At 31.6% G+C, this 144,179-nt stretch overlaps 1 protein-coding gene across 1 annotated transcript; it reads right to left on the bottom strand.

The window, feature by feature from the left end:
* Nucleotides 1-45,235: 45,235 nt before the first annotated feature.
* On the bottom strand, nt 45,236-143,384 carry LOC143253107 (alpha-2C adrenergic receptor-like). Its single transcript, XM_076506389.1, has 4 exons — nt 143,081-143,384; nt 139,827-140,013; nt 111,635-111,783; nt 45,236-48,947 (listed from the first exon to the last, which is right to left on the bottom strand). The coding sequence occupies exon 4, from the start codon at nt 48,774-48,776 to the stop codon at nt 47,118-47,120; it is 1,659 nt and encodes a 552-aa protein (XP_076362504.1). The 5' UTR covers nt 48,777-48,947; nt 111,635-111,783; nt 139,827-140,013; nt 143,081-143,384; the 3' UTR covers nt 45,236-47,117.
* Between the last annotated feature and the right edge of the window lie 795 nt (nt 143,385-144,179).

Raw genomic sequence — 144,179 nt, 5'->3', positions numbered from 1 at the left:
AATTCGTCAGTGTTTCAAACATTTTCCATCAATCAGGAAATTAAATACGATAGTTTGCTTTACATTTAAACATTTCCATTGTTTATTAAGTTCACATAAAGTACTAACATTTTCGTATGTTGTATTAACACACTTAATATGATAATATAATCGAAATATAGTACAGGAAATATCTGTATTTTTAGCCCTGTAAAGGTTACTAGTTACGATAATCGAAGAACAAATTTCACAAACGTCACAGCTTGTAACCATCTCGATACATAGTTTTCCTTTTGAAAGTGGATCTTTATAGCTCAACGCTGTATAGCAAACAATTAAACTTGTAAGGTTTGTATATCCTTGTGTTTTCTATTCAAGCATTGAAATAATGAAATTAGTTTGGAAACAAAATGTGGAACAGTTCTAAATCAAGAATTTGAAGTCACGATGTATGTTATAAAACACTTAAAAGGTGTTCGGCCCATAATAAGCTAATGTTCGTTTAGTATAATTAAAAATGCTTTATATCTATCTTCAAATATAACATTATTTGATATTAACTTATGATCAAAGTAAAAAGTAAGCTCTCTAAACAGATCTGAGCTAGAAATTATATACCTAGTACTGACCATAGATAATTCAATGTATTGTTCTAATGTTCTTACTTATGGTTATTAAAATGCTTTGGTTCATCTTTTAGGTACGGGTATTTTTGCTATTAGTGATAATTTCTGTCTGAAATTCGTTAATATCTAACGAAAAGATTTAACTTTTAAATTTATCCTAAACGCCCATATTAAATTAACAATATAAAACTTATTTTTATAATGAAACTATAACAAGGTTTATTTGTTTGGAATAAATCATAAAACTACACAGTCGATTCCCTGTGCTCTGCTCACAAAGAAGATCGAAACCCGGATTCTGGCAGTGTGAGTCCGCAAATATACAGTCATGTGAAAAAGTTAGGACATCCTATGAAAGCTTGTGTATTTTTATAACATTTTTGTATATATAGATATTTAATCTCAATTTTAACAATACTGAGAGATTATAGAAATATAACTAAACAATTAAAACTGAAGAAAAACTTTTCAAGATCTTCTGTAATTGTAATTCTACAAAAATGCATATTCTAACTGAGGAAAAAGTTAGGACACCCCCACATTTATTCCCACTTAAAATGGCTCAACTCACACACAGGTGTATCACACCAGGTACACATGATTAGAAGATCGTTACTCAGCATTTTGAATAAGGCTTGCCCTATTTAAACCTCAGACATTTAGTTTGGTGTGCTCCTGACTGTTGAAGTGAGAGTGAGCAACATGGTGAGAGCAAAAGAGCTGTCTGAGGCCTTTAGAAAGAAAATTGTAGCAGCTTATGAGTTTGGTAAGGGATTTAAAAATATCCTAAAAGATTTTGAAATCAGCCATTCCACTGTCCGGAAAATAGTCAACAAGTGGAGGGCTTTCAAAACAACTGCCAACACGCCCAGGTATGGTCGTCCAAGCAAGTTCATCCTGAGAGCAGACCGCAAGATGCTAAAACAGTTCTCCAAACGCCCTAACATGTCATCACGGGACCTACAGCAGGCTCTGGCTACTGTTGATGTGAAAGTGCATGCCTCTACAATCAGAAAGAGACTGCAGAAGTTTAACTTGCATGGGAAGTGTGCAAGGAGGACACCTTTGCTCTCTAAGAGAAACATCAAGGCCAGACTAATGTTTGCCAGAGAGAATCTCAACAAAGACTAGAACTTTTGAAATAATGTTCTTTGGACAAATAAGTCCAAAATTGAATTATTTGGACACCAGAACAGAAAACATGTTTGGCGTAAACCAAATACAGCATTCCAGGAAAAGAACCTCATACCAACTGTAAAGCATGGAGATGGAAGTGTCATGGTTTGGGGCTGCTTTGCTGCAGCAGGACCTGGACAGCTTACAATCATAGAATTCACCACGAATTCTACTGTGTATCAGAGGGTGCTTGAGGATCATGTGAGACCATCTGTACGAAAATTAAAGCTGAAGCGGAACTGGACCCTGCAACACAACAATGACCCAAAACATACCAGTAAATCCACCAAGGGCTGGCTGAAAACTAAGAAATGGAGAGTCCTGGAATGGCCGAGTCAAAGCCCAGATCTTAATCCCATTGAGATGCTGTGGGGTGACTTGAAACGGGCTGTACATGCAAGAAACCCCTCAAACATCTCACAGCTGAAAGAATTCTGCATTGAGGGGGGAGCAAACTTTCTTCAGACCGATGTCAGAGACTGGTAGATGGCTACAAAAAGCGTCTCACTACAGTTATTTCAGCCAAAGGGGGTAACATTAGCTATTAAGGGGTAGGATGTCCTAACTTTTTCCTCAGTTAGAATATGCATTTTTTAGAATTACATTTACAGAAGATCTTGAAAAGTCTTTTTTTCGGTTTTAAGTGTTTAGTTATATTCCTATAATCTCTCAGTATTGTTAAAATTGAGATTAAATATCTATATATCCAAAAATGTTATACAAATACACAGGCTTTCATAGAGTGTCCTAACTTTTTCACATGAGTGTATGATGCTGTGCCACTGGAGAACAAAATAACAACGAAAGTTTAAAAATAATAAAATGAGATAAATTAAATATTCTAACCAATAACATTAACAAAAGATAAACAGAACAATTTATTTACGGAAAATAATACATTAATGGTTAGCTTCATGTACTTTCGTATTTTTCACTCTTCGTAGGACGTGACAGCAGTATACACCAAACCTCAAGCAGTCCTCCATAACAAATAAAGACGATAAACAGTGGCTTTACATTTGAAATACTATATACAGTACATGTTACTGTTTAGCTATAGAATGAGGAGTAAGATAAAGTGTATAGCAACACGTATGTAGATAAAAATTAAAACAAATTAATGAATAACGGAATAGTACATTAAGTAACAAGAATATTGATACTTATTCAATATATATTTAAGTTGAATGTAATAAAGGAAAAGGAACATTCATATAGTTAGATTAAACATTAGTTCATAAAAATCTGCAACAGTGATAACTTCTCTATTACAGCTAGATACATTTACATTTAAGCGACTTCCTTAACATAAGTCAAATCTCGGTTAGTAGTGTTGATATAGTTTAAAACTACAGTTCTCAGTTTTCATGGTGCATTGTTATCTTAGATGTGATAAAATGCTTCGAAATACAACCTAAAAAAATGAAATATGAGAAGACCCACGAGTGGTAGGAAAGTAATAATATTATTTTAGTTCACGGTTCATTACATGAAAATTTATTTCTTGAATAATATCGTGTAGATTCATGAGGGGGAAAACGAAGTTTGCTAATGAGGAGAAACACGACGGGGAGTGTGATAAAAAAATTACATAATTCATCGAACGTTTTGGTTCAGAGTACGTTGTTCCGTCATCAGCAAGTATGAAAACAAAACACATCGATTTAATATAATTAAGTTTACCCTTAATAATACTGGAGACCACGAACCTTAGAAAACGTTGAAAAGAAATCAGCAGTGGAATTCTCGCATAAAAACAATGAATTAAAGTTAAAAACTACAAAACAAAAGCATATTTAAACTTGTAAACAATGATGGAATCACATTTATGCAAATAAATTCCAAACAGAAAATAAATAATAAAATTTTAGTATCAGTTTAGATTACAATAGTTAATGGTTGTTGTCATTATAATGTTTAAAACAGTTATGGTTGGAAGCATATTTATTGTTTATTTAGACCAGTGTGGCATTTATCATTGAAATACAAGATGAGAGGGTTTTATTAGGTAAAGATAAGTTTTACTTGATACAAATAAAAGTGCTCATGCACACTGGATTTTAAATACGGTTTATTTTTCCCAATGCATGTGATCTGACAACACCTACACATGTATTTATATTTAAGCCACAGGCGAAAGCGTGCTGATACTTAGTTTCTATACTGAGAGAAATTTTCGATTTATAAATTAGATCTATAAGTAGCTATCCTTGCACTTCAGATTCTAAAAACTGATTGCCTGTCTCGAGGGTCTTACATAACATTATATTTTGTTATTCAACAAGGAGCATGTTGAGTAACAGTAAAAAAAATAGCACCAGAATCGTGTTGTTATGATTAGCAGGTACATAGTTCTTGAACAAACCACCAGAGGTTGATGAAGATAAATGTGTATCAGCATATCTTTAATGTTTATATTTAATTACAAATAAAACTCTTACTGTATTTATATGAAAATTATATCTTTTGCGATAACGTCTCTAAATATTGTGCAGTAACTTAATATGCAGTCTAACTGTCTCACTAATTTGGACTTATGGATTATATATATTCTAATGATATTCTTCTGTTCATATAACTATAAGGTTTATTTTGTATAACAGTAAATTAGTTCTTGACAAATATTTCATTCAATGCACGTTTAAATTTATTTTATATTTTTTTATTTACTTATGTCGATAAAAAAAAACTGTTAGTGTTTCTATAGCTCGATGGTATTTTTGTAACAAGGTCTTACCACTATCCTATGTTAGGATTACCTTACTTTCTATACTAAATGGGTTTTATAAAGGTAGACATTACTTCTATATGAAGACAGTGTTATTATAGTTCTGTAAGGCTGCATACAAATTTCATCTTGTTTCAGCTTATTTTTTAGTTTCCATATATATATTTTGGTACGAGGTTGAAAATTATTGTTTGAGGTTTACATGTGATATTTATTAGAATGTTTGTTGGGTGGTCATTTTGCTTTAAAAGTTTATGCATTACACTGCAGATCAGAGACCAAACATTCTGTTTGAAAGGGTCATAACACCACCCTAATTATGTATTTTCTAAGTATCACAACATAAACTTTTCTACGTGATACAGAGCAGAAATTAATGAAACACCTTCAGATATTACGTTGATATAATTTTATACAATTATAAATACTAACGATATTTTTAGATTACGCTTAAATCAATTTCAAATATAAGGAAACTTGTTCTTTATTTCACTTTCTTGTCAGCTAATCCAAGATCATTTGATAGCTGAAAATTTTCCATCCATTTATCTTACTGAAAAGCAAGATATTGCAAAGGAAATTATATTTAAAGACTGTTTAATAACACTGTTCTTTATAGAACATGAAAGGAAACTTTAACTTCAATGACCTATAATAAGTTATTAGGTTGTTTGTTTAATTTAGCAGAATTCAATTCAAGAGAAAAGTGTTTGTAACCGAAATAATAAGTTAAGTTACGGTGAACTGTGTTTCAATGAGGTTTATGTTTAGGTTTTGAATTTCGCGCAAAACTTCACGAGGGCTATCTGCGCTAGCCATCCCTAATTTAGCGGTATAAGACTGGAGGGAAGGCAACTATTTATCACCACCCACTGCCAACTCTTGGGCTAATCTTTTACCAACGAATAGTGGGAGTGACCGCAATATTATGACGCACCCCACGACTGAAAGGGCGAGCATGCTTGGTGTGACGGGGATTCGAACTCGTGACCCTCAGATTACGATATTTTAGCAAGACTAGGTTTGTAAATATAAAAACACGTGAACACAAAGCGACTGTGTACATATTTCTACATAAAATACTGTTATAGCTTTTCTGAATATATAAACTTTAGCTATCACTTCGGCCTCATTTCATATATTTCTATTTGATGTAGATTATTATTTCATGGTGCAATGAAAGATAAGAAGAAACAGAATCTGACATTTTGAACTATATATAAAACCAAATCAATATGTTCGGTTTGGATGTGTGAACTCCACTCCCTGAGAAGCATCTTTAATTAATTAATCACAGTAAAACTTAACGATTTTCCTAATTTTCATTATGTTCATTTTCTTCAAATGTGAGTTTATTAGTGTTACACACACACACAAACATTTTTTTACTAGACCATTTTTTTATCATTCGTCATTTGCTTTAAAAATGAACGTGATAAATAAATCATTCTGATACAAGATAAAATAAAAAAATGTAATTTTTCAATTTGTAATTTTGTAGATTATTTAATAACAGTAACCCTTGTGTTTTGCTATTATTAGTGATTTTTCTATTGCGATTTTTATTTAGTTTGCTACTTTTCTCTAAAATTGATTTTTCTGCACCTTAAGAAAAACGCATCAGAAGTTTTGGTTTTTGCAACTATAAATTAAAAAAATAATAAAATAAATAAACCAGCTATCTGCTTGAGCAAACACTAATTCCTTTAACAAACAGCTCACATTGCGTCAACAAAATCGCCATAGAGAAATAAAATTAAAATACGGTGTTGCTTGATACGTTTGTTCAGTAATTTTCAACTAATGGAAACTAATTTTTGTAATCTGTTTTCAAACGAACCGTCTATTTTATAAATGAAAGAAGTGCTTGTATTTCAGAATTGAAATCTATATGTGATCTTAAATTAATTTATGCGTGCCTTATACGGATTGCTCTCCTCTTTTTGAGAAAAAAAAGTTTGTTTTCAAATTAGTTCAATTCAAGATGTAAAACAAAAACGATGCATACTCTGCATTATTCATTTTTATTTATTACCAACTAATTAACACAGTTCAAGTTCTTTTTCGCCTATTTCCTGTAGGACTTTTTCATTTCGACTGGTGAGTAGTTAACCAAACAAAGGTAGCAGACGAGTGATATAAGAAATGTTTGATACAATCAAGTGAGATTGGGTAACATTCTGTGGTTACAGAGTAGATTTATCTCACAGAACCGTTTCTAATAGTAACCTAAGCACGAGACTACCACGAGAGGAGACTCTCTGCGTGACAAGCATTTTTCAACCTAACAACAGGAAATGTTTCGGTAATCTTTCGTAGCTTCTCGTTCTTCTGGTAAGAGGTTTGTATTTATTAGCTGCACGAAGACACACGAACATCCACACACTAATTATGAAACACAGAAAATTTTAGTATATATTTAAATAATCACCGAAGAATGTTTTTAATAGTTTTATTAACTTTTGTGAAAATGTTCTGATGTTTAATGATGAAAAACAAGTTAGTTTATTTATTCTGGTGTTTAAGAATGTAAAACAAGTTAGTTTATTTGTTCTGATATTTAATAACGTAAAACAAATAGTTTAGTTTAGTGTTTTTTGTTGTTGAGCACAAAACTACACAAAAGGGCTATCTGTGTTTTACCTCCACGGATGTCAAAACCCGGTAGGCAGCAGACACGGCTCGGCATGGCCAAGTGTGTTAAGGCGTTCGACTCGTATTCCGAGGGTCGCGGGTTCGAATCCCGGTCGCACCAAACATACTTGCCCTTTCAGTCGTGAGGGCGTTATAATATGACGGTCAATCCCATTATTCGTTGGTAAAAGAGTAGACCAAGAGTTGGCGGTGGGTGGTGATGACTGGCTGCCTTCCCTCCAGTCTTACACTGCTAAATTAGGGACGGCTAGCGCAGATAGCTCTCGAGTAGCTCTGCGCGAAATTCAAAACAAACAAACAAACAAGCAGCAGACATACCACTGTGCCACTAGAGGGTATAAAGCAACTTAGAAATAACTAATAAAAATATATGAAACTACTACGTGTAACATAAATAAATTTGTCTTTTCTTAGCGCTACAAGGTGGGCTACCTATGCTATGTCCCCTGGAGATATCAAACACCTGATGTTTAGCAGCTTAAGAGAGTAACAAACCATTGAGCCACTGAGGAAAATACCTGTGTGTTTTAGTTATAGCAAACACACATCGGGAGGCTTGCTGTCTCCACCAAATGGATCGAATTCCTGATTTTAACGTTGTAAATCCCTAGATTTTGCCCCTGTCTCACGTTTATACCTTATTGAACTTTGCGCTTTCGGTTTTTAATTGCTAAATTAGTGATTACTTACTCTACACGCAAAAAATAATTCTAAAACTAGTCTTTGATTTTAAATAACTTTACAATGCTCAAACTGAATTTCGATATTTTTGGTGAGCACCACACAGATAGCCTATTGTACAGCTTTGCGCTAGACAACAAACCAAACAATAATTTATTTCTACCATAAAAAATTGATTCATTAGATACACACACCTTTAAAAAAACAACTCATTTCTAAGAAAGAATGGCTGAATTTTCACTTTAGTTTTTTCAAAAAAAGTCAGCCTGTGTGACAGAGGTAAGAATACATGCTTAAAACACTAAATTTATAGATCTATTCCCCCAGTGTACATTGGAGGTAGCTTAATTTTAGTGTGTATTTTACTAAAATCAAAGCCACATCAGGATATCTGCGCTGTTTACCGAGGAAAATCGAACTCCTGATTTTAGTGTTATAAATCCGAAGACTTACCGATGTACCAGCAGGGTAGGCTTACTACATATTTATTAAACATCAATCAATAAACAAGCTTTAACAACAATGATATTTTTAATAGTTTAAAGAAAATAGAAGATGAGTACAGTTGTAGTTAATTTTTGAGAAAATAACATTTGTGTAAATATTAAGAGATGAAAATTAGTTTCGATTATTTATTTGTTTCAGTACATTTTTCTATCCTTATGCTAATCTATTTTAGACTATTGACTTTACCACAGAAATCACGTATTTACATCTATACCGAGTTTCAATATGCCTTATAAATGAGTATGTTTTTCTCGTATTCAGTTGTTATAGATGACGCTCCAGGTCATAACTTATTATAACAATGGTCAAGTGAAGGAGTTTCGTACGAACCTTTCAAAGTAACATCAGATATTTTAGCGTCATCTTGTGCTTAACATTATAACTTCTTCAGAAGCATTAATAAATATTGTAAATTTTGATAAACGCTTTTTAAGTAATTTAAGAAAATTAAAATCTGTTAAGAAAACAGTCGTTTTATAATACTTAGTTATCTGCTAAAACCTGTGACGCTCTGTAAAATTTGAGTAAAGAATAGAACTAGGTAATAAATTTTTATCAGTATAGTATTGTGGAGCATGTTTGTCTCAGGATTCGATTCTCCGCAGTAGACAGAAAACGGATAGTGCTAAGAAGCAAAGCAAATAAACAGTTATTTTTTTATTTAGAAACGAAGTGCCTTTTTTATAGTAATTAATCACAAAATATATTATGATAAAAATGATGTAATCTTACATCATCCCTACAGTTTTGTTTTGTTTTTCTCGGACGAAAAAGAAATGTATGTAAACCACGTTGTCCAATATCAAATCAAATGATAAGAAAACTTTTAACTAAATTAACTAAACTCGTTAATTTTCTTCAACACTTATGTTAAATCAGTTCACAGTTTAAAGTATAAAACAGATTCCGGTATTAATACGGTGATAAAGTTTCTATCTTAGTTAAAATAAATTATACTTCTTTACAGCTGTAAAAAAATGTCACTGTGTCTGTAATTATTGTCAGTGAAAATAGTTGCCCTGAATATATTATTTAAATTAAAACAATAACATGAAAGGAGAATACTAATGTTGACCTAGGACGATAATATAAAATGAAGTATTATTGCTGAAAGGTAAGATCATAGTATAAAGTGTATAATACGACAGAAAGGTAATAATGTAAAAATAGAAAAACTGTTATTAAGATGGAGAATGATAGAAGAGAAAGAGTGATGCTGAAATTGAAGACAACAGTATATAACGAGAGGAAGTCATTATTAGGTGGCTAGAGAATTATTTGATAAAGTTTGGTTTATGTTGAATTTCGCGCAAAGCAACTCGAGGGCTATCTGCACTAGCTATCCCTAATTTAGCAGTGTAAGACGAGAGGGAAGGCAGCTTCTCATCACCACCCCCTGCCAACTCTTGGGATACTTTATTACCAACGAATAATGGGATTGACCGTTACATTATAACGCCCCCACGGCTAAAAGGGCGAGCATGTTTGGTGGAGATTCGAACATGCGACCCTCAGATTACGAGTCAAGTGCCTTAACCACCTTGTCAGGCCAGGCCTATTCATATGGTAGAAATCTAAGATATTTGGAATTAATGACATTTATAGGATATATTTTATCCCAATAAAAATCTGATGTACTGGGCGGTAAGTTGTAATATTTTTGATACATTGTATGATCAGCAGGTAGGATTTTAAAATTCAATTTTTTAAAACAGAGTAAATAATATATATACATTGTTAGAAGAATGAAGATCTAAGACATTTAGAAATGGTGAGTTTAGATGTAATTTTGTTTCTTTCGATAAAAATGTTCCACACCTTAATCGCAGAACCTATGCTAAATGGGATTCTATGAATACTTGATAATAAATTTTCAGCTATACCGAAACAACACACACTTCTAACAAACATAGTAATTACTCTCTTCTTCGTCATAAGATGGCAGCACTAAAAGTTGTTAAATTACTGATTATTTTGAATCGCATTTAATGTTTTCCAAGCTGACTAGCTGGCACTACAAACACCATTTCATTTGATTGTTTTAGTTGAGACATTTCTACTACATGTATAAAAGAATTCAGCAATATTATATATTCTGTAACTTTAATAATACGGTTGAAGTATTAATGAAGTACTATTATGTTGCAAAAATTAGTAACAAAATATAACATTCCAGTTAATACCAAATTTATTCAAAAACCAGGCACAAAACTAAGGTCTAAATACTATGTAAAAACTACGCTGACAAACACCACATCAACATTATTTATAAAATACAATGTGATAACTGCCACGACTTCTATATTAGAGAAACAAGTAAAAAATGGAAACCAGATTTAAAGAACAAAAAAAAATCTCCTTTACACGAACACTGCAAATAAAATAAACACAACATAACTATAGAAAACACTCAAATACTAAATAAATACTGAATAAACATAAACAAACGAAAAATTAAAGAAGCCTTACTTATAAAACAACACAAACCCAAAATAGACCAATACAAAGGAACATCTTTATACCTATATTAATAAATATAAACTCACATCTAAGCACGCCCTCTACATTCCTACAATCAGTTACACAACCACCTTCAAATATTTAGTCAGCTTTCGGTCAGTTGCCTCTTTCTTTTTTTGTGAATCTGACGATGACCGAAGAAGGTCGAAGCGTTGTTCGCTCCTCTACATAGTGCTTTCTCTATCCATACCAGCCGTGTTTTACATATATCATTTTCTCTGCAAGTGGGTTTTTTCGTCATCACGGAGTGGTTCATATTGCACAGATACCCCATTGTACAGCTTTGTGTTAAAAACAAACAAATCAACAATTAAATTAACTATAGAACGATTATACTATTTTAAATGGAAAATATAATGACTAAATAAAAAATATAATATAATGACTAAATAAATAATATAATATAATGATTAAATAAATAATATAATATAATGACTAAATAAATAATATAATATAATGACTAAATAACTGAAACATATATGGTAAAATTCTCACAGGTACATAAGTAGATAAATATAATAAGGGTACTTGATGGTACTTTAAATGTTCTAGGTAACTACAGAAAGTTGTTACGAGTAATCATTATCAGTTAATTTGATGAGTCAAATTTATGAAAGTGTTGAAAAGAAAACATAACGAATCGTTTGACGTCTATTCGCTCTTTAGAACTTTCGAAAATATTATTTCTGAAAATCTTTAAATTCTAAATTTTTATAACATTATGTGCATCAACGGAGTTTCATAAATCAGATAACGAAACATAATTCGGAATAAAAAATCTGTGTCCATATTACACATTTCAGAAGGCAAATCCACGATGACAAGCGAAAGGACTTCAGTGTACTTGAGTTAAGTGAGTATCTGACATCCTCAGTAATCTTAAAGTTGATACAAGAACTACCACAACGAATTAGTAACTAATGGGTAAAACGTTCATTACTGTAATATCGTTCTGAAATGGAGCACAAATTAAAATGTTAAATGCTGAAGAAAAGGAAAATATAAGTTGAGATACTTTTACCCAGAGTCATAAGCGAAGGTAAATTATCATTTCGTGAGGTATGTCATTCACTTAGTTTAATGAGGTAGTTAAAACCTCTAATGTTGCTTTAAGAGCTGGCTGGTTTCTAGGTGGTGCCTTTTTTCTTGTTTGGCTATATGTGACAGCTGCTAGTACTACATCTAACAGTATTTGGACAAACAGATTAAGAGCATATGTTTATAATTTCAACGCTTTTTAAATATTATTTTCTTGGAACTTTTCGTGTTTTCGAATATATTGCAGTGAGCATTTGTGAATAGAAATTTTCAACTTTCAATATTATGAAAATTCTAATTTTTTATGTTGTACACAAAATAACCCAAAGTTTTAAGCTAAAATTAATTTAAGTAAACAAAATTTAAGGAAATGAATGCACCAGAACTATACGTAATTTCGAGTTTATAGTATATAGTATTTTTTTTTCTCATTTATTTCGTCTTAACTTTCAAATGTAAACATAAACTAACAAGGAAACAAGCGTAACATCTTTCTACTAGTAAACAGCGATTGTTGTTGTAGCTTAGAAGAAAAGCCACATTAAGCTTTCTTGTGTGATAACCTCGGAAAATCGAACTCAGAATTTAAGTGATGTTAAATCCATGAGCTAATACTCATCCCACTGATGGATCCAATTCGTACGACTGTCAAACTCGTTTAAATTAAATCTTGTTTGTTTTTCTTATAGCAAAGCCATATCGGGTTGCCTCCCAGTGGCTCAGCGGCATGTCTGCGGACTTACAACACTAAAAACCAGGTTTCGATACCCGTGGTGGGCAGAGCACAGATAGCCTATTGTTTAGCTTTGCGCTTAATTCAAAACAACAAAATATCGGGCTATCTGCTGAGTCCACAGAAGGAAATCGAGCCCCTGATTTTAGCGTTGTAAATCCGTAGACTTACCGCTGTACTAGCGAGAGACTAAATTAAATCTACGTTTAACCACATTGTATACAATGTCATACTCACAAGTTTAATTTTTATACACAATTTACGCCTGACATAGTCCGGTGGTGAAGAGACTCGACTTGTAACCTGAGAATCGACGGTTCGAATCCACGTCACACCAAACAAGCTTTCCCTTTCAGCCGTGGGAGCATTGTAATTGGACGGTGATGATTTATATATACTTATACTTTTTAATATTTTAAAGTTCATTAAATAATATACATTATGTAAAATTAATTTTGGAGGTGTATAAATATCGTTATATCTATTTTTTGGGAATCTTAAAATACTGTGATAATTATAGATGTTTTATGCTACAAATATTATAATTATTAGTATTGAAAGCAAACGAAATAATGCATATATTTCCTTTAACCTTTATTTTGTGTTTGCATACCTAGGTGACGCCACATATAATGTAGAAGACTATTGAGTATCAGAATCTGAACGATTTTTGTGTATTAAAAAAAAAAAATCCATTCTCTTATTTTCAGATAACGAGGTTACTTATTCAGCAAAAGATATATGTATACATAAACGGTTTCTTCCAAAGTAACTATCCAGTTACGTTGCTTGTAATATTTTAATATACAAACATTTTTCTGAAACTTAATAACATCGTGTACAAAGAAAACGAACACTAACCGCAATTTAATACTTTATTTAAATTAATTGTTAATCATCAAATCAATACAATTATAGAACACAAAGAATTAACTTATAGAAAATTATAGAAATACTATAAAATTGGTGACTGTAAAAGTGAAGTGTTTACCACGTCTCTCATTGTAGTTGGTAAAAGAAAAACACAAAACAAATATTAATATAATTTCTTGAAACTACTTTTTTGCATATTTTCATGCCATTAATAGTTTACGTGCTTTGTTTTTAGGAAATTTGATTGTCTATTTCGTATAGCAACTTTACCCCACCATTAAGTTAACGGTAGTTTTGAAGGCTTATAAATTTTAAAATTAGGCTTGGATAATCGTGGTACGCACAGCTCAGGATAAACCATTAAGTAGCTTTGTGTTTAACAACAAACAAACAAATAAGTATTAACATCATTAACACTTCGAGAATTCATCAATAACTATTACTTTAAAATAATTAACAATGTACTTTAAATTTTATTTATTTATCACAAAGATAACACAATCTCCCAATTTTCAATAAAACTTTCTGTGGTACATACACTTATAATAAATAAATAAATATTTCTCTTTTCATTAAATTTTGTTTAAAACAGGGTGTTGAAGCTTTACATATAAAATAACGCAAAATTACGTTAAATTAATGCAATGAGCAAATGTTTTAAGGTTTCTAACGTTCATGTATAATAATTTAGCTCTCAGGTATTGTTTTGATGTTTTTGTAATATACCAAATTATACATATTAGAGGTGTCACTGGCATGGTTGTTAAGGCACTTGACACGTAACATGAGATTCACGGGTTCGAATCCCCATCACACGAAACATTTCTTCCCTTTCAGCGATGGGGGCGTTATAATGTGCGGCCAATCCAACTATTCGTTGGTAAAAGAGTTGCCCAAAAGTTGGCGATGGGTGATGATGACTAGCTGCTTTTCCTCTAGTCTTACACTGCTAAGTTAGGGACGGCTAGTGCAGATAACTCTTGTGAAGTTTTGTGCGAAATTCAAAACAAACCAATCCAAATGAGTGAAAACAAAGATCAAAACTTTAGAAAATTTCGTAGTAGATTCATTTATAGCAGAAACGTAATTCTTGCATATTGTTTTCTTTTTCAGATGGGTCTGCTATTTGAGAGTATCAACAGTGACAAGCGAATCGCGAATAGGAATATGTCTGCCTCTGCATGAAACTGTGCTTCCTAATTGCTTAAGACAGAAAGAATGGAAGGATAATATGCTTGTAAGGGGCAACAAACGTCGAACCGTGTCTTGGTTAGGATTAAATTATCTCAGCTATAACAAACAAAGGACAGTACAAAATCTGTTATATAGAAGCTGACAACCAGTCCAAAATCGCTTACAACAGAAGAAGAGGCGAAAAAATAGTGTCAGTAATACTTAGGGAACTACCTATTCACAAAGAATGACTGAAAACGTCTGTTGAGTCTTCTTTCACCCATTTCTTTACTGCTTGTAGAGTAAAAACATATAGAAAACCTCATGAAACATCCAACCCTGTTTGTATTGTTCTATGGGGAAACAATCTCTTGGGAAAGTCTACTTATTGATCATTTTAGTAGAGTGAATAATACCCAACATGTACGTGAATATTGTTTCCGATTATATCTACTTCACACACTGCATTTCCACTCCAGTAGACAAATGTTCACCTAAGATTATAGCATAACAAACCACCACCTTCGCATTGTTTAAATTGATTGAAAGAGCTGGTTAGTCACTTTGATCACATTTCTGAACTAATGCAATCATTGTATCTTAGTGCGAGTCACTGTGAAATGAGCTTTATGTGAATTAACTAAAGACCATACTTTATGTTATCCGACATCTGTCGACTAACTAAAGACCATAATTTATGTCATTCGACATATTTTAATTAACTACAGATCATACTCCACTATCATCGTAATGCTTGCAAACTTGAAACTATTAACGGGGCGAAAGGAGGTCTAACAAATATATTTGGTAGCAGTCTAATAGAATCGCTAACTAGTTTACATGCTAATAAAACAATGTCAACTTATATAATGTATAAAACCAAAGATATTGAAACTTAATTTTATAATTAACTTTTCCATTGAAACCTTATGATAAGAATGATAATATTCTAAGAACTTTTATTGTACTATTCGGTATTAACTTGCAACAAATAAAATCTGAGTGAAGCTTTCTTACAAAAATTGACTTAGTATGGTCTGATCATAAGTCAATTGACTCGCAATAAGTAAATCATGGGTTCGAATCCCCGTCTTCAAACCTGCTCGCCCTTTCAGCCGTAGGGGCGCTATATATTGTAACGGTCCAACTTTTCATTGCTAGAGAGTAGCAATATAGTTGGTGATATTCAATAGATGCTTTCCCAGTAATCTATAATATCTTGTTTAAAGACAACAGCTAGAATATGCAGCCCTTGAGTAGTTCTCAGCGAATTTTAAAACCAAAGGAACAAGCTTAGCATATTCTATGCAAGCACTACAAAACCTTTAATATTACGTCATCATCTCTGGCGTTACGCACTATACAGTTAAACGGTTTATACCAAAAACATTTTAATCACAACCCTGTGTTTTGTTTAACCTCTCGTGACTGGCTAGTCTTGTTTGTTTAGGAAGAAGCCATTTAACAGTGAATTAGAATATAAAAATGTATAAGTAATACAGTTCTAAATATTTTTCTCATTAAAAAAAATCAGTTTCTGATAAATTAAATCATTTCTAATTTTGAACTCATAGATAAAAGAAAAGTCAGCTATTCAACATCACTAACCACCACATTGGACTGTTTTCTATTAACAAATAGTGAAATTGGCCATTACATTCATTCAGCACAAACAAAGACTTAGAGTTTTGGTATAGTTTGCACACTTTTTAAGTAAGTAAAAAGAAAAATCGTTGACATAAAATAGGCTTACATATAAAAATATTCAAACTTATATAAAATACTATTCTTAAGCAGTGGGAATTACCAATTGCAAGCTTCTCAGTTGTTAAGGTTAATATATTGCGGTCCTATGTTATCTTAAAACAGATTTAACTTATAAGTATTTATTGTGGAACTCAAGTAAAACTTTTGCAAACGGCAGTTCATTTGTTAAATGCACGTGCTATGTTGAGCAACCAATGAACTGTAGTAGAAAATTAAATGAAAATGGAGAAAACAAATATGTGAAAAGGCAGTGAAAAGGAACTGTGAAGAATTTTCAGTGTTTGTTTTGAATTTCGAGTAAAGCTACACGAGGGCTATCGGCGCTAGCCGTCCCTAATTTAGTAGTGTAAGATTAGAGAGAAGGCAGCTAGTCATTACCACCAACCGCCAACTCTTGCGCTACTATTTGATCAAGGAATAGCGGGATTGACCGCACATTATAACGTCCCCACGGCTGACAGGGTGAACGTATTTGGTTGGATGGTTATTCGACTCTACGTCTCATGTCAGGTTGAATTTGATTGAACATTGTAGAAAATTGTTGGAATTATAATTACAAGATGTAATTTCATTGAGGTTCTGTCCCTTAGTTATTCTATATTGTACTCCATAGCTTAATCACAAATTTAATTTCAAAACTAATTAATATAATTTCAAAGTGCACAGTATTAACTAACTTTAATAATATTTGAAATTAGTAAATAATAAATCATCATACATTTATAGTAAGATGTATTGTTATGTGATGTAATTTATACCAGTTTTCTATTTAAAGTTTTAGTTGCAGTTAAGATGCTACTGTTTTTAGTTTGTTCAGGAGAAAGTTACTGATGTTTGTAAATAAACGAGCGTATACCTTGTAGAAACTACAGGGCAAGTTGTTGTTGTTGTTGTTGTTTTTGAATGAAGCACAAAGCTACACAATGAGCTGTCTGTACTCTGTCCACTACGGGTATCGAAACCCGGTTTTTAGCGTTGTAAGTCCGCAGACATACCGCTGAGCCACTGGGGAGCACGAGACAAGTACTACCACCTCCTCCCATAGTATAGTGTAACATCACATTTAATAGCTAACTAAACCAACAAAGAGGCAGAAAAGTGCAGTCAATGCAGACAAATGCCAGTAAATTTCTTTATGAGCTAATCAACTTAAGACAATTCATGAAATGAATTCGAGACGAATTTATTGAATAATTATTGGTAAAAATTCACTTAGCTCGACAACTTCTAACACATAAAAAACCTATTCCTTTTTAGTAACACCACGTTTCAGCAACGGCGTTTATGAAAAATAGTGTTGCTATCAGTCTGTGTACAGAAAGTATAAAATAAAATGTACACACAACAAAATTGGGGAAAAAATTGTTGATTTCCCTATTTCGAGTTTCTGTTGCTTAAAAAGGTTTGTTCTTTATATTGAAAACGTAGATGGTATAACAGAGAATAGCTTAATTCAGAAACGATTTAAGTTTAAAAATAAATTGGCAATTTTACTTACGTACTAAATTTTATGCACTTGGCTCAAGATTAGGTGAGCTTTACTTTAGGCTTATTATACCAACACTTACTAAACTTACAAGGTTTCACGGCATCACTCCCTCACAGCCCACTTATATCCCAGTCAATAAATCATAACGAGCAGACAGTAATCGAACTATTCTACCTGGATAATAACCCGCTGGTACAGCGGTAAGTCTACGGATTTACAACGCTAAAATCAGGGGCTCGATTTATTTAGGTGGACTCAGCAGATAGATCGATGTGGCTTTGCTATAAAAAATACACACACAAACACACTATCTGGATAAATACATTTTGACTTTTATGACTCCTGCTTAGTAAAATCGGGTGTGACGTGACACACATTGGCTTTTTTTATTATAACTTATATAGAATTATGAATAATTAGATTAACTGCTTATTTCGAATATTTTCTCTGTTATTTGGTTAGTGATATTATTCCTTGTTCTGTGTACCAAAAGAAGACAAACTACTACAAACGCATCACTTTCAGATGTAGAAAAAGAAGACGATGTTCAAATCTTTAAAACTAAAAATTATATCATGCTTGTTTTGTTCATTAAAACTGTTGAGAGATACCAATGTAGAGGGGCTAGAATAAACTCAGTATATAAAGAAAAGTGTTCGAAATCTGCTGCTAGTGATAAAAACAGATCTGTACAAGGTTCAAAATCTGCTGCTAGTGATCAAAACAGATCTGTACAAGGTCGCCACATTTTATTTATCAAGGAGTTTGTGATTTTATGTTGTTGAAACGATTTTTATTGGTAACGTATGGTTCGAATACTTAACGAAGATTAAATTATGTCGTAATTTATGGCTATTATGTGTTTGACTACATGGAAATTTGTTTTAATGTGCATTCAAACTTTAATCGTTCCTAAAATGTAGAAAATATATTGTTTTGATTCGATTCTAATTCCCTAACTTCTGTTGTTTATCACGGACTTTTTAGGCCATCTGAAATAAGATGTTATTGCTGTGTTAAAATACACACTTATATTAGCATTTAAAAAAAATTTGCGTGTGAAATACCCAAAGTTTTCGCACTCCATTTTATTGATAAACAATTGTAGCTTAGATGTTAATGTTCTTCTGTGGAAAACTTGTATCAAGTGTGCTTTAAAATAATCGTTGACTAATATTAATAACATTATATAAGCCATGAATGCGACTTGATGACATGCCAGTATCAATAATTAGTCACAAACCACAAAATCCATTTACAAGTCTCGTGAACAACAAAATGATCAGATTAATTCAAAGCTAAACAAACTCGAAGCTAACAGTAAGTATTTGTGTGGTCCGTAAATAAAGTATACTTTAATACGTTACTTTCGTTAATTAACAGCGTTGGTTAGAACGTTTAATATATCTAATGCTATTTCATTAGTATACATTTGTTATGGTGATTGTTCTTCGTTAGTGTAATATATGCAAAATTTCCTAAGCTGGCCGAACCTTAGGAAATTAGGGCCTCACCTAACACTAACATTGATCTAACAGATCAAACAATACATTCTTGTTTTTATACAATAGTAATAAAAGTCGTAATAATTAGATATAATTGTCGGGTTGAATTTTAGTTTCGTTCTAAGTACGTAGCTTGCTCTGATCGGAAGTTAATTAACTGATTACTAAAAATTCTTTGTCTTTTCTCTCCTACTCTTTCGGGTTTCTTGTTGGTTTTTGAGGTGGCTACATTAAGAAAAAAATTAAAAACCCTTTATACGTCGTACGTTCAACACAGCTTCGTGACTCAAGATTTACACGTGTTTAATGATATATATACAAGTCTTTATTTCATCTTTTTCTACAGCTCATAAACACCGACACAAATAAACTTAACAATTGTAAAGCATGCTCTTATGATTCGAAAACTGTTTTATGGAAGCATAAAGTCAATAATTAAAATATAACATTAAAATCCCTAGAGTTAACTACACAATATTTACATAGGCAGTTTAGAATTTCTTGTAATAGGTTTTACAACATCAGTTTATTCAAACTACTCAGGAGTCCCAGTGGCATAGCGGTATGTCTATGGACTCACACCGCTAAAAACCGGGTTGCGATACCCCTGATGGGCAGAGCACAGATAGTCTGTTGTGTGGCTATGTGCTTAATTCCAAATAAACAAAGTATTCAGAACAATGTTGTCGTCTTAAATCTGAATAGTTGGAGAAGCAAAGTAACTAACAGAGCTAATATTTGTGATAAACATCATGTTAGGCTATACGTATTTTCCTACTATATTTCTCTCAGCTAGGCCATTTGAGACTTCAAAACTGATACGTGTTAAGTTAAGCTATACATTAAGTATTTCAAACATATCCATGTTCTTGACTCTCTCATATCTGGCTGAAAGCTAGTTAGCGATTCGCATCAGCGACTTCACTTAGTTCGGGATGGTTGTCTTATTGACGAAGTCTAAGAAATGTCTTTCAAAAGAGAGTTAGTGCACTTACTGCTCTAGTTATATATGCTATGTTAAGTACCTAAAACGTTTTCAGTTTTCCAGAGAGACAGCAAGGTCAACGTTCATGAAGTAAAGGTCTGATCATGAACAACAACATTGCTGAGACGTCAGTCTCTTCTTAATTGATCCCAAGTTACGATTCTTTGCGTAAATGAGATTTTGTTCACACAATAATTGCTGAATTATGCTATGATGAAGACGTCATTTAGGTTTCAAAAGTAAAAATTAAGTTTTGAACTGATATTCAAAACTTCATGAAAATATAAAACATATACAAAAATAGGAAAAAAATGAAAACAGATAAGCCTACTGAAAGTGTTTTCTCAATGTCGATGCCATTTTTTAACAATATGTTTTGAGTGAAGTTGCGGTATGTTTAACCTCTTTAGTTAGAAACATATTTAAATACGAAACTACCTGTGCTTAGAGTAGAACAATACCTGTCAGATTTCACCGATTATCGTAGTCGCCTAACAAACTGTTATTATTTGTTTTTACTACATGGTGATTGTTTTATATTTTACGTTTAATTACTATTACTAATATGCTACCGTCTTTAAAATAATCTTGAAGAGAAGTATAGGTGGTATTCGATATTGGGTCTTCTGGTACTAGAAGTAGTTGTTCTATTCATTATTTCGCTGTATTTTCTGTAAGCATCTGAAACAGTTAATTAGTTGAATGGTTTCAGTGCTGTCAGCTTACTTCTATGATAAATTGTATACGTGTGCTATCAAATAGGTGCAGGTAGAGAACTTATTTTAACATTTTTGTTTCTCGTGCATGACTTATATTTTATTCTTTTAGCACTATTAAATGTTAATATATGGTTGAATTTTTTTTATGTGTCTCCCGGTGGAACAGCAGTAGGTCTATTGACTTAAAATGCTAAAATAGATTACCCATAGTGGACACAACAGATAGTTTGGTTTGTTTTGGATTTCGTGCAAAGCTACACGAGGGCTATCTGCGCTAGCCGTCCCTAATTTAGTTGCATAAGACTAGAGAGAAGGCAGCTATTCATCACTATCCACCGCCAACTCTTGAGCTACTCTTTTACCAATAAATAGTGGGATTGACCGTAACTTTATAACGTCTACACGGCTGAAAGGGCGAGCATGTTTGGTGCGACGGGGATCAGCAGATAGTCCAGTGTGTCTTTGTTTGAAAACAAACAATGAAATAAATTAGCCGACAAAACAGGTTATTACAGACAGCTTGGTGTTACCAAACCTTTCACGTCTTTTATGTTTTTTAATCCGACTTATGTTCGTATTTTTCTTTCTCTAATATATTCGAGTCTACCTTTACTATGGTCGAGCTAGGGAAGTTATGTAAATTCATGATTGATGAAGTGTTACAATAGAACACGAAAAGTTGTTTCCTTTGTATATAATCTAAACAAACAACAACCCCAAAACACCTGTATAAACACCAAAGCACAAATGTGAGACCGTAAATTTGAATGTATCTCTTCATGGACTCAATAAACCTTCATGCCAATTTTGGAGAAGATCCATCAAGAGTAGAAAAGTAGTGGTAAAAAAACCAACTCAAACACATTAAAAAAAACCGCAAAATATAAAATTGAAATTTTGTATATATTTCCCCAAAGACCTAATGAACCTTCATATCAATTTTTGTGAAGATCCACCCATACACTGTGAAGTATTTACATGGACATACAACAGACAGTACTATTATATTTCTATAGATGGCGCTAGTGCATAAATTCTGCATGTGATGTATTCTTGACGTCACATATCTACACCCTAAGAATGGAGAAAAATGAAGTCCTCCGTGACAATAGATGGATGCAAAACGGTAAAATCGTAACTTCTATTGCAAATCTACATGCACATAGAGTAAAAGTTTCGCAAAGATGAAGGTTGCACATCGTGTAATAAAAACGTTTTCCCAGTATCATTCAAGCAGGGTTCCATTATAGTATAATGTTGTAAATGGCGTTTATGCTCTCCACTTGACATTGATATTGTTTGTTATGTATTAATTGTAATCACATTGTGTTGTGTGTCTTGAATAATGTTTTGTATTTGGTGTTAACATATTATTTGAATGTTTCAAATAGAACTGTGTGCAGGAGAACATTGAAATATGCTGGAATCCTCTCCTTTATATTTTGTTTACTGTCTTTATTAACATTTATACCAGTTGTTCAGGGTATCTATTGTAAAGTGACATTGTGGTAGTGAGTTTTTCTTCATTTAGTTTCTAGTATTTATATGACACAAACCTTATTCATTCTGGAAACTAAGCAGTAGATGTATCTATGTTTACAATAGTAGAGAAGTCAGTGAGTTATGACTCATTTCAAATTAAGTATGTGACTCATGAGTAACTCAACTAGGTATTCCAGTTGTATGACAGTCTCATTAATTCATGTGGAAACTATATTATATAGGTTTGTGATCACTTTTTACAGTAAAACGTTTGTACTGTACAATCATTAAAATACAGAGAGCTGATCATGACGTATTGGTTAACATAAAATAATTTGTATTAGCAGGTTTTATGTTGCCAAACATTCTCGCACTGTCGCCTGTAGGGGTATCATAAATGTGAATGTCAAGCTTGATATTAAGAGTAATCACATGGGAAGAAATTGCTATGACTGGTTGCGTTCCCTCTGCTCAGCAACACTAAGTTATGTATGGCTACACGTTAATATTAGGGTCTCTTGTATGGCCAGCTCGCCATGCATTGTCGTTTAGCTTGAAAATATGAAATATAAATCACAATCGTTTATAAGCTTCTATTTCAGATTAACATTTTTTCTTTAACTTTTGAAAAAGATCGAAAAACTACAATTCTGTCTATGTTTTATAACATTCGAAATCATTTAATTTATTTTATTTTGCTTTTATATACGACATAAACCACGTGACCAAACAGACATTTATTTAATTTATACATTTTTTATTAACCGACATCTGTATGATGTACAATGAAGGAAACTGATTTAATAATTTCTTTTAAAGTAGCCTGCAGTTGCGAGTTTTTAATCGAAAACGTATTTATTTAGAAAGATCCAGCTTTCACTAGTATATAATAATGACCATACCATAATCTGTAGTTGTCAGACACAAACTTAGCGATTTATAATTTAAACAAACTTTTAACCATGTTTTCATTGCAATAATACGTGATAATGAAAATTTGCTTAATTTTATAATTTATTTCTAGTATTAAACTAAAATGTAAAATGTAAATAGTGTATGATTATGCTTCTCTACTGTATGAAAATGAAATGTATCAGAATAAAGAAGGGTGGTTAATGTACTTGTGACTTCTAGAATAGAAAGGCCACTTGAAAACCATAAATAAATCTTCAAAGTTATGACAAGCTAGGACTACTTTATGTAACATATTGAAGGTATAGTTCATGTTTCACGTATGGAAATTCTGAAGAGAACATGTTCATGAAACTAGTACTGTTTGTAATTCAACCGATCGTGTTAGAATCTCCAAACTCTACAAAAGTGATGTTAAGTGCCCCTCTACGTGATGGAAAACAATACAATAGAGATCTTGACAATATTTTAGCTATAAGTACAGGTGTGTTAATGTTACCTATGTAACAGTTATCTATGCAGGAGCACAAAGTGGCCTTAATGGGTGTGTAGCTGCTTCAAAACTACTACTTATGTACAAAAGGTAGTAATGGGCATCATATTTCAAATATATGGATGGTTAGAGCTAGAGAATGATGTTATTTAAAGACGAATCAACGTTTAAAATGTATGACAACAATCAATGATAGTTCGATGGTAGAGAACAGAACCGTTTCGCTGTTAACGTATGACAGCTACAGTAGATGCTTAATGAGATTTTAGTCTGCATTTAGAAATCTGTTTAAAAGGTATGACAACCTGACTGCTAGCAAGTACACAAGATGTTTAGCCAACATGTTATTCTCTCGTGAACAAACGTGTTGGGAAGGGATTCATGTTACAGCAACCACTTAAAATACAATAAAAACACGCGGTGAAACGATAACTTTAAATAAAGAAAAAGACTAATAAGAAACTCAAATTATGACTTGGGCTTTGTTTACAGAAGTTCCAGATATAAAAATTACTATCACTGATTCGGCTTAAGTGAAACTATATGGTTGAATTGTGGTGAGTAATGCAGAACATTTGGAACAATATTTAACAATCATATATTAATAAACGCAGAGTAACGTGGAACGATATTGTACAATCATACGTTGATAACGTAGGGTAGTTTGGAACAATATTACGCAATCACACATTAATAACCGTAAGAATAATATAAAAAGGAGGTGTATTGCACTGTTTAATACAATTCAAAAACAATAAAATTACTCATATTTATTTTCTGTAATAACGTATTTTACTGATGATAAACTAACCGTTTTGTTATAAGTACTCCTGTATGCGTATCACTTGTGAAGTAACATGATATTTTCTAGTCCTATATTATATTATATGTTTCTGTGCTTTATATGTGTAAAATTGACTTTTAGAACTAAAGTTAACTCAAACGACAGAGGAAAGTTCCACACACCTGTGTAAAACAATAAGGAAAATAATTATTTACTACACCAACGAAGTATCCATGGGCTTTACAATGATACTGGCTCGCACCTAAGTAACACTAAGACAATCTGGCTGTTGGCAGTGTTATTTGTTGACAAATAGAAGATATATAGTTTGAAGTCAGAACGTAGTGTGCTTATGCCAATCTTTGAAGGCAAAGTAAAATTTAGCATGGTATTTCAAAATATTAGATTACCTACGCCAACAGTAATTCTCATTATACATACTTATGGAACAATAATGGCTTCCACCTTAAACTCACTGCATCACTAGGTTTAACACAGGTTCCAATGGTGAGATGATACAGAAGTTTGAAGTGAATATGAGTCCTCTGGTACGGCCACTGTGGCCATAGACAGAGGCAAGGATTAAAGCAGAAGCTTGACTACTTGCACCATTTTCATAAGAATGATAAATAAATGTAGGATTACTAAACGAAAAAGTTTATATTTTTGAATATATGCTTAAACTGTTCCATATGTGCACAAAGTAAGAAGTTGGACTAAAGAAATGTAAATTTTAGTATGCATTATTAGCAAAAACATAGCATTATGAACACACCTGGTATAAGTTGACATATAAACAATTTTCATAGGTTATGCAAAAGTGCAATCAAACAGAAAATTTCATCACATAAAGGATTCAAATACAAAGCTCAAATCAATATAAACGTGTATTACACATGGACAAAAGTATTGGAGAGATCAAAAATGTGAAATGTAGAAAGATATTTAAAAAGTTACCAATATCTTATCCTTCTATAGAAAGGTATCATGCTACTACATGTCAATATTTTAGTACTATGAATAAATAAGGGAAGTAAAATTTATCATAAATAATATGGATGTGTTTTTAGATCAACTACATAATTATGTTTTTGTTGTTTTTTTAAACATTGGTATTAAGGAAGGTTATTTCTTAAGCAGAAACAAAGATTATATAAATAATACTTATGGTATTCAAATAGCGAATACTTCAATATTGCACTTAGTTTAAAAATAGGTTCCATCATTAGACAAGTAAATACTCCTAGCTCAGAATATTTCGAAAGGCAACTGTTACAAGACAGCAAATAACTAAGAGTACGAAAGAATAATTATAGAAAACAAAGTGCAACGTGTAAGTGACGAACTAAGTACACCAAACTAGATGTATACTATACATAATACAAAGCTCAAAGTTGAAAAAACTTAATGTCGTTATTTAGAGTTAACGTGAAGTGGAAAATAATTTATATATTAAGAAATGGAACTGAGTTAGATGAATTTACAATATGTGTGTGGAATATTAACCTGTTAAATATATATATATATATCTCAATTGACAGTATTTTGAAGATCAGACATGGCACAACAAAAAAGATTATTTTAAATGTTTTAAAAGCAAAAGACAAAGGTTATATATTGAAAAATGAACTACAAAAGATAACGTACAAGATCCATAGTAGTCTCATTGCCACACTTCTACACATGTGGCTGACTTATTTTTATCAATTAAAGTAGAATATTTATCTTCAGAGAATATTATTTTGTAGCAAGACGGTGTATATACTCTGACGAATTTACTATTACAAATTTATTTAAATATCGATATTCAAGTTAAATTTATATTTAGAAATGTACATATCGCATACTATTAGATCTGTATTGCGAAGTTTCCGCCTATTCACTGGAAGAAGCGTATCGTTTATATTGTTATGTAGGATGAAATTTCTAAAAACTATCCTGACGCGTATAAATGTCACTAACGAGAGGCGTCAAGAGACAGTATATATTATTGGTTTGCTATAGTCGGCATACTATAAACCTCGAAAGGTATAACTGCATTAGAAAGAAAGAAACTGCGTGTATCATTCTTGTTGGCATCATTATAAATTAGATACATTGTTGTTGTTTTAAATTAAGCACAAAGCTACACAATAGGCTAACTGTACTTTGCCCACCACGGGTATCGAAACCCGGAGTTTAGCGTTGTAAGTCCATAGACATACCGCTGAGCCACTGGGGCAATTGGATACAACTCGACGTTCCTTTAACTTCTAAATTTAAATTACAATTTAACTCAGTTTTAAACTATTTGAAATCTTAATACGTAACAGTACACACACAATTCAAATATCTTTGTGATATGCACCTTGCGTTAAAAGGAGAAAAACAGTTTAAGGACAAAGAAAATATATTTCCTGTTCCGCCTCATGGTGAAACAGCTAACAACACTGTAGGCTTACCTTGTCTATCAAGTATATTATAACTTAGACCATACCACAAATTTATTCATTGAGCAAGAGTGAAAATACTGGAAAATGTTTTGTTCAGGAAATAAAGACTCCCCTTCCCCTATTAAGTCTCAGTTTTCCCCATCAAAGTAATATCTGATTGGTGACTTTCCACGTTTGAAATCAGACTAAATTATTGGTCAGGAGAAAACCTTCTCTCTTCTTTAGTCATTATGATATCCATGGATAAGTATATCAACAAAGATAACTACGATATATTCCCAACAACATTCTAGAGTTCGAAGGATTTTGTCGAGAAGAATGAATTTAAAAATGTGAGTGACGCATTGAAATGAATAAACCAAGTGTATAGCATAACACACATACATTTATTATACAGCTAACATTACATAGCACAGAGCGTAAAGACAGTAGCTGTTACCGTACAAAGTCAAAGAACGGATTTCAAGTAGTGGAAATGATATACGACAAATTACGATTTAACAAAATGAAAGAACACATTGGTAAAATGCACACACTTCTCTGTCTAGATTTTATAGATGAGACAGGACTCAACAATAAACACTTGTTCAATGGAATGAGAACAATATACAAAGAACCGGCGTGAAAAACTGAAAAACCACAAAATAATAGACACAAAATCCGTAGTAGTGATTCTAAGAAAACACTCTATGCTCATAAAATGAGGAACGAAGTGAAGGGTGAAATTAACAACGAGCTAGAGTAAAATAGAATAGCTCTTTTCGGTGATAACAGAACTTTAGGTGTTCAGTGACACTTTAAGTGTTCTACAGTCTAGAAAGTTGGTATGTACGTCAACAAATATACACAAACTATATAAAAGATACATATGCATCTACGTTACAGAGATGTTAAGCTAAAATGTGGTTCTATTGCATAAACATTGTAGCAAGGCATGCAAAATAACTTTGGAAAATTAAATCCTTTAAGATAACTGAATTAAGACACGTGGAAAGTGTATACACGATCATTAATATATGTAGCTTTAATCTTACAGTTTGGGTTAAGTATATACTTTATATTAACAAAATGATAAATATCAAGTTCGATATTTCAGTCTTATCCACAAATCTGTGGTGTATTAGTATTTACCGCAAATACATTAATTAAATTAAGTAAATTAAACGTTCATGATGTCAGAAAAATACGTTAGCTCAAGAAGTCTAAAGAGAAAACAGTAAAATACCTATAACTCAAGTTTTTTCGAAAAGTAGAGCTTTCTTCTTCAGAGTTGACCTGTGAATAGTGTTGAAAATGAATGAGTGATATACAAAGGGAGTTGAGTGCTGACATTCAAGTCATCTAGACTTCAACTAAATGTTTTTATATGGTTTTTTCAGTGTATAATTCTGTGTCTCATTTCCTTGCAACATGGCTTGAAACGAGAACGTTAATTAAGAAGACGCTACAAATGTTTTTATTTTTTCATTAATATATAATGTTTCTTTACTATCATATATATGATTCTATTATCGTTAATTCTTTATGTATATAAATGTTATCCTCAGGAAATGCAATTATGAAAAATTATATTTTTAACGTTAATACAAATTTTCAACATTTCCTTATCTATGTTACAATACTGTGTATTATATTTAATTTTAAATTTAAAAATAATAAACTAACTTTCACATCACTATGATAATAATATTATCTTCTAGTTGTTTAATCTTGAATAACCTAGGTACAAACATTTGGCTTTTCAAGTTTGTTCAGAGTATCTTTGGCATACTTTACACTATACCACATATTTAAGCACGTGTGCTAATTCACTGTAAATGTTATTTTTGAAATGTATGTAGGCTAGTACAATGCTTGTGTTTCTAAGTATTTTTAAATTTATTTCACCTAAATAACTTTAAAAACTTGATTCAAGCTATATATTTGGATAGACCTGTATGTCTGTGTGCATTCCGAAAATATCTTTGGAGATAACTTTTACAAAAAGTTCATTTATAATTTAAGATTAATACGAAAATGTATATGAACCAGCAGAATGGCTTAATTAGTTTAATTTGGATCTATTAATAAGAAATATAATTTTCATTAGGTATTATAAAGCATTGTATCTAAAAATTGTTATTTATTTTATTATTTTTATATATGGTGAACTAAACACTGCATATATGCAAAAGAAAATTTGTAGGTAGTATCTTACTAACTAATTAAGTGATATACTAAGAAAGTAACTTCATCAATCTAACTTAAATATTATTAAACAGTTAATAATTTTGTAATCATAACTGATATCTGCGTATTAACTATTTAATGACGCATCAAATTCTTTTGAAAACAATTAAGAAAGGGCCTTTATCCTGTTTATTTGAATGTTTGTTTTACATAATTAGGCTTAATTTTACAGAAGTGTACAGATTGGTGCAGGTTTTTGTCTTACTGTATTTCATTAAAAACTTTTTATTTGATTATCTCGAATGCGTTGCCTTTTTTATTTTGTTATTTTCGTACGAAAGGTCATTTCCATATATAAAGATAAGAATATTCAGTTTTTATGTTCTTACATTTGATGTGAAACTAATATAACTATCTACTAATCACGAGACACGTATACGTCCCTGCTCCAAAGCATTATGCACAAATGACGTTTTACACTGTATTATTCCATATCTTGAGCAAACACGATGACACAAAATGAAAATTTACATATATTACTTTATAATTATTCTTTTTTGGATGAATAACAGGTTTAATATATTTTATAGTTTGTAATACAAACAGTCACGTAGTCAATAAATGAACAGTCATTTGAATTAATATGTACAGATAAGTTTTAATACTGTTTTGTTCCTTCTAAGCCATTGGTGGTTCTCCGTGGGACAGCTGTAAGTTTATGGACTTATTATCCTAAAATCTGGGGTTTGATATAGCCCAATGTGGCTTAGCTCAAAAACAAACAGACAAAGAAACCTGGCGTGTTTCTGCAATAGTTATATATTGTCACAAATATTGTATATATTGCGAACCATGTTGTCTGTCTCCCTTCATAATGGTCGCTTCCCGAGCTTCATATAAAGGTCAACATTCACTTTTTAAATGACGGATAAACAGAAACGAATAATATTTATGCTTAATTTTACATTTCACAAGCTAGATATTATACAATGCAGTGTTAAGCATTGATTACAATATCATGAATATTTCAAAATATGAAGCAACGTAAAAAATACAATGTAGATTATGCTATTGCTGAGCGGCTCTTAGCATGACTGACATGATTAACAATAACTTATCACACTGAGCAGCATAAGTAACTCAGCTTTAGCTCTGAATGAAACCAAAAGAACAAAACAATTAATATTTTTTAGTTGATGAAATAATTTAAAATGATATGTTAACTTAAATTCTTCCTGTCACTGGGAACGGATACTTTTGCCTGTATGTACATATAATATTATCGTCCGTAAGATAACGTTATGTTGTGAGATAGTGTTACACACCTTTATCTCTTGTATAACATTATTTTTATATGTTGAAAATTTTAATTGGCGTTTTTTGTTTATCTAATTTCAAAGTGTTTTTTTTCTTCCTATACATTATTTAGGAAAACACACACACAAATATATATATAAACTCTTAGGAATTAATTATAAAAATGTGTGTGTGTGTATGTGCATAAGTATACCTTATTGAAAGTTAAATGTTGTTTTTATCTATAGGGAAAATCTTCATCTAAATTTAATCGTGATTTATGAGTGATAATCTGGTTAGTTATGCAGCATTTTGTGAAATACCATTTATCTTAGATAAACTTAATAACATTTACTGCAGTGAGAAATCAGAGAGCAGTACAACACAATTATATTAACCGGTAATCAAAATATTCTTTACCAAATTCATATGCGTTGAACTGTACTTATAGCTATTATGAAAGTAAGTACCTTTTTGCGTGCTTTGTTTATACTCAAATGAAAATAAACACTAAAAGGCTAAAAATATCTGAAAATGTATTTCTTTCTCTCTTTACATATACATATTATTTTTGTATAGCAGAATCTGACTTTCGAAGTCTGTACAGCTATTTTACAGTTACTAATGAATAATTTGTATTGTGTCTCAAAAAAGAATTTTGTCAGTCACTCTTATGTTCCTAAAATTTACATTATTATTTTAAAACAGTTCTTGTTACTGAAAAAAACAGAAATAGGGAAATGAATAAAGAATTGTAAATGCATAGATTCTGGAACTATGGAGTGAAAAAGTTTGGATAAAGTAAAGGAAAATTGGAATCGTAAATGTAAACTTCTATTTTTCAGTCAGAAAAAATAGGGGAAGAGACAAACACATGATAAGACAAAATTGGTTGTATTCTTTTCCTGAATCAAAGTATAAATAAAAAAATAGACAAACTATGATAAAAACAATACTGAGGTTCATGATTACTTAAGAGGATACTCTAAGAGACAATCAACTAAACTGTTGGAAATACAAAGGATTTTAGATTTCGTGTATCAATGAAACTTGTTTATGTGTACCATTCATTAGTTTGCAGTCCCTCTGTAGGGGCAATGGCAATTATACGAACTTACAACGCTAGAATCCAAGGTTCGATTCTCCACATAGGACACAACAGATAACCTAACGTGGTTTTGTTATAATCCAAGTAAACAACGAATGTCTACACTGCTAAACGTAATTTTTTCTAGCATTTATTCAAACTAACTTTTAATTGCCTCAAAATAGATTCTTGTTAACTATAATTGCTAAATTCCCTTTAAAAAGTTAATAATAAAAATATTGTTTAATTAACATATTATTTGAAACAGTTTTATAAATATTGTCTTTGGAGAAACAGCTATAAATTGCACATTAACTCGTCTTTCCAAAAATCATCACTTTATGTTCTCGATCATTTTATTATGAAAGAACAATAAAGTTTAAATAAAAACAAGATCATTTTTGTACGTATGTGAAAAGAGATTAAGTTCATTTTAAAGTATTATACAAAAATAACTAAAATTCGTAATCCACAAATATTGCACTGTTCAAAGTATTCATTTCTCTACCTACAATAAAATTTTATTTTTCATTTATGTAATATTTATGTGTAACAAGGTTTATTTATTGCCTATCTCCACGTGAGATTGCTCATATCTTTAATATTGTTTTTTTGTAATGAAATACCTTATATAACTAATGTTTCTACCACTACTGCCTTTTTTATGCTCCTAGTGTGCTCTGTATTAAGTTAAACGCGTCGTCGGTATTATATATGGTTGACATAACGTGGATAATATATTATTATACACTGTCATCTTCTTGAAAAATCCTAAGAAACTGAATAGATAATTGTGTATTAAAAATATAATAAGCTTAATACTAATATTTTATTAGAAGTATAATGAATTATAATCATGCTTTTTCAGCTTAGAGATGACGTCTACAAAGAAAAAATATTTTCTTGTGCCTAAATGTCACCAAGCTAAGCTTTTATCACTTTGTTCCGATCTTACACGTAAGTATCCTCTGAAGAGAAAAACCACATTGGCTTTACACGGTTAAAAAGAAGAGAAAAGAGGCTTTCATTATGTTTAGATCACTAGTTTATGATTTCTCGCAGCTGAGATATAAGCAATTACATTACACCATGACAACGGATGTTCAAGAGCAATGATTGGCTAAAAATCGAAAAGCTACATTGCTGTTCCAGTTAGCACTATTTAGTTCAAAACTATTATTACTTTCCTTCTAGGAGATACTGGTGCCGAATTATGTCCAGAACAATTTCAGAAAATTCATAAACACTGATATTTTCGTTTGAAGCGCACTTAACACAATGTCAAATCAAAATATGTATGAAATCAAGTAACTAAAAGTATTTTATTGAATTAATTTCAACTACGAAATATTTTAAATGCTTAAAAACTTAATATTAGTTTGTTTTTCATACATTTATCAATTTGTTTTTCATCTGTAGGCGGAATCACTCATCCAGATATGATAGAGATAAAAGAGTTTATAATAGAATAGTATTGCCACTTTAACTTAATATTTGAAAATTCTTTATGGTTTCGAAGACTTTATTATAATTTGTATCGTAACTTGTGATTACAAAAAATAAAACTCTACCTTTTCTATAATTTTCGAACAAGAAGTAATGATACTTAAAAAAAAACTGAAAAATATGAGTATTAAAAAAATTGAATATGCAATGATAACTGAAACTTTTAACCCAATTGCCAAGTACATCTGTCAGGTAAATAAAGATTAATTAACGTTTTTAGTTTGAAAAAAAATGTCTTTAAGGACATATTTGTATCCATTAGCTATTATAACATTGTTGCCATCCATGGTCGAGTGCATGACAATTATAATAAATACTAATGTTACCTCTTAAAAGGACTTGGCATAAGCTGGTGATTAGAACACTGGTACTGTGGATTCATTCCGTCACCAAACATGCTTGTAAACATGTATAGTGGTCAAACCCACTATTTGTTAGTAATAGAACAACCCAAGAGCTGGCGGTTGTCGGTGATAACTAGATGCCTTCAAAGGTTAGCGCAGACGAGGTTACCGAATAGTTTTGCGCAAAATTCAACAACAATAACATAAAATATTTATCACTTTGGTAATATTTCTAAATAAACCTAATCTGTATGAAGTCGATTTTGGTTTAGTTTAATGACGACCTTGAACATTTTATAAATATTAGTAATCTTAAAAATAATCAAACGGAATTTTGTGGAATTGCTCATTGTTATTTTTATCCTTATATGTTTTTTGTCACATTTAATGTAATAAAATAATGAACGTAAAATACTACGGTATATAAACTTTATTCCACTGACACCTGAGATACAATAATTGTACTCTGTAGTTATGAAGAAAACTTTAGATTTAAGTTACTTCAATTTAAAAGAGTATGTGTGTGTTTTCTTATAGCAAAGCTATATTTGGTAATCTGCTCAATCAGCCGAGGGGAATTGAACCGCTGGTTTTAGCATTGTAAATCCATAGACTTACCGTTATACTAGCGGGGGGCCAATTTAAAAGCAGTTAATTATTAGAAATTCATTTCCACTACAGTTAATGCTAAGAACTGATTTAAAATATGGAGTAAGACGCTTCAGTTGTTCTATTTGTTGAAATCTCTACCGGTTCTAACTACATGGTTCCCCACAGTTGTATTGCAAGAGTTCAGAAACTTCAAACAAAGCGACATCCAAGAGACTGCTTGAAAACATTTGTGTTTTCTTTCCAAATCCACACAAATAAGTTTGAATAGTTGCAAGTTACATTATAATATTTTACAGTAGCGTGACTATATTGGTTAAATCTGTTTTGTGAGAGTTGAGATTTTTAGTATATTATAATACAAATAAGTATATTTATGATTATATATTCCCTTCAACATCTATAAGTATTTTTTTCTTCAAATGAAAAATAACCAGTGTACTGAAAAAGTAAGCAAACCTATTGAAGATAAAAAAAACGCTTGCTTTTATCTTGGGTAGTGTATTTATACAGGAAAAATGGGATACAGTAATTTTATATGGATAATATGAAATACTGTCGTCTAAACCAAAGTTGCTGAATTAAGCGTGACACTGCATCAACCAGACGTTAGCTTTTATTGAACCATGCTTTATTGAGAATGACAAACCAAGGCACTTCTAACAGTTTTTCTAATCATATATATATAATTAGAACATTCTTAACTTCCTTCAACCTGTTTGTTCAAGTCTGAAAAGTACGTGAAAATTGTGAGGCCTACATTACAGCTTATATAGAGTAAATAAAAGAATGACGACTGATAAAAACGGAAATAATCCCATCTAATAGAAGTGATGCGGTTAGAGTTTATTGGATCAAACCAGCTGTAATGTTTCTCCTTTTATTACACTACGTTCTTTATCCGAAGACAAATGCCCTTTTTTACTTTTCTTTACTTATTACAACCAAGTCCAAGGATTTCCCTACACATGCTAAGCCTCTTTTGTGGAATCCTGGACATTCTTCATAATGATATTATTCTTTTGGCACAAAACTCCATCTAGTGGTATATTCACTTTGATTATGTTATGCCGCCTTAGGAATAATTAATGTTCGATTTTGAAACAAAAACTAATTTCTGAATTTAAAATTTAAAACACAAATCAAAAGGTAACGAAATTGGTTTGAGAAAAAAAAATCCTTATAAATTATATTGGTAGATCAATATCATTTTCCTATTATCAGACTCGAAGAAACTAATATATATGGAAAAACCTTAATCATATTTTATACTTTGTTTTAGTTTTTTAACCTGCCTATAGGCACAGGGAATAGAATGTTTTATTTTTTTCTATTTAATTTTTATGTCATCAGCGTGTTTTTATAGCTGTGATTAAAGTGTTCTATTATAACAATTATAGAATCATAATAATAATCAACTCTGGACATTAATAACGATGTTCAGAAACTGTTTCAAGTTGATAATAGTTTAAAACGGTACAAAAATGTTTGTTTTTTTAAATTTTGCGCAAGGCTACATGAAAGCTATCTGCACTAGCCGTCCCTAATTTAGCAGTGTAAGACTACAGAGAAGACAGCTTGTTGTGACCACCCACCGGCAACAATTGTGCTACTCTTTTACCAACAAATAGTGGGATTGACCGTAATATTATGTGATGTAGAGAAAACCCACTTGTAGAAAAATATATATGCAAAAACGGCTGGTATGGATTGAGAAAACTGTTTATGCAGAGTAGCGAACAACCTTTTGACCATCTTCGGTCATCGGTTTGAGCCCCAAGTAAACCAATACAAAGAAACACCTTTATACCTATATTAATAAGTATAATCAAACATCTAAACACGTCCTCTATATTCCTACACTCAATTACACAACCCCCTTTAAACGAGTGGTCAGTTATCGGTCAGTTGCTTCTTTCTTTCTTTGTGAACCTGACGATGATCGAAAGAGGTCGAAACGTTGTTTGCTCCTCTACATAAAAAAAATTTTCTCAACCCATACATACGTTTTTACATATATATTGACCGTAATATTATAACGCCCTTCACAGCTGAAAGGCCAAGCATGTTTGGGGTGACGAGGATTTGAACCCGCTGCTATGAGTTTACGAGTGGTAATGAAATTAAAATTATTTTTGTTAAAATGGCTCAAATGATTGTGCAAAGAAGAAAATATTTCGAAATTTTTATTTCTTTTTTTAAATTTATAATATTTCAAACAGTTTAACATTCAGCACATTGATATAATTAAAGTATGTTTATTGGTGCGTTTTTGCTCTTCAGAATGATGTTGGTTCACATTATTAATTACACTGCACAACAATTTTTTTTTTAAAGTTTTGCTTCCTAAAAAGTTTTTGGTGATTGTGACAGGTGGGTATGCACAAACATAATTTTGGTTTTGCTTCATCACGAAGGAACTCTGAGAAATAGACAGTTAACTGTTTACCGGCAATAACTTATTTAATTGCGTTTATGTTTCTAATACGCTATTAAGTTCAACATAATTAAAAGTGTTTTGCTCCTGAGTTTTGTTTGTATTCAATGTCCGATGCATCATATTGCAATATCCAACAGTAGTCAGCAAGTATTGACGTATTCCAATTGTCCCAACATCGTTTTTCCATTGTAGCAAACCTGAAGATTTCGATGAAATGGTACGTGATGGGCAAATTTGAATGTGATTTTTATGATCAGCAGACAAAAATCTACAAGGAACACCCAACAGTGTTCAAGAAACAAAAACTTTGTTGTGCAGTGTTGTCGAAAGAGTGTGCATAGGAAAAACATTGGCTTATGGGTATCAAGCTGTTTGAAAAACATTTTATGGATATTACTTATAGAAGTTGAGCATGAGCTATAGCTTAGTGGTCGGTGTGCCAGGCTGCGGATACAAATGTGCAATGTTTGTTGAGCTGAATCTTAAGAAGGGACGCTCTCTCAAAGCGCACGTGATCAGTAGCTCAAAATTAGGGACGATTATGTCAGAACCAGCGGGATCTTTGACTTGACCATTTACTTCGAGAACCTCCTTTATATATATATATATATATATATATATATACACACACACGAAAACCGTTATAATGTGATGATCAGCCATTCAAGTATTTATTACTAAAAAGAGTTGGCGGTGGATGGTGATGACTAGCTGCCTTTCCTCTAGTCTTACACTGCTAACTTAGGGACGGCTAACGCAGATAGCCATCGTGTAGCTTTGGAAACAAACTAAAACCAAACCCTCTAGTTTTACACTGTCAAATTACGGACGGCTAGCATAGATAGTCCTTGTGTAGCTTTGCGTGAAATTCAAAAAACAAACAAGCCAGCAAACAACACATTATATTTAGCTTGATAAACAACTACTGAAAAATAAAATTTTACCACACCACAAAGTTTTCTTATAAATTCAAGCCTTTAAAATTTGATAGCTATGAATCTATCAAATTCGATATTTTTGTCATACTGAAATAATAAATTACTTATCAGTAGGTCTTTACGTGTGAAATGTTCATAAAAAAACATTCCATTATTTTATTTTATGAAAACAACAATGACAAAATGGTTTATATATATATATTCTCTCTGCATCACCCGAATATCACCATGATCGTTCGATACGTCGTGTGATGTCTCAAGGGAAATTATATTTTTCTAGCACAATCACTGTAAGCTGATAATTTATTGAGATTTTGTGATGTTGATGAGTTGTTTGTATTTTTGTTGCTGTTTGGTCTATCATAATGCACAGTATACAATGGCTTTAATGACACAGTTTGAAAACTATATTTAAGCTTGCGATAAAAAAAAAATGATTAAATCCTGAGAAATTGTAGTTCGTTGTGAGGGTACCTGCGAAGATATGAATCTAAGGCTGCAGTTGTAAACCCACCAGAACTGTTGTGAGTATTCCAAAGCTGTATTTCAACTTACCCTTAAAAGTTTCTTAGAAAGTTTCTGTTCAGGTCCTAAATATCAACACTGTATTGAATGGCTCTGTGTTATCCTAGTCTTGCGCTGTTCCCATCAACTAGAATATTTTATTAGTTTAATATTTTTAGTGTTAATTAATACTAGCTTTAAGCACAACTCTTAGTTTTCATGCTGTGAAAATTCTCTTAACATAACTAACGCAACGCCTTATTTGCAAGACTAGACAAAATGGGAAATTAATTCATAAAAGGTTTTGCAGTTTTAGCATTACGTGTATAGACAAAATGTAGTCGCTAACTATTATAGAAAACGCGCTGAAAATATTGGAAGCTATTCATGATATGTTATTTACTTTATTACGCTTTTAGCTGGCTAGATACATTTTGATTAGGATATAAAAATGAATATTTTTATCTCTCCTCTATTTCTACACGGAGCAACATACTTAAAAATATAATTGGAATGTGTATTATTATTGTTGTGACAAGACGAAATCACTGTTCTAAAACAATATGAATCACATTCCTCAGTTATGTGTTATTGCAAATGATGTTTCTAGTGAGCACATAGTGCCTGTATATAATTATCTATAATATTTCACAACATTTATACATAATAGAGAAGAATAAATGTAATGAATATTGCCCACATTTTTTATGAAGGTACTTTTTGATTGGTAACTTTGTGTGTAAAATTATGTTACACTGTTTTTATATCAAGAAACCAGAAAAAAACATTCCATAGGGTTGGATGTATTACAGAATTATAAGCTTTTAAAAGATGTGGGAGTGCAGAACCAGTTATTATTATTCTTTATTTAAATGTACATATACTAAAATTTACTAAGTGGAAATGTTTGCTTGAGTGCTCGTTTTAGAGTGTGGGAATGAGTGTTCACATAAAATTTATCCTATAAAACACACATAATTAATAAATTAGTGTACACACACATAAATTTGTCTACAAACGATAGTATACAAACAGTAATGTTCATTTTTCCACTACAAAGACACGTGTAATAACAATTTTCGAAACAACTGTTAATATTCTGCGAGATGATATGAAGTTATAAATTTTGTTCCAATTATAAGCAATGTATCAAAGAACATATCTTACGTTCATAAAATATATATATATGACACTGGGAACTAACTTTTGATAGAAAAGCTTATCGAATAGATTGAAAATCTGTGTTTCTGTAAATAACAGTCCATGCTATGCTGTCTTAATGGTTCCATAACTTAGATAGTTCCACTAAGAATTGACATGTAGTGCTTTTTAGTGCTGCTAAGTCATCCTCAACGATAGACAAGTTGAGGGAGAAACACGTAGATTTTATCTTATACTAAGACTTCAGAACAAGCAGAGAAGTCTATTCCAACCATAAATCATATTTCGAATCCATTGTTTACGAAGTGTTTCAATTTAGTCTGGGAAAAGAAAACAACGACTAAAGGCTGATTGGTATTGAAGCTCGTATAGTAGTAGTTTGAAACAAGCACGTAAAGCTTTTTCGTTTCTTACTTTAACATAAATGCAAAGTTTCGTAACGCTGTTTGAAAAGATCATATTAAATTTTTAGTCTTATTTTTATCCTGTTATTTTTGGGATTGGAAAACCTTTGACTTTCTGTATAATGTATGATAAAGAAAGAAACTCGTGTTCAGAAGAGAAATGTTACAGAATTTAGCTTAATTTATGTTGAAATAAAGTTTATTTAGTCAAAATCTTATTAGACCTTTACATGATGACTTATTTCAAAGCTGGATACAGCAATAGCGCATCTTACGCTTATAGATTTTCTATGCTGTGCTCACTACGATATCGAGGCCCGATTTTTAGAGTGATGAGCTATCAGAATCACTGGTGATACCCCCTTTCATCAGTGTGGATCTCAGTAAACGATAAAATTTCAATTTGCGTCTTGTCCTTCAAAATTAAGAAGACTGGGTGTTCTATAAAACCAATGTTATGTTACACATTGTGTATCATGCCATTATTGTTTATCGGTGAATGTTGAAATATCTAATGTTTTCAGATTTCACAAGTTTATTGTTTTATAACAATTTTGAATATACTAGACTTTGGATTTTTGAGAAAGTAAAAGCATTTTCTCTTTGCAACGTCAAAACATTTAATATCCTCTTATAGACTGTAAAAAGCAACTGGCAAGATATAATCAATAACCAACACTGAGTTGAAACATGAGTAGTTTGTTTTGTTTTTGTGGAATTTCGCACAAAGCTACTCGAGGGTTATCTGTGTTAGCTGTCCCTAATTTAGCAGTGTAAGACTAGAGGGGAGGGAAGGCAGCTAGTCATTACCACCCACCGCCAACTCTTACCAACTTTTACCAACGAATAGTAGGATTGACCGTCACATTATACAACTCCACGGCTGGGAGAGCAAGCATGTTTAGTACGACGCGGGCGCGAACCCGCGACCCTCGGATTACGAGTCGCACGCCTTATGCGCTAGGCCATGCCGGGCCAAACATGAGTAGACAGTCACCAGTTTTAATAACAGGACTCTGTTAAACATAGATTTATGACCAATATCCAGCGTGAAAATAGTTTGTTCAATGCTATCAAACATAAAGTGCAGTTTAATTATTAGCACAAAACCGAGATTACGTAGTGTTACTACATTAAAAGTAAAAAAATATGTAAAGAGATAAAGATTGCTTAAAACCCAAGTAGTCTTTGAAAGAATTAATTGTAATAAATAGATAACATTGAAACGTAACAGAATGATAATTTCATAGCGATTTTAATTATGAAGAATTGTCTCTATATTGTTCAAGGTTTCAGGAAAACCAGTTTTAATAATTAAATCTGTTATTCATTTCCTTAACTATCTATAATATGTAATTACATTTTAACATAGATTTACAGAAAGTCAAAATTTGTGTTATTCGGAGTCAGTAATTTTAAATAATCTTCAAATTTCTTAGTTTGAAATTTATCTGATATTCTAATATTTGTTTGTTTTTGAATTTCACGCAAAGCTACTCGAGGGCTATCTGCGCTAGCAGTCCCTAATTTAGCAGTGTAAGACTAGAAGGAAAGCAGCTAGTCATCAACACTCACCACAAACTCTTGGTCTACTCTTTTACCAACGAATAGTGGGATTGACCGTGACATTATAACACCCCCACGCCTGAAAGGGCGAGCATGTTGGGCGCGACGGGGATGCCAACCCGAGACCCTCGGATTACGAGTCGCACGCCTTAACCCACTTGGCCATTTCGGGCCTTTCTAATATTTATTCTACATATTGAAACACAGATAAAAGGTAATATCATGTTTGTATTCTGCTTCCTGAAAGGGTATTACGCTGTTACTTCAGGCATACTCGTGCTCTTTAAGTTTATGAAAGTAGAAAGTACAAAAATTCACAGAGGAAAATAGGAATTTTCAAACTTTGTATACATGTTTACAAGTTAATCGAACGTGTTGGAAACTTTTGTCTTTATTACTTTTTGTTTAATATTTAATAATTTTAAAAAGTAATATTTACGAATACTAAAAGGGAGTAGTATTCTAATCTGAGAATCTGCTTATCGAAGTGTAGTTTTGACAAAACAAGCTACTGCATCTCATTTGTTAAAAACTTCTGTATACACAGTCTGTTAAATACCTAAAGCATCTTCCTGGTCCAGATTTTGTTTGCTTTAAAAAAAATCCAACTTGACAGAAGAGTGTGCCACTCTTTCCACACACAAAACAAATTCAAATTGGATTTTAAATGTCATAGATTGATTTGGCTGATGAGAAATAAGCAGTACTTACTTAATCGTGGTATGACATGTGTTATCCAAAATAAACAAATACGGTTCTTATTTCTTTGGACACCACCACAAAGTTAACAAAATATAAGAGATAAGTTGATCATGGTGTGACATTTGTTATCCAATTAAAACAAATATGTTTCTTATGCCAGTGCATATCACAACAAAGTTAACAAAGTGGAAGTGCTCAATTATTCATGGTATAACATCTGTTACTGAGTATAAAGCAAATATGCTTTTTATTTCCTTACATACCACCACAAACTTAACAAAATATAAGTGCTCATTTGATCATGGTACGATATCTGTAATCCAGTACAAACAAAATATGTTTTTATTTCCTTGCAAGCCACCATAAACTTAACAGAGTATATATGCTCAATCTGATTCTAAAGCATAATAAAATCAATTTTTTTTCGCAACGAAAAAAAGTATGAAGATGTGACTTTAAACAAAATCTACGCTAGGCGGCATTGTGAACTTAAAGACGTTCTCTGCAATCGATTTAATTGGGTCGATGAGGACTGATATAGCGTCAAACTGCGGCACTCTCCTCATCCTGGTATTAAATTTATCCGATACGAATAAATATGTTTTACATTACAAATAGCAATTAAATTACCTTCCTGAAACATTTTGTTTGAATAAATCTTATTTCATGTGAAAGTCATCATTGATACGAAATGGTTAGTGGAATTCATAATTTACTTTATCAGCTTCGAATAAATTTATCTTCTTTTTGTTTTTCTTTCTTGTATTTGTTTGCTTTTTGATAATCGCGCAACTCTACTTAAATTCTAACTTTGCTAGCCATCCATATTTCTTAACTGAGAGACTAGAGAAATGTACACTGTTAAGCAGTTTTGTTAAGCAGTACACTGTTAATTACCCACCACGTAATTTTGGATTACTCTTGATTGTTCAAATTGTAGAATCTGACCAGTTTCCTAATAATGCATCCACAGTTCCAAAGTGAAGAGTTCGATTTTTGGTAATGGGTGGAACACGGGCTCTGCAGTAACATAGTCCGGAATACAAACCTCTAACCAACGGACGGCCTCATTTTAATTGTAATTAGTGATTAGCATTTCTCGAAACGTTCAAATTTCAATTACATTGGATGTCGTCTCGATATCTGTTTGTGAAATAGATGATTTACATATTTCATGATCATATTTTCTCTGACTGTTTTCGCGTTCGACTCGTAATCTGAAGGTCATGGGTTCGAATCCAGGTCGCACCAAACATGCTCGTCCTTTCAGCCGTGAAGGCATTATAATATGACGGTCAATCCCACTATTCGTTGGTAAAAGAGTAGCCCAAGAGTTGGCGGTGGGTGGTCAAGACTAGCTGCCTTCCTTCTAGTCTTACACTGCTAAATTAGGGACGGCTAGCACAGATAGCCCTTAAGTAGCTTTGTTCGAAATTCAAAAACAAACAAACAAACTGACTGTTTTCATACAGAAACAGATCAAATTACTGTCTAACTTCAAATATAAAGTACACTATTTTTTCCTTAAAAATATGGCCCGGCATGGCCAAGCGCGTTAAGGCGTTCGACTGGTAATTCGAGGGTTGTGGGTTCGAATCTCGGTCGCGCCAAACATGCTCGCTATCCCAGCCGTGGGGAGTTATAATATGATAGTCAATCTCACTAGTCGTTGGTAAAAGAGTAGCCCAAGAGTTGGCGATGGGTGGTGATGACTAGCTGCCTTCCCTACTAGCTGTCTTACACTACTAAATTAGGGACGGCTAGCACAGATAGCCCTCGAGTAGCTTTGTGCGAAATTCAAAAACAAACAATTCCTTAAAACATGTTATAAATCATTTTAACGTATTTAAATTTTGTTATAAAATGACTCAAAAAACTAAAACTATTCAGCTCAAAAGCTTTGTAATATCACATACTGAAATGTTTTCTATGAATACACAAAGTATTCAGATAATAATTGAAATACAGACTTAACATGAACAAAAGGATCTCTCATGGCCTGTTGGTTAGGGAGCTTCTTGGTTGCAGGTTCGCCCCATCACTAAATATACTTGTCTTTGAAGTCGTAAAGATGTTTTAACGTCCTGGTGAATCCTTCTGTTATTGGTCACCATGTAGCCCAAGAGTTGTAAGTGAGTAGTGTTCATTAGTTTCCTTCCTTACAGTCTTATCATTTATAACTTATAGGCCTCGAATATTTTCGTAAGAAATTCAAAAACAAACAACACAGTAATAACGAAGCAACATTAATGACATCACTCAGGTAGAATATGTTGTAGGTAATTCTTACAACATTCTGTCGCTAATTGAGCTGTTCCACAATCTTGCGCAACTTTCAATATTTTTGAAATTCATTGTGTTACTTTGCAACATCAGAAAATAAAATATCAGTATAATTAACTGTGTTATGACAGAACATATCCGAACTTCCAAAGCTTTTGTACTTGATGGTGCTATAAGATATTTGTAGTTTATGATAAGAATTATCACAACAAATTCGAGAATATTTTGCTTAGAGTTACAAACCCAACTTATAATAAGATATATAAAATACTATTACGATATATACGCCAGGCATGGCCAGGTGAATTAAGGCGTTCGACTCGTAATCTGAGGGTCACGGGTTCGAATCCCAGTCACACTAAACATACTCGCCCTTTCAGCCGTGGTGGCATTATAATGTGACGGTCAATCCCACTATTCGTTGGTAAAAGAGTAGCCCAAGAGTTGGCGGGTGGTGGTGATGTCTAGCTGTCTTCCCTTGAATCTTACACTGCTAAATTAGGGGCGGCTAGCACAGCTAGCCCTCGAGTAGCTTTGTGCAAAGTTAAAAACAAACAAACAATTACGATATATAAAACATCATTCTACACAGCTCTGCCCCTTCACAGCATCATTGTAATTAAGGATTTTGTGATTACTTGTGAAAAAAAATTACAGCATTTATTTACGTTTTTGAATGATAGAACTGTATTATTACATTATACTAAAACACAATTAGAATCTTTGTATTTGATGCTGCATATTTTTAGCTTTGTTTTTGTTTTTCAGATCCAATATTACACCTGAAAAAAACGAGCATATGAAAAAAAGCTGATGGAAGCTTTCATGATTAAGTTCAATCATTTTAAGTTCAAATGATGTCAACTTTGCTCACGAAAATGACGGAAAAAATCACTCGATAAGTTAATAATCGTGAAGCTAATTATCAGAGAAAAAAAGGTAAAAATATGATCCTGAACAAACATTCTTAGCACACGATTTATTAATATTACCATTACAACACTTTCAGTAAAAAAAACTAAAGAAGCGTAAAACCTTTTAAAGTAACTTTATACTCACAGAAACTGTCATAAAACAACGAAAATGGTGAACGATTTTTACATTAAAAGGTGTTTCATAAAACTGTAGAGACTATATAAATAAATATATATTACCATTACACACTTTCACGTTTAATACGTAGACAATTTTGGAATGCAAACTGAACCTTCAAAAAATATAATATTACAATACCATATGGAGATTGCGTAACAAAGATTACGTATATTAGAATCTTAAGGTTTATTTCAAATAACATTTATCAGTTCAGTGCTCTTTAAAATTATAAATTTGATGAATTTTTAGATATTATTATATTTATATATATATCATTTTTCTAGTAATAATAATTCTAAATACAATATTAATGTTTCATTAACCACAAAGAGTCTGTTTTTCTCAAATATCCAAAACGGTCATAATTTGATAAACTAGAGAAGAATGGAAAATTGCAAGGTTGTTTTTCACATAGACGTAAAAAAAATCAATCATACGTAGTTAAATTCAATACAACATTTATCGTGCGTCAAAAGAGACTGTTCTTGCTGGTAGGCTAAAATATTAATTACATATATAGAATTTCTGTTATCAAAAGAGATATGTTTTTAAAACTACTGAGGTGCCTCACTTCATAAAGGGACCATGCATAGTGCACAGAAACAGCTAAAATACCTTATTTGATTAAAGTATTCTCATTTTATCAGTTTGAAATGTTCATCAATTTCAACATCATCAATACACTCATGCACAAAGAATAAATAAACAAATGTAAAGTTATTATTGTAAAATAATTCATGTTTTTATGATAAACAGATACATTAAAACTTTATAAATGTTATTATTACAAAGATGATAGCTTATTAAATATACAAGTGAAATGTAAACATATTAGACAGCCTGAACTTTAACAATAGATTGGTTTAAGCCTCACATATTGAATACACATTTGACACAAGGCTGATTGAAGCTTGAAATCTTGAACCTAGGATAAAAGATAAGTGAAGCCTGATAAGGGGTTACATGGATCATACGCACCTAACACATAGAAAATAAGGGGGCCGTGCTAATCCTCCTATTTTTTTTCTAATTAGTGCACATAACTTTTATCACCAACGAGACTGATTTAGATTTCTTGCTCTTTTCCCTCCATGTTTGAACAAAGCCTAGGCAGTCGTAACATATATCCTAAACCAAAGATCCCTAAGATAGATACGGAGGTCTCTTGAACCAAAATTGGCTGAAGTCTCAAAAACAAATTACTTGAAACTAAGACCAAAGATAGCTGAATTCTAATACAGGGGTTGAATGAAGCTAAAGGTACCTAAAATCTGATACAGTGGCGAATTAATTCTGAAGCTTAGCAGAATTGAAATCTATAGAGAGGTTATATTGATCTTAGCAGAAGTTTGACTAATAATTTGTAAGGAGTACTTGAATATTAACACAAGAATAGTTAAAACCTGTCTTGAACTTAAAGCATTACTGGCAATAGTCTGAAATAGAGGTTTCTTAAAATAAGACTGTTAAATCCTGGTACATGTGGTTCGTGAAAACTGACTTGAACTTAATTGAAATTAGACACAGAAAATATTTACATGGTAACACAAGAATAACAAATGTTTGACAAATTAGTTATGCCAGCCTTAAAACAATGCTAATTGGGTTCAAAACTTTGAAAAACTCAAACTTTTATTTAATAGTTTCGAATTCCTAGTCAACACAAACTTCATTAACTTTATGACATAGGAGGCACTTAATTTTGTGGAAGACAAAGCGGGGGTCAACATTACAAAACGTCCATGCAGATTATGTATTATTTTAATAAGATTTTTCGAAATGCTTTTCGAAAATCACGATTAAATATAGTGTAGATAATAGGATTAATGGCGGAATTAAAATACCCTAGCCAAAAAGCAACATCAAACCCCGTATCGCTAATTTTACAATGTTTGCAAATTGCAGATAGTACATATAATACAAAGAAGGGTAGCCAAGCTAATATAAAAGCGGCCATAATTAGTCCTAATATAACAGTTGCTCTTCTTTCTCTTGCTTTCGCAATCTTTCGTTTTTGTCTCTCAACAGCAGATGAAGAATAGCTTCTTGGGGGTTCGTTAAAGGGGCATTTCTCAAGATTGCTTTTTCCTCTTCCGTAAATGTTTTTTGTTTCATAAAGTTCATTGACGTTACCTTCTTTACCATAATTGGCCAAAGAAAGTGTTGATCCAAAGGTAGTTTTGAGAATTCTTGGTGTTTTCAAAAATAGGGAATAGGAGCCAGGGTGAGCATTAGACTTGGAGATGTTGTGTATGCTATAAATAGACGTTTGTTCATCGCCCCTAGAACCACTGCTGGCACCAATCGAGTGCAATAGAGGACCCACGGCTGGCTTACTCTCTTCTTCTTGCTTCATTTCCTGCTCCTTATCGGAATCTTCCCGTTCTTCTGCTGAATTTTCTATTATAATCTGAGGTCTTGTTGGAGTAAATTTAAATTGCTTGTTATAGGCTTCACTATTTCCGTTAGTCTTCAGTTTCTCAAAAAACATATTTCCATACAGATCTTTTCTCTTATCTGGTGGACTAGTGTTACTAAAACTCGTACACGTGGTTGTTGTTGTAGTCGTAGATTTATCCCTTCCTGTATCATTTGTGACTTCTGGTTGATCTCTCTTTTTCACATGTCTTCTTGCTCGAGAGCGCGCAGCGAAAAATATCCGTATATACACGAACACCATAACTGCTGCAGGAATGTAGAATGAGCCCAAAGCAGAGTACAAAACGTAACCAATTTCTTCGCTAACTTTGCACTCGGGATAGTCTGTCGGCCTGTCTAGTTTCTTCCATCCCACTAAAGGTGGGAGGGAAATAAGACCGGATAAAAACCATACAAAGCAGATCATAGCAATTGCTCGTGTCGGAGTCCTTTTTTTCAAATATTCCACCGCATGAGTGACTGACCAATATCTGTCCAGACTTATAAGACACAGGTTATTTATTGATGCTGTACAAAGAAGAACATCAAGAGCGGCATGAATCTCACACCAAATAGTTCCAAATATCCAATAACCCATTAACTCATTAGCCAATGAAAATGGCATGATAACAAGCCCAACCAGAAAATCTGAAACTGCAAGAGAAGCGATGAACCAATTCTGAACAGTTTTCAGTGACTTTTCTGTTGCGATGGCTATACAAACAAGCATGTTTCCGACAACAATTAGTACCATCAGAAAAGACACGAAAAATGCAATAAGAATAATTTGTGTTTGAGAGTAACCACTTGGATAAGGAGCTCCTCCCCAAGGTTTGTCCCACTCTACAGGACTTGTTTGATATTCTGTTGTTTGTCCTAACAATGAAGACGACTCGTTTAAAGTAAGATTTGCAGTTGTATTTGAATCACTCCACTCCATTGCTGACTCAAGCATAGAAATAGTCGCAACTTTATTGAAAATATACGAGGTGGTCATGCTCAGCTCAATTAAAAAATAATCGAGTTTTTTTGGGCTTCATTTTAAGAAGCATAGAAATAAACACTATACAACGATCACTTAGGAAAAAGATGGTATTCTAGATTGGTCCAAGAATGTAGAACCCATGGCATCTTGATAGAAAGCACCTCTAAGACGACAGAAGGACAACTATAAAAAAACAATATAAAATATACAATTAATATCTTGGCCTGTCAGGTTTTTACACAATTATTTGATAAAGAAGATAAGAAGAATTAGTCAAGATTTCAAAATGTAATATTATAATAACTAAATAATCAATTATATTTAATTTTATATAAAAGCCACAGAAATATAAATATTGCTATAGTCGTATATGAAGTAAAATTTTATAGAAAGGCAAGAAAAACTGAGATAAAACTAGCAAAACAAGTTTTAAGTTTATAAACAGCCTGTAAAGCAATCAACATAACTAAAATTTAAGACATTTGATTCTTCAATGAAGACACTCACTCGGCTCAAGGGGAGATAATACACAATCTTCATTAAAACACGATAAAAGTATTTCATAATTAAGTATTTATAAAATATCAGTAACCATCATAAACTACGACAAACTTCCGAACAATAATTGTTTAATTAATATTTCTCTGTCATTATAAAACATGTATTGTAAATTAACAATGTAAATTTCTTTCTTTGAAACACCAAAGCGTGTTAAGGCGTGCGACTTGTAATCTGAGGGTCGCGGATTCGCATCCCGGTCGCGACAAACATGCTCGCCCTTTCAGCCGAGGGGACGTTATAATGTGACGGTCAATCTCACTATTCGTTGGTAAAAGAGTAGCCCAAGAGTTGGCGGTGGGTGGTGATGACTAGCTGCCTTTCCTCTAGTCTTACACTGCTAAATTAGGGACGGCTAGCAGAGATAGTCCTCGAGTAGCTTTGTGCGAAATTCCAAAACAAACAAACAATCTTCGAAACAATGATCGTGCAAAGATTTTAAATTACAAAATTGAAATTCTGTAATTGTGGCAGTCTCTTCACAAACTTTTAAAATTAAAAAAAATATATATTTTCGCTGTACAATGCATTTATTTGGTCTGTTTGTTTTTGAATTTCGCGCAAAGCTACACGAAAGCTATCTGCATTAGCCGTCCCTAATTTAACAGTGTAAGACTAGATGGAAAGGAACTAGTCATCATTACCCACCGCCAACTCTTGGATTACTGTTTTGCCAGAGAATAATGGGATTGAAAATCACATTATTACGCCCCCAAAGCTGAAAGGGAGAGCATGTTTGTACGACGGGTATTCAAACCCGCTACTCTCAGATTACGGGTCGAGCGTCTTAACCACCTGGCCATGCCGGGCCATTTATTTGGTCAGAAAATAGTTGAATTATAGCGTCATACTTATTAGGGCCAAAGGATAAGAAATGATAATAAATTAATCAGAAATTTGTAGTACTTATTTCTTTACTAGTCTCAAAATATAATCTATTCTATTATATATACAATTAACAATATTACAACGCTCAAATAATCAAGTTTGATCAAGACGTATATAACTACGTAATCATTTGCACGTGCATTATATTATATATATATATATATATATATTATATAGTTAAACTTCAAGTTTTATTCATGAATATATTAGCATAAGAACACTGAGATAAGTAGGGTCTTTCTAGAACGAGGTTCTATTATTAACAATTCATTTATTGCATAATTATTTTAACGTTGTACTACTTTTATTCTTATATATTTCACAAGTACCGTTTTTATAAAATCATTTGACTATCTTGTTTTTCACTTTGTGGATATTTACAAGAATAAAATTAGAAGTGCTTACCTTAGTCTAAGACAGATTAAATGTCTTTACGTTTAATTAAGTTAGGCGCTGTTCCGTTATGTGTAATGTGGATAAATTACTGACTATTAAAGAGTTATAACAAAGATATTAAGTATAGTTGTTTGAAAATGTCTTAGTGTTCATTTACCTTAGACGTAAACATTTTGAGACTCAAATTTTGTTCTCTTATAATAATAATAAAACTGGAGATTTCGTCTTTTTCTCGCTCGCATTTAACTGCTACTAGATATCAAAATGAAACGTTTAATTTACGATGAATTCACTTTATTTAAGATAATTAAAATACACTAATTACACAGAAAGAAGTACATGAATTCCCTGATTCCAAATATATTAGCTTACTTGTACTCGGTTGACAAACTCCCAACCCTCAACTAACCAGTCTTGGTCTGAATCAGTTCATAGCCTTCCAGTTACCAAATTACCTAACTGACTTTGATTCGGGTCATAGACTTGTGGTGTTTAAGTTATGATTCATTTCATAGATTCGAATTTAGGTTATCTGTATGACTCTTATTCTGTTCATAGACTTACAGTATTCGTGTAATCAATTAGTTTTTCGATTCGATTGTTGGACTTCTAGACTTAAAAAAATGTGATATATTAAAGTTGATCATTTCAAGGAATTTCAGTATCTTAGCTGACATGCACTCAGTTTTTGATTTTCCAGACCTCAGTAATCCATATAACTTGGATTCTGCTAGTGAAAGTATGAACTACAAGACAATTATTTTTGTTTCAGTTCTTTTGTTTGTTTTTTGTTTGTTTGGGAATTTCGCACAAAGCTACTCGAGGGCTATCTGTGCTAGTCGTCCCTAATTTAGCAGTGTAAGACTAGAGGGAAGGCAGCTAGTCATCACCACCCACCGCCAACTCTTGGGCTACTTTTTACTAACGAATAGTGGGATTGACCGTCACATTAAACACCCCCACGGCTGGGAGGGCGAGCATGTTTAGCGCGACGCGGGCGTGTCTAAGTTCAAGGATTTTGATAATTCAAGTAAACCATCCGGCTTTAGGTTTTTTCATAGAAACTATCTCACTTTAACTGTTCCGTTTTTAAAGACACCCAGGTTGACATTAAGCTAACTGATTTTAATTTTATTAACAAATGTCCAGGTTCCAGTACAACCTAACATTCTCACCATAATTTTGAATTTCATATTTGAAGTGACCATGCCATTTTGAAATGTCAGGCAATTTAACATTGTTTCAACTGACTTTAGAAAATTATTATTTTGTTCTTTATGAACTTTTCAAACATTTATTTACAGACTTAAAAGTAAATCAGTTTCTCATTATTAGAACATGGCTTATTTTATAACTTACTGATTGTGTCATTGACTAGATCACCCATTATAATTTATAAGCTTTTAATCAAAATTTACAATTGTGTTTCATGCAATTGCCTATTTAAGTATAGTGAGCCGGAAGAAGGTTGTTTCACTATCCAGTGACGCAATTAGTTTACTCAATAAAATTCTTTCCATGTCAGTCACTAACCTATCAAATATAAGCCCATTCTACCGGGACTAAGCATTCTTTAAAAAAACTGAGAAGATTGAACAAAGGTGCAATGAAATTATCTTTTTCTTTTACAACAGACGTAAATTAACTGTTTTTTTAGTTCATAGAATTTTACACTTTACTAGACCCGACGAATGATAAAATAAACCAAAATAACTAATGGATTCCGGTCGATGGATGGCTATACGGCTCCGAAATTCAAATGAGCCGAAGAGACTTTCTTTATATATTGTCTTGCACAAGCGTGTACGAGAGTCAGAATCGTTTTTTTTTTATTCTTACGCAATAGTTTAGATTAAATTGAATTATCTCTGAATTTTTCAATCCAGTGAATGGTATATGTCTATCTATGACAACTGAATTTGGTTTAGTGTTCAGGGTAAAGGTGAGTCCATTAAAATTTTAATTTCTTATTCAGACAAATATTGTGAACTAAAATTCAAACTTTTAAGGTCAAATTAAAGTTAAAAAGATTTACATTAATTTATTAAGAAGTCAAGAGTAACGGATTTTTTTCAGATAATGTTGATGATTGTGGATCCCAAAACAAAGTAAAAGTGATTTTTTTTATCATCAGATGGAGAAAAATCTAAAATTTAATTTAATTTTAATCGCGTAAAAATGCATGTTGTATTTTTTGCTGTTAAATATTATATTTCAATAAGAAAGAAATGCATTGAAAACTTAAAATATGGAAGAAGCTTTAATTCAAAGAGGTGAAAAAGATAAAATTTTTATTATCGTGGATCAAGGGTATTATGATAATATTGTTTAAAAATATTTAAATGTTAATTATTTATAAAATATGGATCTAAAAACACAACATATCAAAATCTATTTATAAAATGTGTTTGCTATGTTTCACATTAATGTGAGTGGTAGGCAAGTTTTATCATTTTGATATGTTGTGAAACATAGATTAAGTGTTGAACAGTTATTAAGAATTTACAAAAAGTAATAATGGTATTTTTTTTCAAATTCGTGTAGTTATATTTAATAATAAACATAGCAAAGCTATTACCAAAAAGTATTATTCTAATTGTAATTAATATTACAATTTGATATAATTCATTTGTAGTTAATTTATTATATAGTATCTGTGATAAATTAAAATTCAATATATATTAAAAACAGATAATTTCTAAAATGATTGTGATATTTATTTCTGCACTTGTAAGCGTTGCCTGTAATATTTATGTTCATTTGAAAACTATTAGAGATTTGATATCATATGAAATATCATATTGTGTATAATTGATTATTTAATGTTTGTAATAACTAGCATCAGATGTATAACTTTTCTTACCTTTCTTTCTAAAAATGTATTCTTTCATGAACTATTGATGATCTTACTAAGGATTAGGTAATTACCAATGTTGCATTTTGAACTCTTGATTGAGTATTCCACAAATAAGCTGTATAAGTTTCGTGGAAACCTATTCTGTATGAGTTTTTTACAAATTTATGTATTATATTGAATCGAATTACCATAAACAAAAGATATGTTATTTTCAATAAAATGTATGTTTTCCAAAGATATTTCAAAAATGGTGAATAAAGTAAAAAAAATAAAAAAATATAAAAGAATTTAAATATTTATATATATATATGTACTTAAGACGAAAACGATTATTTGTTGAGTATTCATAAATTTGGAATATTTTATGTATTACCCAAAATTTGTAAAAGTAAAGAAGCTGAATTTTTTTTTAGAAAATAGATAAAATGGAATGTATTTGGATAAAAAATTATTACAACAATCTCTAGAAAACTAATAAAACGTGAAAAAGTGATTGATCCATTGACCTTTATTGTGCACATAATTATAAACCCATTTACATCTTAACTATAATGTTATGTAAGAAATGGTGCTGATTCCAGATACATACACAATGCTACGTGCAGTTGAAAAGATAGAAAATGTAAAATCTGATATCACGGAACACAAGTTTATACGGAAACAAATTTTAACACTTACACGTATCCTTTTCAGTCCAACCTCATGAACTCAATAACAGTGGGCCTTAACTTCACGTTAGTCAAAGAGATTTAACTTCCTTTTATTTAACATAAAACTAATCAGTAAGAAATGTTTTATTAAATGCGAAAAGTATGAAAATGTTTTGTTTAACTAAGTCACTTAATATGAAGTAATTTAAACTTTTCTAAATGTATGTGACCATGACAGTATCTTAGCAACAAAAGCTGACCTTGATAGACTCGAACATGCATTTCACAGTATTCTCCAAACAGTCATAGTAGTATCGTGCGTGGTTTTAAAGTATAAATACTTAACGTCAAATTACCCTATGAAATATTAATAGTGTTTTGTTAATATTTCACAATGGTTACGAAATATCATATACTTTGTCCATACCTTGTAACACTAAGTATCTTTAATTAGCCTAATTTTATGCATTAATGCTAATTTATTCTTCCACATATTCGTAGTACAATAGAAATCTGTTTTGCGAGGACTGGAAACTATAATCAACCTACAAACGACATACCATTACGGTACTAAAATCACATACACAAAGGGGCATTAGAAGAGGTATTGACAACCTCTATTGATAAGCTGAGGACTGTTCCAGCTGAATATTCTGCGTACAATCAGTGAAAGTAGGCTTTTCTCGGGGTATCCCCCCACACTTAACTGAAAATAAGATATTTGATCTTTATATCTCATCATTTCTTTTGTTTGTCTAGTTAAATGTTCTCGACCATTATCTTGTTTGTCTTCATTTGTATGGTTTGTTGTTTATTGTTACGATAAACTATGCCAGTTTAAATCCTTTCTGTATTTTTAATCGCCGTGTACACCCAGTATTACGAGTGGAGCGAAGAATAATACCTTAAATTTAGAGCACCTCGGATATTTCAATCCACACTATCTGTCAAGTTTTGAACGATTCTGATAACAGTTATTTATGAAAAGTTTAACGTTCAAATACGACTGTTTACTTTTAATAAGAACATTTGAGTGATAGTAAAAAACAGTTTATCATAATGTATCAACTCCACTTTTTCTACCATATCATGCGCTGACGAAACTTTTTGATGGATACTAAAGCTCTTCAAATTATGTGCTAAATCTATGTTTGTACAAGAATTAAAGTAAGTATACCCTAGTGACCAGAGTTTCAGACGGCGTACACAATTAACAATGAGATAACATTAATTATTCTGTAAAAATAGCTTATCTCAAGTAAGATCTATATCTATCTTGTCATTATTTTTTTAAATAACGAAAAATTAAAAAACAATGATTAGAGAATTGTTGCATGCTAGATAATACAAAGATAAAGCACTAGCAAATAAAATCCGGATGAGGTTCTAAAGAAGGGGGTTAAAAACTATTATATATACAATCATAATAGATCATTAAACAGTGTTGAATAACAGCAGTAACACACAAAGTCATGATAAACCAATTAAAAAGGAGGAATAATAACCGTAATATATAAAGTTCATACAAACCAGCAAGTAGAAGAAATAATAACTCTAATATATGCATGTTGATAAATCATAAATACTATTCATACAAGTCTCATAAACCAAAGACAGAATTCTTATCTCTTAAGTTAACCTTGTTATATTTAGACATAACCAATTATTATACAAATATCCTGAGGAAATCTGTTTAAGATGTAATACGGCTTAATATTGTCGGTAAGTTACATTAATTCCATGTTCTTTGAAGAATAAAAAAACTGATCTTCCAAACATGCATGTAATCGATAAGAAACTGACCGAAAATTCAAGAAAAGCTACTGGCGCCATTACAGCATTTTGTCGTAGCTTAAGATCTTAAGAAAATTAAACTTCTGAAATGCACTACGTACAAAAAATGTATACAAATTATAGGAAAACTAATTTAACTCTCTGGGCGCAAAACCGTTTTGCTACGTTCAGCAACAAACTTACGAACGTTTATGGAGTTTTGAGTGTTTCTCTATATAAATTAATTTAAACAATGAACAGATACCCACGTATTTATATATATATAAATAAATAACCTTCATCAGTCTCAGTCTAGTGAGTAATTATGGCATATATGTTATTGTATAACCCAAGAAAGGAGAAAAATTGAATAAAAAATCAGGCTTTTGTAAATTTCTCGTAAAATAGGTTGTTTTTCTACATTTTGTTGTAACCATGACGTAATGAGTCGCCATGTTCTCTTTGTTCTCATAACGAAGACATATGACAGGACTCTAATTCTTTCTTTACCTTGATACTGATCTTATTGTATAATATTGTGTGTACTGGTTGGATCAACACATTTCCCATAAGGCTTGTACTGACGCGTTGCATAATCTGATGATTTGATCTCTCGACTCGCAATCTGAAGGTTACGGGCACGAATTCCCATCACCAAACATCTCGCCCTTTCGGCCATGAGGGTGTAATAATACGATAGTCTAACGCGCTACTCATTGGTAAAAGAAAAGCGCAATTGTAAGGCGGTGGGTACTGTTGACTTTCCTTTAGTTTATTATTGTTAAATTAGGGACGGCTAACACAAATAGCTCTCGTGTTTTTGTGATAAATTAAAAGCAAACCAAATCAAGGCCTGTACTGAATGACACAGTCTCTTTCCAAATTTTACCACATTTTTTAAAAATATCCTGACGTGTTGATGTCACATATCCAGACAATGGCATAGAACATTAAATACGTTTACATCGAGTTTAATTTGATTGGGCAAGATTTCTTTACTCCATCTATCTAATTATATAATCAAAATTGAATACACCCCTTTACCAAATCTGCATAGATATGAGATGCCAAAAACCCAAGTTATTCATAAAATAATTAACTCTAGAGTAAACCTAATTATTCTATGTAATCTCTGTATTTTTCCACTCCATATAGGGTTAAAACAAAAAAGCATAGAAATAAAGTTTTTTCAAACAGATATCCACGTCGAAGTTATTTTATTAACATGTAAATAACTTTATGTATTATTACAAAATAAAAACAATTTTTTGCTTCTCTGCGACAACGAAATTTATTATTTTTACATACGATGAAACGAGATTATTTTTGTGCAAAAAACTACAGTAAAGCATTACACTGTCATTATGCCTCACTTGACCATCATCGATTAGTCGGGTAGACACCAGATATTAAATCTCATGCGAACAGAGTTAGGACCATGGAATAACTGTGAACACGCGTTTCTAACATAAAATTTACGTCATATTACGAAACAGTTTTAGTTGTTGTCTCCTATTTTGCTGCATGTAATTTCTAAATGTTAAGTAATTCACTAACAACAAACAGATATCAAAACAAAGGGTAACTTGCAATTAAGGATAGACTGAGCTTCCCTTAAAACATTACTCAGAGTTTTCTTTCTGTCACTGTTTTTATTATCAGAAGAGTAACGTGGTAAGACTTAATGACGGTTTTCTACTCAGGAATGTTTGCTACTTTAGAAAACGAGTAATAAATACTTTTCGTAATAACAAACAATTTTCTTGTCTATCTAATAAAAAGTAATAAAACTATATATAACATTTTCGGTGTCATTATACTAGCTTATAAACTTCTACAGTTAAAAATTAAGACTGGAAATGGAAATGTGGAGCTTTATAACCTCATCTCTTTCCTTTGTATGAGTCTTACAATAATTTAACTTTATAACAGAAATACTTTTCGTATGCTCTATTTGCGTTAGCCATATTACGTATGTACATATTTGCATATTTAATTTCTGTAGTGCATATTGGTGTGTAAAAAGCATATTAATCATCATAATCAATAGTTTATTTGTAGACTTTATTTTTATCCAGATTTCTGGTTTGTTACAAGTATTTTTGGAAGCTTTAAGAAATTAAAATTGATTATTTGTCCACTCAGCTAATTATTTTAAGTTACAATTCCTATTACGTTTACACTTGAACAACAATTGTAATATAATTTGGTTTAAAAAGCTATATCAAAAATTGAAATAACACAAACGTTGAATATTTTCCAATTGCTACCATTCCTCAAGGCCCAGCATGGCCAAGCGTGTTAAGGCGTGCGACTCATAATCTGCAGGTCTTTGTGCGAAATTCAAAACAAACACACCATTACTCAAAACTTAGAATGATTAATTACAATTTTAAAGTTGATTTCGCATTGTTTCACCTTAATAAGCAATAACAAAAGCATTTGTTCATGAGCAGGTCGTAACAAAATGTCTGTTACAAAAATGAAACCAGAATTTTTAAAAGTTGGAAAACAGCAGCATATAAAATACATAATAATACTGATTAATTTGATTCTAATTGATTCGTGGAGTGATCTAATTAGAATGTGTTTATCGTATTGAGACAGAAATCTTAATTAGAATTTGAAATAGTTCCGCGGTTACTTTGCATAATTAACATTTTTCTTTTGTTAATTAGTACCTATTTTCACTACTGAAACTCCAGTCAGTGACAAAATCAGTACACTCAATAATATAAAACTTCTAATATTTTCCTGTCCAAAAGACAAATCTTAAAGTTATGTTAAACAATAAAGAGTTAGTTAATCATTTATTATTAATGAAGAAAGTAAACAAAAGAGAACTGGAAAAGAATTTTACAAATAAATGTTGTTGTGTTTTTCCTCTAGTCATTTCATTTATGTTTTAAGCATTTCATTGACTGTTAATTGTGGATATATGCAGTATAACATTGCACACATGTTAATACAACATAATAAGATGTATACTGGATAAGCATCCCACTAGTGCACATATATAAAAGGTTAAGAATGGAAGATAAAGGTATACTCACTGGATCCTATATACATTTGTGCACTCTGAGTTAAAACTCCAAAGTTAAAGGTATTTTCACTGAATTGGTGTGCACGTTTGTCCATTCTGAGTTAAAGCTCCAATGAAAAAGGTCTAACACGCAACATAGCTAAAATATTATGCTCTACTTTCAGCCTGCATTTTGTGGGGCACGAATTCGAATTATCTTCACCAAACATGCTTGTTTGTTTCAGCCGTCTAAACGTTATAATGTGTTGTTCAATCCGACTATTCGTTGATAAAATATTAGCACAGGAGTTGGCAGACGGTGGTGTTGGCTAACTGCCTTCCCTCTAGTCTATCACTGTTAAAGTAGGAAAGGCTAATGCAAGTAGCTTTCGTGCATCTTTGTGCGAATTTTAAAAATACAAACGGCAAATCAAAGAAATCAAATTCGAGGGATTCGGTGGTTATCTAGGAGCTTTCGTTTTCAGCTTAAAAACTGAATAAATGTACTCCAATAAAGTGCTCGACCTGTTATTTCAAAATGTACACTTTACTGCCAAAAACCTCACTTCTCTATAGTGTTCAGCCAAGAAGATGTGGAGTTTAGAGATTGGTTGAATTGTATTCCCCTGCACAAAATGATGCTTGCTTTAGTGGGTTGGCTAGAGTGTGTTGCCCCTGTGCCAAATAATAGATTTTTTCACGTTCAGACAGATACTGTACTTAGCCATTTACTGCAATAGCTTACTCGACTGTTTCTACTAACACAGCTTGTAAAAATTTTGAAGAAATGCCTTTATAGAGTTTAGGAGGGAGCAATTTATGCTCCATATATCGGAAGCTGCTCAGGTCCCTATTGAGATGTAAAATCAAAAGTACGAAAACTTGTGTTCGTGAATTAACATGCCAAACATGTATCTGACTCGCAGATTAAGAGTTAAAAATAAAATGCATTATATACATATCTTTCGTGGGCTTACTTAATTATCTTTCAATTTATCGCAGTATAATTACAGCACTACTATAAAGATAATTATATGGTAAGAATATGTCGTAAGTAAAAGTAGATTTCACTGTACTCTTGTTTATCCTAAGTATTATTTAATTATTCTGTTATCAAATACACGATATGTGTCTTAAAAACTGTTTAAAATCATAATTTAACATTGTAAGACCACCATCAAATCAAATTACCTCTAACATCTTTCGAAGCAAGATAAAGCTAAACGTACATTAGAGTGTTATACACAGGACCAATCTCTGTACAGGAAATCCATTTGTTTCTCTACTTTTCCTCAGAACTAGTACCTTCAACATAACAAATAATCATAACGCACAAACATTATAATTTGCTGTATTCCATCTGACGAGAAAATTTCAAAAAAAGAGGTTGAGTACATTACTCCAAAGCTATTTTGGAGCCCTGCTATATCGTTACAGTCTAAGAAAGCTTGTCCGGTCTCATTCTTGAGATAGTCTTTCATCAAAGTTACTATTGCAAAGGTCTCTATCGTAAAACTGATATGCTCAAACTGAACCACTCCTCTCCGATTGCTTTTCATAATCCAACTAGTTTACCAAGACGTAGATTTCCCAGTGCTGTTCCAACATTCCGATCACACAGAAAATCAAAGGCGCTGCATTCGGCAACTTATATGACAAGCTTCATTTGGAATAAGATAAATATCCCTTACACTCTTCATATATATGAGGTATGCAACTATTCAACATATATATCATCGAAACAACTTATCAAAATGTAGCTTTTGTCGTTTTTCCAGACAGAAACACTTTTTGATTAGGCTGTATAATGTTTTGTGGACCACGTGAATAATTTTTCGCCGACCATTGGTTTGTGTATCCTCACTTTTTACAAGACGCCTACTTTATACACTAAGGTTAGAGTACAAGTCTTAAAGGCCTTATTATAAATGATAATCCAAATTGATTTATTTGTTTTATAGGGTATTTTAGGGGGGAGTAGAAGAAATACCCCAGTCCCGGAAATCATACATTTTCGATCTGAGCACAATTTTAAGTGTATGGTTATGTTACTTTGAAAAGGGCTGCTACATATCCTTCGCAAAAGTAATCAATGTTCGATGGCATCACTATCTACGAATGTCAAATAATGTGAAAATTTAGTTGTAGCACATGAAGTTTCATTGGTACTTTATAAAGAATGTAATTTTAATGTGATTTGTTGATATGCATACCCAAAATAGTTTTAATATAATTTACTCAATTCTATGTACAGTAATGGGTGAAATTCTTTATCTGCTGTTTGTAATATAAAAACGAATAATTGTAAAGACCTTTCAGTTTTGCTACAATGTAGCAAAAAAATATTTGGAAGACACAGTTGGAACTAGTAACCCTTTTATGATCATAATTGAATTTTAAATTTAATAAAAGTGAAATTCGTTTTTGAATGGACATATACTTCAAGTGACCTCTTTGTGAAGATACATGAATGAGCAGTTTGGAAGTAAAATTATCATCGAAATACACTCAACGAAGTCGTGCCTAGCAATATATATATATGTGTGTGTGTGTGTGTGTGTACATACTTTTTGTAGGTCTTTATACAATAGACACATATTTAAATCAGTTTTTCACCGCTAGAATTTCGCTTGTTTCCACGCTATCGATATCAAAACTAGCCAAAATATCAACTTCAAGTCACGTAGACTGAGAAAGAATTATAAAAACGCTTTATTTGAACAGATAAAAAAATGAATTTTTAAAACATTTTTTGAGAGATACGTCAGAAAATGAAGAAACCTCTTCTAATCTCGTAAAGCCTTATTTCAAGATTCAGTCTTTATTAACTCAAAGCACAAATAATTCTATGCAGTTAACATCGATTCTCGTAATGTACCTCCTTAAATTTACTGTTGAAATGACAGCTATAAAGATTTTACGAATGAGATTATAATCCTTAAAACTTTTCTGAGCTCATGCAGAACTCTGTAAACGCCATGTAGTATCGATTTTTGTTTTAGTCAATATAAAGATATCTGCAGTATTATATCATAGAGTGAATGTCAGGAGATTTGCCACACTTTTCTTTTAAACTTAATGCAAAGGTGCGGGCGGCAAGGCCAGGTGATGAAGGCACTCGACTCGTAATTCGAGGGTCGCGGGTTCGAATCCCCGCCATACCAAACTTGTTCGCCCTTTCAGCCGTGAGAACGTTATATAGTGATGGTTAATCCCACTATTCGTTGGTAAAAGAGTAGTTCAAGAGTTGTCGGTGGGTGGTTATAACTAGCTGCCTTCCTTCTAGTCTTACACTACTAAATTAGGGATGGGTAGAGCAGATAGCCCTCGTGTAGTTTTGCGCGAAATTCAAAACAAACAAACAAGCAAAAGGTGCAGTCGTTTTAAGGCAGCATAATTTCAAACGATAACGTACAATACAGGGAGTATGTTGTTAAACTCCAAATTTTACGTTTATAAACTATAATAATAAATATATATTCTAATAAGACATGTAAACCTAATCGTGTTATTGACAAAACACAAAAGTTAGTAATTAGGCATTCGAAGTGACCATCCAGAAATATAATCTTCACTTTTTCTGTAACTATATCCAGTCACCAGATACAAACTTCAGCCAACTATTCTGTTGTTGTATATATCATTATCATCGTTGATGCAATGGATGTAACTTATACATGACATGTGCAAACTGGGCATTTGTAAAGTGGGTTTAATCTTCCCAATTAGTAAAATAGTCCATAGGAATTTTTGTGCTATTGTAATAGTGTTGTACAACGACAATGTACTCTTGTAATGTTGTAATTGAATGTGCAATTATATTTTCCAGATATCATTTGATATCTTATAAAAACCGGTGTTACAAATAACACAGGTGCAAAACTTTGAGATTCCTTCTTTCTTTACAATAATATCTGATGACTAAATACCATCAAAATTCACCCCCACTGACACCATTTATATTCTATGAAACACCACTTACATTTAACATACATGTATTGAACTTAAACTGTCCTAATATTCCAGTAACTGATACAATTAACTTCATTCAGCAATTGACAAGGCCAGTGTGAAATCGGTCATGGGGATCTCAACTTCCATCGTCAAAGTGTTGTATATGTATGGAATTTCTGACACATTCTATACATCTAGTTGGAGCTGTTCTTGTGTATTGTTGACGCAGCTTTAACAACTGAGTTAAAAAAATCCTGTTATAATATAGGTAACCATGGTAACAGCATCACAACACCTGGTGTTAATTGCAGTTATGAGTAAGAGGTCAATGTTCGTTTTTAGTTGAAGCTTAGCACTTATTATTATCCCTTAAGGTTGTTTTGGAACTGAGTCAAACATAGCAGATGGTTTTGATTTGAGCTTTATCATTTAGTTTAATTAACGTGACCATCTCAAACTAAATGTGACATAAACAATCTCTGTCGGAGATTAAATGTTCGTGAGGCTCAAAAAGATATCTCATCCAGTTATATTAGATTTTCTTGCAAGTGGAAGATTTCTTACGAAGCCCACATCCTTTATCTTTGAATTAAGTTCTATGAATCAATCATTTCCTCACTGAATTCAAACATGCAGTATATCTCAGCAATTTGAGAATCTCGCCTGAACAATTCTTAGAGCAATGAATACATGATTTTATTCTCTAACTTCAAAATTAGATTTTAGATGTTCTAATTTCCAACCATATTGAAGAAGTATGTTTACATGAATTCCCTTGGAGTGCTATAACTAAGTTATTGTAAAAAAAGAGATCGGATATACTTATATTAAATACTAGCTAAGTTCTGTCTTTAACCCTGAAAAAACCATATCTAACTGTAGAAAGCTATAAGGATTTATTGATTCTTTTCCAATCTGATATTTCTTTTTCCTATGTATCTTTTACCATCAAAGGTGATAATTTTATTACTAGAAAATATACTATGCCTTATATAAAATGTTAAAAAGACAATCATAAGATATATTTATATATATATGTTTATATTATAAGTATCAATCACGCTCTTACTCACAAGGTATTTCAACGCGTACAGAAATATTTCGCGAAACGTCAACTTTTTTTATGGGTCGAACCTTTTTTTAATGAAATTTAAATACATGGAGTTTGTCAAGGACAGTTTAATTATCTATCTATAAGCAGTTACAGAAATTTCTGTTGTTTAATATTATTTTAATTCATTTTATATTCAGAATATAAATTTATGATTTTTTAAGGTTTAATATTATTAACACTTTGACTGGCGCATAATAAAATTATGTATAAATAAAATTAATTATTCAAAAGGTATCAGGTCACAGTGTCCAAAACAGATACGTATATCAGAGATGAATGGCTAGATTAATACATTATTAATATTCAGTAACAACACCACACAGTTTTACTTTGTTTACCTCAAACTTAGAAAATAACTTGATTAATGGAACTGGAGATAAATTAAGGAGCCCTGTAGAATGTAGTCAGTTATATAAGTATATATGTTTAATTTAATATCTATAAAATAGATGCTTAACATGCAACAAAAACTCAAAACCTGCTTATTTCTTATATATTTTCCTTGGAATTCCATAGGATCCTACATGAGAATAAATACTGGAAACATAATTAAGTAGTATTTTGTTTAGGAAAACAGTATTATTATTGTGTGTATTTATTATTCAGCCCGGCCTGACCAGGTGGTTAAAGCAGACGACTCATAATTCGCGGGTTCGATTCCCCGTCACACCAAACAGGCTTGCTTTATCAGCCGTTAGGTCGTTATAATGTGACGGTGAATCCCACTATTTGTTGTTAAAAAAGTAGCCCAATAGTTGACGGTGGGTGGTGATGACTAACTGCCTTCCCTCTAGTCATACACTGCTAAATTAGGGAAAGCTAGCGCAGATATCCTTCGAGTAGCTTTGCACGATATTCGAAACAAACTGATTTATTCTTCAATTCAAAACATAAGCGTATTATATTGAAAATACTAAGTATTTGTTATTATGTCAAACAAAATAAAAATTGTCATAGAAATCAAAAACGTCTATTGTTTCTGTTTAAAACCTCAGGATATTTTAGTGTATTCATGCTGATCTACATTATATTATAAAATACAAATTTAAAGCTGCTAATAAAGAAAATTATTACTTAAGAAAATTTATGCTATATTTATCAACTCACTGATATAATAAATACTTACTTTCGTATATACACACACACACATATATATATATATATTAATGGATCGAAAGATAAATCATATAAATGTTGAAGGAACCATCTGCAAAATATATTTTAAGTCTAACAGTTACAGTACCAAGTTTCATTTAAGCTGCATCAGTCACTGTTTTACATTTTCTCCGGTCAATATGTCATTTTCTAAAAGCACAAAACTTTGAACCATTTACCACAATAAAGAAGATTAATATTGAAGTCCAGTATATAAGTCTACGGCATTACGTACGCACGTGTATATCATGTGCTTGCAATTTCTTAGAGAAAGTAATAAATTATTGCTCAGACTATGTATAAATAGTCGAATTACAGTTTCTCTTTAACTTTAGAAATCTTCCAAGAAGGCATTTACTAATAATCTGAATACGACCAGCAACCACGTGCCTAAGATAGAGCTTGTGCAACATGAAAGGAGAAGGCAGTTATAAACTATAGTCAAAGGAGATATTTAAAGGATTTTAAAATCTGTCATTTCGTGCGTGTTTTGGTTTTTTTTCAAAATCATGTTTCATTTTGCTTATCTCAATTATTTTTCTATATTAAAATACACTTCATTAAAGTTAATTAGAATGCAGTTAGTTGGTAACACACCATTCCTAATTTTTTTTAACAGAAAGAAATCTTTGTTTAAAATGATAATTGATTTTTCATCATCAACCTTTCAGGATTTTAGATCTAATTTAGTATTTACATTGCGTCTACTACGTTTTAGAGCCAATTTATCACAAGTCATTCACCGTTTCACATAATACAGCTAACTAACTGCCTTTCCTTACAAATACGTTTTGATTCCACGTAAATATAAAATTATTGTTTGTTTTGATCAAGAAATTAGCATATAGGATCACATACAGGAATAAGTAAGTGTTTTGAAGAATAGGAACGTTGACTTCAAAACATATATAGGACGATAGAATACGTTTTAGCTATACATAGTTTCATAATAAGAGTTATTAATGTTTAAAAGACCAAACTAAATTAGTTTATTCATTTAAAGCATACAAGGCTTACAGCAGCTCAAATTTTAACTTTAAAACTAAATAAAATGTTATATATATGTATGTGTGTATGTGAAATATGCATTAGATGAGCTATAGAATGATATCATATTAGCATTTCGCATATAGTTGCTTATTTGTTATCAGGTACAAAGCTACATAACCGGCTATGTGTTATGCCTACTGGGAACACTGAAATCTAATTTTTAACAGTATAATATTTTCACCTAAGTGCTGAGAAATATCGATGGCTAACATATGAGAAGCTTTAGAATCTACCTTATTAGAAAAGGCGTTTGCAGCTCTACAGAAGTAGAATTTATACAGTGGTTGGTATATACTGTCTAATATATTTACATTCTATTTGTTAACTTACCCGTTCAGATGTAAGATATTTTGGCAGATATAATATTAAACAACTGAACACATGGTATGATGAGTAAAATATATTTCCTGGAGTTAACATCCAACACCCATAACAGTAAACTATCTGTATAAACATCATAAAAGATAGGCAAAATGACTGCAAGCTAAAATATAGCATTAAATAAGAACAATAAATTAAAACGTTAAATATTCACTCCAGTAATCAGGAGGCAACCTCATCCACAATCCGGTCGTTAGGCCTAATTGTCAAGTTAAGATGATTACGGAACGAATTATTACAGCTGCACATCGACATTAATTATGTTAGAAACTTTTCATAAGTGATTGAAAAAGCAATAATTTTACTTTGTCTGGATCTTCCCATGGTATGGTGGTATGTTTGGGGACTTACGACACGAGATACCTATAGTGAGCAGAAAACAGATAACCTATTGTGTAGCTTCGTGCTTAACTTCAAATAAACCGTTTTCTGTACCATATAAAACGATAAAAACAAAATTATGTAATTTTTATGTTTTTTACCACTTTTCTTGATTTAACTACGTTCAACTTGCATGTATGAGAGAATTTTCTTATCAATTTTTTATTACTATTATATTAAGCACAATGCTATAAAATGTGTTATCTCTGCTATGTCCACCACGATATAGAGAAACCGAGTTTCTACCGTGGTACGTCAGAATACATACTGCTGTTTCCACTTGGAGGGCTTCATTCATCTCCCCAAAAAGTACATATATGTACAGATAAATACGACTTTACTTATTCGTATTCTTACAAGAAAATTCGAGTTTTTAAATTTTCTTTTCGTCTTCGCTTTTTTTTAGCAATAATAGATAAACATACAACGATTCGTATGATGTTTGCTTAATTGAGTCAAACAAGTTTTACGTTCTTGCGATATTTATCAAAATACGGATATTTGTCTTCTTCATCTTGAAGTAATTATTAAATTGTGAAAATAATAATAACGTCCTTAAACGTGGTAGAAGCATTTCAGGAATCGTCTGTGTTTTTTTTTTTTAAGTTTTAACTAACACATATTTTATTATATATGTGATATTCTACCATCTCATCATCTTAATAACCATATATTTAAATGATGTCAGAAGCACAAATGTGTTATTCTTGATACATCTATCTAGCGACACGTAAAAGAGTTTCGAAACTAAAACTCCCACCACATTTTTTTTTATATGTAAAACTAAATAAATCCGCTATTCCAGCTACATATAAATAAATAAATCACGATTTAATATCACATTTTTCGTGGTGTTCTATAACCGTAAAAGGCTTTAAAGTGTAAGTTTACCTTCATGTTTACGTTTTTATGATTATGGGCAACGTTTAAAAATAGCCGAAAGAGAACATTCAACAACTTAGTCTCGTAAATGATCACACTGCTGTAACTATGTAAGTTTGTTTGTTTGTTTGTTTTTGAATTTCGCACAAAGCTACTCGAGGGCTATCTGTGTTAGCCGTTCCTAATTTAGCAGTGTAAGGTTAGAGGGAAGGCAGCTAGTCATCATCACCCACCGCCAACTCTTGGGCTACTCTTTTACGAGTAGATTACGAGTCGCACGCCTTAACACGCTTGGCCATGCCAGGCCCGATTATGTAAGTTCCCAAAACTTTTTTTTGTGCGTTCCTGCATTTATTGACCCTTACGAGACAACCTTCAGTAGTTTACAACCCAAGAAATAATGTATTAATAAACTTTGCAAGAAATAGAAAATCAGAAGGGCGACTGTAATTACACGGAGCATTGATTGAGTGCTCTATATTAAAACGATTTTGGAGCCTCACCATGTTGCCACATTCGATCATGCCTATCTGACGGCTGTGTATCTTGAAAATAGCCCTGCAGAGCTGCTTTCACTGCAAAAGATTCCGTCTTGATGCTGCCTTGTGAAAAGTACACCACTACTTCTTGTGTGCTTTTCTATAATCAATCAAGTGTACGAGGACAACAGTTTTCCAGCGCATGTTTCAACAGTTTGATCGCACAGAAATCCAGAGACGCGACGTCAGTACACTTGACAGGTATGTCTTCGTATGGAATAGCATGAATACTCTTTTCATTCTTTAGTTGCCCTAGGTATGCAATTGTTCAAAGGATATTTCGTCGGAGAACCGTGAGTGCACGTGATTTGCGTTGCTTTTCCAGGCTAACATCCGCCTTCATTACGTTGCTTACTGTTGCCTCCGTATTCTTAAGCTCTTGCTTGTAACAAGACCTTGCAATTTAATTACCACTTCTAGAATGTATAATTTTTGTGTTGCAGATGTCGTTCCGGATAACGCTGGTGCCCTAAGATGATCCATATTTTTATTTTCTAATGCTATTAAGTAGAAGAGCCCGTCATAGAAATTCAAATTCCTTGATATAAGCGGATCTTTATGACAGGTGTTTATGAGCATTTTGCCACGGAAAAGGCTATTGTATACTTTTTAGTGACATCACAGTACCTTATTAGTGCCAAAAAATGTTAAAATGTAGTTCTGTTTTATATCAGTTGTGGTTATAACGTGACTAGCTGATGTTCTTACATAAAATCATTTTAAAATAATGTGCTCAACATTTTGTGTAACTACACCAACTTGTCAGGCAAAAAATGAACATTTTTTTGTAACAGTAGTAAATACTTTCTGTGATAAAGTGCCCATACCAATTATCAACTAAGATAAAATGAATAGTTCATCCCTGGATGAAACATGGGAAGCAAAAAAGTAATCAATATATACACATACGCATAAAATAGAGCTTTACGGCCGCATAAGTAAAACTAAAGTAATTTATTAGTATAATCTTGTACCTTAGGGGACAATAGTACATCCGTTGAGTTTTTTAGCGCTAAAATTCGGAGTTGGTTCCATTCACTGCTGTAAACACTGCGATGTGATATTGCTATAACACATGTAAACAGTCGAGTACCTTTACTTGCAACAACTCAAAATATTTCTTTATTAGTAACTATGACATGTCTAATAATTAATTTTTTGTAGATCACTAAATTGATTTAGACGAAGAAAATCATGTATTTGCGCCTCTAGAAAAAAAGAAAATTAGAGTATTGTAAATAATTAAAATTCTGTAATTATTATTTACCTCCCTTTGTGAAGATCAAGGTATAACTCGAGATTTAAGACCAAAGAAAGTATAAAATCGTTTGTTTAATAATAAATGAAAAAGTCATCGTCGTTATTATTTGTTTTCATATTTTTGTTTCTTGTTTAGCCCAATGGACTATTCGTCCTCTACTTACCGTGTTTATCGAAACGAGATTTTTATCATTATAACCTCCAAGACTCACCGCTGAGCTAATGGAGAGCAAATGTCTTTTTACCTTATTGCAAAACTACACAATAAACTATCTGTACTCTGTCCACCAGAAGGAAATCAAACCTAACATTCTTTTTTTTGTTTACCGTTGTAAGACCATTAACGTACCGCGAACCCACTCGTATGATATATTCTGCCCAAACACAAGCAACACTGCTTTTGAAAAAGTTGTTTGTACAAGTTTTTTATTTCTTTATCTGTTATTACAGGACATTAAGTACAGATGTAGCGTAATTTTTGGAATATTTTGTTAAAAGATTAAAAATGGTACGGTTCAATAACTAAGATGTATATAAAAAATGTAATCAATAATAAATGTCTGTGGAAACAAATTAAAACACGCCTTTTGATAAGGTGACAACATAATTAATAAAATAGAGCAGAATACAATTATTAATACATTCCGATAAAATGTAAGTTAAATATATATATGTCAAAACTGAAAAGTATGGACAGCGTTGCCATTTTTTGGGTCCAAGAATCCGTGGTTTGCGTCCCATCATTGCTAAACTTGTTATAAGAATGAAAGTCGGATCACAATCCAATTAAAACAGCCAAAGGTTGGTGGTTGTGTTTTTGACTGACTGATTTTTCTGAATTTAAAATTGGCCCATTATGGCTCGGTGGCTAGGGCGCTGGACTCGTAATCTGAGGATAGCGAGTTCACGCCCCATAACATCTGACATGATCGCTCTTTCAGCCTTAAAAGCATTATAATGTGACGGTCAGTCCCACTATTCGTTGATAAAAGAGTAGCTCAAGAGTTGGCGGTGAGTTGTGATGATTATCTAGCTGCCTTACACTACTAAATTAGGAACAGCTAGCACAGACAGTTCAAAATTAGGGACAGCTAGTGCATTAAAAAAGTAATAAATTACTAGTTACTAAAGACAATCTTCTACAACAATTACTTATTGACATAAATCAACAAAAAAGAAAACTAAACCCTATAATGAATGTATTATATTGCATCATCAGCTACATACCCTCACCATTAACGATGGACTTAGCCATAATCTTAATATCTCACTATGTTTGGCCAGCTTAAAAAATATAGGTTAGTTCTAAATCTATATACTAGACAAATAATACACTATAGACTTCATAAACATTAAAAATTATTTTTAACATTAAATTAAACAATATTTATTATACGAACTATCAAAAAAGCTGAAATAATTCAAACTTACACTATTTACTAACACACACACAATTAATTTGTTTTACAATATTATTTAATTCTGAAGTACATTAATGTTTAGTAAGTTACTGCATCTATAAATGATTCCTCATAGGTTAAAGAATAGACAACTTATTCACAATTCAACTTACTCGAATAATACTTAATGTTTTACGTGTATTTCATAAGCCGTAGTTGTATATATATGCTCACAATATTCAAAGGAATATGTTAGCTACAATCATTTCAAAATTTCGAGTCTACAATCTGACTACACTACTGATCGCCTAAAGAAAGAAAATATGATCTATTCAGGAAGATAAATGCATATGCGTTTGTGATTTATAATAATGTTTTGCCCTATGCATTAAACGATATTTGTTGTTTTAAGCTTATTTTTAAGAAATAGGATATAATAGCTATAAAGAATTTTTATACTACTATAATAATGCCTATATTCCAAGATGGTTATCTTTATAGAATAAAGATATGTAGATGTTTAGTTATAATTATGCTACTACTAATACTTTGAATATCAAAGAAAAGTTTAAAGAAGCGCTTATTTGTAAATCAAAAACAAAATTAAAAATGCTATTTCAACTATGCATAAACTCTGTAAGCGATCTGAGAGAAACAACAATGATTTAAATAGTTTTTATTCTAACTTCTTTTTATCAAATGTTTATACTAACGTATTCTTATTAGTTTAAACGTAATATGGAAATTTAAATAGTATTAGATAGATATTTGTGTAAGGTATACTAACCCATACAAAGTAATGGTTAAATATATCAAATTGTCTTTGTTGACAATCAAGTCTAACTTTATTTGAATTTCGCGCAAACCTACACGAGGGCTATCTACGCTAGCCATCCATAATTTAGCAGCGTAAGACTGGAGGGAAGGAAGCTAGTCATCACCACCTACCACCAACGTATGGGCTACTCTTTTATTGACGAATAATGGGATTGACCGTCACATTATAATGCACCCACGAATCAAAGTGCATGCACGTTTGGTGTGACAAGGATTCGAACCCCGCGACCCTCAGATTCCGAGTCAAGTGCCCTAACCACCTGTTTATACCAGTACGGTTAAATTTAAGAAGTTATTTTGAGATATCTTACACATTAAAAGCTTTCGACATATACAAAATATCTGTGACATATAACAGTTTGTTTTACTTTATGTCCTACCTTTTAATCTTCCCCTACAGCGTTAAGTCTACGGACTAGCATGTGACGCCTCTCATGAAGCAGTTATTACTATGCAACTAAAAAGGAAAGTTGTTATACGAGGGTATGTTTAAGATATTTTTGATATGAGAGCGAGTATTTTATGGAACAAAACCGTAAGTTTATGTATATAACGTCAATAACTTCGTGCAAAAATAGTTTAAGTTCTCTACAACATAAAAGTGTAATCATTTTTCATAGATACACCAACATTCTCCACAGAAACATTGTATATTTCTTTTTTTTTTTTTCATAGTGAACAAAATGAATCAGTAAGTATCCTTTAAGCATTTTCATTCACATCCACACGTACAAGAGACCAGAAACCTAATCTTGTTTCCTTTATACTAATGTTTTGTGTTGTCAGATAATCAGTAAACAAAGGATTAGCGGTTGTTTGACTTTCTGTCGGACCATAGAAAGATGACAAAATACCTTAGGAATAAGAGATAGCTTTAAAATGTTCCGGTAGTACTTAATCTTGAAAACTAGGAAATTTCATCATATCATAGGAGAAAATATTACCAAATGAGCATTTATCATTTTTCTAGAAATTTCAGATAATCTGCAATGTTTACTGAACACCCTAGAAATATTTATTTTGCTGGATAATTTCTTCTTCTTAGTGTAATAAAGCTATGACGGTTAATTGTGTAAATATGTCACTTTTATCTTTAATAGAGTTTAACACTATCGTTTACAGTCTAGGTAACATCAGTATTCTACGCAAATACAATTTATTGATAGTGCAATAAATATTAAGCACAGTTTTCAGCACTCTAATAATAAAGTGTGTCATCGTTTATCTATTTTAAAAAGAGACTTTAATAGATCTTAAGGTGATAAAATTTATCTGTTAAAATAAGTGAGTATTCATGTTAGAAGTGATATATATATTTTCATTTTCACATATATATTCTTTAATGGCTTCCTGAGTTATTTGCGATTAATTAAACGAACTAAACACGAAATGTATAACAGAATTTCGTTTCCGTTACCTAAAGCAATAATAAAAATTCCTTAAAACATCTTTTTTTCTTTCAGCGGGAGTACGTCTAAAGAGATGTAATGCTAAATGGTCAGAGTAACAAAGAAGCTCTTACAAAGCTATTTACTGGCATCTTTTCCATTAACAAAGAAATTAGACTGAAATCGTAACCTGCATAGAATACAAATCAAAGTTTGAATATAAACATAAAATGAGTTTTTTTATAACTTCGTGACATTGGTTACTTTCTTCGTCATTTGAGGTTTATGGTTATTATAATATATTTAACACCCTGGACCTTTTCGTTATTTCTTTGACTTAAAAATGTAGGTTTTTCTGAAGGAAGAAATTAATGGATTGCACAAAATTCTGTTAAAACACAAGAAAATGTACAATATATTGCGTTTATAATAAATAATAATCTATTTTTTCATTCCAGGGTACGTTTGTGTGTTGTTTGTTGTCTTGCAGAAACGTATAAACTTTATTTGAATGTGTATGATTCTCAGTATAGGATGGGGGGGCAGGTTTTAGGTGACAATAAATTATCTTTACATAAAATATTAGTTTTTAGAGGAGTTATTTCTATTTTGTTAGATATTTCCCGTTTTATATTGCTTACACTTTCACCTCTGTTATAATTTTAAGTATTGTACTTATGGTGATGTACGCAATTAAAATATTATATTTATAAAAAATAAATATGTGTAACTAAATATCGAACTTTTTATAAAGTACACCACATTGTAATGAAAATGCAAGGGAAAACAAACATGTAGTTTCTTTAAACAGAGAACTTCACATTGTTTATAGATATACAAGTTTATCAATCTGTGGTTGTAAAACGTGTTATTTATCCTGGATTATTCTTTACAATTCAACCAAACTGTTTGATCTTTTTAGTTTCGACATAAGCCCATACTTCTTAATAATATTCAAATCGGGACTTTGTTGCAAGTGTTTTACTGGCCTCTTTTCCTTTTTGGATATCACTTCCCCAAATTTTACGAATACTTTAAGTCACTGTCTTGTTGGAATACTTACCTTGTCCAACAGGTCTTGGTTATAAGAAAGACCCAATATATAAGAAAGTTCTTGCACCTGTCTAAGGTCAGAGTGTCATCGGTCATATCTAGATTGTTAATAGTGTTGGATGAACACTAGTAATTGTCTTAGAAGGTGTTTCGCTGCCAAAGTTCTTTGTTTGTTGATCGAGATGCCATTTTCTTCTTTGTTTTTGAACAAAATATCTTAATTTGGATTCATCTGCCAATAGAACCCATTTTTAAACTTTGTCTGAATTCATTTTTTTGAACGCTGATTCCAATTTTTGCGTTTTATATATTATTATTTCTCTTAATCTGTAATCTATTTTGCTGTCTTGGACGTAACATTTATACCAATAGTTACACCTTGGTCACAGTAAAGATCTCTGATAGATTTTTATCGTTTATGTAGCGTACTTTATAACTTAATATAATTTTTGAAGAGTTTGGCTTTTTTTTTTATCCCGAATGATTCTATTGTTAGCAATATTATTTTCACTCACCCACTTTATTGTATTACTGCAAATCCTACTTAAGCCTGAAAGTTCGCTTTTATCTGTTGCATGAATTATCCTTTACCAGCCAAAACTTTAGTTTTTACACGCCTGTCTAGTGACATTTCTGCCCTGAGATTCATGAGTAGATTTATTTTGAGAATAGTTTGACTGCATGTACCTTTATGAGTATTATTCTGCTGTATAGTCACCAGTGGCACAGCCGAATGTCTACGAACTTATAACGTTAGAAACCTAGTATCCGTACTCGTGATGAACAGAGCACAGACACCCTATTGTGCAACCTTGCACTTAACAACAAACAAACTGGTGTGGCATTTTATGATTTGTTGGATATTACACAATTGCAAAGAAAACTAGCAACATGTAACTGTAGCCTGTGTAGTTCAGTTTCATACAATAAATCGTGAGAAATCTCATAATATTTACATTTCATATTCGTTTTATTTACTGCTTCCATATTTATCTCTAGCACAGTGTATTTAATTTATTAACACATGCACTTAACTATTCATTTTATTATCACTGATTTAGTACAATCTGTATCAATCACCGTTAATGTACTTTTATTTCAAATACAAAATACGCAAATTGTAAGTTTCTTTAAATGTTAAAAACTGAGCAGCAATGTGTATGATTAGTTTTTATTTTACAGACAGACCAAGGCCGAAAACAAACGTAGCCACACATAAAGGACAGACAGCTGAACTACGATACAAAATAGGATATGAAAGAAGTAAAATATACCTTAGAATGTCTGTATGTATACACAATACTCATACTCTATCAACCTAAAAATATTCACGAATAACTTTTAAATATTATATGTTTGAAAAATATCGTCTTATTTAAATCTTGAATTTCAAGGGAATCTTCATGGATACATAATATATGCTTTTTTTAGTACGTATGACATTACATATATATTTCTACTTACGGCAGACGAATCTGCATGAGGTTTTACATTTACTCTTACAGTAGCCTTGTATTTCCAGACAGGAGATGGTGTACAAAGAGTTCATCATTTCTGACAAGTCTAACATTTGTATTTTTCTTCTTTTCTTTTGGTGCTAAGAAATAAAACACATGGTTCCAATAATACCATTACATACATCAACGATTTTATCTTCATAATTTGAATTATTATTAAAGTACTATAAACTCATTTTGCCGTTATAGAGTACTAGACCACAATACACAAATCTGATGTTTTAACGTTTGTTTGGTTTTCGAGTCACAACAAGTGGTTGCAAAAGACCCACAAATTTTCAGGAAACTGTGGTTATTATTAAGACGTTATATAATTTCTTGAATTATCAGTCAAGGTAAACTGACTAATGGAACGGCTCTTGGGTTGTTATTGTTTGTTGTTGTTTTTTTTTAGTTTATTTTCAAGTACAAATTTTTAGCTCATAGGACAGTCATCTCTTGACTGATTTGAAATGTAATTACAGTTTTGGTCTCAGGCGGTCAAAACTTTTCGATTGATGTATTTGACCACGCTCAAGGTTCACAGATTAATTTATACTAATCCTGTATAAAATCATTTCAGTTTAATGGGAAGCTAGTAAGAGTCTGATTAGTAATAAAATCGGATCGAGAACAGATGTGCCCCACGCTTGGTATTACTAATAAAAAGGTGTAACAAAGTTTTCACAGATTAATCTATTCTAATCCTGACTTAAAGAATTTCAACTGCAGCGGCTATTGAGGATTTCCTCTTGCATACAAAAGTAGTAAGACTGGTTACGATTTTCATTCCTTTTTATGGCAATATTAAGCTTCTCAAAAATGTAGAATTTTAACGCGTGTGTTTGTTTGTTTTTAATTTCGCACAAAGTTACACGAGGGCTATCTGTGCTAGCCGTCCCTAATTTAGCAGTGTAAGACTAGGGGGAAGGCAGCTAGTCATCACCACCCACCGCTCACTCTTGGGCCACTAACTTACCAACGAATAGTGGGATTTACCGTCACTTATATCGCCCCCACGGCTGAAAGGGCGAGTATGTTTGGTGCGATCGGAATTCGGACCCGCGATCCTCAGATTAAGAGTCGAACGCCTTAACCCACCTGGCCATGCCGGACCGCTGAGCTGTGTGCCATTTGTCCAATGAAAAGGAATTAAAGCTTCATCACGTAAATGACAAATTAACAAAATAATATAATTTTATTAATGCCATTATAACATTCAAGGGTGGTTCTTTGTGATCAGAATAACAAGACAAATATTTAGTGTAAAGTCATAATAAATAAATAGACTAAATTATTTGTTTTTGAATTTCGCGCAAAGCTACACGAGGGCTATCTCCGCTAGTCATCCCTAATTTAAAAGTGTAAGACTAGAGGGAAGGCAGCTAGTCATCACCAACTACAGCCAACTCTTGAGCTACTCTTTTACCAAAGAATAGTAGGATTGACCGTTACATTATAACGCCTCCACGGCTGAAAGGGCGAGCATGTTTGGTGCCACGGGGATTCGAAAACGCGACCCTCGGATTAGCATTCGAACGCCTTAGCCCACATGGACCTGCTGGGCCAAAGACTAAATACAGATGTACAATTGCAATGAATAATCTTTGTTTAAAGCAAACCAGATGAAAATGTATCCTTACTTAATACAGTTGACTTTACTGGAGACAGTATTAATTCGGTGATCTCAAGTTTCAGTATATCTCTGCTACGTCGAACTTTATTCCATTCTGCTAAGACTTAATTTTAAATTACTTTGTTGAAGTCGTATTTCCGACAGAATAATTTTCATATTGGTTACTTAAAGCATTAATGTCAGACTTACTAGAGCAACCAGCATTACTCACGTAATTGTTATTTCCGCAGTGAAATGAAGAAAAGGTTATTACTTCAGCAAGATCACCAGACTCAACGATCTTTTCCAGCGAAAAGACAAACTAATAGTGTGATTGACCGTTACAGTATAACGGTCTTACGACTGATAGGGCGAACATGTTCGGTGAAGAGCATTCGAATCCGTGACCTGAAGCATACTAACCACCAGGCCATAAAGTTTCACTAGAACAAATAAACACTTATCACATTTCTCCAAACAGGACATTACAACACAAAACAAAAGTTCTTTAACCTTTGGTTTTGTTAAGCACAGTGGGTTTGCATTTTTACTGCCGGGGGTATATATAATACTTTTTTTTTTGGTAATGATCAATGCTAAACCGTTTGATAACAATCAATATTACTTTCGTAAAACATAATATAATATAAAATACAAATTGATATATTCTTCGATACAGATAGTTGATCTCACAAGAAAAAAAAATCTTTAAACTGAATATGTTATGAAAGACGAAACTTTTGGACACCACTGTAACATACTTTAAAGTCATGTGTACAGTGTGCAATGTGAAATCAAATAGAAATAACCCTTAGCAATTATGATTGATTTATCGATAATTTTACAGAAAGCATAATACTGCCAACTACACTCGGCAATTTAAACAGACAAGCCGAAAATGTTTGCCTACTCAAAAAGTTCACTTCATATAGATAAATATAAGAAGGAATAAATCACATATGTAATATTAAAGATATTACACCATACTTCACAAATTAAACTACAATTTAATGAAAACGCTTACAATATCCATAACTGAAATCTGTTAACAAAGAAAATGTGACTACAATTTAATAGTTACATATGCAAAACAGTGATAAATATGTAACATAAGCCTTTTCACAAATAAAGATACGTAACTTTACTCATCTGTAATCGTTACAAAATAAAAGAAACCGTTAATCGCAGTTCTTAAAAGTCACCGCTCTTTTTACATATATCTCAAAGGTTTGTTTTATTTTGAATTTTACTATCTGAGTTAGTTGTCCCTAACTTAGAGACAAGGCAGGTAGTTATCACCACCTACCGCCAACTACTGGTCTATATTTTATCTCAACGAATAGTAGAATTGGCCACGTATTATAACGCCCCCCTGAGTGAAAGGGCGACCATGTTAGGTAGAACAGGGATTCGAACTCGCCATTCTCAGAGTGTGATAAATATAAAATAATAAAAATTAAAGAAATTTTACTTAAAATTGCTCATAACTATTTTTTTATTGCTAATAAAGTCATTTAAACAACTTAGCAATACTTTATGAGGATGAACACTTTATCACATATAAAGGCTGAAAATTGGTGATTTTGATAAACTTAATGGTTGGTGGTTGGGAGTTATACTAATTAGTTTAGATAACTGGTTGGGACTCTGAAACTAGCCTAATTCGTCTACTAGACTACTAATTAGTGCCCTACCACTATAGTAGGAGCTGGAATGCCAATTTCAGAAGGTAAGTTTATTTACCTTACTTACCCCAACCTTTAACGCTGTTCTTCTTTTGATTTTGTTTTACTTTATTTTACTTAACTCTGCAGTGTTATTATTCCCTCCATATATAAATATATATGAATATGCAACATTAGAGAAATGAATTATATTAGTTAAACAAACTGATAAAATATACTACAAGTAACAACATAAAGTGTAGTAAAGTAAAGATACATGTATTCACTATAAGTACATTACTTAAACTCAGACAGTGATTTTTTTACTACATGACTGTCCTAGTCTGTTATAAAATAATTGTTAGTTGATATCTAGCAGAGATCTCGCAGTAAACTTCTGCTCAATAGCTCCTAAAGCAAGGAATCTATCTTTCTTTCAGTTATTTTTCAACCACATGAATGTCGTAACTTACGTTCTGAGCTCGGTTCCTGCCGTAATACAGTATTGGCTAATATATTTGCGTACTTTGTAATAAATAAGGTCATTATCCTTAAGATGGAATACAAATATACCAGGTAGTATAAAACTGTTAAATTCATGTTAGATTAAACATCTATCTACATGTATGTTGTATAATGAGACAGGCCCTATGGACATTTCCAACGATTTATTAGAACAGCAAACAAGTTTATCAGACACTTGTAGAAAGTTGTGTAATTCAGCATTTCCTCTACCATAACTAAACCTTACCAAAACCTATATAATGACAAAATAAAACACTAAATTATTATAAATATGTTCTGCACCTTTATATTAGTTCAAATTAAACATTCAGTGCTTGGTTGGGCCTCCTCATGCTCTAATAACCTCTAAAAAATGACATAGTATGTTATCAATGAGGTAATTGAGAAAACCTGCCGTGATTTGACCAGAACTTGTCACTAGAAGGCGCTGCAACTAAGCAACAATAGTTGGTTTAGGTTAATGGTTAGCAATTTTCTAGGTGAGTTTTATATAACAGTTCTCGATGAAAGTGGTTACTTTGCTGTCCATTAAAATCTTGTAGCATCTTCTTGATCGAGATCGTCCTGTAGAATACGTGCACTATTGGCAGTGGCACTGTCATCGTAGAAAACAGTTATTGCCAAACCTTGCTCTTGCATGTGGCAGAAATATTTTCTCCATATGATGCCTGCAGGAGAAGCCTTTGTTGTTTCTCTGGATGTTTCCACCAAGATGAATATCTACCCAAATATGCCCGGCATCATCTCCTGTCGAAAGACAGCTTATTTTATCTGTTTTCCAGGCAAAGGACAAAAACGCATCTTACCATCAACTTTAATAAGCCGGAAACATAACTCATCTGAAAAAATGAAGTTCCCCAGTGTAACTTAACATGCTGTATTTCTCAAGTAACATGAAGATGGTGAATTCTGATTTATATGGGTTTCCATATAGCCCTTCTTGCAAAATAACCTCAGTTTCCAATTCATTTTTATTCCGGATACCCTAGAATTAATGTGTTCATGCCATTACTATGTAGTGTTTTTGCCAGTCATTTTTCGACTTTTGCATGTAAACCTGGTTAAAATACAGTCACCCTGGGCAGTAGGTTTCGGTGTTTACATTACAATTTCCTAGAACAATGTTTGTTGTAGTGTGTTGATGTTCAGGATTCTGGTTACAATAAACTGGTGGTTCTCTACTGTCCTTGGATTCGTATTATTTCTGGACATTTGAACAGTTTGGCATATTACGAGGCATGACTCTACACCAAATTCAGAAAAACTGTCTGAAAAAAGCGTTGATCTATTTTGATAAAGATCATACAAAACCATATACTTTTATAGTAGACAGGTGTGTATATTTCTTTTGATGAGTAAGTACCAAAATCAACTTATACAGACCAAAATAACAACTCGTCATGTCCTGTCATATGCTACCGTTTATGCCATCACTGGAGCATTCACTCAATAACTGGCCCTCCATGGCCAGTTCGTTAAGGTGCTCGATCGTAATATGAGGGTCGCGGGTTCGAATCCCCGTCGCACCAAATATGCTCACCCTCTCAGCCGTGGAGCGTTATAATGTGGCCTGTCAATCCCACTATTCGTTGGTAAAAGAGTAACCCAAGAGTTGGCGGTGGGTGGTGATGACTAGCTGCCTTCCCTCTAGCGCATATAGCCCTCGTGTAGCTTTACGCGGCATTCAAAATACCAAAAAAATAATACTCAATAACTACTGTATACATGCAAACAATAATATCAATCTAAAAGAGTATGCAAACATTTTTGCCAATATTGTATTTTAGATGTTGGCATCAATATTTTGATCACTACTTGGAATTTATATTTGCTTCTAAATTAGGCACCTCAATATTTGGTTCATTGTAATCAACCATTCAAATTTGTTCAGCTTATTCCTTCCCAACACATTGGTCCAGAAGAGATAAAATAATGTTGTTTTCTTTCCTCTGACGCACTGGAATCTTCTCCTGATCCTTGATCAAGCTAGTTCTCTAGAGGCTCATCAGTAACATAAAAATGAAGCTGGTTAAAGTAATCACGTTCTTACTTGCATCTCTCGAGAACTGTAACTTGTATCTTAATGGACCTATTTGTCAAGTCATAACAAAAGGTCTTGGCCAACCAGAACTTGGAATCTTTGTCAATCTCTGCTAAAATATCTGTACTTATATATTTTCTCGATTCTGCATTTAAGACTTAACATTCCTTTTTTGTGTAAAAACACACATATTTGTTCGCTTCGTTTTTTCATATGTACAAGTGTTGATTATAAGTATTTTCTCAGGTGGCGGTAACAAGCTAATACCATAATACTAAGTTACAATGAATTCATAAACTCATATAAGTTTCTAATCTTATTAGAAGTTAAAATAAAGCTCATATTTCTATATATAGTGTAAGTCACTAAGTATTTATTTATTTTTTGCTGTTTTTACCAACGAATGCACATTTTGACTAGAACAATAGGATAATAACTGAATATGCTGATTTTTAGTGTAAAGCTTTACATTATTAAATGTCTTGTCAGGGAGAACTTTATTTTAGGAATTGAAAAGTATCCTGGAAGATACGAGACCAGTGTTTATACTTTCACATGTGTGTTTTTAATTATTTGTTTCAAAGTAACACTAATACAGAATTCTTTTTAATATTTTAAAGATATTTATTATATTGTTTCATTTTAATTAATCACTTCTTTGGGCAAATACAAAGAAAAAGAAGCTGAAAAGATTATTTCTTGGATAACCAACTGTCAACAAATCTTATGTACCATTTTATGTTTCTCTTCCTTTGGAAAGAAAGGTGATTCTTGGGGAAGATACATTTTTAAGTGTAAACAAGTGTATGAAAAATTAATTATATTTTAGCATTTGTTTTCAGTATCCTAATTAACTTACAATTGTAGACAGGATTCTGTTTCTTCGGAAATATTGTTCTAGTTGCCACTTCAATGGAGTTACAGAAAATGAAATTTGTAATATTCGCCATGTAATCAAATGAAAATCTTTCATTTAACACTAATTTTTTACTCACATCTTATTCTAAGAATATTTTGAAGAGATAAAAGAATCCACGAAAGTGTTAATGTTTAAAATGATAATTCAAAATGTGTATAAAAAATGTTCGAGAGAGAGAAGTCGCCAAAAATGTTCAATAGTGTGAAATAATTACCTCATGTAATCAGCACGCTTGCAGATTATTCAAAATAACTTTTTAAGTTATTGCACTCTACACGAATGTTAATTGTCCTTGCAAACAACCTTTACCTTAAAAATAGTTTCGTAAGAGGCGTGGTGAACATTTTACTATGCATCAGATTTCCAGGCATAGCTAGGTGATTAGGGCGCTGAACTCTTAATCTGAGGGTCGCGGGTTCGAATCCTTGTCACATCAGACATGCTTACCCTTTCAGCCGAGGAGACGTTATAATGTTACGGTCAAGCCCAATATTCGTTGATAAAAGATTAGTCCAAGAGAGTAGCCCAATGGATGGTGATGACTAGATGCCTTCTCTTTAGTCTCACACTACTAAATTAGGGACGGCTAGCCCAGATAGCTCTCGTATAGCTTTGAGTGAAATTCGAAAACAAACAAACAAACCTTTTAATATGCATAAGCCTTTTTTTTTCTTGTGTGAGCTGTAAGCAATAAGAATGTTTGGAGATTTAATTCAAGATAAAATATTTCAATTACTTAAAACACTATATTCGAATACACAAGTCAAGCGCACCTTTTCTACGAATCTTTATTTTAAAAAAATTTCACACCATAGGGTATTTATTACGTAGGCCTCGAAATTTACAATTAACAAAATTGTATTTACAAATTTCTTGGGGAGATGGAACTGAAGATTCTGATTTATCTTAGCACTATCAAGCATATTTTTCAATGATTAAAACTAGCACGTGTTTACCCTCTTAATTTTTGGGCCGAAATAGTAAATATAATGGAATTAATTATCTTTAAATTATGATGTTGTAAACTACAGAAACCATTGTCATACGGACTACCTCCATATGACACTTTCTTTTATGAAGGACTTTTATTACAGCCATACAGTTCTCTTCCAATGAAAAAGATAAAGAAAAGAAGAAATTCTTTAATTTTAGTGCACGCCGTAAAACATATTTCTTGTCTAATTACACGTCTAGAATAAAGTTCATATTGGGTGTATATGTGTGTGTGTATAGCATAAGTAATTAAACATTTAATTAAGGTCGGTCATCGTGTAATGTGCCCTGGTTTTTAGACTACTGACAGAAATAAGACCCAAATTGTTCCGTGGTACACCGTCTATCCAGTCAGAAAAGAACATATGTATTTTGAAACTTCTCTCATTTGAGAGAGGTTGTTTCTGTTAACTAAAAGTTATTACCACAACTGTATATGTCTTCGTTAGGAGCGCGCGACTCGCAATTAGCAGTGTTATGCTAGGGGGAAGGCAGCTAGTCATAACCACCCACCGCCAACTCCTGGGCTACTCTTTTACAAACGAATGGTGGAATTGACTGCACGTTATAACGCACCCACGGCTCTCGAAATCTGAGGGTCACGAGTTCATATCTCCTTACCAAACATGCTCACCTTATTGTAATGTGACCGGCAATCCTACTATTTTTTGATAAAAGTTGTCCATGTATTGTTTACTAGCCGTTTTCTCTAAATATCTAAATATATCTAAATTAGGGACAGCTAACGCTGATAGCCCCAGGTGGAAGTTGACTCCTGAAGAAGAAAGGTCCACCTTTCAAAAGCGCTAGATTTACTGGGTCATTATTTCATTTTTATTTGTCTAACAACATATTTTCTGAACCAAACAAAGTTATTCCAGCGAGAGTGAAATTGATAAATTACGAAAAACGAATTCAAGTGCATAATCCCAAACTCGGTATCTCTCATAGTTTAATACATAAATGCAGATATATATATATATACAGACATTCATATGTATCTATCTATCTATATATATATACATTAAAAATAAATTTTGATTACGAGATATATTAGGAACATGATCTGAATATCTCCTTTCTTCAAATATCGTATATGAAAGTTATAGCTCTTTGTTTTTCAAGTATACATCTTAACTTACTTTGGAATTTAGTTAAACAAAAATCACATGTACTACACCAGTTTTGCTCAAGTTACTTATTGAATGGTTTTAATGTTGTTATAAATACCTAAGCTCATTAACGAACTTCGCTGTATCTAATAAAAATTTATGATACATGATATCAAAGTTTGGGGTGGTTACGGATGTAATAAAACATAATCATATAATAACACTGACAACACTTTAAAGTATTTACTTTTACCTTTTCAGAGGATTTTTTTTGTTTTTGAATTTCGCACAAAGCTAGCAGTCCCTAATGTAGCAGTGTAAGACTAGAGGGAAGGCAACTAGTCATCACCACCCATCGCCAACTTTTGGGCTACTCTTTTACCAACGAATAGTGGGATTGACCGTCACATTATAAAGCCCCCACGTCAGAATGGGCGAGCATGTTTGACGCTACGGGGATGCGAACCCGCGATCCTTAGATTACGGGTCGCACGCCTTAAACCACCTGGCCATGCCGGGCCTCAGAGGAGTTACAAAGAGGCAATAACTGAAATGTTTTCAAGAACAATGCGTTAAGCAGTTTACAGGGAAATATTCAACGTTTCTAAAGCATCATCAGTTATAAATATTTGTGATATTTATATACGTTACAAAATACCCCCTTTGATGTGCTATAAAATAATACGAATAGTTTCTAAATATTAAAGTTTTGTGTGTTGAATAAACTCCCTCGTGATCTATGAATTTAGTATTATTTCCTAGTGTTTACTAAGACTTTTTAAGAAAGATAGCCATTTACTTCAATTTTTTGTATTTTGTTTGCAGAACAGAACACAGCCTATATATATATATATAGAGAGAGAATACATTTAGTCGAAACACTGAACTCGAAGCTAAATGTCCTTATTATATAACACTTTAATTATTTCTTAATTGTAAATTCGTGACAACACCAATTAAATGCTAAGTATACCAGAAAATGACTAACTGTGTTTAGTTTAGCTTCTGTTTTCTTACCGTAGCTAATTAAACACGGAATTAACTCATTCACTTAAATAGTGACAGTATAAAAGGGTTCTAAATGTATCAACCAGGTAATTCAAAATACTTTATTTTCCTTAAAGTTTCTGGTTCCTATTAATATAGTCAAGGCTTTAATACGATGTTTAGCTTCTTACTTAAGGGGCTTTTGCAGGTTTTTTCTTCCATGTTCATCATATTATAAACATCGTTACCAGAATATATATTTACTAAAAGTTATTTTTGAAATTTAAGATAATATTTTAATTTATATCTAATTGTAGGTTAAACACAGCGATAAACTATTCAGTAGTTAAGTTTATTATCCTAGAAATTCTTTAAGTCACATAAATATAAAATCTTTTTTTGTGTTGTGTGAAATTGAACGACTAAAGCGTATTTCATTAAATGGAATGCAAAATTGAAGAAAATTATTGTATAATAGTTGCATTCAAATAACAAGAAAGACGTTAAGGTCGATCCACAAAAACTCTCATATTATTTAAGAAAGAGTTAACAAGATCAAATAAAAAGTTCTGTGTATTTACAAATGTCCTAATAATTTCATCAACGTAGGATCATATTACTCCTGGTTAGAAAGAGAAATGCCAGTTTTATTATACTGAAGGAAAGTGGCCAAAACATTTACGTAATTTGGCACATATATAAAATTGCTGTCTTTCTAAAGAATAAACTTCTTAAATAGATTAAAATAATATTAAAAGGAAGTGATAAATGATAGCTCACAGTTCTTGTATCTAACTTTGTTTTTGCTGGAATAACTGAATTATTAGTACTGTATATTTATGTATACCAGCTGACGAAATAAATGATTTATTTGGTTTTGATAATTAAAAAATTATTTATAAAAAACACAAAAAGTTTATAAATTTTTCTGTCTTTTCAGATCTTAATGTATCTATTAAAAGAAAATATAAAAATATCTCTTACAACCACTATAGAATATGCCGCTGTAGTTAGGTCAAATTTTGCATATGCGCAAAAATTATTTATCCAGAAAAATAATAGATTTTATTTCCCTTACCCTACAGATTGAATAAACGCGCCATTATTTGAATAAGGAATCATCTACTTTTCTTTTAAAGAAACTGATTTTGTTCTTTTCACTGTTTACTCTATGGAATGTTTCTAGAAAAAAGCTTCCTTTTGCTGAACAAAGAAAAATAATGCCCACAGTAATTGCTACTTTCTTCAGTGGGTATGTACTTAGTAGGCTTTTCACTTAAATCTGATGGTATTTATTTTCGATTTCTTTCCTTGGTAATGTTTTCAAATGCAAGCTAAGTACAACTTCTAGCGTATAATAGGCACACGATGTGTAAATGTACGGTTTAGTTCTATATTAAAACATTAGTTTTATATTTCATGTGTCGTTATTTTATATGTAACATAAAAAATATTAATTAAAATAAATGTTACAAATCAATCATGAAAGCAATTAACAACTAATAAATCAACGTATTAACTTTTTCATTTTACAATTTATTTAATCTAATAAACTTTACTATTTCAATCCAAACTTATTACGTCATAACCTTAAAATTGTGTAACCAAATATGGTTGCCTTTTCAGCCGTGGGGGCGATATAATGTGACGATCAATCCCGCTATTCGTTGGTAAAAGAGTAGCCCAAGAGTTGGACTTCCCTTTGGTCTTACACTAAATTAGGAACGGCTAGCGCAAATAGCCTTCGTGTAGCTTTACGCGAAATTCAAAAAAATAAATAAATTATATAAGAATTGTTTATTTGTATATAATTTTCATAGTTAAACTTCCTATAAACTAACATAGGTAAATAAGTAAGCCTTTGTATTTATATGTAACAAAATATATCTCTGTATAAGCTATAAAACAATCGTTTTAAAACCAAACTGGGAATATTTTATAATTTGTTATTTAACTCTGGAGATGTAAGGTTTATCAAATGTTGTGGAGCTGTAGAGAAATCATGACAATGCATGAAATAACTTGTGTTTAACTTTATAATATCACAATATCATAAATATTAGACCAGTTTTCTTGGGCCTTTAATTGTTTATGTAATAAAGAGTATTTTGATTAGTCTGAGTGAGTCATAAAATAAGCTGAACAACAACAATAAAGAAAAGTGCCAACATTGTGATTCGTGCAACGCTGAAACATCACGGGTACGTTGATATTTAAAAATGAAAATTTCCATGTATAAATATAAACGTCAGACTTAAAACGGTGCAGTGATTTTGAAGCTTCACCATTTTATTATAGTCATTGAGGCTATGGCTATATCCACTCATTCTCTGGTTAAAGGTCGTATTTCTTAACAATATCGCTGTCATTTAGTTTCTATTACAAAAGGGCTTGTCATAAAATTATCATGTACAAAACACGCCCACCCTCCTTCCTTCTTTTCATAATTTAACCAATGTAGAAAGACGACAGGTTCCAAACGACCATGCCAACAGTTTGATCATTCGGGATCTGGCAACTTGAGTGGTATGTTTTTGTATAGAATGAATGACAGTTTTACTCTACAGCTACTTGAGTATGAAACAGCTTAATGGATATTTATGTTACCATTACACCAACGAAATAATTAGGTAACGAGTAAAATCTAATTGAATTATTTATGAAAAGTCTGATCTAATTAATTAGCGCAATCATCACTTCATTGATTGATTGGCTACGTCATCCTATTTCTTCATTTTCTTTGTTTAAAGAAAAACACCAGTGATAGAAACTAATAATATAAGTGTACAAAAGTGTTAGAACTAAATAAAACGAAATGTATTTGTCTTCTTATTGAATCAGTGACTTGATAGTATGCTTTATTAAACTACTTTTTCATTGTTCATGGAATAATATTACAAACATACTGTTGGCGTAAAGATGCTTTGTAGTCACTATAAGAAAAACATATACGCTGGATAGGTAAAGTGAGGAAAAAGTGTGAATGGCCACTATTCAGTTCTCACATTATACAGCAACAAAACAGCTGTATTAAATCAGTTAAAATTAACACATTTCTAACTCATCAATATATGTTCATATACACATATAATATTTAAACAAAATAACATTATGATAAACAAACTTAGTATTCCAAAAATTGTTTAATTTCGAAGTCTAAGTTCAAGGGAGGTCTAGTTCAATCTACACTTTGGTCAACGTGTGTTATTGGGTTATAATAGTTTTCTTTGAGCTTGTACACGTAACACATTTATTATATCTGCTATTTTGCGGCTATATAATGTGAAGGACTAAATAGTGACCAGTGACACTTTTTCTTCACTTCACCTCGTGTATAGGTTTTTTTCCCCATAATAACTACAAAGCACGTTCACACTAACAGTATGTTTGATACTTTTCACTGTGATAAAGTTCAGCTTATCTCTCTTTGGTTAACCTGTGTTCAAGAATAATGATGAAGAATGGAATTCTCTGAAACTATTATAGCCCACTAACACACACGTTGATAACAGTGTAGATTGAACTGGACCTCCCTTGAACTTAGACTTTGAAAGTAAACAGTTTCAGAATATTAAGTTCATGTATTACAATGTTACTTTGTTTAAATATTATGTGTATTCATGAACAAATGTCAAAGTGTTAGAAATGTGTTAATTTTAATTGACTTACTACTTTTTTACTGAAAATTGCGAAGCCTTGCAAGCACCAGTTTATATCAATATTCTAGTCATTTTTATCTTTTGCTTAAATATATTTGTTTCCCAGCGGTAATATTTCTACCAGATAAAGCTTAAGCTCTGATTCGATTTCACGTTTTTGATAATTGTTTTTAAATAGAGTACGAAATATTAACTCTTTTACCAAAGACTTAACGGCTTAATACATTTGTAGCAAGTGTGTTCGAACTTTGAATCCAAGACTTCCTGTTGAAAGAAAATCACACTCTATAGTTTAGGCTCTTATGGATGTTATAAGTGATTGTCAAATCCTTTTTTTCAGTTAAATAACAGTATTCCAGGAGTTGACGGTGTTTGTTGTTAACTAGCTTCCTTTGTTCTAATCTATAAATTTAAAATTAGAAACACTTTGCAGCCTTAAATGAAACTTTTTAGTTAAACTAACATTCAACGTTTTAACATAAAATGTGTGCTTCACGAATCGAATTTATTGCTAATCGAAATAAAAATAAAGAGCACATATAAGATATCTTGTTTGTTAAACTAAGGCTGTTTAATTCTACTGTACTGAGTTCCCTTTGATTTAAAAATAATAATCCTCTCGATAATTGTCCAGTGTTTATCATTTGCAATTGTAAATATTGTTTTAAATTTTATTTTTGTTGTTTTTGTCGTTGTAAGACAATCTTAAAATCAACAACTATTCTAACTTTAAGAAATCTAAAAAGTTCATGAAAAATGAAATAATAAAGTTTTCTCTGTTTGAAAACGTAAAAAAAAAAAAAATTATTACATTCAACCTGAACGACATCTTATACTCACGTAGATTAAACGTCGGCTAGAGTGCCTTAAGGTTCAAACATAACTGTCCTCAGTTTTAAGCTATTGACCATAAAGAGGTCAGATAGGCAGGAGTGCTCTCCGCGACAAAGATTTTGCTTGTTTATTAAGTTGAATTTCTATGCTCACTGTCATTTTTATAATGTGCTCACAGTGTATGATGTTTTCAGCGGAATCACGATTTCAACCTTACCCTCTCTCAATCCAAGACCCGATATGCTAACCATTGCACCGTGCACGGCCCAAAACAAGAGAAAACAAACTCATTACTTGGCCAAATTAATTTTCTTTCTCAAGATCTAATGATATATTTAAGAACTAAATTTCTGGTATTTATTTTATGATAATTTTTCTTTGCATAAAATAATGCAGATATAAGCCTTCTCTAGAAACACAATTAACACAACAAATATTAGCTGAAAACAATATTTTCGGAAAGCTAATCAGTGATGTCGAGCATATATAGTTTTCAGAAACCTGTTTTTTATGAGGGATGTACCCTCAGAACCTCAAGAAAAAAACATTATTTATCGTTCGTATACATCTGGTAAATATTTATATTCCATATATATCGTATAAAAATTATTTCGTTATATTACCAAAAAAAGGGGTTTTGTTAAAGCTCGTTTTGCGCGCAAGGAATGACAAATAGCCTTCGAGCTAGCTTGGGTTTGTATTTGACGAAAATAACAAGAATCAATTTTTTAGGATCAGCCACGCTACTTCTAATATCTATTGACTGTGTGAGCCATGAGAACAGTAACCGGTATGCGTGACTTTTTCTTTGAGCATGAACTAAAAAACACGCAGTCTGGAAGATTGGGATTTAGATTTTTCTATACCTTACTTCTGCAGATTGCGAGAATTGTATCCCTGAGGGATGTCTCCAATTTCTCGGAGTTCACTAATGTTTATTTACGTTTGCTAATAGGTAGCGTGAACACTATCATATGCCTGTGGATCCTTAGTTTCTGGATAAGCACACATCATTGTAGAAAATTTTCTTTTTCATTTGTTTAAAGTACAGTTTTATTGGTTCAAACACATATACGTCATAAAAATAATTGTCTATCGAAAGTGAAGGAAAACGTAGTGCTGCATTCTGCACATCAGTAATGGATTAGGTGAATTAACAAAAGAACATAATATTATACATATGCTATATCACCATATAGTCTGCTGGTATATCTATTCTGATAAAACAGAAAATACACACACACATTATTATAATAAAATATTAACCGTAATAGACATAGATATAGATATACAACTAATTAATGAAACAGAGAGTTATCATATTTATAATATATAAATTAAATTGTTAACTATCTATCTGTCCGTTTTATATCAATCACCTGCAATATGTCTCTTCTTTGAGTTAACGTAACACCTGTTACGTAGTCCTTATTCCTGAAAAGGATATGTTCAACGTGTCGTTAGTCCATATTATATTATACGTAACAAATGCAAAATCAAGAGTAATGCAATGACCTATTAACCGTTTGTTTTCTAATAACGTCTTCTCTCAAGAGCAGCAGCTACACTATTAATGAGGTGTTTTATTTCCTCATATAAATATACTAGAGAAAATGTTACTGAATTAACACCATATCATCGAAACTCCTACTTTTATATCTTTACCTTGAGTTTTTAATGTTACTAAAACGAAATTTCCGTAAAAAAATGTAAGATTAAAAGATAACATATTAAAAATAATATGTCAATCATCCGTTCATTCATTTCCTATCCAACAAGTAACTAATTATGTAGTAAATCTAAAAATGGTCGACAGAATATCTTTCAAACATTTTTATTGCAAGATAAAACTGTTGTAAAAAACAATATATCACAGTCCTTAAAATATTAAATGTCTGGTGTTAATAGGGCTTAAAATTTTGTTTTCACTAGACTGTGAGATAAATGTCTTTAAATTAATATAGCTTTGTAAAGAACAGTTCAAGAGAGCCACATTTGGTAAGGATGACATAATGTTTTACCTTTCTCCAGAATCACGAGCCTTGTTAGATCAAAGAGTTTTAAAAACCTCTGAAATAATTCAAGCACCTGCTGCGTATTTCTCAAATTTTTCACCTGCTGCGCTTGTCTCATTTGTATGGAGAAAAAGCCAAATATAACACCTGCTTAATGCACGTCACTGATCTACTTTATTCATGATATAAAGTAAGTACAGCCACATAATATTTTATGTTAAATATATACCTTTCTACGAATATTGAAAATAAGTATATCACAGTGTTATCCGCGACTGGAGAGAGACTATAATTTACTTTTTTTGAAAAGCACACCAGGGGTTTTTTATCTATCCAGATTCAAATTGGCTTTGCAGTTGTCACTCTTATTGTGTAATAAAATATACACTACCTAATCTTTGTTCGAGTGTTCGAACCACGACTTGTGTGAACTTACAACCTGAAGCTGTCTATTATTCATTAGAAACTCTAAAACTTTTCTCTGTTTTTAATTAATACTCAAGTCTCTAAAATGCACTTACCCACATGTAAAACTAATTTACAACAACTAAAATTATCCATACTTAGCTTTTCATAAGTACTAAAACATTTACAATGCCTCAGTACTAAAAGAATATTCATCAACTAAAGAATATCGTAACGAGAATCATAACGCTACTTCTGGCTAGATTGCACTGTGAAAACCATATATACGTATAGGTCGGGGCGTGTCCTATAGTTCGGCAAGTCGGATGTTGAAATTGAGACTCTAATTCGAGTTCCGCTGCTGCAAAATTGTTCTTCGCACTTTGAGTTTGTTGGTGTAAGCGTGTTACATAAATAAGAGTTTAATTCCACTAGTTAGTTAGAGATGTTCAGTAGTTAGCTGAGTGAATAGAAACAAATGATGTACAACTAAGTCAGTATGAATTGGAACAAAACTCAACTTTGATTTTTAATTTTGATATGACAATATTGATTCTTTTTGGAACAGGCACAGATGCATGAATTTAATGTCTCTTCTCTATCGTAATGTGATGTGTTTTTAAGTAACTACAATTTCTAAAATGTTTTAATTGAAGTTTGTAGTACATGTAGCAACAGAGAATGCTGAAATTCGAAACGATTTCTCACTTTTTCGACATCTTCATGAAACAGCTATTTGTGGGACCATTATATTTATGTATAAATACGGTCTTCTTTTTCTAAAAATTGAACATGAGCACATGTAATGCATTCAACTACATATATATGGGTGTGTGTGTTCAATAATTAAATGGGTACTTATTTAAAATAAAGTATTAACGTTTTATCGCTATATGTACATATCAAAATATATGCTAAAGAATGCACAAGCTGATGAAGGAAGACCCATTAGCAGTTAATAGGTAGGGAATGTAAATTACAATAATACTAAGAATATTGTCAAACACGTCATTCTTTATTGGCCCATTACAGGTTTCCAGTAAGAAGACTGCAAAGTACACCTTAACCGTCGTATGTCGCTTCCGATAAGGCTTTAGGCTCAATACCCAAGAAAAAAAATACCAGTTAGGTTACAATAAAATAACTGATCCAAATAGTACATTGATTACAATTTTGTCATATTACAGCCAAGTCAGAATGGTAAGCTCTGATATTGAGCAAAACAACCCAGTGTGTACAACTGATAAGGTATAGGTGAAATGCAACTATACACCCTACTTACAGGAAACCTTCACTGAGCGAATATAATATATGATTAGAAGTATGTCAGTTTCATTGCACCGTAGTATCACGTGTACCATCGCTAGAAAATATCTTATTGGATTTTGGCTTTTTGACTTTAAGTAAATATTCTAAAGTTACAATCCTCCAAACTACAACCAATAAATGAAATAAAATTCTTCAATTTTTTAACTGGAAGTTTTATTCACCTGAAGAGTCATCGGACAAATTAAAGCCAATAACCATAGCAGGCTGTTGCAGCTTGATCCCACGTATCACCAAGAGTCATTATCGAAACGTGGAAATGTTTCCGAATATAGACATATTTGGATTTTTTTTTGACAAAGTAGGCTATCAACCGCTAAGCAAACATAAGAACGACTATCTACCGATTCAGGTTTTCTGAGGTCGTAAAGAACAGGCTTCTGAATCAGGTGTTTGTGTCAACCTACAGATGGTCAGAAAAGATTTCACAAGGTCAGTATCTTTGCCATTAAACAGTTGGTGCAAGATCACGATTAGTATACCTACAACGTGTAAAACATTATTCTTTTTAGAGAATAACCACAATTTGCTTTACAGAAGTAAAAGTCTCATACTTACTTAGAAATAATATAAATAATTCGTCCCATTTTCCTAAACGAATATAACCCTGAATAACTTACATTGGTGAACGTAAAGTCTTAACACTGTAGAATGGTGTTACTACTGCACCAGACAAATACTACATTTTACGATGCTTTGATCTAAACCATGCACTTGCAGTTGGCTATGACTTCACTCGCATATCGAAACTATCCCTAGATACCCAGGTACCATTATCAACATGTCGACACAGTTCCTGTAAAAGAAAATATCGACAAAGTGAAGCGACCTTTCCGCTTATTAGACTCAATTTCCATCTAGGGTGCATGGTATGCTCGAGGGAGACACGTCGCATTTCGTCAAAAGACTCCAGACAATAAAGATAACATGAAATATGCTATTTCAAAGAAGAGATATTTGGTTGTGTTGATTAACACTTTCTGGTCATCAATATTCTAAAATGTTTATAGATATAAATATAGATAAATCTATAAACGCATGTCTGTGTAGAATAAACATATCTGCCTATGTTATGTTGGTATAAATTCAGCGACTACAAATTCTACCACATGGTCGTAACAGAATCTTCTAGTAATTCAATATATATATTTTTAGAATGAATAGCTTGTTTCACCCCTTTTTATTATTTGTTACCGCGATCCACAAGATTCTTTCAGTGTTTCTGCATCGTTGTATTGGATATGGTTTGTTTCATTGGAATATTGCGCAAAGCAACACGAAGACTATCTGGGGTAGCCGTTTCTAATTTAGCAGTGTGATACTAAAGGAAAGGCAGCTAGTGATCAACACCCACTGCCAACTCCTGGAATACTCTTTTGCCAACAAATAGTTGGATTAACCGTCGCTTATAACACAGCCAGGGCTGAAAGAGCGAGCATGTTTGATTTGAAGGGTAATCAAACACGCGATCCTCAGATTGTGAATCGAGCTAACCATGCCGGGCACTCACGATGAGCAAAATAGAAAAAAATATATTTATTCTATTTAGGCAACTGAAGTGTTTTATTCTAAAAATATGTTAAAAGGGAAAAAATCACAAATGTCGATTTGAATCACCTCTTTAATTACATATATAGAGAAACGTTGTGTTTTAAAAGATACGCCTAGGAACTGGTATTTGACCATCTAGTATTTCACCTTCGACGACAGAATTTCTCTATTGATGATTTTCCAACGACTGCTATATTTATTTGATAAGACTTATGGAATAGTCGTCATGCTTTGGGTGTATGTGTGTTTTTCTTATAACAAAGCCACATCGGTTATCTGCTGAGCCCACCGAGGGGAATCGAACGCCTGATTTTAGCGCTATAAATCTGTAGACCTACCGCTGTACTAGCGAGGAACTCGCCATGCTCTCATAACCTTTATTGTTAAATGGCTTGTGTAATATGGGTCACTAAAGCAGCTATTACTTCAGCTCCTACAATTTATTCCCTGCGAAAGTCAATTCACTCGCACATCTTTCCACTATCGCTTAACAACTAACAATATATGGAGCTTATGCATACTTAAATAATAATACACAATCATAAATCCATGGGATCATTGGAATAAAAACGTAATCAGTGAGTTAAGGATATAAACCCTTTAATAATCGGGAAAGAATGAGCACAATTTAAAAGAATCTCCTATGTTCTTTGCCTATACCTTCTAAAACGTTGACTCTATATGTTTCTACGTTTCAATGTTATCACCACAAGTGAAACTGGAAGACAACAGTGTCAGTTTTTGTTTGTTTTTGAATTTCGCGCAAAGTTACACGAGGGCTATCTGCGATAGCCGTCCCATATTTAGCAGTGTAAAACTAGAGGGAAGGCAGCTAGTCATCATCATCCACCGCCAGCTCTTGGACTGATATTTTACCAACGAATAGTGAGAATGACCGTGACATTATAACGCCTCCACGGCTGTAAGGGCGAGTAGGTTTGATGTGACGGGGATTCGAATCCACGACCCTCGGAATCGAGCGCTTTAGCCACCTGGCCATGCCAGGTCGGTCAACATTATCAGAGCGATAACTTTTTCACTATGTCATAGGATATATGACTTAGTTAACAGAATAAACGTATACCCTTAGGAGGTGTATTGAGGCTGGTAACATAAATGTAACCATTTAGATGAAATCTGATTGAGGTGTTTAAGATTGTAAATGGACTTGACAGTGTCGATGCATTATCTTTTTTTCATACTTATCATTGGAAATAGTAGAACTAGGAAACAAATTTTGGCAGGAAGGAGTCATTTTCAGATAAAATAGTTTTATTTATTAACAAGATGGCTGGCCTATGGAATGGATTGACTTTAATACTATGGAGGCAGTAAATTTAAGTGAGTGTAAGAGAAAGCTAGATAAGTTCATGAATGATAAGAGCTAGCTCTATGACTATATATATTAATAGTTTTAGTTTCATTTAGAGGATAGTACAGCCGAGATAGACAAATTGGCACACGTTGTCCAAAAAACATTAAGTTATATATTATATTACAATGGCTACGTTTATACTACTAATTTTTTTGCATATTAAAGTGATTACAAGTAGTTAAAGAAAAAAAACTGTTTGAGAAATTTCATCTACTTGTTTTACAACCCTTCCATTCAAGGAACCATTCTGGTAACTTCTCTGAACTCTTTGCAACAATTCTTCTTAAGGTAAGGAGCCCAAGACTGAACAGAATACTCCAAATATTGCCTAACCAGCGATCTATGCAACAAAATTATAACCTTGATGAGGAGAAACGCACTTGAAATAAAAATGTATCTCTCCTTATCAATAAGAGTATTAATACCCATAAAAGCAGTTCTGAGATACAAAATTATAACATCTTTAGACTTGTATTCAATATTTCTGTAGGCACAACCTCAAATTCTATTTGTCTTAATATTACCAACAGCACACTGCTTGGATAGCATGAACGACTGATCAACTATTGCACAAAAAATCATTTTTCTCTGCATGACTATTGAGGTTAGTCCCATTAAAGTATACTTATGATTCACATTATAAATGATGTACATAGTCTTGCATTTATTATAATTAAAACCATTTTGTCCTTTATTTGTTCAACTAATTGAATGATCTAAACCTTTTATAGATCAACAGATCATTCCTTCATGTATTTCATAAATGTAAATCAAAAAGAGGAAAGTCTTAGGACTGAGCCCTGATGTACTCATTTGTTATATTAACCCAGTTTAATTGAACTCCATTTGTAACAACCTTTTGCTTTCTTTCATCCAGCTATTCTCTATTAAATTTAACTTATTTCCCACACCTCTAGAGATATTTTTTTAAGGAACCTTATCAAATGCTTTCTGAAAATCCAAGTCGATAAAATTTTCATCCCTACTCTCAAAGGCAAAATTTTCCCATAGTGAAAGAATGTTGACTATCCTATAAAATTCTAAACTTTGTTAAATGGCTTTATAAAGTATCTTTTTATTAGACTTTCCAAACTTTCCTCGCAAGTGAAGTAAGAGTAATGGATCTATAATTACTGGGACAATTTCTATCACTTCCTTTGAAAAGAGGAATGACATTAGCTACTATCAATCTTCTGGCACCTGCCCACTATAAGAACTTACAAAAAATAGTAGCAAGTGGCTCACTTATCCAATTTTTAATCTCTTTCAAAACCTTTGGAGTAATATTATCTGGCTGACGAGAATTATCGTTTTTTTTTAATTTATCAATTTGTTTTTAACCAGCTTATAATTAATGCAGTCATCTTGTTCGATCTTGTTTCCATATATAAATTGTGTAAGATGTGGAATATTGCTTAAATCTCCGTTAGTAAAAATGGATGAAAAAGCAAATTTAATAAATCAGCCATTTCATGATCATCAGACACAAGCCTTTCTTCATCATTCTTCACGAATCATACTCCAGTTCTTACATTTTATTTACCCTTAATGCATTTAAAAATTCTTACTATTAAACATTTACATTTTCAGCCAACAGTTTCTCATACATCTTTTTTGATGTCCTAATTCCTTGTTCATCAACTTTCGTGATCTTCTATAATCTTTTATGTCCCAACATACTAGTAAATTTAAATTTCTTAAATTTATGACTCTTTCCTCTAATTTTATCTCATATATTTTTTAATCTAACCTGTTTTTGTTTGAGGTTACCTTTTTTCGATAACAAATATGTTCATTTTGAATATTAAAAATGTATCTTTAAATGAAATTTTTTTCACATCTGATCTGTGTCTACAAATAACTCGGGTGCTCAATTAACAAACAAATTGTTTTTGTCTGATCCCTTCAAAACTTGCTTTTTTTAATCAGTAACCACAGTATCATTATTCCCTATTTCCATAAGCAGAAAAGATTTAAACTGAAGTAAAATTACCTATTGCACCTAGATATTCCCCATTTTCCACCCTTTCGATTATTTCTATATTTGAAGTTAACAACAAACCTAAAATAGTAATGCTTCTAGTATGTTCGTTAACTAATTAGTGAGTAAATCGTCTTTAACAGTTTTAAATCTTTTATCATTAGGTTTGACTCTAGCATTTCTCTATCTATATGCTTAAATTAACAACACCCTTAATTATGATTTCTTTAACAATCTCATTGTAAAGTTTCTCACTAATTTCATCAGTATCATTTGATGGTCTGTAACAAATTCTTACTAAATTTTCTTTCTGCATATCGACTAATAGAAAAGTAAAATATTCAATCACTTTAATATTTATCTTCGACAGCATCAACTTCAACATAATGTAACTCACATTTTACATATGAAGCCGCTTCTCTTCGTTCGTTAGTACGTTATACCTATTATATAGCCCAGCAAGGTCAGGTGGTTAGCGCGCTCGATTCGTATTCTCAAGAATGCGGGTTCGAATCTCCGTCCCACTAAACATCCTCATCCTTTCAGCGGTGGAAACATTATAAAGTTACGGTCAATTTCACTATGCGTTGGTAAAATATTATCTCAAAAGTTGGTGATGGGTGGCGATGACTATCTGCCTTCCCTCTAATCTTTTACTGCTAAATTAGGGACGGATTGTGCAGATGACCCTCATGTAGCTTTGTGCAAAATTAAACATCATACAAACCCTATTATATTGCTTGTAACCCTGTATTTCAAATATACTGTTATCATCAGAATCATCTACGTTTAGCCATATTTCAGTTACTCCCATTATTCCAAAATACCCAATTCCTGCCAGTACTCTAAAGTCATCTATTTTATTTCCTATATTTCTACCATTACAATAATGACAGTTAAACCTATTATCATAATTACTTTTATTGTCATTTTTTATGTTAAACTTTTATCTGCCTCTTATTCATTTTGCATTTAGTTTATCTTGACCCTCATCACTGTCTACTCCTAGTTTTAAACTTCTTTAAGCTGAGGCCCGACATGGCCAGGTGGGGGTCGCGGGTTAGAGTCCCGGTCGCACCAAACATGCTTGCTCTTTCAGCCGTGGAGGGTTATAATGTGACGGTCAATACCACTATTCGTTGGTAAAAGAGTAGCCCAAGAGTTGGCGGTGGGTGGTGATCACTAGTTGCCTTCCCTCTAGTTTTACACTGCTAAATTAGGGACGGCTAGCACAGATAGCCCTCGAGTAGCTTTGTGCGAAATTCAAAAACAAACAAACCCTAAAAGGTGAGTTAACAGCCCAAGCAAACAAGCCAGCTCCCAGCCTATTTAAATGTAAATCAACACAAAAGACATTCCTCTCATAAATGTATTTGTTTGCTTGTAGTTAAAGAAAGGGCTATATGTGTTCTGCCCACCACGGTTATCTAAGCCCGAGTTCTAGCGTTGAAAGTCCGCAGAAATACTGGTGTGCCGCTGAGGGATAATATAAATGTAAATGTAAGATGCAATTAGATTAGTATTACAAATGTAACCTTTATAGATATAATGACATTAGTAATACATATGTAACTATTATAGATATAATGGCATTAGTAATACGTATGTATCTATTATAGATGTAATGGCATTAGTAATACATATGTAACTATTATATATATATTGACATTAGTAATACATATGTAACTATTATAGATATATTGACATTAGTAATACATATGTTATTATTATAGATATAATGGCATTAGTAATACATATGTAACTATTATAGATATAATGGCATTAGTAATACATATGTAACTATTATAGATATAATGGCATTAGTAATACATATGTAACTATTATAGACATAACGAAGTTTATACTATAAAAGTGAAAAAAATAACAGCAGTCGTTCGCGTCTTCTCCTAGCTCCAGACATCTAGCCAACTGTTCGGGAGGCCCATCTTTACACTCGATTCATCTCTAACTTTTACATGAGCAATATTTTGCTCATGCGAGCAAACGGCTGCAGTTATTTTATGGTTTTTATTTGTCTTTGAACTAAATATAGAGAAATGTATGCCAGTTTTTGTTATATGAATACTTTGTACATACTTTATCGTTCAACATTTGCGTTAGATGTAGACGACCGCAGTATTACTAAGATAAAAACCATCTCTGCAAAGATTTTTTACGTGTAAATTGGCAGAAAATGAGTTTGTGAACTAATTCTGTAAGCTCTTTTTGTTTTAATTTGGTCATAAACATGCTAGTAGTTAAGATGGGTACGATCAAACTACTTACAGTTCGAGAACAATAAGTTCAACCTGATTAAAACGTATAACTAAGTATTGCTAATGAATCAGGGTGTTTATGAATTTAGTAGTTTAGATTGGATGTAAGTAAAAATGAAGGTTATGGGTATTTATCTTTCTAGAATGATTCTAGTGCACTGCTTCTAGTATATCTAACCAATATCTTAGTGAATATGGACAACAATAGAGAAACGTTGTGAGGTCTGGATGGGTAAATTTTTGAATGGAATTGTAAACAAATGGTGTCTGGAGGTTTAAGGATAAAAAATTGAAACTATAAACTTGGCAAATTTGTAGCTAAAGCTATTATATATATTTATGTATATACTTATAAGTAGAAACAATAGGACATAAAAGGCGCCAAAATTTTTTTTACAAAGTGTGATGAATCCATATATTCGAGGTTTTCTAATATCTGTGCTAATGAAGAATAGGTTCAAATTGTTCTTATAAAACCTGGTCTTTCGACGTCTGATAGATAATTGTTGAGTATTTTTCATCAATAAAGAGTTGGCTCTTTTTTAAGCAATCAAAATTGATTTGACAAAATTTTTATCATCTTATGAAAATCCTCCTCATTCCTCACCAAAACTGCAATATATATGTGATCTCATGAGATAGCGTTCTTCGTTAGAATATTTCTTTTAAACTTAATAATTTCTGATAACTGAAGTTGAGTGTAATACGCTTTTACGGTGTAAGATTGATGAGTGTCTCCCGAAAGACTTGCTGAATAATATATTGAATTTACAGTTTTGAGGAACGTCTGCAAGCTTGTGTACTGTAAAGTTTTACTGTAATCGTATAGTCAGAATTTTTGAGGTTAGCTTTAACTTCATAGTTATGAAATTATTTTAAGCTTCGGTTTGTACTTTTTATAAGAAAAAATTAGGATTCCACTAACATTTTAGTGAATACATCAGGGACATAATTGTTTAACATTTTAGTGAATACATCAGGGACATAATTGTTTAACATTTTAGTGAATACATCAGGGACGTAATTGTTGTTTCTTTACCCCTTTACACGTAAAACGCTGAATTAGTTCAGTGAAACGTCATGTCTGTACATTTATCAAAAGCATAAGAATGTTATACGGTTTTATATTATTTCTATATTAAAAAAGACTGAAGATACTTCATTAATATACCAAACATCACAACCATTAGAATGGGAAGATCACTATTGAGAAGATAATTTACTATCAGTGTTAATATGCGAGTGAGAAATATTTTATAAACACATTTCAGCTCTCTATCAGAAATAGTAACTAATATAAAACTTGAGGATTGAAATGTGTAATTTCTGAATATATGTTCTGACATATCAAGTCGACTTGACACAGAAGTGACAGTGATGTATTCATAGTCCATTGTTTGATTATATATATTTATACGTGTTCACAGTACACCTTCGTGTAAAACTTGCTCTGTCATACTGAAGCAATTGTCTGGTTGTAGAAAGCGTTACTGATATTTTTATTTGTGTATGTGTGGACGTGAAAGATGGTATAACAGCTATTATGTCATGTTCATAGTGAATATCCACAAATAGTCTGTAGTACATTTTTGCTAAATAAATCAGTCATGTCGTTCTTATAGAAACAGCAAATACAACTTCAGGGTTGTGTATTAAAAATATTCCATACAAAGCTACTCTGTATACACTGCTAGTGAGACAAAAATCCTAAAACACACGTGTAACACCTGCAATAGATACAGATGTTACTGGCGCACAAGGTATAACATGATATGTGGGTAGATGAATTTTAGATTTCTAAATGAAATCACATATTTTCAGCAGGTTAGAAGGTATGATTAGTAGGATATATATATATATATATACGTGTTTACTCAAAATATATTAATTAAGATACAAGACGTACTAATAATTGGCTAAAGTTAATAAATATCAAGCCATGAAAGTTTTTAGGATAATAGCGTTAAATGAGAACGTCGGGAAAAATACAGTTATCTTGGTTAGAACATTGTAGAAGTATTAGAAGTTGTGGAAAATCCTATCCTCATGAAGCAGAGAATATATTTCTGTCATCGTGAATCTCTTGTATCAACTCTAACGTACTAGGTGACTGCTGAAATACTGAGTCGTATTTAACCTTACCTGTTTAAATATACATATACATTTATAGTAAAGTTGTAAAAAAATGAATCCAAATACTTTATCTAGGATTTGTAATTGTTCGATTTATTTTATTAAAATATGTGTCAGATTCTCCAGTCATGAAAACAACAATTACAACTGCTTATAGTCAAAGAATATATTATTGTAACCAATATTTTAAGTTCGTATAAAAATAAATTCTACACCATAGTAACACTAGCATTCCCGATGAATACCTTAATTTTTCACTGTTAATACAAACTAATATAATATATAATACAAAATAATACACAGTTAAATCGAGTAGCTATTCAAAGATCTATTGTTTCAGCTTATGATATAAACTCAAATGTGTAATTATAGTAGAACTAAGTTATTGAAATATATTGGTATGATCCCTCATGTAAATACAAAACGGCCCGGCATGGCCAGGTGGTTAAGGCATTCGACCCGTAATCTGAAAGTCGCGGGTTCGAATCCCCGTAGCACCAAACATTCTCGCCCTTTCAGCCGTGAGGATGTTATAATGTGACGATCAATTCCACTAGTCGTTGGTAAAAAAAAGTAGCCCAACAGTTGGCGGTGGGTGGTGATGACTAGCTGCCTTCCCTACAGTCTTACATTACTAAATTAGTAACGGTTAGCGCGAATAGCCCTTGAGTAGCTTTGCTCAAAATTCGAAACAAACAAATATAAAATAATAACATTAGAATACACTCGCTTTAAGAATGCTTGTATTTTTTTTTCAGACTGTTCTGCCAATAAACAATTTTACTATTATGCATTAATAACAACAAATTAGCTCCGTCTGGACTCTTCTATTCTTCCTTTGTGAGAAACACTGAAGATAAGTGAGTTACGAATAGAATAAAAACTGTGTCGGTGTAGCGAATTGTTAACAAATAAAATAACCAATTTTAAGTGCAATTACAAATAAGTGTTCGTCTGTACATTTTTTTGGCGGAAGGGTTTGCTGAAAATAGACGAAAAGTGTTTCTTTTCGTACTAGTATTTGAACTAAAAGAGAAATACAATATATAAAACGTTATTAAAATATAGTTTGTATATGATTTATTTATAGGAATGCTACTAGCACTATCTGCAGCATTTCATAGTTCTGAACTGCTGTTCACAGTAAGTCAATTGTCCATAAGTGTCCACCGCCAACTGTTGGATTATTCTTTACCAGTGAATAGAGCGATTGACCACGGCGTCATAATATCTCCATGGTTAGTATATCCTGCGCTTCTTGTAGTGGTTCAACATGTAGATGATTTAAATTGATTAACGATAAACTAAATAATTTTCTCTCCCTCATGGTACAATACGATCACAAATTTGTTAAGGGTATCGTTAAGTGTCAAAAGAAAAGTGTATGAGTAAAGAAAACATAGTTTCATTCGATTAACCACTCAAAAAGTGGAATACTAAAGTTTAATTCAGCGACCTAAAAGTTGGTATGTTCAGATTCATGGCTCTCTTTATCAACTAATACTTCTTGCATTTAGCTCTGACGTCACATTGAGTTGACACAAATATAACTAAGATTTGTCACGCAACTCTTAAACTTTGGCTTAGCCCCAAGAAGCAATCAAGAATCGAATAAAGGCAATTATAGGAAACGATCGATTCTCTTTAAGACTTCAACGTTGCAAAGTTCACTGTCCAAGGCTCTTATGTATGGCGTTTGATGTCTTCTCATATCATCTAGTTCTTGATATCCTAGACCTCCAAAGATTATACAACACAAATTTCTGTAATGTATGAAGATAGAAAGCAAACAATGCGCTGTTTGTCTGTCTAGAAACATTTGAATTATTTGTCAGTCTTGCCTCTGAAAACAAAACAAAAATCATCTTCAGAGACTTTGTTCAAAAGAAATGTACTCGAAAATATAATTCTTCCACTTTTTCATTTAAAGTTTTCATGGGTATATTTTGTTACTTAATATTTACTTATTAAATACGCGTTCTTAAAGAACTGGTGACTACTAGTTTACAAAATATATTACCAAAACACTGGACTGTGAGCTATAATTCTTCCAAAAATAGCTTTTTTCAGCAAACACACTGTCTTCATTATGTATGAGTATGAATATTTTAATGAAGTTTGAACGTTTCTTCAATTATTCATATAAAACTTAACATACTGCACTGATCGAATGAGAAAAAAATCTCATTGATTCATAACAGAATGTATAACGTTTCGAAAAATATGACCTCAAATGATAATGAGTATGTGTGTATTAATTCTTTTCAGTATGACTTTTGCTTTAAAAAACCAACTACTATTGCAATTTGTTTGGCTCAGAAACTATATCAAAAACAATAATAAACAATTTCTCTCTAGAGATTCGGTACTGGCACGAAACATTCATCACCTTAATAAAATATTTAAGCCAGCTAATGTATTTTCATAATAGAACGCTTCTCATAGCAGAAATATTATTGCAATACATATATAAAAATAATACTTGAAAATTCTCAATTCTAGAAATAAATTTAGGCCTCACTTGAATAATCTTTGAATTGTTCACTCTGACCGAAATTGATGACTGTGAAGAAATTATTTGCATCAAATTAAACTTAACCTGCGAAAAGAAGGATTACTGAAATCATAGATTTGTTTTTAGACTACGTTGAAAATTTCATGTGGCTAAAAAAAAACATAGCGCGATAAAACAGGTCGATTGTGGATCCCGGTAGTTGTCTTGTGTACTGAGGCGCTTACTTCCTAAATAGCACATCCTGGAAAGTTTTTAAATCCTCTTAACAGATAAGTAAATCTAAACTTGGATATTCACTTCTCATCCAAACTGTTTTAAACTAAGCAGTTATATCCCTATATCACTGTTCACTCAATATTTTTTCATCCATTTCATTTAATTAATACCAGTATGGATACGAATCATTTTAGAAAGCGTCATCAAGATGTTCTGAAAATTAAAAGCAGCAGACACAAGCCTCGAGGGACTAAAGTGCCATTTGATTCAAGAAGACATGTACGTTTTCTGTTAAATAAGTTATAAGAAAAGTCTGATGGATTAGGAAACGCCCAACTTAAACACGGTACTCAAAAAGTTAGAACGACCTCAACAACTTTATTGCATAGAGAGACGACGAATAATATTAGTGTAGAATTTGTCTTTTTTAAAGTTGTTAAATATTTTGTCAACGAAAGTCTATTACATTAAAAAATAACAATCTTCTTGAACGATCGATTGAAGCAACTTTTAACAATATTTTCCTTTGATTTTTTTAAACAACTCATTTGAAGAGTCACCAAAATCATAAAGGTTCACAAAATTATGTTGTGCAAGACAATAAAGATATATTAACCTAAGCACAATGTTGAAAATGATGTTTTAATGTAATAAAATATTTAAAAATCACGATGTTCGGGCTTTTACTTCGCAATTGTTTTTGTGCTTAATTGTCCTTTTTAGAGATTCAAACGAATCGTTTTGTTTGTTTTTTTCTCTTGAGTGTTAAAATATAATAATATGGTCTTAAAGCCATTAGTAGACGTAGTGAAAGTAACAGAGTTTCCGTAGGAACACTTAAAAAGCTTTATACATAATTTAACAAAAATATTTGGTTGTTATTTCCTCAAACTCTATCAAATAATGTAGTTAAGACAAACATCAATGGTCAAGTGAATTACATACCATAATATGAAACATAGAAAAGAGGCTAAGAGACCAAAAATAAGTCTAAGGCATAAAAATACATTACGTAAATAAAGCTTATAATTTGTTTTGAATTTCGCACAAAGCTACTCGAGGGCTATCTGTGCTAGCCGTCCCTAATTTAGCAGTGTAAGACTAGAGGGAAGGCAGCTAGTCATCACCACCCACCGCCAACTCTTGGTCTACTCTTTTACCAACGAATAGTGAGATTGACCGTCACATTATAACGCCCCCACGGCTGAAACATATATTCACAGAGCAGGTTAGAAACAAGCGATAGAGACTGTAACAACGTGTTGAGACTCAAAAAAGGTTTTAATATAACGTAGTCGCCTTTTGTACTTTTTTTTTATAATTTGTCCTCAGGGCGTCTCTGTGGTACTAGATATTGTCAAATGAAATTTTGAATAGCCTATTTTGAATAGCCACAATAGCCTATTGCAGGCCCGGTGGTTAGGAATCTCGAACTGTAGCCTGAGAATTGCAGTTTTGAATCCCAGTCGCACCAAACATCTTCGCCTTTTCAGCCGCAGAATCGTTATAATGGCAAAGTAAATCCTGCTATTCCTTGGTAAAAGAGTAGCCCAAGAATTGGTGGTGAGTGGTGACGATTAGCGGCCTTCACTATAGTCTCACACTACTAAAACAAACAAATCCTGATTGTTGGAACAGCTTTCGTTTTGATTTGAAACTATTGAACCACTCTTTCTTTCAGCAAAGAATAATGGTATTGACCGACACATCATAACGTCCCCACACTTGAAAAGGTGAATTTGTTTGGTATGACGGGGACTCGAATCCATGACCCACATATTGTGAGTTGAGCACTCTAACCACATCGCCTGCCTGTCCTGCCTTGCGTTTTAGTGCAATCTTAAATAAACTTGAGAAGTGTTATCTATTTATTTTTACTATAAAATATTTTACTTTTATATATGATATATATTTATGCATATCTTTAGGAAATGTCAACCATAATCATGGAACTTATAAATACCTTGTTGTATATAATGTTTTGCTCATGGCGTTCTCTGTTTTTGTATGACTGATACACGTAATTCAGAAACAATCTCAATACACCAGTTGAAGAAAATTTTAACAAGTTTTTATTCTAAAAAATAAGCACGTATTTTCTCATCAATAACTTTAACTTAGTATGTTAAGTATATTATAATTAGTCTGAAATTGCATCAGACATAATATTAATAGCAATCATACATAAACATTTGAATTATAAGCCTTAATATTTTATTAGTATCATTGTGTTCATTCTTAAATAAGTCTAATCAGTATATAGGGAAGAACATAACATTTTACTTGGTGATTTTCCTTTATGTACCAGTGCAATATTTAACAGCTTCTAAATAATATTTAGTATTAATATAAGAAGGGCCTCATAACCTAGGCAACTGTTGAACGTTAATGGAGAGAACAATATTTATTCTACGATGTGTACAGACATTCTCATATTTTTAATAGTTTAATGACTCACAGTAAAATAGCACTGTATACCAACTTATAATATATTAAAATACGAAAACATTTAGAGCCAGTTGGAGAATAGTGAAAGACCTAAACTTAGATATATTTTTAAGACACAGACGCGAGAGCAATATTATATACTGTACGTGGCGTTGTCAATGAAACAAATTATACAAATATATACTTATACACTAATTGTTATGCCACGAGGACTGTGTCCTGAAGTATTGCACAAACATAACAAAAAACAAATATTCGTTTGATCAGCACATGAAAATAGAACAAAGATAATTTAAAGAATATATTATAAAGTCGAAACTACAACACTAAGTTATTATTTCGAATCAGTGTAAGAAATGTAGCTTCGCATTTAACAAACCGAAGTCAAGTGAAAAATGAACAAAAGTACTGAACCTTCTAAGTTCAGAATAACATTATTAATTTCATACAGTCCTCTATTTTATGACGTGTTATATAGAAACTTTATAAAAATGTACAAAACATGTAAAATTATCTTTTGTGTTTTAAAAGGAAGAGAAAAGTTGTAGGCGTAAAACATGTACAGCGACGAGCTACAACGTTTATAAAAATATTTTCGCTATATTCATTCACTGTCCGTAACTGTTGGAGGGTATGAATGGGACCTCCGAAAGTTGTATGTACGAATGTGGCGCATAGAAATAAACTCCATGAAATAAATATTTTCAACAACCAATTCTCTTCTGAACATATGAATAATGTTGTACGTACAATAAACTCGATAAAGAATTATCATTATTTGTTTCATTCGTATAGTACTTGGTCATGATTTATAAGTTGTCAGAGTAATTTCGCTATTATTTATGCAAATAAACGATTAATAAAATACATGGAATGATTATTAAATTTCCCTAAGTTAAATTGAATATTACTTTAAATACTAATGAAAACGTTGTTTTTATTTTTTATTCTTAACGTAAAGATATACAGTGAGCTATTTGCGCTCTGTCTACTGCTGGGAATCGAACAGCACATTTTTTTCGTTATATATGTAAGTTTTCTACTAACCAACCAGGAAATACTAAAAATAATGGAAATGCATATTTTGTACAGCAATCACTTCAAAGCTTTCCTATTTAGTTTCGGTATGTCTTTGGGGACCGCGGGAGCGAAACCCGTTATGAAAATTCTCGCCCTTTCAGCCGTAGGGACGTTGGCAAATGACCACCTAGGATTGACAGTGGGTATCGTTGACTAGCTGCCTTCTCTCTAATATATCACTTCTAAATTAGTGATGATTAGCGTAGATAACCAAGCTGTTGTGTGTGAATTTCAATATATAAACAGTCATTATGCATTTGAATGTTTAATTTTTTCATATCCTGGTGGGCAGAGCACAAATAACTCATTGTGTAGTTTTGTTGCTTAATTTCAAACAAACAAACATGTGCTCCGAATTAGTAATTATAATCCTTTATACTTTTTTCGAATTCCATTTTATAGTTACGTTTACCAAAAAACTAAATGTTACAAATCTCTATTATAGAATTTTATTAACATTACAAATTTCAATGTTGGTAAAGAGAAGGTAGTGTCAAAGTATTAAATTATTCAAAAGTATATATTTAACTTTTATTACTTTTTACCAAACTGTAGGAACTAATACACTAAATTTTTACGTAAGACTGATACTTTGATTAATTATTTGTGAATCTAAGGATGCAACTTAGTTTCCTCTTTATTGATTTCTTGTAAAACACATATAAAACAGAAACAAAAAATAACCAAACAAATGAACATTTTTTCGGATACTTGTATAGTCTTGTTTTCGTATAATTTTGTAAATTCTGTGAGTACAAGTTATTTCATAGTTACTTTAAAAATAAATCATAAGTATAATAGTGTGTAAATTAGCTCTATAAATTCACTTCTTGCTTTTTGAAAGTAAATTTAGTTTGTTACCTGATGAATTATGCGGCAAGCTCATTTTTTGATATTTTTAGTAAATTATTCAAAAACAATAAATATAAAAGTTTAACTAAATTTAGCAATTTATTTAATACAAAAATTAAATAGTTACTAAAATTAATTTAAAACACTAAACAATTTTTTTTTATTTTTGATCAAAACTGTTTTACATTACCAAATCTTTTATAATCACATTCATTGTACCTCACAATAAAAGCATATTTGATAAATTATTTCTCTTCTTTAAGAAAAGCATATCAATGATTATCATTAATTAATATCAAAACCAAATAAATATATAATTATCTTACTATTAAATAATAGACCTGAAACTAATGACCTTAACCATTAAACACATCTTTTTATTTCTCATCCGCATATAACTGTTTATCCTTGAACACATACAAAGTTATTAATTTAACTTTGGATATAAACAATGATATAAATTTAAACGACTCAAATTAACAAATCATATGCTGAGCGCTCCACCAAAAATCGAGCTTGGTGACGTTTGTTTCTTACTTTAGATATTATAATAGATCTTGTTAGAAGGAAGATGCAGATAAAATAAAACTTATGGAACGTTAAGAAATATAAATATAATTAAAAGTCCCAATACTTCAATTTTTTTCTTAAATATGTAAAAAATAGCATAGTAAAATATTAGTTTCTTATGACCAAACGATTGAAGTTGTCTTTTATGAAATTATGGTGCGAGATGTAAGCATATTTTTTTTCAGTTTTGTTGACATCAGTGCCATATTTGTTTAGGATTAAAATCTTGCTGGACAATTCAATAAATATAATCCGTAAACAAGGGCAAAATATGCTTTCTAACTACACAAGGGTAGAATTAAAATATGAATAAAATCTAAAGTTTACGACGTACTACAAAGTGCATTTTTTGTGTTTTGGTTTGTGACTTGTGGACAACTAATAAATAGAGATTAGGAGTACAATTTGTTTTCTTTTTTTTCTATTTTATTGAACATTTAAATCTGAGAAGCATTGATTACCTACATATGTTCATGAAAGTTCAAATTATAAACCAGATAAACATAAGAAGCACGTATGTTGTATTGCATTACAGTAGAATTAGACAACTTAGATAATGATAATTATAAATGTCTATGGAAACTAAGAAACAGATAATATATTAAGTAATTCGTAGTAGCTTCACACAGAAAATTATGATCGTTGGGTTTTCATATTCGCAATTAACTGAGAAAGTGAATAAATAACATTAATTTTTCTTACTTCTCATGAAAATAAAATATTCAGTTTCTGATAGATATTTACCTTCTTCCAGAGCCCATCTGCAAGCACGCAGACTGTAGAACCTGAGTTGCATCCAAACCGAAGAAGGAGGAAGAGTGGTGATTGCGAATGGTATTAGCAGCTCTGCGGAACCCCAGTTGCCGGGTGTGTAAAGTGGATCAGCCTATTCACTATGAGGGTAGAATAATCACAAGAGTTGGTGGGGCGTCTTCAATAAATTAAACCTTCCCAAATTATTCTGTTTTATTGTAAATTGATTATAAGAAAATGAATACACTACTTTTATAATAAAGGGAATTCAGTAATGCGTATAATATACACACACACACGTTCTAGTCGATGATTAGTGGAAAAAATATGAATTGTGTTATGTTTTGTTGTTATGCGCATTTTGGGAAGGCATAAACAATGCAGATATATACGAATCTCACCAAGGTTAAAGTCGAAGTACTAAAACAATAATACTTCTATAATGTTGTTAAACCACTTTCATTAATCATTCACTTAGATAATTCTCTGTAAGAAAAAAAAATGTTTCAAATATTTATTTCAGTATTTTTTAACTTTTAATTTGCAACATTTTTACATGTTAAAACAGTTCAGCAGAATAAATAAGAAAACACTTCTCTTTCTACTTTTTAAAGCTTTTAAGAAATCAAAGGAAAATTGATAAACTTATGAACATATTTTTAGTGGAAAACAAATTCATGGTTTCAATGACGAAATATATGTATACCTTCTATTCTTAACAGGAACAATCCGCTTAAAAAAAAGAGACCCCTATTTATGGTTCAGGCGCATAGTGCTCAGCCTTAACACATGTTCATGTGCGTTTATTATTTGGTCTGTTTCATCTTGTTTCATAACAGCTTGCCATGATCACATGACTCTTTATCAGCAGTAACTTTTTATACCTGTCATTTGCAAACGTGAAATCTCAGCGTTACACTTATTTTTCCAAAAATAATTTATTTGCAAGGCTGTGCAAAAAGTATTTGTACGTAGATGTAATACGAGAAATATTCCTTGAAATCAATACTATATATATATATTACACTTGGCGGATATCTAGGAGAATTTGTAGTTTTTACATTGTTGCGTGTGTGTTCTAAAAAAATATTTTAAGATTGTTGACTACATTAAGTTTTATATCCGTCATAATAAGTATTTCGTTACTAAATACAACTGAATAATCTTAGAAGAAAATGCTGTCAGTTCGTATCTAAATTAAAAAAAAGACAACATCCAGAAAGTTTTTCACTCCATTTTTGGATTGTCTAGAAGTAATGATGAAAAGAATGTTTTTTAAACCGAAATTGTTTTTCGTCCTTCGCTTTCTTACTTAATTAGATTTTTTCTAAGTTCGTCAAGTTCAGAAGGAAGAGATTACGTAAGATATCAAGTCTTAGATAAGTTATTACTTTACTAAAAACCACTTAAAAAAATAAAAATATATAAATTTCAGAGAGAAAATTCTCTTATTAGAAGCAAATAGTAGTTGTGTGACTTTTTGTTGTTTTCCTTCATGCTATAACCAACAGCACACATTCTTAAATAAATTATATTTCATATCTCACGAGATTGTTTCTACACTTTCATGGTTTCACTTTGAAAAAATAATCATTTTCAACCTTACTTTTTATTATTTATAAAGTTAACTGTTAAAATTCACCTTCATTTATCAATTTATTAAATTTTATAGAGTAATTTTATCGTTTTATGGTAATTATTGACATTTAACTTAAAGCACCTGATTTGTATGCGCTTTAAGAAGTGTTATTGAAACTACGAGTAAAGTTTAGCAAACACAATGACTAACAAACTATTATTATAAAGTAATCATTGAAAATTTAGAAAATGATTTTATCATTTCTAATGTTTTTATCTTATATGATTTTTTTCTTACAAACTACATTCTAAATGTACTTAACACTCAGTAAAAATACAATTACCTGTATAGTCTAAAATTTAATAAGTTTATATGAGTTTATAAAGTTTTGTATAAATAGTTGAAAAGCGCTAAAACCTGATTTTGAGTAATTTGTTTCTTATTAAGCACAAAGCTATACAATGAGTTACCTATGCTCTGCCCACCACCAGTATCAAAACGCGATTTTGTCTTATGCCTGCATACAACCGCCAATCCACTTGAGAGCAAAAACCATACTGTTGGTATTAAATAACACCAATTATTTCTTCTTGTTCTTTCGTTACTCAGCGGTAAGTTAGAAACATCAACATCAACAAAAACATTAATAAGCTAGTAATAGTAATATTTAAAACATATTCTCCAAGGGAAATGTAAATTTTCAAATTTAAAAAGAAGTCAATACAAAAGCGCACCATAGAAATTCATGAATAGAAACTGTAATTTTATAATAAGCAGAAATAATAAATGTAACTTTACGCTTTTTTGTTCTGTTTGTTTTCCTCAAATTATCTGCATGCACTAAATTTATTTTTGTATTCATATCCTTGGAAAGAACAAATAAATGATGTTTGTAAAGAAACATGCTATAAAGGCCTGCAGTTCACTTGTATGTACACACACACATTCGTCCAAGTTTAAAGAAAACATAAGGCTTTTGCTATGCGCAACAGAGAGGAATCGAACCCCTGATTTTAGCTTTGTAAATCTGAAGACTTCCCGCTATCTTACTAAAGGACTAACTCTCCAGTTGCCACCAAGATGATTTTTTAACTGAATAAAATTATGTCAACTTTTTATTATTATTATTATTAATCAGAAATGCGAAACCGATAACAAATTCTGAGGTGGATAGTAATGGAAGAACCAAACTATTATTTCACATGTTTCATTCAAGCTGAGAGTACACCAGTGGGACAGCGGTGTATTACTAGACTCACACCTATGAAACCACGGTTGGATAGCAGTGGTGGGCAGAACACAGCTATTCTATTGCGTATCTTTGTGCCTACTTCAAAACCACTCGATTCAAAACAATAACTTCTCATCATTCACATATATTTACAATATCTTATCCAATAACAAATATTAAATCAAATAATTTAGAAATTTATAGTATTCGTATTACAAACACAAAAAGAAATATTTTGATCTATAACAAACCTTCAACATTTTTCACTCAAGTTGTGTGTTTTCTTTCTTCATTTAAAAAACACACAAAAAAACTTCTAATGCGTCATTTTGTCCAGTCTACATATTTTCCAATATATTACGTGATTTCAATCTATTAATGAAATTCATCATCATCATTCATCTCTCGATTCCGCTTGCGGATTCTCCAACAGGTATTTAAGTGAGTAGGTTGTTAGCCCACTGCACCGAGCCGTCCCTAATTTAGTAGTGTAAGACTAGAGGGAAGGCAGCTAGTCATCACCACCCACTGCCAACTCTTAGGCTACTCTTGTACCAATGAATAGTGGGATTGACTGTCACATTATAACGCTCCCACGGCTGGGAGGGCGAGCATGTTTGGCGCGACGCGTGCGCGAACCCGCGACCCTCGGATTACGAGTCGCACGCCTTACGCGCTTGGTCATGCCGGGCCATTAATGAAATTACACATCAATATTTATCTAATTGTGTTAAGTACGGTTTATATCTCACAAAAAATATCTGTACATATATATATGTATATATACTACGCTTGTGAAAGATAATAATAAAATTTCAAGTATTTATACGGGTATAAATACAAGTTATCACACTTTTTATATGCTTTTCCTAAAATGATTGAATATATCTTATATGTTATATTTAATAAAAGTTCACTTGCAACACAGATAAAAAAATAGAATGTGTATCGCAGTTACTACCAAGTGCTGTGTTGAAACAAGTTCATTTTCAATCACATTTACTCACTCTAACACAGTAGGGAAGCTAGTGCAACCAGTACTAATCTCCACTTTATATTCGCTTCATGTTTAGATGAATAAATTTGGCAAAACATATGCGTGAATCGGTTTCAAGTTATCTTTTCCCAATCTCTTTGATAAAAATGCTTTATAAATGCCAAATTTTATGGTACTTAATGCAACGAACAGATTCCGATTGCTAAGCCCATAATCACGCAAACGATGAAAAGTGTACATATAACAATTCCTCTTAACACTAACTTGTCTTTACCTACCCATCTTTTGTAAAAGACGAAAATGCGTCGGAAATTGTTTAAACCAAAATAAGCCGTTGTTCAAATGTATTTAAAGTCTCATTTCGTGTTCATTACTCTTTCATATCATAATTAATTTTATCAGCCCTCTAAATATGTGATTCAGTTGGAAAAACAGAAATAGCCAAGAAATACATTATTGATCGCAAAATATATTTGTTTGTGATTATTTATTAAGTTTCCTCTTTTCTTGGTATTTTATAAATTTAAGAAGGGTCTGCTGTGTGATATCAGTTTAGTCTACGGAATATTTTTACTTTCAAAAGATTTAAAACTGACCAGCACGTGAGATAGTAAAGCACACAAGACAATCGATCGCTTCATTACTGTTTCAGTACGAGGTATTTCCTGCATAATTCCAAATATAATACGTCAGTGATGTGTCTGAACGTTCCTTGAAAGCATGACGTATTTGAATACAAATAAGACTAAACTTCATAATTTAGAGTGAATGAATATTTAATTAATAAATTACCTAATATTAATTGCGTTATTCGTGATGCTTGTGTGCCAAAAACATTCTTTATATTAAAATGAGTAGAAATAATGGAACGTGTGGTAATTAAGTACAACAATATATTTATGTCAAGAAACAACAGACTGTCATAATTAAGATTATAGAAACTTTAATTTGGAAATGTTCACGTATGAAAAAAATGTGTAATAACTAAACTAAATTACACTATAAACTTTATAAAGTCGCTTGTTTATAATATTCTAAAATAGCAATGCTATGAAACTAAATGCAACTAATACCATTTCTCAAATTACTTACATAACTTTTAGAATCAATAGAGAAAAAATAAACATAGGTAATACATCAAACAAGTATATTACTACATGTTAAACTACGTAACTGTATACAAAACGTGTTTCGTATGAGAGCAGTTTGGTGTTTGCTATCTTAACCTGAATGATACCTGTGTGACAAATAGGGTAAGCGGCCAAGTCAGAATCATGAATACCATTCAGGCACAACTATCCCTAACTGAGAGCTCATGACCAGAGAGAAAGGGCAGCGGGTCATCATCACTCCCTATTATGAGCGTACAACTAACCAAATAACAAGATTGACTGTCATTGTTATAACACCTCCGCAATTGCGAGTGTGAAATATTTTCATCACCATACTGCGGCTCTATCCTCGAACCCTTAAGATACGCAGCCCACGTAGGGACTATCATACCATATTCAACTAGTACAGCTAATATAGTTTTGTTGAATATAATTTTAATAAGAGTCTTCTTAAGGAGCCCTAAATAAAAATAAAACACATCAAAAGTAACACAGGTCTGCGATGGTTTTGTTGCCTTGAAAATTTAACATGTTTTACGATAATTCCTGTACGCTGAATCCGAAAGTGATATCCATTTATCTAAATCGCGTACATGATTTTCACAGAACGTCATATGTACTTTTACGTAAATGAATCGTTTTCATTGAAACTGGGTCACATTTTGTTATACTTAAAATGTTGACAACTACTGATTATAGATTTCTCTGGACCAATCGCAACGTGACAGTATTATCGATTTTTCTAGAATCCAAACATAATAATAAAAATATTCATTGTGGTAAACGAAATACTAATTTCATGTAAGTAAGAATTTTTATTTCCCTATTTGTAAAACATCCTTACGGAATAGAAAAGGAAAAGAATATTATTTTTGAAATGTGTGTAGCTGAATTATGGAAAAATCCATTTTTAAAACCTAAAAGAACTTTTATTAAGTTTACATTCGCAGTCCTGTGTTAATATTATGTTTATTTCAATATAAATGCTTTAGTTAGTACTATATCAACTAGCTACTATCGAATTTTATGAGAATAATATAATTTTAAGATTTCTCAGCAATTAGTTACGGTAACAGTATTTCACGTTTCTAGAATCATCGTTCTATAATATATAGTTAATGGTAAAATAAAGCGTTTAAAATCATCAGGATGCTATTAATAGCTATTGAATGTGGTGTTTTCTGTGATATTTATATTAATTCATAATGAATTGTTATATTTTCTTTACTTATATATATTTTTGTTATTTTGTATTCGCTGTTTTCATTTGATAAGTATATCAATGAGAAACATATAAACAATGAATAACTTTTTATTTTGTTCACTCTTTGGAGAACAGTAAGAGTCACACGAAAGTATAGTTTCTATTTTAAAAAATAAAAGTTTTGTTTTTGCTATTCTTTGATCAATATTAGATTGCTTCAATGCATGAATTGCCTAAAATGTAACCTAATCCAACTTTTAAGTTTTGTTGTTAACTTAAGTAATATTCAAATTATTTATGAATTTTGCGTGGCATTAACAGTTTGTTTTCGTAAATGTTACCGTAACCGGAAAGACAATTCGTATAACTATATACATTTGAAACATCCAGTCTATAAATCACACATTATGTTGTAACTGTTCTAGTAATAAGTTATACCTTAAGACTACACGAAATTTTTGGCTAAAAAACAGTATTCATCGCAGCAATATGTTGTTCTGAAATAAGTAGTTTTGAAAATAATTTTATCTTGACGAATGGTAAATTGTTACTGTTGCTATAATTGAGTCGCACTGTGATTAAATTTTTTTGTAAAGTATATGATAATGTTATGATTGTGTTTCAAATTACTGCATTATCTTCCTCACGCACAGGAAGTTCTACACATTACTTACTATGATGACATCCAGATAAAGATCTATCTTTATTTCTTCCTACTTAATGGTTTAAAATCTGTACGTTACCCACTTAGAAAATTATCCTAATAATTTCCTTCTCTCACTCTCTTGGTCTCGTAAAATTATCTGCCACTAAGCAGAAAAAAAAAATCCTTGAAAGTTCCTGTTAATTCTGGGAAGTTAAATGTAAAACAAATTACTGAAAAATTTCCCTCTTGTCCAGTAAAGTTGTCTGTTTAATAAGTTATCCCCCCCTGAGATGAATAGTATACTGGTGAAGGCTTCACTTGATATTATTTTAACTATTTCCTATTTAGTTTCTCCTCCTTTTAAGGCTAGTTAACTTGACAAGGCGAGTAACTTACAGTTAAAATACGTTAAGATAAACCTTCTTAACAAATTCTGATTATATAATTTCTGTTTAGTTTTTTATACAAAGCATTATTGTATAAAGTATTTAAAAACTATGTGAATCAATAAAAATTATGCAACTCGGTACCATTTTAAGACACTATAATGTCTGTTTGATTTGAAGGTTTCTCAGATTTGAAATTATTTTATAATTCAATATTCTCTACCCGTACCTTTACTGGTGAGATATAAAAATCTTGACTTCTTTGCATGAGTGTAACTACCTGATTTGTTTGTAGCTTTTCATGAGTGTAATTACCTGATTTGTTTGTAGCTTTTCATGAGTGTAATTACCTGATATGTTTGTAGATTTTCATGAGTATAACTACCTAATTTGTTTGTAGCTTTTCATGAGTGTAACTATTTAATTTATTTGTCTGTTTGCAGGTGTTTATGAGTTCAACGATCTGATTTGTTTGTCTGCTTGTAATGTTTCATGAGCGCAACTACTGATTTGTTTGTTTATTTGTAGTTTTTTGTAAGAGCAACTGCGGATGTGTTTGTAGTTAAGCAAAACGCCAAACGAAGAGCTATCTGCGCTCTACTTTCCACAGGTGATATCGAAAACTGGTTTCTAGCGCTTAAGTTTGAGGTATTCCCGTTGAGTTAAAGTGAGTCTATGATTACGAAAACTGAAGCGATCTTTCTAATATAAAATATTGAATTGTAATTTTTGTTAAGCACAGACCTACAGAATCAACTATATGTGTTTTGCCCTCCAGTACCACTAAAACACAATTTTAGCACCATAAGCCTTCATATTTACCGCTGAGCCACCGCATAAAGAGAGTTTGTTTAATTTCTTCTGATTTTTGCGCAAAGCTACAGGAGCTAGAAGCCCCTAATTTAACAGTGCAAGACAAGAGGGAAGACAGCTAGTCATCACCACCCACCGCCAACTCTTGGGCTACTCTTTTACCGAAGAATAGTGGGATTGACCGCGACATTACAACGCTCCCAATGCTGAAAGGGCGAGCATGTTTGGTGTGATGGGGATTCGAACCCGCGACCCTCGGGTTACGAGTCGAGTGCTTAACCATCTGGCCAGGCCGGGCCCCAGAGAGAGTTGTGCGACTCACTGGATACGAATAACACGTTTACTAAAAATGTGGTTTTTTTAAATAATGTACATCGTTCAACAGATAAAATGATTAGCATTAGTATTATTTCTGATTTAAATATATACAACTTGTTTGATTACTTGGAATAAGTTTGAGATTATGTAAGTAAATATCTAATGTTTGCCTACCATAAAGTAATTTGAAAATAAGCTTTTATACACCTTAACTTGATCTTTATAAATCTAAATTTGTTTACTTCAATTTAATGAAAACTGTGTTTACGAGTCACTTGATCTCGTCGTACGACTTAGCTGAGAAAACCGTAATCAGTACCGTTTAGTTGTGAAATATATTGACTAAACCCATGAGAAATTTAACTCTAGTCTTAAGACTACTATGACGTCGGTAACTGGGATTAAAGTAGTGAACCACATCACTAAAGCAATGACATAACTTACATATTTGAGTGGGGACTTCAGCACTCTAGTTTGAAAACGAATGAGAAAATAGAAGCTCAAACAAAAGTGACATTAGATGCCATACACGATTAAAGGGTTGACAGTATCAACCACATTCAGCCACTAATATACTTGTTTTATTAGTTCACCACATTCTGCCAGACTAGAATTGCAGAACTACTTGATGTGAAACCCCTCAACATTTAACATTTTACAAGATTAATAATCATGAATACCTACTTTAAGTCACACTTTTGATGTTTACAAAAGTACTTAAAGAAACTTTTGGAAATTTTATGATTCCCCAATTTTATAAACATTAGATTTAAATAAATATCAGTGTTAAAGAAACAATGTTACTTTAAACAACAACAAAAAATCTGTAAAAGAAATGTGTGCCTATCAACCATACGCCACCGAGTGGCACAACAATATGTTTGCATATTTATATCAATGTAAACTGGGTGTCATACACGTGTTGAGGAGCACAGATAGTCAGTGGTGTAGCTTGAGATCTTCTTTAATACATATAAATATATTTTTTTTTCATAAATCTTTGAGTATTCTTGATATGTTTTCTCTGTAACTGTAATAAAAAAACGTAATATAAAATGTGTAAAAAAATAAAATACTGTTAACATAAACGAACTGAGTTGAACACAATTTAAATGAATAAGGTCTCATCTCAAACTCAAACATATAAGTCAGACAAGATACGTTTTAAGGTTCATAGATTATTTTAATTCTTTCTGACATTCATCTAAATAAAATTGAAATATATAAAAGAGAAAATATAAAATAAATTTGTATAAATATTAAAAACCGCCAGTTTTGAAGCATTTTTTCTTTAAAAATTGCAACAAAATATTAACCAGTTAAACTAACTAAAGCTATAAAACATATTGAATAACAAGTTAAAATTTGATTACATAAACTTTGTGTGGGTTAGCATTTGCAGTCAAGACGTATTTTTGATTCTAACTTGCTTACATTTTTGTCAATAAATCCTTTCAAGAAACATTAACTGAACTAAATTGTGTTTACTGAAACACTACGCAAAAGACAACTTAGTTTTGGTTAAGGAAAATTTCATTATTTTGGCAATCTAGCAAACACTTTGTCTAAGTACACTGTAAACAGATGTCAAGAAAATAGAAAAATGCTCCACTGAGTAATAGAGGAGATCCGTCATCACAGAAAAAATCTGAATGTGTCTATAATCAGAACTAGCCAAACCAAATTACCAACCAATGCATACTTTCTCTTAGAAAAGATTGTTTTGACAAAGAAGAGACAAGAAGGCGCCGCATTACGAACAGCCTAATGGTAAGAATATTTTAATTGTATTCCTGTTCGTTTTATTCACACACAGAGATGAACACATATATGTGTGTGTCTATGTTTTTTAATGTATTAGGATGTATTGTGGTGGAAATGTACAAAAAAGCACAACAAATGATATTAACATAAAGTGATTTAAACTAATATTCAAAATAATGTTAAAGAAGTCGTGTCTTAGAAATGAATATTTATGTGTTTATGTGAAGCGAAGTTGTTGTTTTTTTAATTCGTTCAATAGTGTAGTAAGTTTCTAACAGGCAGATAGACTCTCCGCAATTTTGTTTTCCAGTGCATGAGAGGACAACTCGTGGGACAAATATTTACCAGTAAGAAGTCTAAGAAGCTTACTTTTATAAGTTAATACTTTGTGATAGATATCTTGTATTTTTTTGTGTTCCAGTTTATCACCTTTTTACAATAATTACGTGAAGTTATACATTTATAATCTCATAACAAATAAAAAAGCTTTTAGGGATTAGTTGTAACAGAGTAACTGGTCGTTATTATATTTGACAAATAAAGTTTAATTAAGTGAGATAAAACTTCACATGATCTAAGTTTTGTTTGTTTGTTTTTTTCAACCCACAACTTGCAATTTTCTAAACAAATGTTAAAATAATGAATGAGAGTATGTAAGTCTTAAACAATTTTGCATACATAATAAATGAAAGAATTACTTAGTAGTTTCGAAGGAAATAATAATAAAAACAAATCATGGTAATGACATCTTTGCAAACAAAAAAGTGCACCAACAATATCTTGCTCAAGAAAATTTGAATACAGGTTCCACACAATGTCGGTTTAAATTATAATTTCATATATCTAAAAGTTTGGAGCGAGATGTCATCTTTGCATAGCCACTTTTGGTAAATTTTAGTCAATTGTACAGTACTTTTAATCTGTTGTGATCACCAGTTAAAGAAGTTTGCTAAGAAACAGACTAATTCAGGATTTCACCAATAGTTTTAAAAGCTCTGTTTCAATAAGATTTCCTGAGATTCTTTCATTTGTGGCAACAGCAGAAATACTAGTTTTCACAATATGGTTGATATACTTTTAGATGGACACTTTTATTCATGTCTGTTGTTTGGCTTAAACGTATAAACCATTTTTCAATATTAAAACACTTCTACTGAAATGTGCAAGACTAAACTTTCTTTCTAAGGTATGATATATAATCCTGTTTCCTACTCTTTATTTTGTAGTATTGAAACATAAACTGTTTTAAAATATATCAACTGTTTTGTATATAATATTTCTTAAGTAATACAATGTTAAAATTGAATTTGAAAATGCTCACCTTTATAACGGTACATACATCTGTTGTACGTCTATGTTATTTTTTTTTTACTTTTTCACGAAACGTCTGAAAAAATTCTGGTTATAAAAGTTTAAAACATTTTTGCAGCGATTATCTTACGCTTGGTAGAGTGTTTAAATATTTTCCCCTTGATATAATATTCTCATTAGAGTTTATTTTACTATCAATAATACTGTAATAACAGGATGTAAGAAATGCGTTTTTTTTCTTGATAATTGTTAAATCATTTACCCAACACTAAATGAAGACTGGAAATAGATGAAAATACAAAAATAAGTAAAATTGTATAAATAGCCAAATTCTTATAAATACCTTGGTAATATTTCATTACTTTTTCGCACTTCATATTTTGCTAACTTTCTCCTGAATTTTACATACCATTGAGGTAATATCATAACACTAAATTTCTCGTAATAAATAATACATTGCTAGTATCAAACCCTAGTGTTTTAATTAAGGTGTAACTTCATCTTTCTGTTGTTATTCCTTTATAATATTTTCTTTTCTCTTACTGTAGTTAATGTGGGTGCTTACATTTTTTCACTTATTCGAATATAACAAATTTGTGTCATACATACAGAACACATTCGTATGCGTAAATTTTATAAACTTTTTTCTTATTTAAAGTTTCAGAATTGGTGAACACAATTTTATCCAAAGTATTTCATTCATTGTCGTAATTTATAACTGAAATAATTTACCCAATATAAATGTAGACTTGAGATACATTAAGGTATAAAAATAGATAAATGTTTAAATCGTCATATTCTTCTGTAAAGACATACTTTGGTAATATTTGAATACTTTTTTTCATATTTCGTTTCATAATGTCTTTCTCTTTAATTTTAAACACCATTAAGGTCATATCATAGGTTTTCATACCTTAACGCTTGATAGAGTTTTTTGCAATATAAATTACATCGCTGATACCAACATCTAGGGTTTTAGTTAGAGTAGAGCTTCATCTTTCTCTTGTTATTCTTTAATAATATCTTCTGTCCTTTCTACTATATTTAACGTGGATGCTCACACTTTTTTACTTATTCGAATAGAGCATAGCTGTGTCGTGCCTTCAGAACACATTCGTACGCATACATTTTATGGAACTTTTTTTTTAAGTTTCAGTATTCCTGAATGCACGTTTGTGCATAGTATTTCATTCATTGTCATAATTTAAAACTAAAAAAGAAAATGATTCAGTATATTAACATATTTTGTAGTTACAATAAATCTAAAGATTAAAATTATGAACTACTATCATTAGTCAAAATGTTTGCATATTTTGCAATAAATAAGATCATTATTATTAAGAAGAAATACAAGATACTGAGAAGTGAATGTTACATTAAACATCTTCATATATAATTTGAGTTATGAGACGTGTTCTATGGACTTTATGAACGATTTATCAAAACAACAAACAATTTTATCAGACACCTATAACAGCAAAACGTTAACCAAACATAAATAATGGCAAAATATATCTCAAATTATCATAAATATTGTCTACACCTTTATATTAGTTCATATTAAATATTCAATATTCTTATGGACTTCCTCATACTCTAATAACCCCTGCAAGGTGACATGGTATGTTATTAAAGAGGTTATCGTTATAATTCACCGTAATTTCATCTCAATTTGTGGCTACAATGAGATGAAACTCAACTTCAGTAGCTGTTTTAGGGTCATGGTAAGCAAAATTCTGGCTCAGTTCTGCACAACAGTTCTCAATGAAATTGGATACTTTGCTGGTCATGACAATCTTTTGACATCTTCCTGGTCGAGATCATCCTGTACAATGCATGTTCAATTGCCAGTGGAATTGTCATCCTAGAACATAAAGTTATTGTCAAATTTTGCCTTACCATGTGGCAGAGTTATTATCTCCATACGATGACTGTAGGAGGTGCCATTGATGTTTATATGAAGGATATGAAGAGCAGTTTTTCCACCATGGTTAATAATTGCCCAAACATATACTGCGCCACCTCCTGTGATTTCCTGTGGGAATGATAGTCTTTACTCATCCGTTCTACAAACAAACAACAAACACGAATCCAACCAGAAACAGGACTTATTTGAAAAGATGAAATGTCGCCATTGCTCTAGCTGTAACTTAGAATGCTATTTCGCTCGAATAACATCATGACAGCGGTTAATTGTAATTACTGTTGGTTTGCAGATAGCTCCTCCTGCAAAACAGCCTTGACTGATGAGTCTTCTATCCACTGTTACTCTAGATAACCTGGAACGTAATGTGTTCATGCTATTCCTGTGGCAAGAGGTTTTAACACTTCTTTCGAACTTGACTTGTTAATCTGGTCATGACACGGGCATTTCGGGCAGTAGTTTTCCGTCGTCTAGCAAACACTTTTCTTGGAATAAATTTTTACTATAATCTTATAATTACAATTTGTTTCATACCATTTCTGGACATTTTAAACAATATGACGTCCTATAATTTTGGCATGACTTTGCGCCAGGTAAAGGGAAATTGCCTAAACAAAGCGTTGGTTTGTTTCGAAAAAGATTAACCAAAAAACACCCTTTTCAATAAAACAATGTTTATGGTTGTTATAATGAACACATACCCAAAACAACTTATACAGACCAAATTAACAACTCGCACATGTTTTTTGTTTTTGTTTTTCCAAACATATGCTACTGTCTCTGTTGCTGCTGGGGCATTTATCAATAATTACTCCAGGCATGTAGGGAATAAGATCAGTATCGAAGAGTATGCAAATACTTAGACTGAGACAATATACACAGAATGTATTTTTATAACGTTTATCGTTCATATCAAACTATTTCTTATCCGTCAAAAGTTTTGCACCAACTTATAATAGTAATTTCAGTGATTTCATTCAATAAGTTTACGATATTCATTTCCAACAAATTCACCAAAGTAAAATGTACATATATGATACTCTTCTCGGCGAAACACAAGGAAGATCTGGCTACTTAGGAGTTCATTCACCACTTACCACTCAATCAGTTGCCATTTTCTAGTTCTAAAGATTAATATAATTAATTAATAATTAATATGATTACAAAAGTAGAAATTTCTGTTCTTTTATTTGATCACGTTGTTTTATTCAGGAATAATTGTTGGAATTCGGAACGCATACCATACTGTCGTACAGTTTCTTTGTTTCTTTAGAATTAAGCACAATGCTACACAATGGCTTATGTGTGCTCTGCCCACCAAAGGTATCGAAACCCAGTTTTTAGTGGTGTAAGTCCACAGACATTCTGCTGTGCCACTGGGGGGCTACGGGTGTAAGAAAATAAATCAAACGAAACAACTACTATACTATGGAGAATAACAAGACTAACAAATACTTATCGTTATTATGTTTACCAAAATCAAGGGGATATTTACTATAACCATGTAATTATGCATACAAAAACTGTAGCAAAAGTATATCAATCTTTATTCATGATTATTGTAAAGTAACAAATGAGGGTTTTAAATGATTGATTGTTAAGTTGTTATATCTATTTGTATATAAAATCTCTTATGGAAAATTGTTTGTTTGTTTTTGAATTTCGGGCGAAGTTACACGAGAACTACCTACGCTAGCCGTCCCTAATTTAGCAGAGTGAAAGGGTGAAAGGACGAAAATGTTTATTGTGATTGGAATTCGAACACGAGACCCGCGAATTACGAGTCGAGTACCTTAACCACCTGGCCTTGCTAGGCTCTGTTGCAAATAATGATAAAGAATACAATAAGTCAAAATGTCAGCCAACGAAATAAATATATATATATTAATTAAACTATCAGGTCATTTTATAAGAAATGTCCAAAAATTTAATACAGAAAGTGTATCATCATTTCTGTCTTTGTAGAAGGCTTTAATGAATAAAATATGTGGTAAGACGTGTATAAAAATGATCAGACAAATGAAAGAAACTAAACCAACTTTTCCAGATCATTAATAAAATAAACTCTTAGGAAGATGGATGTGTCTGAGGAGTACATTAAGCATATAGTGCAGCAGAAACTACACACAATATTCAACGTGTTTATGGTGCGGAGTTTTTCAATGTAAGAAAATGTCGAAGGTGGTTTCAGAAATTCAGATCAGGTAACTACAGCTTAAGTGATGTGCCAGGTTCAGATCATCCTGTCAAATTTAATGATAATCTGCTGCTGGCTGTTCTTGGTGAATATTGTGCTGTAACAGTTGAAGAACTAGCACAGAAGCCTAATTAAACCCATTCAACAGTTTACCGTTCTCTGCGACAGCTTGAAAAGATGTTAAAACTTGGAAAGTGAATCTCTCATGATTTGACAGAAGCCAACCTTTAGAGCAAGAGTGGACATTTGCACTTCTCTTCACTTTCGTGAAAGTAACTAACCTTTTTTGGATAGATTAGTAACTGTAGATGAAAGACGATAATATTAAGAGCCGTAGACAATGACTCAGCGTAGTTAAACAGGCTAAAGCACAGCCCAAGATTGTCAACAGTTAGACTGCTTGAATGTTGCACTGAAAGAAAAGAGGCCTGCTTTGATCAATCGTAAAGGTGTTGTGTTACACCACAATAATGGACAGCCCCATACAGCAAGGATCACATCTGGAAAGATTGAAGAGCTAGACTGGGAAAAACTTCAAAATTTTCCTTATTCTCCAGACTTGTCCCATCTGATTCTTTTATATTCCGAAGTTAGTAGAAGTACCTTGATGGAAAAGAGCTTGGAACACATGAAGATGGCAAAACTGCCCTCTCTACATTCCACAATAATTATATAGAAATGGTATTTAAAAACTTCTGAATTGTTGGCAGGAAGTAATTTATAATAATAGAACATACGTTATTGATTAAATAATATTAAAAGCGTTTGAAATTCTTTCTCTTTTTCTGAACCTAAAATCGGACATTACATAAGGAATGACCTGGTATTTTTATGGCCTTATCCAAGAACTTGTAACTCCCTAACTATTGCTAGTCTGGCTACGTTTTTTTCCTGGTAAACAACACAAGGATAGAAATTAAGGAATACATTTTGACGAAAACTTAGTTTTACGTAGTTAGTACACAAAAGCAGTAGATCGTTTAATATATTTATTCTCTACTTTATATTTTATAAAATGTGATAAAGTCTTTCAAATTATTATTGTTTTGTACACTAACTACGTAAAACTAAGTTTGGAGTCGATTATCGTTGGCAAATAAAATTATTTTTAATGAATGTTTTAAACTTAAACAAAGAATAAACAAAACTAATAAATATAAAAAAATAGATTGTTTGTTTGTTTTGAATCTGCGCTAGCCGTCCCTAATTTAACAGTGTAAGACTAGAGGGAAGGCAGCTAGTCATCACCACCCACCGCCAACTCTTGGGCTACTCTTTTACCAAAGAATAGTGGGAGTGACCGACACATTATACAACGCTCCCAATACTGAAAGGTCGAGAATGTTTGGCGTTATGGGGATTCGAACCTGCGACCCTCGGATTACGAGTCGGGTGCCTAACCACCTGGCCAGGCCGGGCCTAAAGAAACAGATAGGTAGATATGAAGAAATTTTGTACAAAAAAGCAAATCATGAGAAAAAGGAAAAAGGTTCAAAATTAATACTTTTAACAAAGAAAAATCTTAAAACAAAACATATCAGAGAACAACAGTGGGTAAGTAAAGAAAATGTTAAAGTGATTAACGTATATACCATTGAGAAAACAACAACAAATGAGACGAATAAGAAGATAAGTGATTGAGCAGAACATTTTAAATGTTGTTAAATAGAATGAACAGATCTGTAAGATTTAAACATCATGATAAAAGATGAATAGTTGAAAAGTACATGGTGTTAAACAGATGAATGAAGTCATAAAAACTACACAATAAAAAGTATAAACAAATAAATAAGAGAAAAACATAAATAGGATTACAAACAACAGAAAACAAATTATATCTTAAGTAATTGTTAAACTTCGAGGAAAATGTAAACAAATAAAATACGTACATATTTGTAAATAAATCTTCCTAAAAATAAAATTTATTTAATATACAGACAGAAAAAAGTGTAGTTTACCTGTAACATTTGATAGGGTAATTAATTATACTTTATATTAAAAAAGGTAATGCTTGTCCGTATGTGTGATTTTTCTGAATTAAAGGATGACTGTCAAACGCGTGTTATAGATTACAAACAGGTAGTTTAAAATTCTAGGTCTTACCACACATATAATCAAATACATAAATATAGAATTAGTTTAAGCTTAATGTTTAAGATATCTTTCTTTACTTTGCCATGTACCTGTATAAATACAATAGTGCAATGTGTGATCTTCTGTAACCGAAAAAATGACGTTAATCAATCTCTGTCAGAAGTATGTCTTCCACATTTACAGCATTATTGCACTAAACACTTTTCATTATATTTAATATGTACTCTGAAGTATAAGGAACCTCTGCTTTTATCCACTACGTAATTAACAAATCCATTCTAGAAACGTGTTAATTGAAACGAAAATTAAAGTTAATTCCTAGAAGCATCTCTCAATACGGAGAAAAGATAGCATACGTTTGGTAGATGTTGTCGTAAATATTTACCATCACTTATTATATATTTAAAAACGGCTGATATGGATAGAGAAGGTACTAATAGAGGAACGAACAACCTTCTTCGGTCATCGTCAGGTTCACAAAGAAAGAAAGAGGTAACTGACCGATAGCTGACCACATGTTTGAAGGCGGTTGTGTAATTGAGTGTAGGAATGTAAATGGTGTGCTTAGATGTTGGATTATATTTATTAATATAGGTATAAAGATGTTCCTTTGTATTGGTTTATTTAACCATCACTTGTTAATTGTATTTTATAAACATAGTTTTAATATGCATATAAAGCTCGAGATATAATAAGTAATAAACGCTACTTATTTTTAATTTTATTTTGGGGAGTAAAATTGCAAAGAAAAACAACAACGAACTGTTAAACATTTAGAACATATAATACCAGTACAATTTAGTACAATAGATATCAAAGTGGTAGGCACAAGTTACTGTAAAACTGTGTATTTTGGCATAGGTAAGTTTTAATGCTAATTGTCTCAATTAAATCTGAGTCGAATGTTGGTTATAATAAGACATTGTTTTACCGTTTTTGTGTTTAACTTCTATTATGTTTCAGCATTGAAGACCATACTTCATGCCGAGCTGTTGAACGACTGTGGAAAGACCGATACGGTATTACGCCATGGCGATGTTTTCAAATATTATATAAAACTTGCTGTCTTTTATTTTGTGATGTACCTTTGACATTACTGAAAATAGTTTCTTTATTTTTTAGACATGCATGTCCAAGTTTATTCTTTAATTTAAAAATACTGAGATCGTTAAAGGAGGTTGTTTCCAACTAATTAAACAGAAGTTATCTTAACAGATAGATGTGACTGTACTTTTTACGTCACTTTTCGTCCTTTCTCAAGTATTTCTTTACATGAGATTCTTTAAAACAAAAACTCAATTACTTCTTTTACGTGTTTAAACAGCTGTTAAAAACGTAAAAAGTCATCTTTATATTTATTTTCATCCAAATTGTTGATATTATAATACTGTAGGCCTATCAACAGCTTATATAAACATCTGGTGGTGTATATATACATTAGAAAAGGTAATAATACTTTAAACAGCTATGACGAACTGTTGAAAGAGAAGATAATAATTCAATTACTTCGTTCATTAAAATATTTAACTTTCCAAAGAAACACTGGACTTTTCTTTCCTATTCTAACAAATTGCTTTGATACAGGTGTGAATATATTTGAAATATTATAAACACTTCATTTTTAGGGTTTCTACTTTAAAGAATTTAAAACGTTCATTAGGAAATATTAAGAAATAAAAATAAACAGAGCGAAACGTTGGTGTCTTTAATAATAACATAATCTTGCTTTTATTTTTGTTTGAGTTTCGCGCAAAGCTACACGAAAACTACCTGCGCTAACCGTCCCTAATTTATCAGTGTAAGACTAGAGGGAAGGAAGCTAATCATCACCACCCACCGCCAACTCTTGGGCTACTCTTTTACCAAAGAACAGTGAGATTGACCATCAAATTATAACGCCCTCACGGCTGAAAGGGCGAACATGTTTGGTATGAGAGGGATTCGAACCTACGACCCTCGTCGGATTACGAGTCGAGTGCCTTAACCACCTGGCATACCAAGCCGCTTTTATTTTTATTTTACATTGTAAAGATGTATCAGGGAAATAGGATTATTCTGTTTCCTGGACAATATTTATATTTATAATGTGATAAATATATTTTTACTTCGTACATAAATGTCAGTTGCACATTACTTTTATTACTAGATACCATATGCTTTTCATCTCTATTTAATATTTAATTTTTTACCTTAAAAAATCGGACCTGTTTTATACTACTCACTATACTGGTTGTGTCCACATATTGCAATAGAATAAGTACTTTTATACTTTTAACAGCTACAATACTCAATGTGAAAAATTCTCCACTTAAAAATAAATTTCACGAAACTATGTACTTTCTGTATTAAATGCATAAAAGTCCCAGCGGTAAATGATTGGATTAAATGTTGTTATAAGCATTCTAAATAACAACTTTACGGTTTTTTTTTTGCTGTGAAACACAGTCATAAAAGGGACTATCTGTGCTTTTCCCACTGCAGATGCTGATACACGATTTTCAGCACTACAAATTCTCATATTTACAACTGAGCCACCGTGGTGCCAAAGTTACTTTGTTATGGTTGTTGAAACCAATTTAAGAAGGGTGTGTATATATATATATATATATTGCATACACATATGCAATAGTGTTTAATAAAAATGTGTTTAAAAATCTGATTTGGTCTATAATTACAGGATCAGATAAGGTTTACGTAAATATTTTATAAGGATGTTAGGTGTTCGTTAGGCCGAGTGTGGTCAGTAGTTAGTGTGCCCGACTATAGATTCAAGGTTCTGTGGTTCTTCCTCAGTCTTCCCCAAAAAAAAAAATTGCGCTCACTACTTTTGGGTTATGAGTTTAATAAAAAAGTGACGATCAAATCCCATTATTCAATTAAAGTAAACCATAAGTCGGTGATGTTGACCAGATTCTTTCCATCTGGTCTATCATTTCAAAATGTGTGGTGGCTTTTTTGTTACTAAGCTTACGTGATTCACTTACACGAAAATATTAAGCCAGACCTACGTGGCATGCCCTTTCTATATTCTTTATAATATTTTAAAACCATTTATATTGACCGATAATATAAATTGTTCGAAAAGTTGTTACGTTTGATTGTTTATAACCAATTAAAAATGAGAATATGTAATGAAACTTTCTAGAATAGACGGTAACTGCCTGTTGTGGAGAAAAAAGTGCAGTGAACGGCGTATCGAAAGTCAGTGAATATATATCACAATAATGATATGATGTGAATACCCATTTCTAATAAATTTGAATTAGATATAAATTAATTTCGATTTTGTAAGTTATTGCAAAGAGAGAGGATAAATAAACGTTACTTTCCCTATCTATGGAAAGTAATTTATATTTTATTCTACTTTATTTTCCAATTTTATTCTTAAATTATATCTTATAATCACTTTCTGAAGTTACCGGAAGTATGTTATACATATTTTACATTTTTTAACTTTCAGTTTTATATATGTTCTTGGATATTTTAGTGCAAAACTACAAAATACACCTTTTGTAATTTGTCTAAAAGAAGGGATAGAACCCGGAGTCTAGTATTATAAATTCGAAGACTTACCGGGGAACCACCAGATTCTCTTCATTCATGAAAAAAAAAAACTATTTTGTGTACTTTCTTTTATCATCCATTGAACAACGGATTCATCAGAAACTAGAAGGTAATTGCAGTTCTAGGTATTATCTAGAAAAAAATATCCACGTATTTTATTTCCTGCGTTCAAACATAGGGAAAATGTATTCACAATTTGTCACTATTTAGAAAATAAAGGACTGAATTATTTTCAAATTGAACTAAAACCACAAATTTTATTTCATGGAGTCGTAAATCAATTCAGATATATGCCTTACAAAGTATATGCACGATTCATATAAAATCCTGCTTTTAATCCACTGTCACGTCAGGTTAATATTAATATTTAAACATTTAGCATTTTCACAAAGTAGTAATTTTGTCCAGTTTTTTTTTTTAAGTGGATAATTCGTGTTGTCTATTGTGAATGATTCTAATAAAATATTTAAGGAGTATTTCACCTGATGCTTTAATTAATATTACTAAGATTTCATAACATTTATATTAACTTAGTATTAAAACTATAAATTAGATAACAAATTATCCCAGTTGTTATTTGCTTTTCCAATATTTATTTATTTTTATATTCATTTGTTTTGATTTTTTATTCAAGTTATATATTTTAAAGGTACGAAACGTTTCACTTATTTTAACGGCAAAAAACGTGAGGGGATACCAATTACAACTTTTTGATGTTTTAAAAGACTACTTTTGCTAGCTCATCAGCCTACTTAGAAATTGTTTTGTTTGTTTGCATTTCGCACAAAGCTACGCGAGGGCTATCTCTGCTAGCCGTCCCTAATTTAGCAGTGTAAGACTAGAGGAAAGGCAGCTAGTCATCACCACCCACCGCCAACTCTTGGGCTACTCTTTTACCAACGAATAGTGGGATTGACCGTCACTTTATAACGCCACCACGACTGAAAGGGCGAGCATGTTTGACGCGACGGGGATGCGAAACCGCGACTTTCAGATTACGAGTCGCACGCCTTAACACGCTTGACCATGTCGCGCCATACTTAGAAATAGTATTCAGTTGTTTATTAGTACTAGTGAGTTGAAGGTAACATATTATCTTTTCTGTCAGAAATATAATCATAAGTTTATTTGAAGAATATTACGTTAGATGGCAGGAAAAAAAAAGAGCTTACAGTTACTGCTAAAACTGAACCAACTTCATTTTAGACAATCTCGAAATGTTTTATTTCTTTTGAAAGTTATTATCAAATACAATAGTATAAAATATTTTCGCCAACCACTTTTATACAGCTGTTTAAACACGTAAAAGAAGTAATTGAATGTCGTATTATAACCAGCTTTCAATTCAGATTTAGTTAAGACAATCCTCATTAAAACTCACCTATGCCAAAATAAAATACAGCAAGTTATACATAAAAATTTGAGAACACAGTTTTACTCGTGTCTACCACTTTGATATCTGTTGTACTAAATTGTACTGGCATTATATGTTATAAATATTTAACAGTTCGTTGTTGTTGTTTTTTTGCAATGTTATTCACCAAAATAAAATTAAAAATAAGTAGCGTTTATTACTTATTATATCTCGAGCTTTATATGCACGATAAAGCTATGTTTATAAAATACAATTAACAGGTGATGGTTAATATTTACAATAACATCTAACAAAGTTATGTTAAAACACAACTAACACAAATGTAAGGAGTCTTTTCTTAATATAGACAGATGCTTATAGGATTTAACTTTAATTTATTTGAATTTTCGTTTCAACTAACAAGTTTCTGGAATGGATGTCTTAATAACATAGTAGTAAAAAGCAGCATTTTTTTATATTTCAGAGTAAATGTAAAGTTTACTGAAAAATGATGACTCATTAATGCTTTGAAATTAGGGTAACTTTAAATAAATTGTTAATAATTCTTCTACTTGCTTAGGATAAATTACAAATGTTTTCTCTCTCTATAAGGCCCGGCATGATGAGGTGGGTTAAGGCGTTCGACTCGTAATTTGAACATTGCGGGCTCGAATCCCGGTCGCACCAAACATGCTCGCACTTTCAACCGTGGGGCGTTATAATGTGACGGTCAATCCCACTATTCTTTGGTGAAAGAGTAACCCAAGAGTTGGCGGTGGGTGGTGATGACTAATTGCCTTCTCTCTAGTCTTACACTGCTAAGTTAGGGACGGCTAGCGCAGATAGCCCTTGAGTAGCTTTGCGCGAAATTCAAAACAAACAAACTCTCTTTAAAATAAACAATGTTTTTTCCTGTAACTTTTGATATTCATTCGACTAGATTTTTTTAGTTCCATAATTTATTTGTTTAAATCTTTTTCAAAGTTCGGCTATTATCTTGTTATATAATTATTCTATTTTCTGTTGTTTGTAAGTCTCATTATATTTTTCTCCTATTTATTTCTTTATACTTTTTTATTTTGTAGGTTTAATGATTTCAGTGATCTATTTAACACCACGTCCTTTTCAACTATTCATCTTTTTATCATGATGTTTAGGCCCAGCCTGACTAGGAGGTTAAAGCATTCGACTCGTCATTTGAGGCTCGCGGTTTTGAATCCTTGTCACACCAAAGATGTTCGCCCTTTCAGTTGTGGTGGCGTTATCATGGCACGGTCAAAATAATAAATTCAAAATAATCGTTATCTTTAAGTCTTTATACTATCATTGCATTTCTGTTCATCTATTTAACATTTAAAACGTTCTGTTCAATCAGACAGCTTCTTATTAGTATCATTTCTTCTTTTTTCTCTCTTGTACATACGTTAATTACTTTAACATTTTCTTTACTTACCCACTGTTGTTCACTGATATGTTTTTGTTTTAAGATTTTTCTTTGTTCAAAGTATTAATTTTTAAACCTTTTTTTCTTTCTGTGTTGTTTTTTGTTCAAAATTTCTTCATATCTACCTATCTGTTTCTTTATATTTATCAATTTTGTGTATTCTTTGTTCAATTTTACAACATTCATTCAGAATAATTTTATTTGTTAACGATAATCGACTCCTAACTTAGTTTTACGTATTTAATACATAAAATCGTTTAATATATTCATACTCTACTTTAGATTTTATAAAATGTGATAAAATCACTGAAATTATTATTGTTTTGTGCAAAACTTTCAATGATAAAAAGTTTAAATAGGGCCATAAAAATGTTTAATTCATAGATATTCATTTATTTCGTTGTCTGACATTTTGACCCATTATATTCTCTATTATTAAATTCAATAATAATCAGAAGGTTTATTCGTCATGTTATTCATAGTAAACATATGTTGAAGCTAACTTGTGTACTTTTGTTTTTTTTTAATTAAATATAATTCCATAAAACTTTATTCTTATAACTGTGAAAGTTTACTTGTCAATACAAGAACTACTGCAAGATAGTTTGAGACGCATTTTAGGCTATACAAAATTTTCAATGACAGATTTGGTATTCAAATAGATGAAAAGACAATAACAATCAAGAATTTAAAAATACTTAATTAGTAACCTTACAGTGTTTGTGAATAAAGATTGACACACTGACAATGCAATTATTTATGTATAATTATATAGTTATTATGCAATATTAAATATCTTGTACATTGGGATGGAACTACATAATAAATGCCATTTCATAGTAATATCTTAAGAGTTAGTCCTCTTATCCAGCCAGAGAAGTGATAAAGGTAGGTCTTTGAAAGCTAAAATCAGGGGTTTAGTTTCCCTTGGTAAACCCAGCAGATAACCCGATTAGGATCTTCTATAATAAAAGCCACCATTATAACGATAGTTGTATCTTTTGATTTTTTTAAAGTAGTTTAATGGTAAATATGTCAAATTCCAATAGTTATTCATGAATAGAGAAGAATGTAACCGAATAAAAGAACAACCGATAGAAAATTTGTAGTTATATAAACGTTTAGAAAAAGGAAATAGCAGGTACTTGTATGGTATATGGTGAGAGTGGTCTTAAGTAACCAGATTTTTTATCTTTCTCCAAGAAGTGAAACGAATGAGTAGATTTAGCTCTGGTGGATTTGTTGAAAATCAATGTCATAATTTACTAAAAGAATAAAGAGTAAAATTTGAATGCAATCAGAGTGAACTAAATTATGGAGTAAATAGCAGAACGAAAAGTTCAACTGAACATCGAAGGGAGTGAGAAAATGCTTGAGGAATATAATATTGAAAGACAGAGGAATACTGCCTAATATTGGTATTGAGAACCAATATACTGAAGACAAAGTATAACCTGAACAGAAATAAAAAATTTATTATTGAAATTAAAGTGTAATATGCGTGAAACTAAACAGTTGAATATACATATCAAATAAGATTGATGAGTTTCTAAATACTGTAATAAAACTTAATAAATGAATTGTATGGTAAAAAATTATATTAAAGAAAAAAATTAAAATAAATTAAAGAAGAATTTTGTGACCTAGTTAACTATTCTGGAAACTAAATTTTCAAAATTTTGGAGTGCCAGTAAAAGAGGGAAATTTACATATGAACTCTGTAAAAAATTCTGAGGAAAATCATAAGAATCATTGAAAGTAAAACATAAAACCTGTACCCATGAGTAAGAAAATGAAACATATACTAGCAAAATTTAAGACAAGAGTAGTAAGTAGCTGATAAAAAATTAAAATGAGCTCTATGACAAAGGAAATACAAAGATACAACAATTTAAAAGCATTTAAAATTCCCCTGAGTCTCTAATAAATGTATAATAGCAACACTAAAATTTTTATTATATAAAGCAAAACAATGGTCAAGAATATATACATTTCATAATCGTATGGGTAAAACAAGAAGAAATCTTCATGATGAAATTCAGTAAGGACTAAACATTGAAAAAGGCAACAGAAATGAAGAGAGTGTTGTACATTCTCATAAAGTTGAATGAGAAAAGTGAACTAAAATTGAACGAAACTCAATTTCGTTGAGTACCCATGAGTAAGTACTCATGTTTTAAAAATGAGTATTTTTAAAAATACTTTAAAAAATGTTTAATTGAGAATTTTTATGCGATATGAATATAATTAAATATAATTATTACACATAAATATAAGAAGTATTAAGAATAAATTTAAGTTGATTGACCTAATAACGTACAAGTTGGAGAATAAAAAAGATTTATTACTCCTGATTGATATATGGATAAGTATTAAGAAGTAAACTGGCATCTGTCAACTAGATCATACGAATTGAAAATAATCAAATGTTTAAAAGAAAATAAGTGTACATTCTAGTAAAGGGCGATTCACTGATAATAGACATTTACATATTAGACAACTTTACAATATATGAGGTTTTAAATAATTTAGAAATTACACTAAGGTATGATAAATCCAAAAGTGTAATCTCTCATGGTGATATAAACATTTAGTTATTAAAAAACAAATTCTGTAAATGTTTATACCGATTTAATGACTGTTTGGTTTTTAATCATATATATAAAGAGAACAACTAGACAGGTAAACCATTGTATTTCATGTGTAAATTAAGAAAAAAGTTACATTCAACACTGATAAAAATGCCAATAAAAAACCATTACCCTACAAAATTAAAAAAAACATGAAAAAACTACCAAATATAGATTAAGAAATAGTTTATGAAACAATTTACAATTAATTTCAAACAAAATGTTATGAAATAAATTAAGGAATTTATATACTTATACTTATATTGATATTTCATATGAAAGCTTTATAAAACATTAATTAGAGAAACAGAAAATTCAACTTATTATATAAAATCAAGTTGAAGAAAGCATTTATCGCTTATCAAATGAAAGACTTGAAAACTAGAGTTACAATGTATACAAAGTATCAAAAGTATCTCTATAATAAATATTATGAAGTATTTTTAAATATTAATGAAAAACTAATAGGAAAAACTTGCGATATAAATATTAATCTTTAAAAATATAAAATAGATATTATAAAAATTAGGTTTTCTTAATAAGCTAATTTATAAAGAAAACAAGAAATATTGTCTATAAACAGTCACAGAGAAAATGTTAATGAAAGAATTAAAAATTTAGAAAATAGCTTTAGTAACAATTTAAGAACCTTGGTGACGAAAAACTGAACTCTGTAGTCATCTTATTAAATTAAAAAAATATATTTTAATTCAGAAGGCGTTGATGGGTAGAAACAAAATATTTGACTACTATATAGAATCGTTTTACAGATTTCAATTCCATAAAGTTTCGGAAAAGATACCACCGAATATAGCAGTAATGGTTTTATAGGTTTCAGCGTTTCAATCTTCTCCAGAATCAGTATCACACACCTTGCTTTATTCTAATCTAATTCAATTTTGACCTCTTAGAACACTTGTCCTTCTCATTTCTCTTCTTTCCACACTAGCAGAATCATTTCTTTGCTTCCAGATAATATGATTTGCTTTATTTGAGCATGAATCCAAAGGTAAGTAGCATTTACAAACCCTACAAGCAAAATAGTCTTCTTTCTTTTTATGTTTATGTTCCTTGCTGGAAATTTTATAGATTTCACTTTTGAGTATGTGTTTTTTTCAATCAGAAGAATAAGTTTTTTTATATTGTATTATTGGATTACGGTTACTTAGTACGGTGCCTTCAATCATTTTTTCTGCTCTGACGATTTTTCTTAAGTTTGAATCGGTTATTTGAGACCGAATGTTTCAATAAATAGACCATAAACCGAACAATATAAAATATTCAATATAAATAGAAATAATTATTCTGTGTTTTCATTAACTTATTGTAATGACAAAGCGAAAAATATAATTACGACTCAAGAGGTAAGAAAAATCCAGGACATAATTTACTTTCAGTATAGTAAAATAATGTATACCTTATATCACAGAATCTTTGACATTTATCTATAAATTTACCTACTAGAACAGGAACTATATTAAATGAGCTAGAAAGGTGTAGTAATTCCAATATGCAAGTATATTATAAAAATAACTATTTTAATTATATAGGTATTTCATTGTTATGAGTATTGTCTATAATATTATAATAAACAGTAAAACGGTGTTTTGCTAACCTTTTCAATTTAGAATACGGTTAAATACTGTAAAAGCACAAATAAACTTCAATCAAAGTATTGTCACAATCCTGCAGTATAGTTCTGCTCTCTCGATGGTACATCGATAAGTCTACGGATTTACAACACTAAAATCAGAAGTTCAATTCCCCTCAGTGGACACAGCAAATAGCTTGATGTGGTTTTTCTATAAGAAAACACACATATACATTATAGTACTATATTATACGTAAAAACAAAAAATAACAACTCTACATTTTGTAGTTTTATAGATATAGAACTTACAATAAAACATACAAAAGCGCACAATACACAAAAATCACTCGTTCGTCGTAGTTCCGCATAGGAGCTGTCATTCTAAATAAACGTAATCACTTTAAGCTTAATGTGTTGTAATTCAGCTTCAGGTTATAAACTAAAAATTGAAATTAACTCTAGATGTACAATTACGAAAGTTTACTGTTCCAACGTCAACAGCACCAAAAACATGTCAATATTTTCAAAAACATTTTCAAAAGCACACGGGTTACAGAAATTACAAAAGTTTAGTCTATATCTTAAACTTACTGAGTTGTAGAATCGTGATAAAACATCTAATAATATCTTATAATAAAAACTTACGATTCATAACTAGGTTCAAAAACTGTTTCGAGTTCGATCCAGAAAACGTCTGTTTGATATGTACACTCAAACTCAAATAAATCAAACTTCTCAAAAAAAAAAAAACTCCTTTCTTTACGAAAACTTCAGACATTTTATATAAAATTCTGAACAAATCCGCTACAGAGTGCGTGTATTAAAATCTTTAGTTGTACGTCGCTGATAACCTGCAGCGCCTCTCAAGTAAGTTCTTTTAAAAAATATTACAAAAATACGGATTCGAAACAACATTCAAATGTTCTTAAATAATAATAAAACCCAAACTATTTTGAATCTAAAAAAGTAATTGATACACTACACAGGCTTCCATATTCAAATTTCATAAAAGTTGTTTTAATTTTGAGAACTTTTCCATGATTCAGCTATGCAGATTTCGAAAATAATATTTGTTTATTTTATAACGTAAGAATATTTTAAAAATTGGAAGCACAAAAATAACACTCTTACTTAGTTCAAATTATTATTTGGTTTACCACAGTGAACATTTTTTATTATTATAATTAGTCAAGAGAAATCCATAGTCAACATAAGTAATAACTTTTGACCCTATTACAATGAAAATGATTTACTTTTACTGTAAAAAGTGCATGTGATGTTTCGTTAAAAATAAGTATCTGCTGGAGAAAAATGTATATTATTTTCGGATTCAGTATACGGGAGTTAATATAGGACATGTAAACACTTCAAAACCATATCGACCTGTTTCATCAGATAAAATGAAAATTCTATGGACAAGAAGCGTTACTTTAAAATCTTATAATATTATGCACTATAACTTTAGTGAAGTGAATATAATAAAGTATAGTTCTTTACAAAGTTATGTATTTTTACAAATGTTTTATAATATTCATAAACCATTTATTTGGCTTAAATCGAAATTTTAAAATTACTATGTGATACTGGTGAATTACTGGTGATACAAAATCAATAATGTGCTCTACTAATATAGAAAACTAATATTTCAAATTAAAAATGATTTAAAACAGCGGCGAATTGTTTTTGAACACAAATAATCTATTGATATAACTATAACGAAATTCATGTATTTTTGAATTCATATTAAAATTATTGTTACTAAAAATTATTTTAATTTATATATTCACAATAACTGGTATATAAATAATAACAAGTGTTTGTAGATGTTGTAAAATATTTAGGCTTGCAAACTGAAACAAATTTAAGCTAGAAACGCGTGTTAAAGATTTGACACAAACACTTTATTTCTCATTGATAAAATCAGTTATTCAAAATGAAATGACGACCCGGCGTAGCCAGGTGTGCTGAGGCGTTAGACTGGTAATCTGAGAGTGACGGGTTCGAATCATCGTCGCACCAAATATGCTTGCCCTTTCATCCATGTAGGTATTATAATGTGATGGTTAATCCTACTACTCGTTGGTAAAAGAGTAGGTCAAGAGTTGGCGGGGGGTGGTGATGACTACGTGCCTTCCCTCTAATCTTACACTCCAAAATTAGGAACAGATAGCTCTCGTGTAGCTTTGCACGAAATTCAAAAACAGATAAACACTATGAAATGTTGAGATGGATAAAACTTACGTAACTACGTTAAAACCAACGGTTTCGTTACAGGACAACATTAAGAAATAATATTATGTAGTGATAAAAATTATGACGGATGCATTTTAATAAAAATTTATGTGAAGTATTTATTAATATGTAGAATGTAATTATTTATATAAATAATTTTTTTTACTGACAAATAAGAAATTATGTTTATTATACTAGAATACAACGATTAAAATATTAAAGAGATTACGTATATATTATTTTTGTTTTTAACATCAAAATATTTAATAATTTACTTTTAATGATAGGAAATTAAAGTAATATATGTAAATGTAAGGCAGGCGTATTAGAATTTTCTATTAACTATAAAAATATAGATTTTTTTAGGATGATGGTGTGAATTATTTCAAAATACTAAATAATTAATGTTCTTAACCAGGATAAGCTAAAAGGTGTTATGTTAACTAACACCTATATTATAACAGTATTGCATAGTATTGAGATTTGTAGTTTTTCTTTCTTTCTGAGCATAAAGCTGTACAATGAGATGTCTATGTCGTGTCAACTACTGGTATTAAAAACCAGTTTTTAAATCATAATATTTCAGACTTACTGCTGAACCAGTGAGGCTAGGAACATAAACAAATTGAACACTCAATAAAGTTATTTTTATTGTAATTAACAACCAATGGATTTATTTTTTTCCTAGTTGTAGTTCCAATGGTGGCCACAGATGTGTAACTGTGTATTTTTGAATTGTCGTTTTCAAAACTCACTTATTGGTTAACGCTTTTATTCCTATTATGTCGATCAAGCGATTACATCATAGTTTGTTATTACAGGAATGAAAGTAGTGTGTCTGTGCATGTCGGTTCGTATTATATCTTTATTACGAAGTAATATGGACTATATACCCTGCAAAACATCCTTTATTTAATAAAACTCTAAGCACAAATGCTTATTTAATTTGTAATATAAATGAGCATCTGGGTGATGAACCAGTTCTGAAGAAGAAAAACATCAGATTATAAGACTTTGCTAATTCGCGAAATATTATGAACTCTTACCTTAAGCTGTTGGACATATCACAAATATAGTGACAGAACTTGAACGACCAGGTTTTAAAGTGTTGTTCGATAGACAGTAGCAGTAGCAGCCATGGTGAGAATGCTCCAGTTTCTAGAGAGACCATAGATCGATATAAGCAGATAAAATCACGAGCTCATCTGTGCAGGCGCCAAGGTTCTCTTAGATAGAGCTCTCTCTCTCTCTCTACCCTTCAGTCTCTTTTTTTTATTTCCTGCTAAGGAGTTGCTTGTCGTCTTACTATTGCACTTCGTTTGTTGCAAATCCATTGCTAAAGCGGACATCCTTATATATGTGTGACGTTCTTCGGTGACGACAACAATGCATTGTGAAGTACTATTCAGTCCCCTACCGACGACAAAAAATATGAAAAATAAAAGAGAATAATAAAAAAACACTAAAGACATTCCTCTAGAATTTGAAATATTGTTTGTGTTTAACTTTGCTAAAATTCTTCGTGCAAACAAAACCAAAAACCGTTGAATACTATCTCATATAACTGCCTGTTCACCAAGATATTTCAGTTTAATTCTGTTTAGTGAGCATATTTAAATACATTTAGTAGAATATATAGTGGCATATAAGATAGGTATTCTTAAATAAAGAACAAATTCAGAGTATTACGTAGGTTAAGGTTAAAGTTACACCTCGGGTTCTCTTGTATTTTTGTTTTTTTATAAACACAGTGTATGAGCGGTGAATTAAAATTGCCTTCTCTATTAAAGTTTTACTAAGCTTACTGGTTTTAAAAATATAAAATAGTTTTTGAATTCGAGCAACTATTGATATTTTTCATTCAACTTTAAGTAAAGCAGTTCATTCTGGTTTGCTCAACTCGAAAAATCACAACATTGTGATCACTACATCCTCAGTTACGAGATATCGAAGAACTGTTGCCAGTAAAAATACTGTTGTCTGTTTTCAAATGGCTAATAAACTTGTACACAGCTACAATTTCAGTCTTTTGAAGCTTCCCGAAATAAAAATCATCAAAACAACATTACAGTGAATATTGTTTAAGTATACAGATATTACTGCTATATTTTCGTATATTTTAAAGGAAAGTTAGGATTTCTCATA

The sequence above is a fragment of the Tachypleus tridentatus genome, chromosome 1, assembly GCF_004210375.1.
Source record: "Tachypleus tridentatus isolate NWPU-2018 chromosome 1, ASM421037v1, whole genome shotgun sequence".
NCBI lineage: Eukaryota > Metazoa > Arthropoda > Merostomata > Xiphosura > Limulidae > Tachypleus > Tachypleus tridentatus.
The sequence above is the reverse complement of the archived record's forward strand: the minus strand, read 5'-3'. Positions and strand labels throughout refer to the sequence as shown.

Excerpts from the sequence above, each read along its gene's own strand:
- LOC143253107 (XM_076506389.1), bottom strand. The coding sequence starts at position 48,776 with ATGACCACCTCGTATATTTTCAATAAAGTTGCGACTATTTCTATGCTT.